The sequence below is a fragment of the Melozone crissalis genome, unplaced genomic scaffold (assembly GCF_028551555.1).
Source record: "Melozone crissalis strain CALT ecotype California unplaced genomic scaffold, PUWL_Pcris_2 ptg000016l_1, whole genome shotgun sequence".
Lineage (NCBI taxonomy): Eukaryota > Metazoa > Chordata > Aves > Passeriformes > Passerellidae > Melozone > Melozone crissalis.
The window spans coordinates 4,714,962-4,843,626 of record NW_026535794.1 but is presented as its reverse complement, the minus strand read 5'-3'; the positions used below and the strand labels follow the sequence as shown (position 1 = coordinate 4,843,626).

The following is a 128,665-nucleotide window of genomic DNA, read 5'->3' as shown; positions in this document are numbered from 1 at the left end:
GAAAAAGGACCCACATTTACAAAGGATTAACTCTTAAAAGCAACAGCCTGTTACATAGTCATACACCTCATACATGATGCATAAATTCCATTCAAACACAGGATTCTGTCTGGTCAGTGTCAGCTTCTTCCTCTGAAACCTAACAGCACCTTCGAGGAGGGAAGAAGTTCGTTTCTTCTGAGAAGAGGGCAATAAATTCTTTCTCTCTGAAAGATTCAGGTGTCCTGTGGCTGCTGTCTTACTTCGAGTCCTTGCTTTAAAAAAAGTATCCTACAGAGCATATATTCCATTTAAACAATTTTTATAACCTAAAACTATATTTAACACACTACTTAAGAGAATGAATACAGCATTACTTTCTAACACAACACATATGATATTCATTTTAATATTTGCAAAAAGCCAATCATAAAATACACATTTTTCACACAGGGGAGGAGGGCAGGGCAGGGCACTCACACCTGAGCAGAAGTGCTGGCCCTTGAGGCAGATCTGCTTGGGTTTGGGAGGTTTTCTGTCCTCAGCAAGGATCTGGGTGAGGCTGAAGATCAGAACAAGAGTGGAAGTCGAGTTCTCTCTGCTCAGAGATTTCCTGGGCAGGATTTCTCCAGACCTTCACTCCACATTCCTTGTGCACAGAGACCCAGCAGCTCCAGAGGAGGATTTGGGGAGAGGCCCCAGGGCTGCCTCCAGGGCTGCATTCCCGTGCTGAGGGTGAATCATTCTGCAGCCCCACAAGGAAGGAGCTCGCTCGGGGGCACTGCGGGCCAGGGAGGGGCTGGAACAGGCCGGACTGGTTTGGGAGCTGCGGGCAGCTCAGGGAGGGGAGGAGAGCACCGAGCATGGAGTGTGTGTGCACAGCCCTGCTGCAGCCTCTGCTCCCTGCCAGGAACTGCAGGGACACAGGGATTGGTGAAATCAGGGAACTCAGGGATTGGGGAACTGCAGGGACACAGGGATTTGGGAACACAGGGATTGGGGAACTGCAGGGACACAGGGATTGGGGAACTGCAGGGATTGGGGAACTGCAGGGACACAGGGATTGGGGAACTCAGAGATTGGGAACTGCTGGGGACACAGGGATTGGGGAGCTGCAGGGATTGGGGAACTGCAGGGACACAGGATTGGGGAACTCAGATTGGGAACTGCTGGGGACACAGGGATTGGGGAACTGCAGGTACAAAGGGATTGGGGAACAAAGGGATTGGGGAACACAGGGATTGGGGAACAAAGGGATTGGGGAACACAGGGCACATAGGGATTTGGAAACACAGGGATTGGGGAACAAAGGGATTTGGGAAGAAAGAAACACAGGGATTTGGGAACTGCTGGGGACACAGGGATTAGGGAACTGCAGGGACACAGGGATTTGGGAACACAGGGATTGGAGAAGTGCAGGGAACAGGGATTGGGGAACAAAGGGATTGGGGAGCTGCTGAGGACACAGGGATTGGGGAACTCAGGGGACACAGGGATTGCTGCTGCCCGAGGAGAAAAGGACCTGACATTTCTAAAGGATGACACTTTACGCACAGTGTAAAGTGTGATCCTTTAGACCACAGGAAATGTGTGGTCTGAACAAGTGAAAACCCAGAGGTTTCTCAGGAACATTTTTGCACTTCACCCAGAAAATGGCGATTATTACATAAAGCCCACACCCCAGCTCTCAGCTACTCCAGCCAAAATCCAAACCACTGCAAATCTCCAATGATGCAGGCTCGAAGTTATTTCCTTCCATCGCCTTTCTCCTCTCCCAAATCAGCCTTCCCAGCTGGATCCCACATCCCAAAGTCTCCAGCCCTTCTCCCTGGGCTGCTTTGCGCCTCACACTCCCTGGCAGCAGAGCAGCAGCAGCAGGTAACTCCCTCCTGGCTGCTGGCAGCTCCCACAGGATTTGCTTTTGAGGATGACTCCAGCTGCTTTTGTACCAGAAAATTCCAGCTGCAGATGTTCCTGTGGCCCCAGGGATGCAGGGGGGACAGAAACCTCACATGAAGCACAGTGACAGTGACAGGGGGTGTGCTGCTCCTCATCAGGGGAGTGTGAAATGGGAAATGTGGAGGAATCTGAAGAGGACACACAGCTCCTGCCCAGCTGTGTTTGAAGTCTGCAGAGCTGTGTGCTGCTGGAACCCATGCCTGGGCTTGGTACTCAATATCTTCACCAAAAGGATCTCACAGGTGCTGCAGGTACCTTGTTTTGGCATTTATAGGGGAGAGAGGAGTGAAAAGAGGTGGGGAGAGGTGGAAGTGAAAAGAAAGGAGAGAGAAGAGAGGAGAGAGAAGAGGAGAAAAGGAAAAGGAAAAGGAAAAGGAAAGGAAAGGAAAGGAAAGGAAAGGAAAGGAAAGGAAAGGAAAGGAAAGGAAGAGACAAGAAAAAGTTTTCAGTTGGAAAGGATCTACAGAAATCACCCACTCCAGCTGCAGCACATGCCCTTGCAGGAAGGATGGAGCTGCATGCTTGTCCTTACACATTGCTGAAATCTCGTTTTTGTGTTGAGAATTAATCCTCTTTTTTGATGTGACACAAATCAGATGTCCTGCTGAAAGCCACGCATTTATCCTGGCAACAACTTTCTCCCTCTTCTGTGGTTTGGGTTGGAAGGGACCTTAAAGATTGTCTAGTTCCAAGGCCCTGCCATGGGCAGGGACACCAGAGGAGAGGAGAGGAGAGGAGAGGAGAGGAGAGGAGAGGAGAGGAGAGGAGAGGAGAGGAGAGGAGAGGAGAGCCTCTCTCTGTGATGTTTTTCTCCCCCTGTGCTTTCCACACTCCATTCTGTGGCACTCCTTGCCCACTTTATCTCTGATTTCTGCCCTAGGGCCCACTGGCACTGACCACAGCTCAGTGGAAGCCTCTCTGCACCCAGCAGAGCAGCAGCATTTATTTCCCAGTTTTATGTAACTCCCCTTTTGAAAACCGCCATTCCTTGAATGAGATGGGGATTTTTTGGGCAACGGTTTGTTGTTTAAATTTGTAGGGTTTTTCCTTCTGAAGGAAAGCACAGGTGATCCAGCCAGACCTTGTCATTCATTGCACAGGATCATTCAGTCTTTAAATTCGGAAAATTTAATCTGTGATCCATGAGTCCAATCTTTAACCCAGCACTGCCAAGCCCACCACTAAATCCTGTCCCCAAGTGCCACATCGACACATTTTTTGGACGCTTCCAGTGATGCTGACTCCACCACTGCCCTGGGCAGCCTGTTCCAGTGCCTGACCGCCCTTGTGGTGAAGAAATTTTCCTTAAATCCAAACTAAACCTCCCCTGGCACAACTTGGGGACATTTCCTCTTGTCCTGTGCCTTGTTACACGGCAGAAGAGACCAATTCCCACTTCATTATCCCCTCCTTTTATCCCCCTGCTCTCTATTCATGCATTTGATCTGCTTGATTTTGTCACTCAAGGAGATCTCCCTGCTCCCATCTCTGATTTCAGACATTACCAGGTGTTGCAGACATCTTTTATGGAAAATCCTTTCCTTACGATTTTTCGTCCTGAGAAGCTGAGAGGGCTCAGGAACAAAATGTAAACATTGATTATCTGCTGCTGTGGAATGCAACAGGTGCATCTGTGATTTTCCCATGTTGGTTGTTTCTAATTAATGGCCAATCACAGTCAGCTGGCTCAGACAGAGAGCCCAAGCCACAAACCTTTGTTATCATTCTTTGCTATTCTATTCTTAGCTAACCTGATGAAATCCTTTCTTCTTTTCCTTTAGTACAGTTTTATGTAATATATATCATAAAATAATAAATCAGCCTTCTGAAACATGGAGTCAGATCCTCATCTCTTCCCTCAACCTGAGACCCCTGTGAACACGGTCACACCCAGGGAAAACTCTCTTCTGCTCAGCCTGCATTTTCAGCTGCAGGTTGTTCCTCCATGGATTCAGAGAGCCTTCCCTGGTTTGGCTGCGGGAGCATCACTCAGGTGTGGCTGTGCCCTCAGATCCCTGACAGAGGAGGTGATTTTGCAGGGAGCCTCCCTAAAATAGCAGCAGTGTCTGACACAGGGCCTTGCTTTCATCTCCCTCCTGCTCCACAGCTCAGGTCACACAAGGCAGTCACCAAATCCTCACAGAAAAGGCTCTCCCTGGGGAAGCTGCTGCAAGAAATAAATGGTGCTTGGAAAGCCCCTCCAAGTCCACCCAGCTCAGCTTGAGACAGGAGGGTTTAGCTCTTTCCAAGGGGGTTTGGGCATGGCTAAAGCAATTTTCCCCCCAGATTTTGTGTAAGCAGCACTTCTGGTCAGGCTGGGGGAGCTGAAGGATGAGCAAAGCTGTGTTACAAACCTCTGGTGGAGGCAGACATCAGCTGCAGCAGGTAACAGCAAGGTGAGTTGGTTTGAACAGACAGGTGTCTGCTAAGGAAGGCAGGAGCCTCCCCTGAAATGGAGAATGAAAAGCCCCTCCCTCTGAATTGTTATAATTTTGAAATTAAGGGGCTCTCAGGCAAAGATATGGGAGCAGGAATAACAGTTCTTTTATTAGGGAAGAAAATAAAAAGATAAAATAAACAATGAAGTAAACCAAAACAACATTGACAGAGTCAGAACAGAACCTGACACCCTGTGGGTCAGGGTGTTGGTTGCAGTCCCATTGGAATTGTGGCTGCAGCCCTCCTGCAGTGTCAGGGGTGGTTCTTTTGGAGCAAGGGGGTCATATAGAAAAGGGTGTATTCTTCCTCTGAAGATCCAGTGGAAGGAGAGGCAGCTGCTGCTCCTCTGGCAATGCAGGGGGCAAAGGCTGCTGTGCTGTGCCAGGCTCAGATTGGATCCAGGTAGGAATGCTTGGCTCCTCCCCTGGGCGGAGCATCTCCCCATGGGATGCTGGGATTGGCTCAGCCCTGCAGGGACACTCAGTGGCCGTGGGCAGCAGAGATCTCCTGGAGGGAGGGTTGTCTGTGGGAGAGAGAAAGAAAAAACTGCCCCATGAACAGCAGAGAACTGCCCCACCTCTGACAGATGGAAATAGAACATGCCTTGCAATCTGGGACACAAGGGAAACACTGACCTCACCTTCCTGGTGGGATGTGTCCCTGCCCATGGGACTGGATGAGATTTAAGGTCCCTTCCAGCCCAAACCATTCCCTGATTCTGTGAATGACTTTTTGGGCATTCCCGCCTTGGTCTGACCTGAGATGAGAGAGGATTCTCCCAGCGCTGTTTTTCCCAGGGAGCTCATTGTGCCCCTGCCCCGGGCACTGCTGGGGTCACACCTCGAGTGCTGTGCCCAGCTCTGGCCCCTCAGCTGGGGAAGGACCTTGGGACACTGAGCACATCCAGAGGGGACAGCGAGGCTGGAGAGGGGCTGGGAACACAAACCCTGAGAGGAGCCCCTGAGGGAGCTGGGGGTGCTCAGCCTGGAGAAAAGGAGACTCAGGGCTGCCCCCATCACTCTCTGCAGCTCCTGAAAGGTGCCTGTGCTCAGCTGGGGCTGGGCTCTGTCTGCAGCAGCACTGACACAGCCAGAGCACACAGCCTCGAGCTGCACCAAGGGAAATACAGGCTGGATAGCAGGGAAAAGTTTTTCACAGAAAGAGTGATAAAGTTCTGGAATGGCTGCCCGGGGAGGTGGTGCAGTCCCCATCCCTGGGTGTGTTTAACAAAGCCTGGATGTGGCACTGGGTGCCAGGGTTTAGTTGAGCTGTTGGGGCTGGGTTGGACTCGATGATCCTGAATTCTCTTCCAACCTGGTCATTCTGGGAATTCTGTGAAACATTAATCTGATGTTATTTTTCCCTCTCCTGCATGTTTCCCAGCTCAGGTTTGATGCTCTGAAGCTGCTGCTGGAGATCTGAGGGCAGCTCCAGCCCCTGACAGCTTGTGCTCCCCATCCTCCCTCCTGCCTGGCACAGTCATCCTCCCCTCCCACCTTGCACTGTGCAATTTTAAATAGAGCATCAGGATAAGCTCTGAGCATTTAGCAAAACAGGGCTGTGATTTCACACAATTTACAGAGCTGGACTGGGACCATTTAGAATTCAGCCTCTCTCTCCCCTTCCCTCCCTTCAATAGTGGTTTAGGCTACCTGCAAGCTAAAATTGAATGTTCAGAGGCCACATACAGCTCTCTGGTACAGCAGCAGCCTTAGTTTTCCCATCTTTGTGTTTCTTTCATTACAGCAGTGCAGCTTTTTTATAACAGCCTCAAGGCTGTTGGTTGATAAAGCAGTAAAGCTGCAGTTGCTGCTTGTTTAAAGAAAAAAAAAAGGAAATAATAATCACAGAATTGTTATGAACCTTGAAAATGCTGTTGGAAAAATGACTTTTTTTTGGTATTGTTCCAGAGCTGTCTAAGAATAGAAGAGGGGAGCAGAAAGTTTGTAGGAATTGACAATGTTGAGGTTTGTTTTGATGAAATGTTGGCATTTAAAGAGGCAGCTCAGAGCACTCTGACCCATCTCTAATTGCTGTCATTCTCAGCAGGGCCATGGCAGGTGGTATCTCTTAGAATCCCAGAATTGCTTGGGTTGGTTGCCTCTCTGGCAATTGTTAAACTCTGAAAAATACAGCCTAAAATTGTCTTGGTAGGAAAGTAAGGTTCATGCCCTAAGAATTAATGTGCCCCTCTCAAAATATGACGTCCATATTTCATGTGGACATGAAGATTTGTTGCATGCCTCAGGTTTTTAAATATTTGAGTTGTGCATTGGTGAGAAAGGATCAGTGTGAGCCACATGATGTGGTTGGTAAAAGTGTGGTTGTGAAAGGAAGGGATCAGGAACATGCAGGGTCTGTCACAGGAGGGGATTTGGGTGGGAACAGTCCTTCACCTGTGACAGGGACCCCTCTTCAGTCACAGCCTCACAGAAGGGTTTGGGTTGGAAAGGAGCCCATCCAGTGCTCCATCTCTCACAGAAGGGTTTGGGTTGGAAAGGACCTTAAAGCCCATCCATTGGCACCTCCTGCAAGGGCAGGGACACCTCCCACCATCCCAGGCTGCTCCAAACCCCATCCAAACCTGGCCTTGGGCACTGCCAGGGATCCAGGGGCAGCCACAGCTTCTTTGGGAACCTGTGCCAGGGCCTCACCACCCTCACAGGGAACAATTTATTCCTAATATCTAATCCAAATCTTCCCTCTTTCAGTCTGAAGCCATTCCCTGTGTCCTGTCCCTCCATCCCTTGTCTTCTCCAGCTCTCCTGGAGCCCCTTTAAGGCACTGGAAGGGGCTCTGAGCTCTCCCTGGAGCCTTCTCCTCTCCAGGTGAGCATTCCCAGCTCTCCCAGCCTGGCTCCATCCCTTGGAAGATCTCCATGGCCTCCTCTGGAGTTGCTCCATCAGTCTCTCCAACACATTTTTGTTGTGTTGGGAGCCCAGAGCTGCTCCCAGCCCTGCAGGAGGGGTTTCACCAGGGCAGAGCAGAGGGGGAATCACCTCCCTCCACCTGCTGGAGCCAATCCTGGTGATGCTGCCCAGGATGGGCTCCACTTGCTGCAGGATGAGCTGCTGCTTTCTTCATTAGTCCAGGTTCTTCATGATCCCATTTCTGCTTCACTGATAATCACACACAAGTTCTCAGGAGGTGCCTGCTCTAAAGCTCAAAATGATATCAGGGAAAAGAACCCACCATTATGACTAATTAGTGGCTCTGCTTCAGCATTTCTGGCTGTCTCCAGGATGGAGCTGAGACCTATTTTGGTAGTGAGATCCCTAAAAATGGGTGACAGCACACAAACCCAGTGCCTGTGTGATCCAGCCTGTCAGCAAGCACATCAAATTCATTATTTTAAAAAACATCACAACAAAGTGTCACAGCTGACAACCTGGTTATGAAAAAGTTAAAAGAAGAACTTGATTTTTTCTGTAAAGTTGAAATTTAGAAAATCTGGCTCCCTTTGCTGCCTTGTAGCTGACTCATTGCAGGCAGATAAAAAACATTTATCCCCCAGCACCCAAAGGCTTTCAGGAGAACAAGAGTGATGTGGAATTAAATGAGATGAGGCCACAACCTTTACAGAACAGAAAAGAAAATATGTTATTTGTGGAATGGTTTTACCCCTTGGACAGTGAGTGTTCCAGATTGCAATGCAAGATGTTTTCCATTACCATCTGTATGGCAGATTACCTTTGTCAAGTGGGCAGTTTGCTTTAGCTCTCTCTCTGAGTGACCACAATCACTCCTCCCTCAGGAGGGGACATCTGCTGATAACAGCTATTGAATGTCCCTGCATGGCTGATAAGAACTCCAGCATCCCATTGGGAGATGTGAGCCCAGAGGGAGGAGCCAAGCATTCCTACCCAGATATAATCCAGAGGTTTGGAGACACCAGCACGGCTTCTCCACTGGATTCCCCAGAGGAACAGCAGCTGCCTCTCCTTCCACTGGATCTTCAGAGGAAGAATAGATCCTTCTCTACAGGATCCCTGCTCAACAGAGCCCCCCCTGACACTGCAGGAGGGCTGAGCCACAATTCCAATGGGACTGCTGCCAACACCCTGACCCACAGGGTGTCAGGTTGGGTTCTGACTCTGGCAGTGTTGTTCTAGTGTACTGCATTGGTTATTTTAGGCTTTTTTTTTTCTTTGCCAATAAAGAATTGTTATTTCCTGTTCCCATATTTTTGCCTGAGAGCTCCTTAATTTAAAATTTATAGCAATTGGGAGGGGTGGGGAGGGTTTACATTCTCCATTTCGGGGGAGGCTCCTGCCTTCCTTAGCAGACTCCTGTCTTTCCAAACCAAGACAATGAGGTATAGATAATTTCCTTCCCTTTCATTCAAGTGAAGGTGAGAAGTGCCTGTGCCCCAACAGCATCCAAGGAACTGGAAGAATTTGAGGAGAAACTGGATCTTGGAGAGACCCAGATTTAACACCAAGTCATTAACTGGGGCCTGACCTTTTCCCTGGCACACTGCAAAGGTTAAGAAATGCCTGTCAAGGATTTTTTCTCCTTTTAATTTAAATTTTCCATATTGGCTGGGTTACATTCATTAAGTTACACCCCTTCATCCTGCATCCTGTGGGGAACATGGATTTGCAGATAATCTGATTTTTGCAGCCAAGAATGCCTTTGTTTTGCTAACAGAGATGCCGGATTCCTTGCAGCCCCTTCCCCTCAGCTCCAACACCCTCTGGGTCCTGTGTAGCTGGACTAAAGGTGTCTCCTGCAAAAGCCAGGAACTGGGCCCAGACAGGAATCCCAGATGGGATTTAACTTTTAGGGCAGTCTTGCCCTCCTGAATTGAGGCAAAAGAGGAGGAGCCATCTGTTGGGGAAGATGAAACAGGAAAGCCTTATAAATGTGATTGCCTGGCAAAAGATCTTGACAATATAGAAACTAGAAGCAAGACTGAAATGAAAGCAAGCTTTGAGATACCTCAGTTACTGAACAACTGGAAAACAATGGTGTGGCCAGCTGAAGGTAATCCCCTTTTGATGAAACAACACCCTCTGCTTGCAGGCAGGCCCAAGGGTCAGAGCAGACCCTGCCAGCTTGGCAGAAGGGGCCCAAAGAGGAGTTTTTAGGGTTTAAAATGTAACACGGTATGGGAATGTAATGATTCTTATAGGATGTATGTAAATGCTATAGGATTTGTATCTTGTAGTAGATTGGTTAGTGAGAATTAGAATATTCAGCACAGAAGAAGATTTTATGATATTGTAACGGGAACCTCAGTCTTACCTTTTTTACTCCCTTACCCTCTTATCCTCTTACTCTCTTACCTTCTGTCCAGGTTTAGAGCAAATTTGGGGAAGAATCCCCCAAAGGAGCTCCGGTGGGAAAAGCAGATCCAATAGGCCCCTCCCCCCAAATGGTCCGGGAGGAAAAAACTACCTCCTTGGAGAAAGATGGAAAAAACCTGTTTATTAAACAATAAAACCAAAACAATATCAAACAATGAGACCCCTTGCCACTCCAAAAGAGATGACAAACTGAGAAAACCCTGGGTTACAGCTCAGCTCACTCAGTCTCTGATCAGTCCCTCAGTGCTGGAAATGTCGCAGGCCAGGCCCGGCCCGGTGGGCCTCAGGTGCAGCTGCCGGTGCTCCCCTGGTGTTCAGTCCAGAGCGGGTTAAACAGGGCCAAAGAAAAGGAAAAAAACCACAGTCCAGGGAACTTCTTTGCCTCAGCTAGCTAACACTAACTAAAAGCAAGGGAGAGCTCTGTCCCGCTGTCTGTCCATCCACAGACAACGCAGTTCAGGAGCAGGAATGAGGAGGAGTGAGTGCAGTGTCTGTGCTTCTTCTGTCCCCCCTTCACTCTCAGGAACACTCTTAAAGGTACAAAACCTTTTATTCAACATAAACAGAATGAGATGATTGGGGATAAAAGCATCATATAGTCAACCCAGGACACCTTCTTACCCTCTCTCCTCCTCTCTTCTCTCAGGCCTGCTCTGAGCTGTGGCTGGCAGCTCCCAGCAGAGCCCTGCACCCAGGCCCTTTGCAATAAACCCCAAGTTCCACGACCTGGCTGCAGAGATCTCTCATCTCCATCCATCCCCACCATCCTACCCCCCGACACTCCTACACCATCTAAGCCAGAAGGAAACAGCCAAGGTTGGGTGGCTCCTCCTCAGCTCCTGGGGCTGCAGAGCCCCCTGCCTCACCATGGTCACCCCGTTCCTGGGCACAGCCTGCCAGGAGGGGCAGGGTGAGAAATGGGAGTCACAGAATCAAAGAACAGCCCAGGCTGAAAGAAATCCTGATCATCTGCTCCAGCCTCTCATGGAATGCAAAGGGAGCCTGGGCGAGGCTTTCCATCATTGTCCAGTCCCACCTGGAAACCCTCCAGCCCTGGGGACTCTACCACATCCCTGGGGAAATTTTTTCCATGATTCATGGAAATAATTTTTGTGATTTTCCATGACTGTAAAGATGTCTTGTGTCAAGATAAAACCCTTTTTTTGGGCAACTTGTAGCCATTCCTTGTCCTCTCCATGGCTCTGTGGGAAGAGAGGGGAGGAGAGAGCCTCCATCCTTTTTGTGGCACCTTTCAGTCCTGGGCTGCTGTGATAAGGAGCCCACTGAGCCTTCTCATCCCCAGGCAGCAGGGACCCAACTCCTCTGGTTTTTCCTCAGGTACTTCCAGGTGGGAAGGAGCCTGCCAGGAGAGCAGAAAGTCAAGGAGATGTGCTGAAAGGGCTGGCTAATGGCCTGGAAAACCCACCCTTCTCCCCAAAAAACCCCAAAAAGCAGATGCTGCATCACTAACAAGGATTCCATTTCCATTCCCTGGAAAGGCCCAACCCCTTTGGTGCAGGCTGTTCCCTGTCCCTGTGCCCCTGGCTGCCCTGTCCCCACTCACTGGATGCGGGCAGGGAGCGGAACTGGCACAGGGAAGGTGCCTTGTCACACACCTGCCAGCCTGGCACCACCTGCCAGCCTGGCACCACTTCTGTTTCTTCTTTTTTTTTTTCCCTCCCCCTCCTGGAGAGTCAACATTTGTCAACAGTTCTCCTCGTGAACTTCAGCCAAAGCTCAATTTAAAATGAAGTTGTTGAGAAAAAAAAAGGTGAGCAGTGAAGCTTTTGGAGGAAAAAATGGTTTAGCACAATAGGGGAGGTGTAAGGACATAATTTAGAGTTCAGCTGTTTGAGAAACACTGATTTCCCTCTTAAAATTTTCCTGCTCTGATCACATATTTCTGCATTTTCGTGGAAGAAAAAATAATCAGTGACTAGAATTATCATGAATACTTATCCTGTGTTCAGGTGTGGAGCCACTGGTTCCTTTGTCAAAGGAAACTCAGGAATAACTGGGCAATGAAGAAATTGCTTGTGAATTACCAAAAGGGATTTTTTTAACCTGAAGGGAGGCGTTTTCCATGGACCTGTGGGGCACAATCCTGGCACTCAGACACCCAAAGCTGTGGTGATGCTCCCTGAGATAATAAAGTCATTTAAATTTCCTCCAGGGCGCTTTAAAGGGCAGCGCTGCCCGGCTGCACCATCTCGTGGTGTGACCGAGCCCTGCACGGCCAGAGCCTTTCAAACCTTGCTTTTCCAAGACTTCCACCACTGACACATCAAAACCAAACGCTGTCACTGCCAGACCATGGCACGGCTTGGAGCGTCACAATCCCGAGCACAAAAGCTCTCCAGACCTTCCTCCCTCATGCTCCTCTTTGGGATGCAGCAATCCAATTGTTTTCCAAGCATCATCATCACCCTGAGCATTTGCCTGATCCCTCTGGTTGTTATTCCAAGACCTATCCAGCAGGTCAGGGCTGGTTACTCATCTGAACCTGCTCAGGGTGACTGAGATCTGCTACAGAGGATTCCAGTGAGACCAGGGCTCCAGTACTGAGAGGAAAATCAGAAGGAAAGTTGAGTCACAGAGTCCAGCCCTGTGATGCAGAGGCAAGGGCAGGACCTGTACGTGCCCTACTCCTACACAGCACCTGGTTCCTCTCAGCTGTGACTCTTTTCCAACCACAATGATTCTGTAGTTCTGTCATTAAATGGGTTCTTTAGGTTCTTCTGACAAAAATATTCCCCTCTTCTTTTAGATGCATTTGCTTGTGAAGGAAAAAGATGCACTAAAAACCCCACTGATAAATTTTACACAAATGTCTGGTTCTCAGTCCTGAGGGTACAGCAGGCATTAACCAGGGGATCAGGTAGAGATTAGAAAGAAAGAAACCTAACAGCATTTATAAAATAATTTTCCTATTAAAAACACACAGGAAAATGCCAGACTTTTCACCTTTCTGTGGGTTTGTCTTGCAGCAAATGCTTCACTTGCAACCACCTTCTCCAGCCTGATCCTTCCATGAAGACCTAACTTGAGACATGTCAGAACCCAGGACATTCCTCTGGCTGCCCTGGATGGCTCGAGACCCTGGCAGGGGGCTCAGAGACCTTGGCATGGAGTCACAAACACCTGTGCCTTTGATTTTAGCCCATGGAAACAATTACCAACTTTGTGTGAGGAGTTACAAGCCACAAGGGTTTGAGTAGAATGATAGTGAATTTGTCACAGGGTGAAAAAGTAAAATTTTGGGTATTTAGAAGGGGGGTTCAAGAGGCAAGATGGAGGAATCTGCCTCTGGGTGTGTCCTGTCCTCCTTCTTCTTCTTGCCCTCCATCTTCTGCTGTGGTGGTGGCACTTTTGGATTGGTTTAGAGACAGACTGTCTAACATAGGTGATAGGTATTGGAAAATTATTGTAAATAAAGTACATGTAGTTCTTAGTATAAAAAGTTAACACCACCCCAAGGGTGGTCAGTGTGCCACAAACTGACCTGCTGGACAGATCTCAGCAGGTCAGAGAAAGAATGGAATAGATAAGAGAAACAACCTTGAGAGGCAGAGCCCAGGAATCTCGACTTCTTCTTTGGTCATGGGGCTGGGAAAAAGACTTTTAATACCTCAGGAGCCATTTCAGCAACAGAAAACCCGAGAGAGACCTGAGCCAGGTGAGAAACACGTGGTGTTCCATGGGCACCTTGACCCCATCCAGCTCCAGCAGCTCCCCCAGCCTCTCCTTTCCCTCAGGGCATCAATGTTTGCTGCAGACTGGGTGACCCAAGACCTGTGCCAGGCGAGCTGCCCAAGAGCAGCACTCACAGCAGGCACTGTCACAGAGAGGTGACACCACAGCCTGGGAGAAGGGCAGCGATCCTGATCCACTCTCAGCCCCATTTATCCCTAAAAACCCAGGACAAGCAGAACCAAACTGGTGAGGAACTAAACAGCTTCAGGGATGCTGGGAATGTCATGACACAAGGGATGCTGCATGCAGGGACTGCAAGGGGTTTGTACAGAACCCCCCCAGCCACCATCAGGTTTCCTCCTGCCCCCTCACCCTCTCCCAAAACCCAGGCCTTGCTCCTTTTCTCAGCTCCATCTTACAGGCTCCAGTGGCTTTGGAAAGCAGCCAGATGGATTTATCCAAACCTCAGCAGGTTCACCAAAAGGAACAGGAGCTGAGCCTTTCTGCCAAATCTGCTGGCACGGAAAGAAGGCCTTGGTGCTCAGCAGTCAAGGCTTTCATCTTTACTAAAGCCCAGCAGCTCCCAAGAGCTGAGAAGAATGGAATGAGAACTTTCTGGCCTGATTCTCTGAAGTCTTTGCTTCCCCCTCCCAATGCTTTCCCCACAGAGAATGGCATGAGGACAGAGAAAAGGGGATTTCTGGGAACAGACCTAAACTATTTGCATTATCAGACATGAAGAGAATGAAAAAAAAAATAACACAGATAGTTTATTGTCAAACTGAATCAAAGCATGAAAAAAAAATTACAAGGTTACACTGTAAAGAAATTTGGTTTCCATCACAAAAGCTCATTAAAAAATCAAAGAAAACAACCCATTGTCAAGCCAGCAACTCCCCAACAACCCCCTCGAGCTTCTGAGTGCAACATTTATTGCAAGGCTGGGAATTCAGAGGCGGTGACATCACGTTTGTAGGGACAAAAGGATCACCCCTCATTATCTGGAGGGACAGAGAGGTTCTCCAGGGGGTGACAGAGGTTCTCCAGGGGGTGACACGTGTCTGGCTGAGCGGTGACTCCTCTGCTTCCTCTGAGCAGCAGCAGCTTGGTCCTTGCTGGGGTGAGGAGGGTGATGGGTGCCAGCTGTGCTCGTGTCCAGCTTTTCCTGCCTTTCCATCCCCACCACGGGTGTCCATGTCATGGAATCAAAGCCTGGGTGCAAAACTGAGCGATGCTGCTTTGGAGAGAGCATGGCAGGCACCATGGGGGATACAGCCACAGCCACCTCCTCCCAAACTCCTTGTGAGCCCCTTTTAGCCATGGCCAATCCTCCCCTTTTGACTTTGGGGTGCAGTGCAGGGGGACCCTGCCCTGTGGAGCCACTCTGAGCCCTGAGTGTCCCTCAGAAATGCCCTGGACACGGCCTCAACCATGGACACCCTCTCCAGCCATGGACACCCTGCTCCCAGCACAGCTCCTTCCCAAAACCATGGACACCCTGCTCCCAGCACAGCTCCTTCCAACAGAACTCCTGCAGCTTTCCAGGGCTGCCACCTGTCCAAACCAGAGCTACCCACAGATCCCTGCTTCTCCAGCAGAATCCAGAACTTTCCAGAACGTTCCTGGGCTCCTGCCAGCGTGGCTGGGCTGGTGGAAGTCTGGATAGTCTGGATGGCAAATGCTGCTTGCCAGGAAAGCTGCTGGAGGCTGCATCCCACCTGGAGCAGCCCCACCCCATCCTGCAGGGAATTGCTGAGCAGTTTGGATTTCCTCCTGAGTCAAAAAACAACCAAAAGGGTGGAAAAACCCATTGGAAAGCCTATAGGTGTACAGGTTATTGTGTATTCAGTTGTGCAGACACTTGGTTTCTGTCAGCACACAACAACAGGAGCTTTCTCACCACCATAAATGAGCTGTTTTATGAATTTTGAAACACTTGTTTTACCAAGTGAAAAATAAAAAAAAGGAGAAAGGCATCTTTATCCTCATCTTTATCCTAAGTAGCAGCTAAGGAGATTGGTAAAATTAAAAACAAAAACAAAACAAAACCAAACCTAAATAATCAAAAACCTGACCAACCAATACAAAGTAAAAGCAGGCCAGGTCCTTCCAACCAATCATAGGACTAACTAAAACAATATTTTTAATTGCAACTAATGTGCTCTCTTGAGCCAGCTGCTAATTCCAACAGGCCTGAGGTTTTGTGCTCATAAAGCATCAATAATATGTGCCTTTCCTAGAAAGGAAGGCTCTGCCTAAGTCTTACTGTGTCAGATAAAAAGTCCCAAAATAGATTTTTCCAAGCAAATAAAGTGTTTTATTCAGATATTCATGTGGATATGGCAGTGATGTTAAGAACAGCTATTCAAGCAGCTGAAGTAAGCCCTTCAAAAGAAGTCACACAGCTTTGAGACTTGAACAAATTATTGTATGATCTCATCCAAGAGATGTAAATAGCTGGAACATCTGCAAGAGTCGCCACCAATTTATTTAGCAGAGTTCATCAGCAGTTCATCAGCTCTGCTTGCACAAGCAGGTGCCAGGGCAGCCACTGAGGAGTCCTGCCATGACTGGGAGGGCAGAGGAGGAGGAGGAGGGACAGGGATGGGTGATTTCACCCTCTGCCACGGATGTGCATTAGCAGCAGTGATTCCCTGCTGAATCAGTGCCTGTTCCTGAAGGAGAAGGGCAGAAATGCTTTTTCCCAGAGAAGTATTACATGCACAAGTAGCTATATTGTTAAAATTTTTTATTTGTGACAGTAAAGAAACCATTCAATACCTGATTGACAACACTTCTCTCTCCTGCAAACACTCATATGGTATCTGTAGTGTTTCTCAAGTATTGCTGGATTGTTCATTGCATCAAAGTGTAAACAGCTCCATCATAATGAAAAAAAAAAAAGGAAAAAAAGAAAGAAAGAAAGAAACATTTCCATTGCTTACTCCTCTGTTGAGGAGCTCCCAATAGATCTTTAACAAGAAATAAGAGAGAGTCAGCTGGGATTTTACAACATCATGTGAAACAGAGAACTGACAGCTGGTTTTGCATAGTTAGCCCAGAGATTTTGAAGCAATTGCCCCACGCCAGCCTCACCTGCCCCTCCTCGCCCCACAAAGGCAAAAAACATCACAGCACCTTGGAATCAGAGGCACAAACTTGTTTTTGTTTTACAAATAGGGCTGTGCAGAACTGTGGTTTATTAGGTTAAAAACAATCTGTCCAACAGAGGGTTACGCCTTCGGAAGTCACACAGCTACAGATTCTTTTTCTTGGTTTTTTTTTTTTCTTTTTTTACATTGAAATTTCAAAAGCTGCAACATCAGCACACACCAGTGTCATTTAGATACTTTATTGTCCCCAACCAGTCTAATCAAAATCATGCTGTAAGAAAAGTGATTGCGTACACTGACAACCAAAAACGCCTCCAGGTGTTGAGTTTCTTCCGCGTACAACTTTTGCTGTTTTAATAAAGATCAAAAGGGCGAAACAAAGAGACAAAATTATTCTTCCATAGCTACCTAAATGAACACAGCAATATTGTACATCTGCCACCAGCTCCCCATGCCCAGCCTGCCACGCCTCGTGGTGTGACCAGGGATTCTGTGCACAGCCCTAAGGTTACAAATGGCAATTTCTTTGTCAACACTTCTGTTGGGTTTCAAGGGTCTAAGGCATTCTGCCTTACAGCTTCATTTAAAAATACCCATACAGGCAAAAAAACCGTTTTTTAACCCAACATAAAAAGGACAACAGAACTTCAGGCCAGGCAGCATGTCTTTAGAATGACCAACTGGGAAAAGGGTTTTTAATATTTCTATAATATCCAGAACTAGAACTGAAACCCAGGGTTTAGAACAGCCCTGGTGACCTGCATGCAGTAACTGCACTTCAAAATATGCAAGAGATTTAGGAAACAAGGGTTGGCTTTTTTATTTTTCCTATTTGAATTTTTTTTTCTTAAATCTTGTATTTAAAATACAATCAAATACCCGTATTGCAAATTTTACAAACATTCCACTTGTTCTCTGACTTTATGGACAGAACTCTATTGCTTTTCTTTAGAATCTAGAAACTCTAAATATATTATAGCGTATGTATATCCACGCAAACTCAACACTTGAAATTTCAAGTATGATGATAGTGTCAAAATAAACAACTGTGACAGTTGTTGGCCAAATCTGAATACCCAGGGGAGTCCAAACCTGATTGCAGAGCACTCTGAGTTTTATTCCCATTCAAGAATGGGTGGGTTAAAAAACAATAGAACTGATCAGAACTTAGAGAAAATACTCTTAATGCTAACAGAGATCAAAGCTGTGCTACGTTTTTTGTCTTTGTATTGTCACCAAGTGTCATTTTAATGCTGTAGCAAGTTACAGTAAGTTGGGTTTTTTTAAATTTGGGGGTTTTTAAGAGCCAAAACGATACAGTACAAGTATGGTTGTACAGAGCATCATCACAACCATTCCTGCAGAGGCTGGTGCAGAAGTTCAGTTGCCCATTCTATGTGGATTGGAAAACAATACAAGACACTTTAATAATAGAATCAACATTCATTCACAGACTTAAGGCAACTGGTTCATGAAATCGCTGCTTGCAGAGATGCAGACGGGTGACACGGTTTGTCTCACGTCCCACAGGTCACAACTGTCACACTGGCTCGTGGGTTATTTACTCTTTGTCTGATTGTTTGGTCTAATGCTAACGAGAAAAAGTCTTTGAATTTCTTCAGCCATTCCTCTCATACCTGCACGACTAACTACAACCTGAATACTTCCCTGCAAACTGCACTGGGGCCCTGGGGCCACAGGCACAGTTGAAAATACTGCTCAGAGAACAACTTTTTTTTTTTTTTTTGGCAGCTTACAGTTTCATTACTCTGGAATCAAATACAAAATTAAACCATCTTAAACTGAAAGTAAACGTTAATGGACTAACCAGAATCCACACGTCCTTTTTCTTGTTTAATTTCTTTTTTTTGTTGGATTTTAAACAAAGTAGGCTTTTTTTTTTTTTTTTTTTTTTAAGATTTTTCATTTTCAAACCTGACACTTTTGTCTTTTTGTTGTGGCACAGATTTATACAGTACTGAGGTGATGCCAGCTGGTTAAGAAACAAAAGGGTGATGCCCTAGAGACTCACGGGTGTGATGGGGCTGCCTCCAGCACCCCTGGGCCCAGCCACAGCTGGAGCACAGCTGGAGCACAGCTGCACTGCAAGGGGGGCTCAGTTTGACACTGCACCCACCACCACCCACTCACTGCCTGTGCAGACTGGCCTGCCCCTCTCAGATGGATTTGTTAAGCTGCTTCACCAATGGTTTTGAGACTGAGGATCACAAGCCCCGGGTCCATCACAAAGGAATTTGTGTTTTTCCCAAGTCCCTGGGAGTTTTCAAGGAAAAGAGAAAAGGCAAAGGGGGTCTACAATTCAGAATTTAGCACGAGGCTAATTAGAAGCACCAAATAATCCATTTAGTCTTCTCTGATGACAGCCAAACACAGCTGCACTTTTTATGTTTGCAGATTTCTGCTGTGGACAATAACTGAAAGGTGACACTGGAAAGGAGGAGGGGAAAAAAAGGTGCCTTGTTGTTCAAAGGCATAAAATATTTAAAAATCATTCATCTGAAATCCCTATGGCACTGCAGAAGATGTTAAGCAGGCTCTCAGATTCAGAGATGAGTCTAACTCAACTCCAAAGCCAGAGGACCAATTTTACTCTAGGCTAGTAACTTCTGCCCTTCAGCAAGACTTGATACAGCTCATAATCTGCACCTCACACCTTGGGGAAAAAGAAATACAAATCAAAGGTGTGGGCAGTAAACTTCCTGCATTTTCATGTATCAAAGAAAGGAGAGGGCTTCATCTTAATTGAAAAAAAAAATCCTTTACAGGTCACCTTTAACTGGTATATCAGATACCAATGGATTAATCCATGGGGGTGGGTTATGAAGCCTGCATTTTTATTTATTGCCCAAGTTTGCAGCTTACAGAACATGTCTCATAGCACAGGCACAGTGGCAAAAACAGTATAACAGCCGATGGTCAACTCCATTTGGTGAGCATACAGTAGCAGCAATGAAAAGAAAAAAGTACTCCAAACAGCTCAATGTAGATCCAGCTTCCCCAGATGGGTTGTTTTGAGAAAAGAATCTGAAGCTAATAAATAGATCTTGCTGTTCTCCCAAGAGAATGGTTTTCCAAAAAAGAAGAGGCATGGCAGTTGTGCGTGAGCAGAGACAGCAGAACTTCATCTGTCTGCATTAAAGGTGCTTTAGGTCTATCAGCCACCTCATTTCCTCAACTCCATCACTCCCTAAACACTCAAAACAACTGCAGATATGTTTTAAAACTGTGCCCAAAAGCCTCATCAGTGAAACAACCATGTTAATGACCCCAGTTCACCCCTCCCACGACCGCCTGAACCTTCTGAGCATGACAAAGTGTAACACAACTCATTGTCATCGTGGAGACAGGAACCCAGCATCTTGCTTTCAACTTTTTCCTTTGTTATATATTACAGTGCTCTATAAATTTTTTTTTTTCCTTTTTCCTTTTAAAGCATTTAGACAATACAAGACTAAAAGATGTCTGGAAATACGTCTTATACAAAAATGAATTTTTATCTTAAAATAACATTCAAAAAGGCACTTCATTCTGTAAGAAAAAATTCAGAGTCAGGTCAACTGCTCTAAGCAGGGGGGTAAAATTGTCTGCATAGTGGGAGGGGAAGAAAGGGAGAGAAATTCAACTGCTGAAATACAAGCTTCTTTTTTTTTTGGCATGTTTTAAGAAAAGCTGATCCAGTAAAAGATGTCCATTTATGAAATTAATTAAAAGAGTCCCATTTAAAATAGCTTTTTTTTTTTTTTCCTTTAAAAAAGTAGTCTGAACACATGACCTTAGGAGTCAGGCTTCTGAAGGCTTAATAGCATCACTCATGATTGTCCTTCGTGTCCAATGTAACAGGAAGATCAAGAGTAGCACTTCTGACTGGGGTGACCTCCCCAAGCTTACATTTGAAAGAGCTGAAAGAGATGGAGACAGCCTCTAGCACTGCAATCTAGGAGCAGGAGTCAGTCAGAGTTAAGGGCTACCTGTTGCAGAGTTTATGAAGCATACTGTAAACTTCTTCCTCTTTGCTTAGTCCTTCAAAGAAAGGAATAAGATCTAGCAGCTCTGTGTCTGTCATGTCATCAAACCAGGACTGCACAGGCACCTGAAACAGAGCAACCAACAAACACTGAGAGGGTTTCATGATGTAAAAGACATGTGAGTTTTGTCTGTGTAGGTGTCCTGGAAGCATCACCACCACTGGTTAATAATCATCATGGCAATTAGCCACTCATTAGCATGCAGGTGGAGCAGCAGGGGCAACCCCAAGCCCAAGGAGGACAGCTGAGCTTCACCTGCATGTCCAGGTGATCCACATGAACCCGCACTGGGCAGCTCTCCTTGCTCTGCCTCCCTGCTACCCAGAACAGGCTGCAAGGCAGACACAGCTTATGAAGCTGCACTGACACTTTATTTACAGGCAATTATTTTTTTTTTCCTCTCTAAGAATTATCAGAGTGAGTCACCAGGCACAGGCAGGCAGCAACAACCCCTTCCAGCACGGGGTTTGCAGGAAATGTTTAACTGCAAGGGCAGAACATTGTTCGGGTAAAAATGTTACATCTAGTGAGTGGGTTCAGAGAACAACACAGATAATAACCCTGATTAAATATGCAGGCAGGATTTGGGGAAGGTGTTCTGTGTATCTTCAGCACACTGAGGTCTTTCCAAGACTATCTTGGATCTTGTTACAAGCTCTGGTTTCTGCAGAGACTCCAGTATCAGTCAGCCAGCAGCACTTTTCTATACATGATTAAACCACTCTGACAAGGCCCTTAATTCCATCTCCCAAATTTCTACAGCTCATTATTTCCTTGGCACTGATTTCTGAGATACCAAATGATGATCTTGGATCAGGTTTTTAATTTTAACCATGAACATAAATTAGAGCTGCAGGTCCTGGTTATTATAAATGGCAGCTTTAAACCATGTGTGGCACCAACCAGAAAAATGTTTTCACCCCATCACTTAGGGCATCACAATATTAGGATCTGAACTTGAAAGCTGACTGCTGGAAGATAAATAGCTCTTGATACAAAAAGAAAGAAAGAAAAAAAAAAAGCTTCTGGAGAGGCAGGACTGTGCAAAGCAATGTTCTCAATAAAAGATTTCCTACATTGATTTTTAACAGTTCACAGAGAAGGCAGCCTAAAAACATCAAAGCAAACAGTGCACAGCCTGGTTGTCTAAAAGTCAGCAGATCTGAGAGCTCCAGCTTCTCCCCTGGCAGCTAAAGCAGATGTGAGCAGCTGTGCTGGCTGCAGCACGGATGGAGCACCCCAGACCTCTCCATCAGAGCTCCTGGAGCCAATGCAAACACACAGTGAAAATGCACATTGCTCCTCATTGTTCTGCCCTACAGAACTGCTGCCTGCCCTTTATCCTTATTCCTGAACCTTGATTAACTTGTTGACTAACAGTTCTAATTATGGAGCTATGACAAAAATAATTGAGAGAGAAGCATAACAACACAACAGGATCTTGGTTTGTTTTTTGTTTTTTTTTCTTTCCCTTACCCACAAATGCAGATCTCAGTAGCAACCAGTAGATCATTAATTATCTTGCCTAATAAAATATTATTCACACAACAAAAAAAGATGAGAGTACCTAAAAAGAAGTTCAGCATGTGGCATTCACAGTCTCTGAAAAAATCCCTTCACCCAGGATTTTTCTCCTGGGAAGCTGAGAAGCCTCAGAGAAAAGGAAAACAATTCTTATCTCATTTGCTTCTCCTGTGTTGTGTTCATGTGGAATGTGTTTGGAGATTGTTTACCCACAGGTGATTGTTTCATTGGATTCTGCTGTGAGTTGTTTTGTTGAGACTCTGGAGAGAGTCAGGAGTTTTCATTATTATCTTTTTAGCATTCTGTAAGTATCCTTTCTGTATTCTTTAGTATAGTTTAGTATAGCATTCTTTAATATAATATAGTATTATAAAGTAATAAATTAGCCTTGTGATAACATGGAGTCAGATTCATCATTCCTGCCTTGGTCAGGGGTGCCTGAAGATACAACACAAGCAAACCACTCTTTCTGCAGTCACTACTCCAAAGAAGAAAATCTGTGCTGCAGGGCAGCTTTGTTTCTTAGAGCTGAGTTGGTTTTTCAGGTTCCACACCACTGTGTATTTCTCAGAAGTGCTGGAGCTCAAGGCAGCAGCCAAGGCTCAGAGCACAGGAGCAGTCATGGCTGTGACACTCTGTCAACATCACTTTGCCCATGTCCTTCAGTGAACCCCAGAACCCACTGCAGCCTAAAAAAACACACAATCTGACACAGTGCTCTGAAAAGTCCATTTTCTCAATCACAAAACCTGGGTGAGGGCCAGAGAGATGAAGTTAGGCTGGAGTACTGGGAATACTTACTGCATTTTCAGGATGGAAGATGTAAGATGCAGGAGAGTTATCCACTATGATAACTTTACTCAGCTCACGGCCCAGTCGACTCAGATCCTTCACGTAATTGCCTCGGTGGAAAACACAGGATTCTCTAAAGAGCCTTGCCCTGAACACACCCCAGCGATCCAGTAAGTCAGCTACTGGGTCTGCATACTTAAAAATACAAGTCAGAAACACCAAGTTAGCAACAGGCAGAAAAGGCTGGTTCACAGAGAAGGGACACAAAATCATTTCACATAAAATGCCCTTTTTCTCCATTTTCGTCCCTGCTCCTTGTTAATTAACTCAATTGCCTGCAAACATGAAGTGATTAATAAAGAGATAAAGCAAAAGTAGGACAATTCTCTTTCTAGAAAAGCCTAACTTAATGTTTTCTGTGATTTATTAATTAAGTTTTATTCTCAGGGCCAACTTAGTGTTAACCTGAGAGTTTTCTAGAGGTTGATGGATCCAGAGATCTCACCTGCCATTACCATAAAACCAGCCAATGCTAATAGAAAATCAATATGAAGTTTTTCCCCAGCTGATTTGTTTCCATGTGCCTCTGAAGATAAACTGCAGTGAACAAATCTGAGCCTGATGTGGCTCTGCCAAATTCAGCAGGACTCTTAAGATTACCAAATTGCATAATTAGGCCAAAAAGGATCAACCAAATATCTTATTAATAAAAATACTCATGTACAATACCAGGAAAATTCTCATTTTATACATAAGATGATATTTTAAGTGAGGCATAGCTTAGAATCCAGCAATTTATATAAAGTGACCAAGAAGAATCCAAATAAACTTCAACATGAATAACCACATAGTTGAAAACTGTAGTTGTATCTTATAATTGCACAACAGGAGTTACCATTTTCCTATATCTTAAACCAAGAAAAAACCCCTGATGTTGAAATCAATCATCTTTTGATTATGAAATAGGGCACATCATTTCAGTATGAAATTGGGGCAGTATTTAGGATTTTTTCAACGTGACTGAACAGTATGTGGTAAAGAGAATGCAGGGAAAAAGGCTTTACAGAAGATCAGGGTCCTGGCCCCTGCCACCATCTCTACACTAGGGTGGAGCCAAAGCTTGCCATGCTACAGCACTACTTAGAAATAATCAAATCATTTTACAAACACACCACAAATACAATACACTGAAGGAGGTGAAGAATTCCAGATCACTCTACTACTGTAACATCTACCACAAAAACTACCTACGAGCCACTACTGCTACTGCAGGACCAGAGGGCACAAAATATTCCTGGGGATGTTCCAAGCTTTGCAAAAAAGTCTCATTTCTTTAACTCCAGGTTGAAATTGCCCCTCAAGAGAGCAAGAAGCTTGGTTCCCAATTTCCAGTGAGTTTCTGAGCCACTGGTTGATGGTGTAGACAGGGTTTAATTCGGTGCTTTATTTCATGCCCAGCTTTCATGTGCTGCTTCAGTGGCACTCTATTTGTTCTAATTTCTCACTATAACCATGGTAACTTGGGAGCCTTTCATATTGGCATCATGAGCAATGCATGGAGGCTACATTATGAGACAAGCCCATATGTGATGGTGTTACCATGGAAACACTTACCCACACACTAGCAGACAAAGTACACACTGTCAGACAAAGAAGCAGAAAAGAAGGGGAAAAATTAAGATAGTACCAACTGTGGAAATAATCATCCATAGAAAACCCAACCAAAAGTCCACTGACCAGCACCATCAGGGTTAAAGAGATGAAAGGAGGAACAAACCTTGGCTAGACTGGCTGTGAAGAGTACACATTCAAAGAGCTCTCCCATCCTCTGAAGAAACTCGTCCACATGTGGTCGTTTCAATACATAAACCTGGAATGACAACAGCATTTAGGTCAGATGCTGCTCAAGGAAAGGAAAAAAAATCCCCAAAAAACAAAACCACTCCTGCAATGCCAGCACTTGAAACAAAAGTTAACAGGGAAGCAGTTCAAATGAAATGCTGGGGAAAAAGGAAAGTATGCAAGATAAAAGTAGAGCTGCAATAATGAGAGATTGGCACACAGAGGCCGCCAAGCCCCTGCTGGTTATGGAGCTGCAAACACTGAGCATCATCAGGAGGGTGCTCCCCAAAAATCTCATTAAAGGCAAAGGGAGACAGGAGGGCTTCTCAAGAAGTGAGGATCTGGATCCTTCCACCAAACCCTTTCTGCTGCTGGGAAGCTGAGGAGCTCCACAGAAGGAATAAATCTGATTAAACCTCTCTGACAGCAGGCATTGCTCAACAGGGACCTGTTTTCCTTCCGTGGCTGATTGTCTCATTTCTGAAATTCCAGGTGCTGAGCACCACAGCTCTCTATGGAGAGTGATCAAGCCCTCCAGCTCTACAGGGAACTTTTTTCACCAAAAATCTTCACAGCACCATGCAGAAAGCCTGAAAGTGCTGGGTTTGATATCTGACAAAGTCTACAGCATCTTCTTGCCAAAAGAAGGCAAATTCCCAGGATTTCTGTCCTCTTCAGCAGTGCTCTGCTGCCTTTCAGCACTGCCTTGGCTGCCTGCTGTCAACAACCTGATTAGCAGATTATTAAAACCTCCCTGATTCTCCTTGCAGAGCCCACAAGACGATTTTGTGCTCACAGAAGATACCAGAACAAGGAAAGTGCTGCTCAGAAAGCTTGGAAGCAGCTCACAATATACTGGGAAGCTGAAGAGGGGAGTCTGCTTGAAAAATATTTATCTGTCTTGTTTGCACTTAGATTAAAAGTTTGAGAGAAAATATTGGCAGCATTTTATCTTCTTTTGTTTGGCAAATAATCCCTAATGCTGGAAATTTCAAGTGGAGAAGTCTGGCACAGAGCTGAATTCAGGAAGAATTGCAAAGACTGATGCTATTTCAGGAATTTCATTCTTTGATATGTAAAACTAGATTAATTGTATGTATTTTACTAGATTCCTATTAATAAGAGGTAAAAAAAAAAATAAAAATCAAGGTACTCAGAGAAAAAGCCTGAAGGAAAAAAATATGGAAACCGCAGCTTGAACTGAAGTGTAACAATTAAAGCCTTCAGCAAAAGAAGAATAAAAGGAACTGTGTAATTGAAATTGAAAACCTAAAATTGAAAGTAAAGTTTTTTTAAAAACACATATAAGGAGCTGTATCTTAATGACTAAAGCAGAAATGTTAATTTTCCCCTTTATGCAGCATACAGATCATACCATGAAGTCTTTATCTCTTTTAAGTTATTTCTGTGAAATTTATCTAAAGTATTTCTGACCCTATAAACATTACATTCAAACTTTGATACAGATAACAATTTATAACCCAGATTTTTTTTTAAACAACCACAGCAGCACCTAACACATCAAATAATGGTGACATTTTATGGATTAAAGACAGTTAACAGATGTACTTCACCACCACTCTCTTTCCAGATAATTACAGCAATGTTTCCTGTATATCACCAGGCATAAACCAAGTCATTTCCTCTCCTATAACAAGGCAATTAAGTTTTCATTTCATTCTTTCTACACAAAGTTGTGCTGTAGTATTTCCTCTCCAGATTCCACCTTTGAATTTTTTTTAAAGACAGAAAAACTGCTGCAGTCCCTCTGCTTTTGGGTATCCAGAGAGCTTCCAACTTCCCAGATGTGAGAGGAAAGACAGCAGGATCCAAGTTCATAATTAAGTTCTTGATTCTTTAGCCTTAATTTTATTCCTACACTTATTTTTGAGGGGAACCCCAGAGTCTTAACATCATTCTTGGAGAGTAAGTGCTGGAATTTAATATTAATTTCCCTTTTAAAGCCCAGTGCTTCCAGCCTCAGCAGAAGTCTCCTCTTTGCTCTCCATCCCTATCTCTGCCCCTGTCAGTGAAGTATTTCCACTTGGAATGTAATTACAGACTCCCTGCCAAGGACCTGAACTTTGCTGCTTGCAACACAAGCCACCTCCTCCATCAGGAGCACTCAGTAAATCAATCCCAGAGCCCTGAGCTGCACTGGCAGCCTTGGCAATAAACACTCCCTGGCTGTTTTTAGGGCTCCTAATTCTGCCCCTAATTCAGGGTTAGCTGTGGATACACAGCATTTTTAGCTGGATGGCCTCCCCTCTGCAGTTTGGGGCTCCTGATCCACCACAGAGCACTCACAGCCTCCTCTGCCTGAGTTTCTCCTGCTGCTTTGCCTTAAATCTTTCCCTGCTGGGATCTGGCCAACAGATTTGCTTCTCATGTTAAATGCCTAATTAATAATAAATGTCATCTCTTAAGATGAAGTCTCACCAAATTTCTCCCTTAATTATTTCCCTCTGTACAAAGCCCCAATTCCTTGACTTTTTTTTCTTCCTTTTTTTTTTTTTTTTTTTTTTTTTTTTCTTTTTAGCAGAACAACATATCTTAATACTCTGGATAGTTATTCTCCAGAGCTGAAGTTTTCTTTGAGAAGTGCTACTTAGAGCCTGGAAGCAACTCCAAAATGTGCTGGTATCCTGGGCTACAAAATCTCTTTGGTTTACTCCACATAGAAAGCTTTCTTCAGCTGACAGAGCAGCTCTTTTCTCCTCTTCCTTCTCATTTGGAATTTTTTCCCCTTTACTTTGTTAGTGGCTGGACTTGAATCTCAATGCTGCATGGTTATTTGTGGCTTGGCTTTTTCCTCCATTGCCTGATGGCTTCAGTTGAAATCTCTAGACTAACTGGCTCCTGGCATTTTTCTGAGATTTATATACTGTCTTCAGGGCATTAAAAAACATAAAAATCCATCTTTTTTTTTTTTGGCATGCTCACTAATTTTTTTCCTTATCACAGCAAGAATTTAGAGGAATACAATATTTTTTTTATTATTTAAAATGAACCCTACTCAACATTTTAAGCACAAATCAGGCACTAGGCATGTTTCCACAGGATTCTTACTAATGGCAGAACACAAGCAATTATCTTTAATTGTTTTCAAGCATTTCATACTTCCACATGAATTTTCTATACCTCAAAGCAGCCTCAGCCTACAGAGAACTCAGTATTTGTGAAACCCAAAGACAAACCCAGCTCATTTTCAACCAATTGAACATGACACAGGATTGCCTTTTAAAACCAGCTTTACAATGAGGAAATCTGCAAGTAATGACCAAAAATTCTGCCCATGACAACTCCAGCTCCTGTAATCTCCTGTTTCATGTCTCTTCTGAGCAGTGAGCAGAAAATCCCACGTGTCCCTCGTGGTCCTGGGTCACACAGTTGTGGCCCTGTCCCAGTGCAAGTAACCAAGAATAGGCCAGTTAGAATGGATACAGCCTATCCTGGATTACTTGAACCAGGCCACAGCCTCCTGCAAGAAAATCCATGAATTCTGTGCTTTACAGGAAGGAAAGTTATTATTTGAACAGCCTTTCCAGCCATCATCAAAAAAAAAGAAAAGAAATTTGTGTGTCATATTCAAAGTATACATGCCAAATGTTCCTTCAGCATTCAACAATTAAAAACAAGCAATTAATTGAATTAACTCCCCTCTCACCCCAAACAAACACTTAAAAATTTGTTTTACTCAATAAACAAATTGTATTTAAAAATAAAATTCAAAACAACACCAAATCAAACTCTTCCTGGCTAGCTCTCTTTACTCTTGGACACCAAAAGCAAGGCACAAAGGCACTGGAATTCAATTTGGATGACAGATGAAGGACAAGCATTGCCTAAAAACCTTCACGCTTTGGGGATTAAAGCTGTGTTTGATGCAGTTCTGGTCTGGGGGCTGTGGTCACTCTCTTGCTCAGTGGGTCCAAAGGAGAGGACGTGTCCTGCAGAGTTAAATCAAGGTGCCCAACAGGGGGAACATCTCCAGGCACCACTTCCACCCCCAATGAGCCTCCTCACAGCTCCAACACACTCCACTGGATTTCCCACTTGTCATTTGGGAGAGAAGGTCCAGCTCTGATCTCCTTGCACCCAGAGAACCAGAGTGGAATGAGAGGAGTGGCCAGAAGGGTCAGCTTGTACCAGAACCCCCCTTGTGTACCTGGGCCACCACTCCCAGCCCAAAGCAGAGTGCCCTGGTGGCCAAGCAGGCCAAAGGCTCCTGGCTGGGTCAGCAATGGAGTGGCCAGAGGAGCAGGGAGCTCATTGTGCCCCTGCCCCGGGCACTGCTGGGGTCACACCTCGAGTGCTGTGCCCAGCTCTGGCCCCTCAGCTGGGGAAGGACCTTGGGACACTGAGCACATCCAGAGGGGACAGCGAGGCTGGAGAGGGGCTGGGAACACAAACCCTGTGAGGAACCCCTGAGGGAGCTGGGGGTGCTCAGCCTGGAGAAAAGGAGACTCAGGGCTGCCCTCATCACTCTCTGCAGCTCCTGAAAGGTGCCTGTGCTCAGCTGGGGCTGGGCTCTGTCTGCAGCAGCACTGACACAGCCAGAGCACACAGCCTCAAGCTGCACCAAGGGAAGGTTAGGTTTTTGTGGAAACCCAGGGCACTGGGAATATTTCTCTGTCTGCTCTGGGGTGCCCTGACCCCCAGGGCAGCACTGACTCTGACCCTCATTCATGGGGAAAGTTTCCCAGACTTCAAGATAAACCGGAATCCACAAAAGTGTGAAATAGATTATAGAGAGCAGGGTAGGTGTGTCACTTGGTGAGAGGTTTTGGGATTTTTAGTGTGTTGTGGATGGAAGCAAGATGGAGGGCACAGGGTGTCATCCTGGGTTTCTTCTTCATGCTGCTTCTTCCTCCTTCTCCATGGGTTTGGGTGGCATTTTGTAATTGGGCAGAAAAGTCCCCATTGCAGCTCTGTGGGATCAGTTATTGGGTTAAAAGGGAAAATAATCCAGGTGTCAGTTCTTAATTGGATATTTCAGTCTGAAAAGAGCTTGGAACAAGAGATTGTTGGCCATTTTGTGCCTTCTGATGAAAAGCTGCTGAACTCCCAGCAGTGAGACTGCTTTACTGATAAGAAATAATAAACACCTGAGTGTGAACATGAAATACTGTCTCAAGTGCCTTCAATCCAGACCCAGAGAAACCCACAACTGTAACCACCACAGGTTGGATATCAGGAAAAAGTTTTTCACAGAAAGAGCAATAAAGTTCTGGAATGGCTGCCCGGGCAGGTGATGGAGTCCCCATCCCTGGGTGTGTTTAACAAAGCCTGGATGTGGCACTGGGTGCCAGGGTTGAGTTGAGCTGTTGGGGCTGGGTTGGACTTGATGATCTTGAAGGTCTCTTCCAACCTGGTCATTCTGGGAAAATGTGGGATTCTCCCCTGGAACTTCAGCTGCCCCGAGATGGGCAGCTCTGCAGGCATCCAGAGACCCACAGCAGAAAGAAAGGAAGGAAAGTTCCTTCACACTTATTTCCTTCTTAAAATAAACTGACAAATCCTTTCAAAAGATGAGGTAATTTAGGCTGCAGTAAGAAAGATGGGAAAGGGAGAAGGGATGTTAAGAAAAGCTGGTTTTTAATCTAGGGAAGCTCGTTTACCCAAGCACCCTTTAGGATGATGAATTGTCCTCCCTATAAAAAAAACCCCAAGAGTGTTTCTGACCTTTGGATTATAAATTAAATAAGGGAAAGCAAATTCCCCAAACTAAAGACATTATTTTTTTAAGACCTCTGTTGAGCTGCAAAAAAACAAAAAAAAAATCCAAACCCAACCAACATTTACCATGAAAAACCTTGCTAGATAAGTCAATCTCAAAACTCTTTCAGGAGTAGAGCAATTCCATTTGCCACAACTTATATTTTTTGGTATATGAGAGTTGAACAATCTCATGTAATTCCAAGTTTCTATATGAATGGACACCTCTGAAATTATGTTTCTCAGCAAGGAAACTTCTTTTCCACTGGGGTTCTGCCTAAGGCAGTGACCAAGGACAATAAAAATCTGTCAACCTCCTCCTGATAAAGCACCAAACTCACTGGAAAAAGAGGGATATGCACTATGGACAGTGTGGTTCCACAATATTTCCCATCTCCTGGGATATTTTGCACAGGTGGAAACATTTCTCAATGTGAGTGATTAATCCTGGAGTTTATAAACTGCTTAAGAAAATGGACACGCATTACACAGATGACAAATCCTGATAAATGACACAAATTGCTCAGATCAGTTCATTTAGGCTCTAAGTGACTACAGAATTACAGGTTTGAAGTGGGAACAGGTTGTCAGAGCTCTACAGGCTGTGTTAATGCACATCACACTCAGCCAGAATATCCATTTTTGCCCTTTATCACAGTGCAAAACAAAAAAGAAAAGACTCCTGAATGTCAGCAGTATCACAAGAGGCATTACACACCCAGGCTTTGCCATATCCTGTGTGCCACACAAATTACCTTTATTTCAAGAATCACAAATTCCTTACAATTATCTTCATTTTTACCATCCAAATGGGCCTGAGGTATTTACCTGTTTTAGAGGTTAAGAACTTGAAATTCAAAGAGTGAAGCAATTTCCTTGAAAATCATGCAGGGACTTTCCAGCAAAGCACAGAGACCAATTTCCCCTGACCACCTCTGTCAGAGGAGGAGGAGATGCACAAATCCACTCCCTTTGGACCCAGCTGTGGGTTTTTGTTTGTTTTCAGGGTTTTTTTGTTGATATTTTCTCTTTTCTCCACATGGAGTCATGCCCAAGTGCCAAACTGCATCATTTTTGGTGCAGAATCTCAGAGTCTGCAGCAGGGAATGGAAAAGCAACAGGCTTTTTAAATGTTTGACTATAAAGCCCAAGCCTTTTATTGGGATTTGTTTCCAAATGTAAATATGTCATCCTGACAAGCCAAGTGATCACAACTCTAAGCCACTCAAAAATTCACTTTCAAAAGCATTCTGTGAAGTTTCAGGAGAGAGAATTTGTCTGTTGCACAGCACCAAACACAGATAAAGCCCACATCAAATCAGGATTAAAAATCACAAATCTCCAGAACATCACTTAAATGTAGTAAGCATCAGCTCTGGTGAACATTACAGGTGGAAGTACCCCAGATATTGATTTTTTTCTACATAAAACAGGCACAGTGTAAGAACTGTCAAAACAACTATTATTTTAAAGCACGTTTCAGTCCACTGACTGATGTTCAGTAATCATTTTAAGAGTGACAAATACATGGAGAGCTTCCATCACAGGAAATCAGACAAAATTATGAACTATTTTTATGATCCACCAAGAAAAAATATACAAATAAAATATAAAACCTTTTAAAATACACAAACCTCTTTGTCCAAGTAGAGATAATCCATAAAGACTATATGTAAACAACATTTCAGATTTTAAAGTACTTAAAATTTCTGTTAAATCACAGAAGGTTTGCTAACTGTAACACCCAGCAGAAGATGTTTCAAACAATTTACAGAGCTCATGTATCAGAAAGGCTCAACTTGACATTAACCTGTTTAATTCATCTCCAGCAAGAACCTCAGTGTCTGCCTGAAGAGGGAAAGTAACAGCACTGTAATTTATTTGATTCAGCCCTTCAGAAATGATCACTGATTAAAGACACCAATCCAAGATACATGGAGGGGACTGATTTTCAAATTATGGGTGTTTTGCATTTACTCAAAACCATTTCTTACAGCCTTAAGTGAAGTTCTTAAAGAGTAAGACACAGAAATCAGTCTCCTCATGATTTTGTCCAGACCTTTCAAATATGCTAAAGTATATAATAACTCCTATCAGAGGACCTTGAATTACTTACAGGAATAAAAAGGGACAGAAACTGAACACAGATTGCCACAAAAACTGAATAAATGTCTATTCTTCCTTTATACTTTTCTAAAATATAAATAACCTTTAGCCAACATATATGAAAGCCAACCTACGTCCCATTTATGTTGGAAGGAATGAAAAATGCAATGTTCAAGCAGCTTTTTCTGGGCCCAGCAATGTTTGAAACCCCATCCTTACATCATTTCCTGTTGGAAAATGTTTTTAAAATTGACAAAGAGTTGAGTATTGAAGTCCTGAGACAAAGACTCCACCTGAGCACACAGGGATGCCTGTCTGCACTCCAGAATACACAGCTTTGCAAGAGAAATTATTGGATATAAAGCAGCAAATGGAGGAAGAGAACATTGTGGGACTCAGGACACAATGCTGAAGGAAAAACCAGCACTTACCTGATGTATGGTTCCATCAATTTCAACAGGAACGATGAAATCAGCATTGCTAATTGGCTGGAAAGAATGACAAGGAAATAATCAGCAAAATTTTAAAAATCAAATGGTGAGAGGGAAAATTTCAGGGGCATGAAAGGGAAGAGTACCAACTTCTGAGGAACAAGTTAATAATCATTGTTGACCACACATATCCACTCTGTGTGTGCTCCTACACGAGCCAGAAGCTCCCAGTTGTAATTTCAGATGCTGCACTTCCCTTTTCTCTCCTATTTTTAAGCCTCATAAAACCTAGCATGCTTCACTGCTTGAATAACCCTCACTACCACTGAGTGTGTTCATCAGGAAAACATCTCTTTGGATAAACTCTTCCATCCAGTCCTTATGGATAAATGACCATCAAGAAAATAAACTGTGTGCTGCACACATTCTACTCGAGGGTATCAACTGGTGGCTAAATTAAAAATAAAGAGTGTGGTAAAAGTAATACCTAATGATCATATTTGAATCAGCAGCTGCAGGAAGACTAAAGGATTGTAAACATGCCAATTCAATCAACCTAATCATGTAAAATTGCATTTTAATTCCAAAAGGAGGAGCAGGCACACTCTGCCCAAGTCCTTGAATCCATTTTTCCGGCCTGTTGAACACAACTTAATTCTCAAGACTGACTGTGAAAAACTGCTGGTCAAGGAAAATTGCCTTGGAAAGCAGCAAAGTGGCCTTGTAGAGAGTTCAGGAGTTCATAATCTAATCTTGGCTAGACAGCAGGGCAGTTGGGAACAGGCTGCTACCAATGTTTGCTGGTTCAAGTGGACACCACACTTAGGTACAGCTCATGCACTGTGTCCATGCTAAAAAAGCAGTCATGTAAACATGCCTGGAGCTCATTCCATCACCTGCAGCCTGGAAATGGCTGACACAGAGCTGCCAAAGACAGTTTTAATATGAGTGATGAACAGCCAGTATCTTGCATGGATCCTGCCCAGGCTGGAGAACATCTTCACTCAGCTCTGGGGGATTTGTACAGATGGTCCCACCTCTGTTCTGCACCTGCAGGCTGATCTCAGGAACCACCAAAAGATGGCCCTGGAGCATTTGTGGGACTGGAAACAGACTTTAAACTCTTTCAGGGGGGCAAAGGTGTGCCAAGAAAGCAGAGAAGCAGCTGAGGTAAAGTGACTTAAGAAGCAGATCACAAACTCGGGAGTCTAAACAGGTGCTCTGTGAAAAAATGGTGGGAAAAGAGGATCCTGCAGTATGAACCTGCCAGCAGCACTTTGATCCCACTCCCTGGATAAACCAGATTGTAATTCCCCTGTCAGACAGCCTCCCTGCCAGGAGAGCAAAGTGACCACAAAGAATTTCTGTGGAGGGAAACACCCTTTCTCAGGAGAAAAGAAATAAAGAAGGTGGTTTGATCTGACACCTGCAAGTGCTGCTCTGAGGGCACAGGAGAGGCTCCATGAAATCCTCCCATCCTGACCAGCCAGGATTGGCAGCAGACCTCATGCTGACCCCCGTGCTGATATGATCGGAATAATTCCTCAAACACACACAGATCAATCTGTATTTTCCTTATCTAACACTGAGCAATTTCCCCTTTCTGCTGTGGAAAAAGACAGAGGGGAGGTTCCCATCTGCTCCCTGCATGAAGCTCCTCAGATAAAGAAGATGCTGTGCAGCTCCAACAGCCACAGAACAGCTACACAAAAGTTCTGCTGCTTCACCTTAAAAAAAAAAAACCCCTCAAATGAATTGTCAAGAAGGCTCAGCCACCAGTTTTCCAGTGGGTGCCAGCTCCCTGCAGACTTTGAAGAGGCTTGCACACACTTGAAGGATTTATGTATGCATGATTCCCTTCAGCAAGAGAAACACTCTGCAGCAGCAGAAAAAGAATAGGTCACTGCAAGCTGCAGAGGTTTTGAAATCCACTGATAAAACTCCAGCTTTTACAGAATTTAATCTAACAGGAGCAACATCAAACCACATTCAGTGTGAGCAACTTTGGTTTTTCTCAGCCTCAGACTTCGTCACCAAACTACTCCCAATTTGCTTCCCCCACTTCTATTTCAGGTATTTTGTTGCTTCTTGTTGGCAGTGGTGATAAGGAAAGGAGCACAGCCTGGAGTTCTGTGCTCCTCAGGGAGGGAAAAGAGGAGAAAAGTCTGCAGCAATTTGCTGGGCAAAGGTTTTTGGGCACATGAAGCACGTCCATGCCTCCAGTGGGAAGCACAGAGACAGAGCCTGGAAAAAGGGAATGGAATTCCACTGAAAATCTTCAGCTCACTCAGAACTTTTGTATTTAAAAACCCCCAAACTTTCAGCATTTTAAATGTTCTAAAGGTGTTTCACTGCCAGTTTTGAATAGGACTACATTCCAGGCTTGCATGTGGTTTAATACATTTTATACAAAACCGTGTTTACATCTCCCTCGATTGAATAATTTATTATTTTTTGCTTCTATTATTGTTTTATGATGGGAATGATAACTACCCTGTCTATCTATTCCTTTTTTACTCTTGCCAAAGAACCCCAAACTTTATTCCTTTAATATGCACCTAACATGAAAGACCAGTACCTCCTTAAAGCTTCACAAATATGCAGGGGCATAAAAAGATGAGAATTACCCTCCCTCAGATGTTGCTGCTTTCATAAAGAGCACTTTAAATATTCTGCCTCTCTGGTTGTGTCAAAAAAACATGTAATCTGCATTTGAAATATGAAGCCTATTTCATAACAGAATTACAAATTCTAAAGTTATCAGGTGCTTTAAATAAAGCCTTTTGTACTAAAACTCTCAAATTTATGTATGCTTTTCCACCTTTTAAGTGGGGAGCTACCTGGTTAGAGTAGATATGTTTTAATGGAAGGAAAACCCCCAAAATACCCCCAAACTCCTACAAAATAAAAAGCTGCAAAATAACTTGACTATCCAGGCAGAGCAGGAGCACCCAGGTGCTCAAACCCCTGCTCTGCTGGAATGTATCATTGTTTTTGATGACAATTAATGGTCTTAATTCAGCTGAAGAACTTAAAACAAAACCCAAACAACACCACTGGACAATGCCAACCACTAAACAACTAAATTAATTTCCTCCAGCACTTGGTTTTCTCCTACACACCCCCAATCTCAGGGTTTCATACTGAAATAACACCATTGTCACCCAAAGACTCCAATTCTGCAGAAACACCAACATCTGCCCAACTCTACTGACCTCACACAAAAAAGGACCGGTTTTCTTTCCCTCACACAAAACATTATTCAGTGCTCATCATCAAGCAGAAAAATCTTTTGGTTTTTCTTAAATATCTACTCAACATCATTTAAATACCCATTAAATATCATTTGAATGTGGGAGGATTAAAAGGAGCCCTCTAAGAAACACTCTGCAAATCTCAGTCCTACAAGAGAGATTTGCAACTGTGTCAACCATTAAACATACATTTCTTTAAAATGGTTTAAAAAAATAACTAATAACCACTTAAACTGAATCTAATTTTGTTTTAAAACCAGAAAAAAAATCACAGCACAATATTACCCACAGCACTCAGAAAGCAAAATTGTATTTTTACCTTTCAGGTAACAATAAGCTTAACACTTCAATTTTATTATACACAATCTGACTTTTACATTCAGCTTTCCCTTCTTGTTTTTGACTCTTGTTTAAATAGGAAGGCATGGCTCCTCCCTGCCCAATCCAGCTGTGGATTTTATCTCCCTGAAAAGCTCTCTAGAGCAAGCTCATTTTGCTACAGAACACAAATATGGCACTGAGGCTTGGAGGTTCCTGTACACCAGAAATTATTTTGTACCATCAGGCACAACAAAGAGAAAAAAAAAAAAATCTTCATTTCAGTCTGAGGCACAGGAATATTTGTCCCAATATTTCCATATAAGGTTTTCTTTAAGTCAATAAAGAGAGGCTGCTGCCAAATCCTAACCACAACATGAATTACAAGTTTGCATTTTAAATACTGGCAACCAACAAGTGAAGGATTAAAAAGTGGAGCTGATGTTTCCAGTGAAAAATGGAGTGCAAGCAGCTAGAAGATTGTAAGGGTGGTTAATCTGGTTTGGGAGTGGTAAAATAACATTATCAATTCTTATAAATTCTCCAATCAATGTATAAAACCAGCAGATGCTTTATCAGTATTAGCTGTACTAATCAGGAATGCTATCAGTACCCTAAGACAATTTAGGCTCTTTGCATTTCTGAAGTCTCCTAATTTCAGCCCTACTTAAACAACAGAAAAAATACACAGTACTTTGAAGAATCAGTACCTTCAGCACATGCTGAACTCTGAAGGGTGACAGAAGTTGCTTCTTGAAGATGACTGACTCACCACCAACAGCTAAATGGCATTTGCTTTCCTGCTCTCAAAACTAAATACCTAAAACCAATTGCTGTGATCAGGAAAACAACATCCTCCAGCAAGAGAGAAGAGCCACCACTGGTGCCCAAAATCTCCTGGTTAAAGGTACATCCAACCCAGCACAAAGCTGTGCTGATTCTCCATTCTCCTACACTAACTATGTCACCATTTAAACTGCAAAAACAAAAAACTTCAAAGCATCTGTTGCTATTTTCAAAGCAACAAATTTTGCACCTGTCCAAAACTCAGGTCTTTGGTGGAATACACAAAGCCCTGCAGTCAATACCCATTCCAAGCCTTGTTGCAGCCAGTGTGATTTTCTCAATAAAATAAAATAAAATAAAATTTAAGAAGCAATCCCTGTTGTTACTCCCCTGAGAGTTAAATTAGGATGAATAATCACAGGAGAGGCAATGAGGACTCCCAGGCAGAGGATGTAAGAGGAGTTCAAGTGTTAAGAGGCTTAACAGTTCCTGCAGCATTCACTGACAGATCCAAGCTGCAAGAGATCCCTTTTGAATTTACTTACCTTAAATGAACTGTGCACTAAAGTTTCATCTAAATCAATGACCACACACTTCTTCCCATAGTCTGATGCTGTCAGTTCTGGCAGGAGGTATTTAGCTGGTGGCTATAAATAAAAAGAAAAGAGGAAGACAACAAAAAAAAGTAAAACCTCTATGGAAGGGGCACCCTTTTGTCAATATTACTTTTCTAGTAATTACTGGCAGCTGGAATACATGACTTGAAATCAAATGATTTTCTGGGCTCATCCCAAGTTTATGTATGGATATTAATGGCTCATGCAGTTGCAATACCCATACAGACTTTTCTTTTTTAAATTAGAGCCTTGTTTAGAATGACCTCCAAAGCACTGGAAATGAAAATGGTAAAACATCACCACTATCTAAAGAACAATGATCATAAAACCAGGATATTTGATACAACATCTTTTTCCAGTGGCTCTTTTCCCAGTGCCTGGTTTGGGTGCTGTTGTTACTTTATTTCCAGTCAATCCACTTGCAGCCATATCAGGCTGATGGACATTTGCACAAATCATTATTTCTGTTTGCCATGAAAAATGCTGAAACTGAGGAATCCATCCTGATGGAAGACAGCATTGCTAATTTTATCTTCCAGGACATGTCTTCACTCTTGTTTTTACCACTTAGGAGTGTGGTGATCAACTTCCATGTGAATTATGCTCCCAGTCAAGGTATTAAAACTGAAGAAAACCTGAACTGGGCTCTTGTACAGCACACCTTACTAAAAATGGAACCAATCCCATGAATTTTGACAATTTTTCTGAAAGCAATGCAGACATTCTCATATTCTTTGGATCATTTCCCACTTCAACACCCCAGTTTGCAATAGAAATATGTTACTTTCTGAAATCACAGAAATGGGAGAGAATGCTTCCATTTGGAGCTGAAACACTGCTTTCTTTCATCAAAAAAACACTTGGGGTTTTTTTGATGAAAGAAAAGGATTAGCTTTATAGGAAAGCATCAGTAGGGAGAAGCTTAAGACAGAGAGGAAATTAAATTAATTTAGACTTGGATACACAACTCTAGCTCCATTCTTTTCCTATTTCTTTATCTGTACACTGTCGCTCTGGTGAGGATTCATCATTTATCATTTATATTTATTTATGGGTTGCTCTTTGCAGAGGTGCTGGCAGAGATTTGAGGCCACCCCTGCGCAGGCAGAGGTGACACAGGTGAGGCAGGGCCACCTCCAGCAGCCAGGACAGATCATCAACACTGGCTGAATTCAAATGTCACCTCGATAGATACTGGCTAATGATGCCTAATGAACTCTTAGATGAAGCACCTAACAAATCAGATTCTGGATTTAAATTAAGTGGTTTTAGCTAAGGCAGGAGTTCTTGGGGGATTTTTAGGAGCATTCACTGAAATTGATTAAGTTCCTTACAATTAACATTGACAACAGTTCCCTCAGCCACCAAACTGGAAGCTGCCCTGCCTAAAACCACTTTTCTCAGTGCATTTCCTCTCAGCACACACCTGACAAGGACTTGCCAATTAAAACAGCTCCTGCCTAATTACTGCAAAGGTTGCACAGCCACCCAAGCAGGCTGGGATTTATACAACGCCCTGGCTAGGTTATGGACAGCCCCACAACTGCTTCAGTTCCACCTCTGCTTGCTGGCAGCTAGGACCAGACCTAAAGAATTTTGGGTTTCTCCCTCCTAATCAAAGCCTAAAAGGTATTTAGCACTCCACCTCAGTTTTCATATTAAGAAGGATCCAAACTTGCAACCTAAATAAAGTAAAAGCTTATTGAAAGAAAAATTTGACCCATTTCAAAACAGTAATCTTCAGAAGCCATGTTTCAATACTTCTTGTCTTTAAAGATGATAAAAAGGCAGGAACATCCCAAGAAACCTTAAACATACTTCTTAAAAAAAAATAATAGCTCAGTTTATTGTTGTACTCAAAACTCATATCTCCTCTGAATTTTTCACTACATTAATCTGCAAAGGCAGTTCAAAGCCAGAAATTCCTTCTGCTATGTGAATTCCTTATCAAAATGAAAATACCTGTATCTGTGGAAAATATATGGAACTGTATATTCTTCAGTGTAAAAATGCATATATGAAAAATATGAGCACTGTCTTGCCATAGGTATCTTTATTTTTTTAGCTGCAAACTGTTGCATTTGTCATTAAGAAAAGGCTGGACACACACCAAGCACTACAAAATGCAAGAACTTTCATCTCGGAGAGCCCAAATTCCCTGAAGGCACAGTGAGGTGACCTGCAGCTGTTTGTTTGTTTTTTTTTTTCACCCACCTGCACCCCTGCTTTCCCAAAAGCAGTGCCTGGGAGAGGCACAATTCCCCTGTGGTACCCACACAGATTCTGGTCACTGCTGGAGCCCCTCTCCCTCCTCAGCACTGCTTTAGGGGATCATGTGCAGTTTCTGACCTAACTTCATCTAAAACAAAGGCACAACCAGCTCTCCCACCAGCTTTGGCATCTTGAGTTCAATCTGATCTTGTTTCCTCAAGTTCACACTTTTGAAGATGAGAATAAATGAATTTTCCATTTCGCAAATTGCAATTCTGTTGCTCTCAACTGTGAAAACATTCACCTTTTGATAACAGGGAGAAGGAAATGATTCTGAAGCTGAAGCCACTACAAGTTGTGAGGCTGCTAAATAGCTTGGGAAGGACTTGGGAGCAAGGGTGGCATTTTTGAGGCTTTTAGGAACTTGAAAGGATTTGTATGCAAAGTATCAGCCCATTTGTTTTGCTGTTCAAGCTTTCTGATCTAAAGCGATTTCCACCTGTCAAGGGCAGCAAAGCTTTTAGTCAGAAACAAGCATTACTCAACACTGTGTTTTAATTTTCTCTCTAATGGAGACATACCCAAGAAGAGCTCTAAATACCAATTTCCATCACAGTTAACAGTGAATAGTTATGGAAGTTTGACAAAGTCTTTTATTTTTTAACACACATCACTTTAAAGACATCTGAGATGATTAAGAATATCTCATTGTGGCTAACAGCAACTCATATTTACTATGCAACACTCCCCCAAAGGCTGCACAAAGAAAACTCAGCAGAAAAATGCCACGTGCTATCCCGCTGGTTTGCTCAATTCCAACAAGACACAAACTGTACACAAATTAAACTAGTCACTGTTTGGGATTTATGCATTCCAGCCAGGTCTCAGGGCTGATCAGCTCAACAGACCTTGTAGTGGAACGACTGCTGCACTGCTTCAGTCCCGTGGAAATAGTAAATTCCCTAAGAAAAAAACAAAAAAAAAAAGGGGATGGTGGCGGCAAGAGAACAGGACTTTTGGTTGAAGCATCAACAGCTGGTCAACACAAATCTTACAGAAATTCACAACCATCAGCTCTCCTCCCTGCAGGCCTGTATTTCCCACAGGTATCAGAATTAATAAGCCTTTTTCATTCTCTCTCTCTGTCCTGGCAGTGTTGTTAAGCTCAAGTGCAGCACATTACACATTAATTTATTGTTTGTGTCCTCTGCTCACACTCTGGGCTGCACTTGCAGGGCTAACAGCTTCTCCCAGCAGCTCTGTGCAGAAATACTCTTAACAGAAGATAAATTATTCCTACTTAAAACACAGCTGCCAGAAGATGCCAGCTCCTCTTGTGGAGCAGGCAGCTCCCAAAATTTCTGCTAGAACAAGTTAAAATAAGGATTTAGCTAATGTAGGTGAGGATAAGTGGAAAAAAACCCCAATATCCCTGTGCTAAGATTTAACTCCTGCAGGGATTCTGAGGGATAATTCTGATACCACCTGTTAACAGTAGAATTTTAAGCTGAACAGAAGTGGACACTCCAACTCATTTAAGAGCTGAAGTTTGACAATATCTCATTTAATTTGTTGCATAAGCATGGCTTTGAATTTCCATCTACATTCAAAAGAATTCCATCTTCACTCAAAAGAATATAAAATAGTGAAGCTGCTATGGGTCTACTTTAATTTGGGGGTTGGAAGGAGATAATCTTTTAAAATTCCTTCCAATGCAAACCATGGTATGATTTTATGATTTCTCTACCGTATCCTTTCCAAACAAAGCTGAATAAAATCCATGAAAACACAGGCATCCTGAGCTATATGCATTTTTAATCAGGTCTATCAAAATGTGTCAGCTGGGGATGTTTTGGGCTTGCCTTTTTAAAAATTTTGTGTTTATTTCAGCCCTAAAAATAATTAATTTTGCAGTATAAGGAAAATAATCAATTACGCTGCTGTTTAACCTATGCCTTAACTGGAAACAGTTTCAAAATATGAGTTACAAAGTTCATATTTAAAAAAACTCCAAAGCAATGCTGTTTCTAATTTCTGAAGAACCTAACTTTAAACTGGAATATCTTTTGTTTAGCAGTCATCTTCATCAATAACCAAGCAAAAATTCACATTAAGTCAAACTTTTCAATTCAGTTCAATTAATACAGGACAAATCTGATTGAGCAGAAGATCCACTTCACTGAACTGCACACATAAATGCAAATAAAAGCAATGCAAACTGCACATCAAGCAATGGAAGCTTTCAAACAGGTGACCTCAGCACACTGCCAGGTTTAATACACAATAAAAAGCACAACAAAGCTCCAGAAATCCTCATATTTTGACTGGAGGCTTCAATGTGAAAGTGGGGAGTGGGCAGAGCTCATTTTAGAGCCACTCAGGCAATCTGTGAACACTTGAACTGATGACATTTGCAACCAGTAAATGTAAATGTCCTGTAACATGGAAATGTCCACTGAATTGTGACCAAGCTCTGTGTCTGCTCAGAAGATTTTTCTCCTGGTTTGTACAAGAGGCAGCTCACACAGCCCCATTCCTCATCCCTAGGTAGCAGAAAATCAAAAATTTCTGCTTTAATGGGTCTGAACCACAACATCAGAGCTGTCTTGGACCAACACCCCTCCTAAGACCAACACTTCAATTTTAGGTGTTTTTCCTAACACGAGCCTGCATTTTCCTTCCCTGCACTCCCTGCACGTGCAGCTCCCTGGTGCCTTTATTTAGCTGCTGGCTGGCTCCTGGGAGGCTGCAGCTCTTTGATCCTGGCAGGAAATGTCACAGAGTGCCCAAGGGCCACGGCTGCCTGACAGCACTGCCCTGTCCTGCTGCAGGGAGAGGCGTCAGGTGGCACTGGAGAAGGGGAAGGAGGGTTTAAAGTCACCTGCTTGCTCAGAACTCCACAGCATGGCTGCAGGGATGAGTTGATTTTACTGCCTGGTTAGTGCTGGGAATGTGTCTGCAAAATTACAGCTGAGCTTAAAAAAATTAATAAAAAAAAGAGGGGAAAAAAAAGATGTCCCTTCTTGAATCATTCATTTTCCTACCACTGCCCAAATCTAAGAGAGCACTGCTTTAACACTGCAAAGACAATGTTCTAACAAAGCATCTGATTTAATTTCTGTACCTGTCAGAGCTCTACTCATTAATCCTTCCCAAATTTTGTTCTGTCTGAATTCTTATTCTGTTAGTAGCTACAGTCACTCTTGGGAAAGGTTTTATTCCAGGTCAGAGCACAGCCAGAACATGTTTCATGTTCCAATAATTCCTAGTGGAGCAACTACAGCCACCTAACAGAATTTGGCAGGTATGTAAAAAAGAAAAGTAGTTTGGAAATCAGCATTTTCTGATTTACATTTGAGGTTTTTCTATTCCTAGACTTGCAGAAATACAAATCACATGCATGTCCATGCCTGCCTGCATACACAGCATGCATGAGCCACACCAGAAATCACAGGTAAGCAATAAAGAGGAATTTCCAACAGTTCCCAAACCCAGAGAAGCTGTTGGAAGAGGGAAGATGTGCCCAGTCCCAGGGATCTCCTGGCACTGCAGCACAGACAGGGGGGTTCTCACAGGAGGATTTGGAATGCTGGGCTACGTGAGAAGGAAGGGAAAGAAGATAAAGAATGGCATCTTGGGGAATATCCAGGTCTTTAAAAGCTACCAAATATCTCAAACAAGAGGGCTGGGTCATTATCTCCACACATCAGCACTGCTGTCTGCTGGGAAACTCTGCAATGATGAAGTGTTGTAAACAGCAAAGGAGCTCAGAAAAAAAGTGTTTTCAGCTTTACAAAGCCTAAGCCTTCATCCTTGTAAAAAAAAAGAGCAGCTTTTTGACCAAAAAAGGTTAAAACTAATTAAATTAAAAGCTTCAGTTTGAAGGACTTGGTTTTTTTTCTTCCTTTTATTTAGCTTTGAAAAATAATTCAGATGCCAAACAGCATTCCAAGTTTAATCCAGGGAAGATAAACAGAAATATTGAGGCTCATAAAGCAGCAGCTGATCCCAAGAGCATCATCTCAAACAAGTGCAGGGATGAGCAACAGTCAGTGTGCTCTGTTTTCTTAATGTGACTTATTTCAAATAAATTATGCAGTTTCCAACTCTTCCTTTCAACTGGAATGCAGAGGAAAATGAGAGGAAAAGGTTTTTGTAATTGTGTCTCACATAATGATGATGAATCACCTTTTGCTTCTATTAAAATAAATAATTTTCAGACTACCTCATGTGTTTTCAACATGCTAAAAATTCAGAAGAAACCCAGATAAAACCCAAACCCTTCTTTCAGTCCCTGTAGAAGACATGCAGTTCACCTCTGGGGATACAACATTACAGACAGAACATAAAATCCTTTTGTTAACATGCAACACAAATCAGACCTGTTAAGACTGCAACATAAAATGAATCAAAGCAAAAGTCATGAAAATTATTAAAAGAAAAAGGGATAAAAATACATACACTTGGTATAGGCATGACCTGCATCTGGTCACCCTGGGGAAAAAGAAAAAAATAAATCACTGTAAGGGTAATGGCTTTTAAAGGGTAGAACAAAGGTCTGGAGCAGTAAATGTAGCACTCAAACATTTTAAACCAAAAGTTCCAAGTATTCAAGAAACCAGGGTAAAAAAAAAAAAAACCAAAATAAAAACAGGATTTTGCATTTTAGTTGCTGAAATGATCTGTTAGTACACTGGCATTTATGATTTTTAGGAGACTGGACTGATAAAACCCATGCTATGATTAATAAGAGATGACAGTAAGAAAGTACCTGTATTTACTGGAACCTTTTCAGCTTTAAGATCTACGAATGGGTATATTTGTCAATTTGCACTGCAGCAAGAGGCTGAGCCAGCCTGGCAGAACCCCACTCCTTGAACCCACCTTCATTTGAGACAACTGACTTGAAAAATCAGCATTTTCACTCAGGCAAGAGCAAAATGTCTGAGAAGGACATGATGATGTTAAATTAACCCAAGGAATTCCAATGTTTCCATCCAGCAGTGCCAGTGCTGCTCCCATGGTCCCACTTTTGCACCACCCTTGGGAGAAGGCAGGAAAGTCTTGGCCAACCTGATCCTTCCTTCTCATCCTTGGACATCCAGAAACAAGGACAGCTCCAAAATGGACAAAGCCTGGCTCAAATGGGCAATTCTCACTCAAACTCTCACTCAAATATATAAGATATTCTATATAGAATAGAATTCTATTTTCTCAAACTCTCACTCCAATATCTAAGAGATTTTTGAAGCTAGAATTCTATTTTCTCAAACTCTCACTTAAATATGTAAGAGATTTCTGAAGCCAGGATTCTATTTTCTCAAACTCTCACTCCAATATCTAAGAGATTTCCGAAGCCAGAATTCTATTTTCTGATGTAATCCTTCAAAACCAACTTTATTTTCTGGTGGGCACAGCACATAAAAAAAAGGAAGCTGATCCTTCTAGCACAGATGTTGCTTGGGTTCGATTTTATTCTTTAATATTTGGGCAACACAGGCTCTGATCTCCAGCAGAGAAATATTGACAGGGCTGTTTTCAATTCTAGAACAGCCTCTTCCAGCTGAAGAAACCTCCTGCTTATTTGTTTTCAAGTCTACCAGTGTTGACACATCACTGACAAACAGAAATAATTCTTTATTATTTTTAAAGTGCTCTTTTTTAGTGTTGCTCAGCAGAATTTTTTTTACTGAAGTTTGCCCAAAATCCTGAGAAGCTGAAGGAACAACTACCATGAACTATCAAAAACTTGGCACTAGTAAAAAGTACATGATTTCTAGAAAAATACACACACAAAAAAGTTGGTGAGAATACAACTTTTCCTCAGGGTAACAGCAAAAAGAATAGAAAAAACAAGATAATTCTGTATATTAATGCCCTGTTAGTGGAACTGACTTTCATGGGAACCTAAAACCAAAGTTGCTAAAGGACTTGCATTATTGTTTGCCTAATTTTTCTCAAAGAATTTCTTAAATTAAATTTTTTTAAAAAGGAGAAGCAGTCAAATTTCTTAAGAGGAACCCTGGAAATACTTATGCAAAAATCAAAACAGTAGTAAGAGAGATGAGAACAGGAAAAACAAGCAGAAAGAAGTGCAAGAGTCTGCTGGGAAAGCAAAAGTGTTCATGACCAGGCAAATGCTTTTTAAAAACAAAGCCTGCTCTGGGAAACTTTTTACAAGGTCCTGCCTCATTTCCTAGTGCCTTGGAACAGGAAGGGAAATGGGTCAAACAGCAGAGTTTGAAAGAGATGACAGATGACTGCATTTGTTGAAGGCTTTCCACGAGCTGCTGATGTCGGTAACAGAACAAAGCGGTTCCTAGAATGCCAAAATTTCCCTATTGTGTCCCTAAGACAACCCAGGAACTGATTTGTCCCCAGCCATTGAATACAGGGGTTTTTTTAATGGGTTTTATTTTTTCCATGCTATATACAGATGGAATGATAAATCCTATCTTTTCCTTTAGCTGCATAATTTTTAGTTTGAAAGAACAATTTCCAGCACTGTGTTCCTCACTTACACTGCCTATGGTCATGTGTGGCCTCAATGAGCACCAAGTGACAGGCCACAATATTTTGCTTTTTTCCAGAGTCTGTATTGAAAGATAAGGAGCTATTTTCACTTTAGAGAAGAAGCTGACCAATGTAACAGATTCATCCTATTTGTTTCTTTAGCTTGCTCTAGACCATGACAGGCTCTTTTACAACAGTAGTACAGTTATTATTTGACACTTAAATGATGTGACAAACTCTCAGGCTGTCTCTAAATAAAGGAGACTTTTTGGGAGGTGGAGGAGATCAGAATGAGTGGGCAAAGAGAGGAACCTCACCACTCTCTGCAGCTCCTGAAAGGTGCCTGTGCTCAGCTGGGGCTGGGCTCTGTCTGCAGCAGCACTGACACAGCCAGAGCACACAGCCTCGAGCTGCACCAAGGGAAATACAGGTTGGATAGCAGGGAAAAGTTTTTCACAGAAAGAGTGATAAAGTTCTGGAATGGCTGCCCGGGGAGGTGGTGCAGTCCCCATCCCTGGGTGTGTTTAACAAAGCCTGGATGTGGCACTGGGTGCCAGGGTTCAGTTGAGCTGTTGGGGCTGGGTTGGACTCAATGATCTTGAAGGTCTCTTCCAACCTGGTCATTCTGGGAATCTCTGAATAGGAATGGAGAGGAGATCTTGTTTTCTAAACACCTTCCACACCACATCTCGATGGTGACCAACAGAACCAAAGGGGGAATTTTCCTGCTCTGATCAGCCAAGGTTAAGCAGGAGACAAAGCACAATGATTTACATCAATCTCAAACATCTTCCTCCACATGGAGAGGGATTCCCACCTCTGCTCAGCAAGCCTGTCATTAATGATGTCCCCATCACAGAGCCCACACTCCTGCTGCTCCTCGAGGTCTCCAGCATGAAGCAGATGCTACTGTGGCCTCAAGAACGTGCTCCCTCCAAGCTGTTTCCTCATTTTGCTGGGCCACATTCATGAGGGACTGAGAGAAGATCCTTTTCCCTGTACTGTGCTATAAACAGAGATCCCTGAAGCAGAGGAGAGTGTTGGAGACACGACCACAGGGCACCTACACAGCTTCCCAACATCACCAGGGAGATGATGGCATCATGCAGTGGGGAGAAGGAACCACAACTTCTGGAGTGAGGAGGAGATTCAGTGACAGGAAAAGCAGAGCGAGCAGCTGCTGCCCCCAGAAAAATCCTCCTCTTAGTTCTGTCTTCTTCCCTGGTGCATGTGGATCAAGAGCTTCCCTCTAACCCAGCATGTGCAAAAATCCCTTTCCTCATTCATGCTTCCCCTCATTAACTGGAGCCCTCTGCCTGATCTGGATCTTGCTGTCAAACAAAAGCAGGGTCGACTCCAGTGGAAGTGGGCTGGGGGTGAAATGACAAAGTGCCCACAGACTTGTCAGGGCTCCCTCACCCACCAGGACTGAAAGCAAAGGGAAAAAATAGTTTGTATCTTGCTTTTCTCACCTTTATCTATGTGGACTCCCCCTTCAAGTCTGAATAAATGAAATCTGTATCCACAAACACCTCAAAACTCAAGTAACAAACTTACCCAGAAGAAAAAACTTACAGGCAGAAAACACAAAAATTGAGTCAAGTTGCTAAGTGAAGAATGGAAACTGAGATTTGAATTTATACCAAAGAAAACAAAACACAATTCTCTCTCCAAACACTGTCAAGAAAAAAAATACAGTGGCTGGAAGGTGTTGGGGAGCTGCCCGCTATAGAAGAGGCAGGAAAATATTATAAAGGAGTTCATGAGGTTGAGTATTTTGTGCTGCCAGTGACACATCTGGCTCAGCATCTGAGCTGCAGGCAGGCTGATATACCCACAGATCTCACCTCTCACAGTGCATCTTCTGCTCTGCTGGAGAGCTGCTGCATTTGAAGGAAAACAAATATGCCACAGTTTCAGTAAATACAAGTTATTATTGAAAAAAATGTTGTATTGAAACTTCAGAGACAGAATGGACCATTCATTACCAGTATTAGAGTCACACTTGGACAAGCAGCTGCTCTGTGAGTAGAAGGTTTAAAAGAGAACTCAATACTTTAAAGAAGTTTTTGGGCTTTTTTTCTCCCATTTACACAATAGAATTCAGCACTGAAAGTAACTGTTTAATCAAAACCATGCTCAATTTGGTGTTTCTTGCAACCTCATGAAGAAGTGACAGAACACTTGACATGTCAAGCACCATCAAGTCACCTCATGAAGCACTGATTAATCTGAAGCATGATTTAATATTTTCTACTAGAGCCAAATAATAACAACAGTAAGAATTGTCTCATACATCCCAATTATTCTGAACAAAATTTCAGTGCTGTGTTTTCAACTACTTCATAAAATACCCTTCTCCCCCACTTTCCCTCCTTTTGAACAGGGCAGCATTTACAAAAATCAAGATTCCCAATAAGAAGGAAGTTGGCTTATCACATCAGCTTCAGAATGTGCCAGAAGCAACAGAGAACTCTGAATTCCAGTGAAACCAGCAGAAGCTTCCCCCATTCCTTCCCTTCCTCTGAAGCTTTATCATCAGTTTTCATGTACCAACTCCACTGAGCAGCAAAGACATGAGGGAAGCACCTCCAAGCCATTTTGCACTCATTTCTAGTGGTAACTGCTTGACATTGTTGTGCAATTTTCCTTGTCCATTTTCTAAAGAAAGGGTCACAACACATGAACTGACTGGGCCCAGCCAGAAGTGAGCAGTGATGTGATAAATAATTAATAAAACACAGAAAAGAGAGCAGATTTAACCAAGTAACCATCTGAGCAGCAGCTTAACAGAATTTAAACAATTCCTACCTGGCAGTGAAACTAATGCAAAAAAAGGAGATTTAATGAAACAGCAGAGGAATTTAAGCAGTGGGTTGTCAGGTTTCATTTGCTTTCCTGAGAGGCAATTTTGTCATTCCTGGACATTTTATTTCACCAATTTAGAATCCAAGGCCCACTGGTGCTTCCCCCACTTTTCTTATTTCTGAATCTAGACAAGATGCTCAGTGTAACTCCACCAAATTCAAGCAGCCTGCACAGCTCTGAAACAGCTCTCCTGGTAAAAATCACCAGCCCAACAGGGTAACAATATTCAAAATATTCAAAAGTCTTCAGTGCTCTTTTGATTTCCTTAGAGGATTTTCCTACTTACTTACACTGTGTTAGCACTCAAAATAAAAACAGTATAAACACATTTAGAGAATAATCTTTAATACAGCATCTAAAATAGCAATGTCACAGACTTATTTTACCTCAAGAACCACCTGAAAGTTCAGCTATGTTGATTTTTTCAAAAAAATATGAGTATCTGAGTGCCTTTCATTCAGCTGAAGAAAGCACACTTCAATTAAATTCTCTTCAATATATTCTTTGAATTTTTAAAATTTTGTATGCTTTGATCTGGTCATTTCAGGAATGCTGTGATTTTGTCCTGGCCTTGTGTACAAGTATTGCACAGCTCCAGAACTGCTCAGTGAGGCAGCACAGAGTGAGGATGAAAACCTGTGTGGACACCCAATCAAGCTCTCAAGGCATAAGATATATTTTAAAAATAATTGTTTTTCAAAATGCAATCTGGACACTACTGACTCCAGACCATTCTGACTCACGTTTTTCTACAGAAAAAACAAACTTGGTTTTATTTTTTAGTTTCTATTGAGTTCCATTTTCTCTCGGCTGTAGTTTTGCCAGTAGCCTCACTTCTTTTTGCTTTCCATTCCCCAGCATAGTGGAAAGGAAATTTTAGTAGCTTCCCATCCCTTTTTTTTTTTTTTTTTAACCTCAGATGAATGTGTGCATACATGTTACACACTCCTCAGCTTTCCCTTCAGCACATCCAGGCCAGATTTCCCTCCTTTCACTCAAAATGTACCTTGGCTAGCAGGAGAAGTCTAAAAATACATGTACAATCCCTCCTCTTGGCAGGATTTTCAGGGCATTTTACCTCTGTGAGTGCAGTTTCAGCAGGAACTGTTACAGTTCAGCCTTTACCTCCACACAGAAATCTCCATCACTTTCATCTGCTCTCCCTCTCTTTCTCCCACCAAACAGTTCCCTGCTCTTTCCCCTGAGCTTTTCACAATTCAAACATAACCAGCAGAATTCAAACCAGAATAAAATGGACTAGACAAGGAAGGAAGGAATCAGCTGCATCAGACATGAAAATTTGTGTGAAAAGCAAAAGGGTAAAAAACTCAGAGACATCTCCATTTCTGCCATTATTCTCCACCATGGATTCACCTGGATCTGCAATCTGAGAGTCCTGGAAACTGCATGGAAAACTTGGCATGATTTGCCATATTGAACTGAAATTCTTCAGATCATAACACAAATGCTCTCAGCGTTATCAGATTTATAAAGAAGCAATTTGTGTTGCACTGTTTGTATTCTATCTGTATTTGCATCTAAAATAAATTCACTTGACTAATTAAACAAAACTTAATAACTTGGAAAAATAATAGCCAAAAGCTGCTATCCCTGGACCCAGCGTGTATTGAATATAAGTGGCTGCTTAGAAAGAAAAGGTCTAAATAATATAAGTAGACTACTTAGGAAAAAAAGGTGTAAATAATTATGGTTCTTTTGATTTGTTTTTATGTCACTGAAAACCCTTTAAAATGATGTTCAGAAGGTTCCACTATGTTCCAGTGGAACACATTTTAACTCTCCTGTAATCAGGAAAGGGAACCAAAGCTGGGGACAACTCAGCAGTTGAAATTTTATGAGAAGTCTCCAATTTTTAGTGTCTTAGTCAGGTTTTAAATGTTGGTTGTTTACAGAATGTAAAGTGCCAACACCCACAACAGAAATATTAGTTTTATATCACAGATGAATAGACAGTATTAACAATCCACCATCAAACCAGCAATTTTTTTCCCTGTATCTCACGAGGGAAGTCTGTCAGGACAAACCTTTCGAAGCAGAATTAATCCTTGCTTACAAACCACCCACATGACAGCAAAATAAGACAAAATCCTGACCTTCTGAAGTCCTCCATTCTCCTCCACCAAAGGAGGCAGAGCACTGGTGCTGTTGGTGGATGGTGGCTCGACATTGTAGTCACGAAAGCAGCAGAATAAGGTGCTAAAGATACTTCGACTCCTCTGCTTCTTCAAGCTGATATTACATTGGGACACTGGGGGAAAAAAACACAACAGAAAAATAAATTCATGTGGTACAGACCTGGTTTTCCAGATTACAACAACTGAATTGAAGATGCAGGGCTTCTATACCCAGAAATCTTTATCAAGTCTTAAGATTACTGAGATTTTCCAGATGTTACACTGGGACACTGGGAAAAAAAACCCCACATAGTAGAAAAATAAATTCATGCAGTACAGGCCTGGTTTTCCAGATTACAGCAACTGAATTGAAGATGTAAGGTTTCTATACACAGAAATCTTCATCAAGTTTTAAGATTACTGAGGTTTTCCAGATATTACATTGGGACAAGGGGAAAAAAACCTCCACACAGCAGAAAAATAAATTCATGTGGTACAGACCTGGTTTTCCAGATTACAACAACTGAATGGAAGATGTAAGGTTTCTATACACAGAAATCTTTATCAAGTCTTAGGATTACTGAGATTTCCCAGATATTACACTGGGACACTGGGAAAAAAACCCCACATAGCAGGAAAATAAATTCATGTGGTACAGACCTGGTTTTCCAGATTACAACAACTGAGCTGAAGATGCAAGGTTTCTATACACAGAAATCTTCATCAAGTTTTAAGATTACTGAGGTTTTCCAGTCATTACATTGGGATAATAGGGGGAAAAAAATCACACAACAGAAAAATAAATTCATGTGGTACAGACCTGGTTTTCCAGATTACAACAACTGAATTGAAGATGCAGGGCTTCTATACCCAGAAATCTTTATCAAGTCTTAAGATTATTGAGATTTTCCAGATGTTACATTGGGACACTGGGAAAAAAACCCCACATAGCAGAAAAATAAATTCATGCAGTACAGGCCTGGTTTTCCAGATTACAACAACTGAATTGAAGATGTAAGGTTTCTATACACAGAAATTTTCATCAAGTCTGAAGATCACTGAGATTTTCCAGATATTACATTGGGACAATGGGAAAAAAACCTCCACACAGCAGAAAAATAAATTCATGTGGTACAGATCTGGTTTTCCAGATTACAGCAACTGAATTGAAGATGGATGGTTTCTATATCCAGAAATTTTTATCACATCTTAATATTACTGAGATTTTCCAGTCATTACATTGGGACAATGGGGGAAAAAATCACACAAGAGAAAAATAAATTCATGTGGTACAGACCTGGTTTTCCAGATTACAACAACTGAATTTTAAGATTCAATTGTTGCAATTGAAGATGTAAGGTTTCTATACACAGAAATCTTTATCAAGTCTTAAGATTACTGAGATTTTCCAGCAGATTGAGACTGCTCTTCTTCTTTTTTAACACATTTTTTCCTTGCCAGACTCCTGTGTGACTACAGTGACATCCTGGAACTCTGCATAATCACACTGAGACAACACAGAGAGTTTTCCCAGTAACATCCAAGGTGGATACTGTAATTACACAAAATAACTCACTGCTAAAATCCATCTCAGGACGGAGGAAGCAAAGAGATTTAAAAACCAGAGATGCACTAAATGCCTCCTGTAGTGCTTCTACACAACTACACAATCATGGGTGGAACATTTACAAGTCCTGCAAGGGTCAGGAAAATCTCTGAGATGTTTCTGAGTTTGACAGCATTGCTGGAGGACAGAAGACACAAAACAGAGGCTACAACAACAAGGGTGGTTCTCAAGAAACAGGAGCCCTGGCCTTGACTTTCAACTTGTTTACTGGTCTATCAGGATAAAAATAACCCCAAAGTGGTAAAAAATTACATACAGCTGAATGAAAGCAAGTGTAGCATCTTTAAAGTATGAAAACTGTAGTTGAAAGCAATAGTTTAGAGAAAAGAAATGCACCTAAGACATCTAGGGATTCCCCTAAGGAAAAAAAACCTCCTGAATACACTAAAATAAAAAGGAATAAAATAAAATAGTTGGAGAAAAGTTTTAGAATGTTTTAAATAATACTTGATTTGTTCACCAAATGTTTTAATGATCTATTATCATGCTTGTAGATAATGCTTATTTAGAAGTATTTCTTTCCTGCTCTGGGTAGGAAATCAACCCCCTCCCCATCCAAAAATCAGAGGGTAGGTGAAATTTTTAGTAAGTCCCATAATATCCATATTTGCCAAAATACTTTTCCACTTTAGGGCAGTGAGCACTGCCCAGGTTCAGTTGTTAATTGCTATCAAGAGCAAAGTGTACCAATATCAAAAACTAAATGGGTTTTACAGACTCTCACCAATTTAAAAAGTGCTCTGATAACAGGATGAAGTCAGAACTGTGCAGAGATTTGAGTGCTTAAGGAAGTGTTTCATTACTTTAAAAAACATCTGTAAATTGAAACCAACCCAGCACCACTTATCAATATTCCAGTTAAACAGAAAACACATGAAGAACTCTGGCCACCAGTGCTACAAGTTACAGAAAAAGGCTAATTTTCTAATTCTCAAAATGTCATATTCTGTTTGCAACAACAGTTCTAGAAATCCCCAAAGGATACCTGGGCAGTTGGGAAGGATATTTTCAAAGCACTCAGAGAAAATGGTGTTGCAGCACAAGCAAGGTAGGTGCAATATAATCCTGGCAAGGAGAACTCCTTTCCGACATTAAAAATTGAAATATGCTGAAATTAGAACAGGAGGAACAAAGCTCTGTGTCCTGCTGCCTACAGCTACTGCCACAGAAACCTTGCTAATAATTTCTGGCTTGTTTTCAGCCTCTGCTTAAAAATATGAGGGCAAATTATCTCATTTGAGTGCAGGTATCAATTACAGCAGGGTGCTTAAATTGCTAACTCACAACAGATCAATGGGAACACCAAAACCACTCCAGAACTAATACTTGTATCATCTCTACTTACTATAGAAAGAGACAATAAATTCTTTAAATCAACATTCAAAAATCTCTAGACAAAAAATGCTGATTGGTCCAAACCTTCTAAGAATACTTGGATAGAATAATGCATTTGAAAAATGGCCACTCCCTTCACATAGTGAAACATTTTACTAGGGAAAAAATCCTTCATGTTGGTTTTTAGTCTTGACAATTCTGCCATTCACAACACAGTGCTGTTTCAAATCAGTCTTTGCACTAATTTAAATGTTATTTTAACAGGATTTTCTTTAATAAGCTATTATAGAGGGTCCACAGTGACTAATAAATAGTAATTTTGGATGCAGTGAAGAACAGAAGTTTCCAGGTGGCTTTATGTGCTGTGCTATGTTAAAATACAAGTACTGCACACACAGAAAATGCTTGCACCCATATCTCATTTTTAGCTACTCTGACAGTGTTCTGCATCATGGAAAATAGTTCCTCCCTCCTCAGTTACCCTGAGCCACCTGCAATCTGTGTGCTGTTGACTGGATTTCTTCTCCTTGAAGCAGTGACAGCACAAATATAACAACTGCAAAGGTGCAAAGAAGCATTGATGTTGAATTACCAACATGAATTTAGGCATTCTGGATGGCAGCAAGAGAAAAAGAGAAGAGAAAAAACAGGTGAGGAGAAAACTTGGCATTCCTTAAAATGTTCATAGGTGAGAGCAGGTACTAACAATAATGGAAGGGTGAACTGAGTTATCCAAACTGCAGGTCTGAGCAGCATCCAGCATATGGAGTTTAAAAAAAACAAAATTAAGATTTTCTCTTCTCCCTCCTCCATCTGTCAGAAGTCACAAGCTCAGTTTCTGGAGCTGATTTCCTCCCCAGACACTGAACCATCACTACCCCAGCACTGTGAGCACCGAGGACACCTCAGTGACGTTTTCCATCTCAAACCCTGCACACGGAACACATCAACACCATGGCCCAAAAAAACCCAGGCAGAGCAACCCCACAGCATGAAAATGTGTTATCTGTGAAAGCAGAGAAGGCTGAGAGCAGCAGGTGCCTGCAGGAGGGCTGAGGAAGGATCAGGGTGAGCTGGAGCTGCTCTCCCCTCCCACCACCCCAAGTTCACTCCAAGTGCAGTTTAAGGATCTGAACATACCAAATATGTGTGTGTGCAAAAATCCTCAACAAATTCCCCTTTCATGGCTTTGCCCCATCACTTTTGGAATCTACACCAACTTTTAGAGCCCAAAGTATCACATGGGCTACAGCTCAGCCAAGAGTTCAGCTGCTTCAGAACTCTGAGCATCCTTGTTTCTTACCTCTCTGCAGGCCCTAATTGGTATTTCTGAAGCAGGAAGCACACACAATATCCAGGATGAAAGGAAGAGATTCCACCTTGAATTTACACACCCACACAATGCTTTGTTCTCTTGCTTTTCTAATAATTCTTAATACCTTACTTGAGGTTTACAACAAGTGAGCATTGGGCTAATGTGATTTTTCAGATCTGATTATAACACCAAGATTTCTTCATCAGAAGGGATTTCAGGCATCACTGCAAATATAAATCAAGAATTCTCATATCTTTCCATGCAGAAAATGTCACATGTATCTACATTTAATTCCATCTGCTATTTTAGAGGCCAGTCATTCAAAGTCATGCTGCCTTCCTACAACTTTTCACAGTTAAATTTTAAATCTATATACAGATGCACACATAAACACGCACATCTATTTACATGCACCAACAAATACATAACCTTCTCCCTCACTCATTTTGAGCACTTTATTTCCTTTTCCATGTGGTGTAAGGCCACACTGAAGAGCAGAGTGCACAGATCTAGCACTGCTTCACTCCTGGGGGTCTGCAAGAGCCTTTAGTGAAACATTTGGCCAAATTACCTGAATTTGTAAAATATTATTTGCAGCCAGGGTCAGAACAGCACAGTCTAGAAGGGAAGTAACTCTGATGCAGACTGGCTCAAATTTAGGGTCTCATTTCCTGATGCCATTTCTAAGGACAAGCCTCACTGTCCAGGACCCCTGTGGCACCCATGGTCTGAGGGCATGTCAATCCCTGAACTGTCTGGAATCCAAAGACAGTCCCAAAATTGTGCTTATGGAAGTCTTCTGGCAAGTCTTAACAACCCCACAGCACTGCTAAGGCAGGGGAGGAGCCCAAGGAAAAAGATAAAGGCAATTTTAAAAATAAATTACTGCAATCACATCAGCTTCAATGGGAGGTATGGAGCCATACTGGGGGGTTTCCAGGAGAACAGGGAGAAAAAGGCCATAACAAACCCCAAGTATTAACACACACAGTATAATAACTCAAATGTTAGACCAGAAATTAATACAAGAGGTGCTGATAGAAATAATCTCCAGCATCTTCTCCAAGTTCCTTTCACACACAGGAAAGAGGAGGCAGAAGGGCTGTGCTGCTCTCCCACCAGCAGCAGCACGAGTTACACAGGAAAAAAGATTTTCCTCTCATGCACTGTCCTCTAAAAAAGTTTAATTGAGGGCTTCCCCCATCAGATTTCGCTGTGGTGGTGTGAAATGACAAAAGCAGATTCTTGTGCAGCCACAGCACCACAAGGAGCCACCTCGGGATGAGTGGAAGGCTCTGAGCCCACCCCTCTGCAGCCAGGAGTGAGCTAATTACTGCTGAATTTGTCCTAATTAAATGAATGCAATATCCAGTTCTTCCAAATAATATCAACTGGGGAATGAGGAGACTTCTCTGCTTACAGATGGACTCAGTAAATGCAATAAAATGATCTGGGGATGGTGAGCTCTCACCATCAGTTTGTTTGTAACACAGGATGGAAAGAGGAGAGGCAGAATTAAGTGATATTAAACAAAGCCTTTCTTCAAAGGAAGCAATTTTAAAACCTAAACATGATTAGAAATGCCTAATTTCTCCAACTTCTTAAGAGGCTGTATCTGATCTTCTCAGAAATAAGAAATTTTATATCCCACATGCCTCAAGATAGAAACAGTTAAATAGAAAATCATCAACTTGCTGACACAGCTCCTCTTTTTGTGACGTGACCAGGACAGGAATTGTTTTACAACACCTGGTGCCAAATCTGCATGTGATGCTCTCATAACTTTGGTTTTAAAATGTGATTTGCAGTTTATCACTGAAAGGTTTCATCTCCTGTGTAAACTCTGCAGCAAAAACAGCAATAAAAGCAATAAAAGCACTGTCACATACCTGAAACAACCACCCACAACTGGTTCAACCTTCAAGCATGTAAAGCCCAAGCAAATTACTCTGTCTAAATTCAGCATGTGATTCCCCAGAATTACATTCATTTCAACTGAAACTGGCCATCTTTCTCCCTCCAGCAGCACAATTAATTAAAAGTAAGGTTTTGGGTTTCCACTGAAATTATTACTTTGAAGGGAGAGATCCCAGACAAGTTTAGTGGAATAAAAAATCTTTCCAAAACATTTGACTCTCCCTCTCCACCAACCTGTTTCCCAGGCATTCCATGAGTAGTTTGCTCTGGATGAAGTTGATGGGCAAAGAAAAGGGCCTGAATACATAAGGCAGGTGAGGATATGAGGGAAAAATAACCAGGTAACTTATTTTTATTTTTGAGAGAATTTTTTTAGGTCAGTGCCCTTGGATCTGAAAAAAAATGTCAACATGATTTAGGAGCTTTTAGGGAATTTTAGGAAAAAACTGAATATTACTCTTAGTAAATGATTCCATGATGCTTTGGAAAACAAGTTTATGAGTTGCACCTGTATGCTAGGATGAAACAGCTACACAAGAACTGCTTTTCCTACAACTTATCCTTCTATTAATAACTCTTAACAGTGGATATCAGAAACTACAGTTTCACTTCCATACCTCCCAAAATCTTCTAAAATACAATTTCACATAATACCTAGGACAAAAATCATCAGGATGGATGTTAATTCATCCATCAAATCAGCTAAAGCTGTACGAAGAAAAAAGAACTCTACCTAACCAAACAAAGCTTTGGAAATGTTTTTGTTGCAGCAGCTTAAAGCTAAAAAACCTCCCCTATTTCACCCTACATGAATGATTTATTACAGCCCTCAAATCTGAGTAGATTAAATATCTGCTGTTGGTTATTGGATGCTCATATTTTAAGGATCAAAGGTAGTGAAATCCTGAAGTCACTTTTAAAAGACACGACTGAGAACTCAGCACTGCTGTCTCTGGAAGGGCTGTGATGCTTCATGAAATGCAGCCAGTAAATGTTCAAAACACCAACTGCACACAGAAGCCTCTTAAATGACAAGGAGGGATAAGAAACCATGAAAAGGCTCAAAACAGCACAAGAACCTGATGGATCTCAAGGCAAATTCCAAAACCTTTTAAAGTTGTTGCTGCACTTCTGCCTTCATACTGTGGTTTGGCTGGACACATATATATGATGGTATAATCTTCATATTTGTGTCAGCTTCTCATGTAAGCCATGATTTAAACATCTTTTGCAGTATTCCACGAGTGAGGAGAGCTGCTACTAGGCAAGATCATGTAAAAATAAATTCATCTGTCAGAGCCCAACTCTGGCATTTATTCAGCCCCAAGACTGAAGGCAGACCCGCAGCTTCAGGGGTATCCACGTTCCAGAGAGAAGCTCAAAAGTTAAATACTGCTTTAAGAAGCCAATTAACCTGCTGAACCACGTTCTGAGCAAAATACCTTCAAATTCAAATGAAACAGGGCAGATTTTGGCCGCCTCCTCCCCCTGCTCCAGTGCTGACAGGGCTACACTGAGACCACTTCCAGTTCTGAGCAGCAGCACATGTAGATCTGTATCTCCAAAGGACTGAAAAGTAGGGCTCCTGTAATCCAGGAAGGAACTAATTAACAAGCAGCACTTTCATTCTTGTGCCTGTACTGCTTGCCACTGAAACAGCCACTGGGATCAGCAGGTGGATGAGGACACAAAGGAGAAGTCAGGAGATGCTCAGCTCCAGTAAATCCCTCAGCAAGAAGAACCAGGGAGCTGCTGCACCTGTGCCTTTGACATAAACACCTGAACGGTTCTTAAAAAGGAGCTGAATGTGCCCATCCAGCCTTGCCTGTGCTCTGCATGGAGCAGCCAGGAGGGATGTGCCCCATCCTTCAAGGATTAACTATGCACATTTCTTTTTACACAGGGCTGAAAAACTACTGAGCACACTAAAAAAGGTGCTACAAGGACATACAACAACTTTTAATGCACACATACACAGCTCACAGTAAAATCTTTTCCTACTATTTGCTTTTCTTTGAGAAGAGTGATAGCACTTCATAACTCCCAGAGCAGCCTGCGAACACACGTGCTCAAAATACAGATATGCTTCAAGAAAATAAGTAAATGATTAAATAAAGTAAGTAAATAAGTAGCCACGCCCCATAATCACCCTTCCATCAGCTGATAGTCTGAAAACATGTACAAAAGACCAGAACCACTTAAAAAAAGGAAAAATTTAAAGAAATAATGCACTCATCTGACACTACACTACACTAATTTCACACTACACTCAAGGCCAGGTTTGCAGCACTGGAGTTCAGTGCTAGCTGGCAAAGGTGATTTGACTCCAAGCTTTTTGCCTTGAAATCTTTCACTCCTGGAGTGAAATTCATGTAGTGTAAAAGTGATGCCTTAAACCAGTGTAAGGGCCAAGTAAAACACAGCAAATAATGAGAAAGTCGCTGCAGTGCCACTGGATTGCCATGGTTTGTAACTGGGTGGTAAACCAAGCTTAATGAAGTATGCAAGCAATGCTGGGGAGATGTATTATGATACAAAATAAACAGAACTTTCTGCAGTGGCATTATGGAGCCATTTCCCTGTCCCTGCAGCACTTCAAGGGTTTTGTCTCAGCCCAATAATTTATAAACATTACAAAGCAACAGCCACACACTGATCCATTCACAGCACCAGCACACCATGACTGCTCCCTTTAAAAATGGTAGTTTTTCTGAAAAACAAAGCATTTGGGCCTCTGTGGTGTTTCTGTGCAGTCTGAGCAAGGTTGGAGCTGCTGGATCTGGATGTTTTCCCAGCGCTGGGGTTTGGAGCGGCAGTTGAACAGGAAATACTGCGCAGTCTGTGCATGCATTACATTCCTGTCCCGCCCCGAGCAGCCAACAAACAAACCTTTCTTCTAGTAAAAGAGAGAGAGAAAAAATACACTGCACAAAGTTCACCAGCAGATGTGGCCTGTGAATCCAACCCAGCCTTTTCTGCTGATAAAAAGAATTCGATGTATTTGCAATGTTGGTGTAACGTCACGGTTTGGTGGAGCTGGATCAGCAAAGACCTGGCAGCTTTAAATCTGCAAAATCTGCACTGCTGAGGTTCCCTGAGCTGCTGCACCCACAGCAGAGCCTTTCTCTTGGGGAGGGTTTGCCAAATATTAGCAGCAGCTTACAATAAAAAGGATTGTTTTATTTCCATTTTACTCAGCGCTTAAGTTTGTTTTCCACCATCAACCACGCGCAGCAACCAGATCAGATGTTTGCATATCTCAACTCCAATCACTCCAAGGTTGGCTTGTTTGAAAAAAATATTCTGGAAAATATTTAATACTGGTTTGTTAAATACTTGGGAAGGAAGACACAGGAGAAACAAACAAATGGGAACAGGAGCAGTATTACAGCGACTTGAGGTGGTCGCTGGGGTGAGAGAAAGACGAGAATCTTGTTTCTTGATCAGAAGGCTGGATTTATTGATATATGATATATAATACATTATAACTATACTAAATAGAAATAAAGGGAGAAGTTGCAGAGGCTGCTAAGTTAAGCTAAGAATAGAAAGAACCTAAAAACAAGAGAATTCTCTGCGTTCTAGAGAGCTTGCTCTGTGATTGGCTCTTAATGGTACACACAGAACACGAACCAATCACAGGTGCATCTTATTGCATTCTACAGCAGCTGATAACAATTGTTTACATCCTTCTTCTGGGGCCCTCAGCTTCCCAGAAGATGGACAATCTCAAAGAAAGGATTTCTGTGAAAAAATGTCAGCGACAGAGCAGCACACGGGGTCAAAGTGGCCGGATCTCAGCGTTGGTCAGTCAGGGCTGAGCCCCTCTGGCAGGGGGAGAGGATCCGAGTGGGAGCGCAGGGAAGTGAATGTAAACAAGCACGTGTTTATAGAGCAGAAATATGTCCAGCATCCGCTCTGCTCCAGCCTCTGCTGACGTGGGACACGCTGGGAAAGGCAGGGGAGAACAATTTGCTCCATCCCCAGCAGCTCAAACCCAGGGGAAAAGCAGGAACAGGCGAGAAACGGGCGGCACCTGGAGCCGTCACACAGCCCAGGCAGTCACTGCTGCCCCACACATCAATGGAACTCACAGCTGGCAGCATCATAATAGTAAAAAAAGTCTTACAACCAATGCTGATTGAACAAGGAAAAGGGACAAACAAATTTTTCTTTAGGTTGTTTGGGAGAGTATTTTCTTATTGCACAAACAGACAGAAGGACGGACACACACACACACACAGCCTCTGCAGCCCCAGGCCACATTTTCCTGAAGAAATTATGCCATGAAATTAGTGTGAAGTTACTAAAGAGCTGCAAAAACCTCTTTTTTCTGTGCTCCTCACCTCGCCACACAGCTTTTACCCAATCACTGATTTTTCAAGACAAAGAGAGATCCAAACCTAAGAAACATTGCTGGATATGGGACTTATAATCAGCTCATTTCCTTATCAGATCGGTTCAGTTTAATAAACTGGGCTTTATAAGGGTTTTAGTGGGGTTTTCTTTCCCCCCAATGACCAAAATTCAGAGCCTGGGGTTGTGAAATTAAGCAGAGCTTCTTCCTGCCTCCTGCCACACTCAGGTTGATTTAAATTGAAGTGACATTTTTAGTTCTTTTATTTGACTTGAAAAGTGTAAGACAAGTGGTTCACCAAACACAAAGGTCAAAGAAATTCCTCTACTCTCTCTCCCCCCAAAAAATATCATTACACCTCCAACCAAAGCCTTATCAAAACCTTGCTCATCTGAGGAGAATAAGCTTAATTTAATTTTCCTAAATATAGCCCAAAGATGTTCCCATAGAGACAGCAACATTCTATATGGTACTTTTTGCAGCAAATACTTCAGCAAGACATCAAATCCAAAGCATTAGTCTATTTTTGCAAGCTTTCTCCTCTCTTTCCTAGGAACAGCTCTTTCTCTAACAAATTCATCTTGCTAAAGTGTGTTAAAGGGTCTCTGCAAAGAAAAGTTTTGTTTCTCCATTTTGCCTTATGAATTTTTCATTCTCTCCTGGGGATATTTTTGGGCCAGGCTACAAGTCTAATTCCTGCCAGGGAAATTCACTCATCCACAGTTTGCTCCCCAAAAGACACATCCCTAATAGCAAAATATCAAACTGGGACATCTTTTCTGCACTTCCTTTGACTTCTCTTTCTAAGCCCCATTTATTTCTCTCAATCCACTGGTATTTTGTGGATATTGAGTGCAGGTCTCATAAAACATTCACCCTGTGAGAAAATACACATCTAAAATGATGCTGCTTCTGGTGACATGTTCTACAGAACCAAAGCCATTTATATCAGGCAAGTTCTGAAAAGATTCTTAATGGAGCAGGGAACAATGTGTGACCGTGTATGAAATATTTACCTTGTGTTTTGGAAGAAAAACAGAGGTGGCTTAGCTTCAAAAAGACACTGACTTAAACAGAGATGTAGATTTATTTGGTGTCATTACTGGTTTTCCCCATTCCTCCTTGCCTCTGCTCAAATTTCTCTGTTTTATGAAACTCAGATACAGAGGAATAAAGAGGAATCCCACTCCCTTGGAAGAGGAAACTTTCTCTGAATCACTGTATTATCTGTGCTTCAGTCATTAATAGAATCTGAAAGCAACAGCTGTTTCTAACAACTAAAAATGCTCTTAAAATCAATTTACAGGCACCATACAGCAAGGATAACTTAGCAGGTTACTTGAATCCAGCCCTTCTGGGAGCAAAATAAAACCATCAGGTTTTGATTATAAACTTATTTGTTGCAGGGATTTCTCAATAAGAGGTCTGGGTTATACTGGAGTGTATCTGCTGGGACAGAATCTCACTTGGAGAAATTGTTGCCAAGGTAATTCCCTCTCCAGCTTTTGGCTTTCATTTTACCCTATCTTGGATTACTCTTCATAAATTCTTTTTTAAAGGTAATTACAATATTAATAGACATGTAATACAAATGCCTATTACAGAGAGAAAAATGTGATTTTATTTGCTGCCTCCTTCTTCAAGCTGTTGAATCCACCCTCACCAGCTAAGCTGGAAAGGATTTTGATCAATTTACGTTTTCAGTAAAACCTACACATCTTCTGTAACTATTTTAGATCTGAAGTAATTACAATATCAACCACTGTGGGTTTTCAGTTCAATTGAAGTGTCACCTGCAGAACAGCAGCTCTGCCAGGTATCTCTGACAAAAAATTGAAGCTGTAACAGAGCATCTATTGTTACACACTAAGTAAAGAAGTAAGGAAAAATCCCCCACAGAAGCACATTCCAAAGGCTCATTAATAATTTGCTAAAATATCTCACATTGCCCTGGTGCTGCATCTCTCCCTTCACTTTTCAAACTCCTTTTTTTTTTATTTTATATTAACTGTGTTTTCAACTGATTCCAAGAAATAAGCTGGAAAATATTCAACCCTAGCTCTTCTGACCTTGTACTTTGGAGTCATGAGTATTTTATCCATTCAGCATTCCCAGGCCATTAAAAGCAGCACATTCCCACCTGGAAATATGATCTTTAGAAAGCTAAAACTAGATTAAGAATGAAACAAAAGATACAGGAAACTGCAAACTTTGTATGATAAAGTGACTACAGTTTTGACAAAAAATAAAAGCAGTGAAACTTGATGAACTTCCAGCAATTCCTTTCTAGAACAAAGCCACAGTTTACTGCCCGTCGAGAAATTCAGCTAATAAGAAAAATTATTTTCTAAAAAGAGTTTTAGGAGGAGGGGATTTTTAAAAAAGCATTTTGATGTCTTAAACAAGCACTCAGATGCCTCCACCACGCTGACAATTCAGCTGCAGGTTGGAACAGCTGCAGACATGTTTAACTGCCTCTCCTCTGACCTATTTGAAATATCCTAAACTTTGTACTAAAGGAATGCACAAGATTTAATGCTCATGCTTGAACTCCTGACAATCCTGCAGCACTCAGAGCAGCCCACTTGCTATTTCACAGAGGAGGCATGAGAAAGTATGAATAACTGAGGATATTAAATAACCAGTGTCTTCAGGGCTACAAGTTTAGAAGCTTTATAAATAAACTGTTTCCTAAATTATATTAGAGGGGGGGGGGAAGCAACAAAAGCAGTACAGTGATTTTTTGCTGCTTAATGGAGCAAAAATGATGATAACTGTAACTGTGTTGATTCATTCTGCAAACTCCACTCCTGTTATCCCCAAACAAAGGCCACACATTGACCTTATCAAAAATAGAGTAAAAGGAGGTTAAAAAATTGCAACTAACTCCATTTACAAGGCAGAAACTCTTCTCCATCTTACTTCTTCAGCATGTGCCTTTGTGCTAATTTTAAGAGAGAATCCAGGCATGAGGCAAGAAGAATTATTTTAATTCTGCATCTTGTCCAAGCTGCCTCTCTTAGCCTACATTCCTGCCCAAGCTGTTTATGCAGAACACTCCAGATCAGCTGGTCTCTGCCCAATCTGGCAATAAAACCCTGCTGCTTTCCCCCAGCACTGATGCAGAGGCAAGGGTGAGCTGTGTGTTTAGTGCATAATGATGCAATGCCATCCCCAGTGCTTTGCATCCTTCTGTCTCGGCATGGAAGAGCCAGATTTTCACCATTCACATCAAACATGTCACAGCAGCACAGAATGGCTTGGGTTGGAAGGGGCTTTAAAGATCAGCTGGTGTCAAACCCTGCCATGGGACACCTTCCACTAGCCCAGGCTGCTCCAACCTGGCCTTGAACACTTCCAGGGATGGGGTGAGAGATCTCAGAGGTGAAGGAAGCCCAGTTCATCTCCTAGGGAGGCAGGAACCTTGCTTTATCACCATCACCATCAGTAGCAGAGGTCCCACACTGGCTCAGGACAGAGAAGCAGATGAGGGATTCACAAAGGTCCCACTCTGGCTCAGGACAGAGAAGCAGATGAGGGATTCACAAAGGTCCCACTCTGGCTCAGGACAGAGAAGCAGATGAGGGATTCACAAAGGTCCCGCTCTGGCTCAGGACAGAGAAGCAGATGAGGGATTCACAAAGGTCCCGCTCTGGCTCAGGACAGAGAAGCAGATGAGGGATTCACAAAGGTCCCACTCTGGCTCAGGGCAGGGAAGCAGATGAGGGATTCACAAAGGTCCCACTCTGGCTCAGGGCAGAGAAGCAGATGAGGGCTCCTCCATGAGCTCAGGCAGGAGCCCTGAGCAGATGATGGATCCAGCACATTCCTGCACTTAGCTCAGATGGGAAACCCCAGGCATGAAGACCCATAAATGCTGGATCCCATCAAGTCTATACTTACAGAAATACCCAAGCACTCAGAGAGCCAGGCTGAGTTCTTGCTGCTCCTCCTCTCCCAGCAGGTAACAAGCTCCAAGCCCAGGCAGCCCAGCCACCATCACTCCTCTTCAGCTGCTTCCAGCCCCCAGTGCTGCTCTCAGCACCCAGCCTGGGCCCCTCTGCAGCTCAGGAGGCTGCACTGACCCCCCACACACACACAGGTGTTCACACAACAACCCCCTGCCACGTGGGCTGTAACTCAGACTGAGGGAAACAGGGGTACAAAACCAACAATTTCTAACTGAAAACCCCCTGGGTGCCTCCAGCACCCCCCCAGCTGTGTGCAGCAAAGCTGCACTGAGAAAAGCAGTGCCTGAGACAGTCACACCTGCACTGCTGGGTGTGTTGTTTATCCTGAGAGCTTTAAAAATCCCTTTTGGCACCAGCAGTAAGTATTATGTTCTGTACCATACCACAGCACAAGCAATTTGAAAGGCTTTTTTCTGGCTACTGGCTGAGCTCTATCAGTTTGGGCAGAGCCCACTTGGCTCCTTCTGCCCAGCCCCAGCACATTCAATGAATTACTCAAATCTAAACAGATTCTGCATTTCAATTGCTCTCCCAAAGCTGCAGCAGGAAAGCTCTGTATGCTCTGGCATGCCTGCTGCAAAGCAAGATAAATATCTGGCACCTCTCCCGCTCCTACATAACCAGAATGAGGACAAATAGCTGCATTATTGGCTTCATTAGGGCCTGTCTTAGATCTTATTTCTCCTGATGACACAGAAAAACATGACAAGGGAGACACTGGAAAAGACTGCCCAAGAAGTAGGGAATGCCCCATCCCTGGAAGTGCCCAAGGCCCTGAAGTGCTGGATGGGGCCTGGAGTAACCTGGTCCAGGGGAAGGTGTCCCTGCATGGCATGGGAGCTGGAACTGGACGATCTTTAATGTCCCTTCCAACCCAAACCATTCTGGGATTCTGTGAAATCCATGAGCCAACAGGATTTTCCCAGATCAAAATCTAACAAACACCCAGATTTGTACTCTTGCTGTAACTCTGCAGTGCTGCAGGGACATTCTCCTTTCTGCTGAAGAACTGTGCTCCAGTGACACAGGAGCAGAAACCAAGGCCTCAGTCCCCCTCCCATGGGTCCCCACACACACAAGGAATTCCACCCTACAAAAAAAAACCAAAATAAGGTCCAGTGTGTTTGAGACACTCAGTGCCAAAAACCTCCTGCCAAGACCCAGCCAGCTGGAGGGGGATGTCTCTGGGTAGTAATGGGTCTTGACATGGAAAAAAAAATTGGTTTATTTTCTTGTTTTAACTACATCATTACAGGTCCCAAGTAGTTTCTGTTGAATTTTCTCCTCAGCCACCAAGCCCAGCTGACCACAGCAGAGCTCACAAAGCCAAGCTGATAAGCACTTGTAGGGCACAATGCATCTCATTTGTCCACACCAGAACCCACCCTAAAAATGCCAATATTGTTTTTCTTCTCTCCCCTGGGAAGCCCTGATGAACAGCTCAGCTGTTTGTACTGCAAACATTTACAGTTAAGGGAAAGATCACCATCCCCCACATCCCTGCTCCAGTCCTTCCTGTAAGTCACTGCAGTTGGCCAAGGCCAGGAACAGTCCAGCAAAACTTGCTTATCCTAAAAATGCTGCAAAATAACCCCTTCATTTAATCCTCCTGCTTCTGGGCCCAGTGCTGCTATTTCCTGACCACTCCACACCACTGATTTGCACATCCAGAATGGAAAATGTTGCTCATAAGGAAAATAAAACACAGGATTAGGGTTTTAAATGAGGTTCCTCAGCAAGGCTGACCTGGGAGCTCTGAACTCTCAGCACATTTTCCTGCACCTCTCAGGTGATGCCTCCAGGATTTCTGAGGAACACTGGGAGATCTCCATGAGGTGCTGCAAGAAAAATGCCACCACACAGAAAATTCTGATGGCAGAACATTTAGTGGAGGATTGTTTGCTCCAAGTATTTTTTGTACCAGCTGAAAGACCACAACACAATTCCCAAGGGAGAGAGCTTACACAAACAGGGCAAAGCTTCTGGATGGGCTTCCACAGCAGTTTTTTGGGTTTTTCTGAACTCTCTTCCTTCCTCATTTTGCCCAGAGGTGAAAGTGGAAAGTTTTCTCAGGCAGAGGATGCCTTGGCCACTAAGCACCTAAACAAACACATTATCCACCAAATTTGGGTTTTTTCTCTCTCATTTTAGGAAATCCAATTGTTCAAAAGCCTTATTTAATCAGCTGGTGCACACCCACAGCTGAGCCCAAGCACTGAGGAAGCTGTTTCAGCCCAGCCTTTAATGAAGGATGAGCACAATTTCCAAACACCTGTGACAAGCCTCATGTCCAAACATGCTCCAGCAGCACCTGATAGCACCATGAGGTGATTACAACACTCCTGGGATGTTTGTACCTGCTCCCTGGGCACAAGTTTTAACTTTCCCATCACCACCTTGCATCTTCTCTTCAATCCCCAAGATTATTGTATTCAGGGTTAACATTAACAAATGGCAATTTCTATAAATGTGGGACCATCCTCCTGCTGTTTTGCTTGTGGTATTCCTGTATCAGTTTGTAATTTACATCACTGAAAGTTTCACAGCAAATACTGAGAGAGTGTGGCTCCAAGTAAGTATCAAACAGCTATTTTCTCCTGCAAGCCCGGGTTTTGGACACTCCCATCAAAAGGAAAGACAATTCAAAAGTTCCAAGTAATGCCAGAAGGTATTAACTGTTCCAAATGACAGCCGGGCACGTGGAATTGAGGCTTCCTAAACTCTGGATCAAGTGACAGAAAGGTTCTTTTTGTACTTCTTAACAGGATGTATGTCCTGCAAAGCACAGGGAATAGGTCAGGCCCACCCATGAAAACCAGTTCAAGTCCAAAGAGAACCTTGATCCCCTTTTCTGCTCCACTCCAAATTCCCATTTTTTTGGACAAGCAGCTCCCAAGTCTTTGTGCAACAGTTCCTTGTTCATAATTTTTAAACCCAGTGTAAAAACCAACTACAGAACATTTTCTGCTTCAGTTTTATTCTTAGGTAAGGCACACAGCCTTTGAGTAGGACCTTGGGGCAGAATATATATTAAAAATTGAGAGGTGCTCATATAATTTAATAGTATGTTCTAGAGGAGCATTTAGCTTGTAACATCCTAACTTTACTCCCTTATCACACAGAGCAAATATTCCTGCTTTATCCAATGTCTAGAAATGACATTAACCATATCTAGGAAATCCTGCTAGATCAATCTCAGCATTTAAGCAACATTTCAAGTTAGGCCTTAAAATAAGATATAATTGTGGTGTTTGGATATTACTAATTACTGATATTTTGCTTATTCATAAACTAATTGTTGTTTAAGATTCTAGCAAGGCAATGGAAAAAATATCTCTAGAGCTGCTTAAACATGCAACTTGTTTAGGGTTTTTTTTTTTTTTCCTGGAATCATCTCAGGCAACTAAAACTAAGCATGATCTAGGAATGAGAAAGTACAAAGGAAAAAGAACATCAAAAATTATGTCACTTGGCTTAAACTTCTTGTTTATAGCTATACCACAGCAGGAAATATAATTACAAACATCAGTCTGCACCGGGTATAAAATATTCCATATTGAAAAGAAGCAATGTATTACATAATACTTTAGAGTTTCTCCAAATTCCAAAGCTCACACACATTTTTCCTGCCTTAACAATCCAAAAGCACACACAGATCTGCAGGACTACATGATGTTCGCATACACACATCTGCAAAAGCCAGCTTGAAAGTGGCACAAGTAACAAAAATATGCAGCCAAGCCCTGCATCCAAACCAGAGGCAATAACTCTTAGACATGGAGTTTAAAGCAACTTCAATAAACAATCACTCCATCATTCTAAAAAGCACATTCTAACTGGAATTACCCTGACTTATTTTAGGAATTGAATTCCAGTAATGTTGTATGAATTATTCAATCATTGTATCAGCTTATTTTCAACCAAATTCTGTTTCCCTGAGGAAATTCCAGCATTGGAAATTGCATGCACCACACCAATATTAGCAAGAGCTAGAATCCTTTACATTTTTTCTTTTTTTCTATACAGATAATGTATTCTTCAAGCTCATTTCCACCGAGGGGAAGAAAAAAAGCTTTCAGCTTGGCTCTCCTCATGAATAATACATTAAAAATTTAATATTAGAGCACAAATCTTCTTTTTAAGCCTCCAGAAACAGTACTATATTTGCCCTATTACTTTGAAAAGATTCATGTACATATTTAAATAAGGGTAAACCATAAGCTCCTGTTCTCCATAATTAAGCTGCAACAAAATATTTCCCCATTTATCAGCCCAATTCTGAAACAATTCTGTAAAAAAGCTTTGTAACTGTCATTAAAAAAGACAATTCCTTACCATATCCACAATAAGGAGTGTAAGACATTTTGTTCCATGACTCAGTGTAACAATCTGAAGTGGAACAGATTTTTTTCAGCCATTCACAAACCCCAGTTTTGTTACACGGAGGAGAATCCTGATTTCAAGAAGGCATCTCTAGTCCACGTTACTAACAGCAGACATAAATAAAACCCAAACTCACAAGAAAAAACAGCTGCAAAAATGATGTAAGGGGGGAGAGGGAGGGAAACAAGTGCCTGGTGAAAGGATGGGAACTTCCAGGAAGAGGAGAGTCCTTCTAAGAACAGCAACCGCATCGATCCCGTGCCACTTGCTGGAGCCCTGACTCCGCAGGCTGAGGGCTCTGCCACAGCCTCAGGCTCCCAGCCCTTCTCAAAAATAAACAAAAATAAACAGACTGTGGAGCACAAACCCAGATGTTTCAGGGCTCAGAAGGCAGCAGTCCCATCGTGCTGCTACAGGAGTATTTGGAGTATTTTTAAGCGTTCATGGGAGGCGGCACCGCCGGGGCTCGGCTCCCTGGAGGCTTCAAGCATCTTCTCCAGGAAGCCAGCAGCAAGTTCGTGACACTCTGAGGAACTGGACAAGGTGTCCTCTGAGAAAGAGCACACACTCTGCAATCTGCAGCACAAAGGACAAATTTAACCAGCAGAAACTTTGCTTTCACTGTTCAGGGCTGGGCCAGCAGGGCAGCCTCAGCACGGAGCAGGACTAATGGCTGGGTTCAATGTTTTAAAGGTTTGCTCCAGCCTAAATGATTCCAGGATTTCCATGCATTGCCTGGTGGAAGGATGAGTCAAATGGGAAACAAAAAATGGCAAAAGATTTATTTTTATTAAGGTGACCGGAAGAAATGTTACAAACTTGAGTGTGTGACTGCACTGGCAGATTTCAGCCAACCATCACCCTCCTCAACACACTTTCAAAATTATTTCTAATTTCTCTTTAAGGTATCCTGTTCTAATTTCTCTTTAAGGTATCCCAACAGGAGCTGGGATACTCTGCTCATTACTACAGCAAAACAGTAGGAAATACAGTTTTCTTCTTCACCTAATTGATCACAATTAAAAAAATTATCATTACTGATTGGCATTCAAAGATTTCACTCTGGGTTGGACTTCTAGGAGGCTCTTCACATTCCCCCAAAAAAGCAGATTTAAGGTGCAAGACATGGGAACCAGAGACTCTCTCATGCCTCTTCTGCAGAGAATTATCTACAAACACAGTTTGTTGATCTGTTCCCAGATGACAGATTGTGGAAGTGAGCTGTAAACCGTCACACACACATTTCTAACCCAGCTTTCAAAGGGAAGTGGATTCCGAGCAAGGCTTTGAATCTGCACTGTGAAGTTGCTTGGTTTTGCAGTCCATGAAAAAGCTCCTACAAACCTGTCTCTTCCACTGAGGACCTGTGAATTTCCTGTCACTTTTTTCCCTACAAACTTGTTTTCCTTCTTTTCAGCCATGATCTTAAACACAAAATCCATACGGAGCTCTTGCACCTCTCAGAAATGAACTCCTGTTGCGTTCTGAGCGGTTAAACCCACGAGGAGCTCCCTCAGCCAGCTCCTGGGCTCAGCTTTGCAGTGCCAGTGACTGTCCCCAGGGTCCCTGGTGTCCCCCAGCAGGAGCAGCTGGCAAGCAGTGCCCTGATGCACACAGCCCATGTTTGTCCATCAGCCTTTTCCTTTTGGCTGCTGCCTCAGCTTCGTGAGCTCCTCTCCCCTCATACAGGAAGCTGGGGCCTCAAACTTAATCCTGCACATTCAGTTCTCTGCTCTTCCAGCTACCACTACAAATGTACGCTCCAGAAAAGAAAAAAAAAAAGAAAAAAAAAAAAAAGAAAAAAAAAAGGCACAGAAAGCTCTCGCAATCCAATCTTCACTAAAATTCTCCACGGTGAGATTATTTCTCTTTTTTTCTTTTTAACTGAAGGAAAGATTAACAAATTCCTGCAGCTGAACAAACACACTGAACGTTATTCATCAAGACAGAAAGCAGATAATTCAAATCTAAAAGGTACAAACAAACTTTGCAACACCACTAGGGCCAGAAACTCTGGTAGGTCCCAAGGTCTTTATTCACAGGTTTCAGTGTTTCTGAAGGCACTTTCACTCCTGTGGGGCTGGGGCAGCAGCACTTGTGGGAGATGGGGGGCAAGATGGAGAAGATGTGGTTGAAAAAAGATTGAGCTTGGCCACAGCAGTCTGGGAACCCAGAGTATCAGATCAAGGAAGTAAAATGAGGAAGGAGCCATCGACAGCTCTAATTCATCTCCTCTTTCTCTGAAAGCTGCTGAGTTTCTCTGCCTGCTTGCTCCAAGTCCGCCCCTTTCCATCCTCAGAACTGTTTCCTTCTGAGTCTACAAGAATGAACCTTCTTCTCCTGCCTCTTGGGCATTACAATATCACCAGGCTCACCCCAGTATGTTCCAGGGGGAAAAAAACCAAGCAAGCATCATAAATTGAAACACAACGTTTTGTATTGCTATTTGTGTGTGTGTGTCCCCTCCCAGCAGCTTCCTCAATTCCTTCTTCCTGAACCTCACAGCCTAAAATAGAGCAAAAAAGCCTTCCTGTCATCCTTTCCAATTATTCTGGTGCTTCCTCAATTACTGGCTGTGGGTAAAAACTCCTACAGCACACATAAAGACATCTGCAATTTGCTTAAATGCATCCATGGCACTTTGGAAGGGCAGGATTGCCTGGACCCCTTCCTTCAGCTGGGATCAGCACAACTCCACCACAGCTTTTACAGGCTTTACACTAAATAATTTTACACCATTTAAGATGTACAGCAGCAAACTGCTGTTTACTGTTGTAGGAAGGGCCTCAGCCAAAGGAGCTGATGCCTCTTTGATGGCTGTGGGTGGCTGAGGAGCAGCAGCTACTCATGGAAACACCAGGGGATGTGCAAAGGGCTCCACAAATCAAGGAGGGTCTTAAAGCACCCTCCTTAAAATGGAGATATTCTGCAAAATGCATTTAATATGATGGGTAAGAGAAAAGGTACTTTATGAAAAGGGAGGGAAGAACAGGCTTAAAGCACCAGCTGAAGTGATTTATTCCAGTGATTTATTTGTCTGAAATGCTGATTCAAGGTGCTTCCCATGACATGAATGAACTTGGTATGCTTTAAAACCCTCACTCTTTATTTACTACTGATATAATGGTTAATAATGGAATAGCAACACGAGGTGGGAAGAAAGGAAAAGTAACTAGACCTGGATTAACTCTGTGCAGAGTTAACCACACCAACAAACCTCCCCTACATGAAAGCCAGGGTCACACTACTGTGATTTCTACTGCCAAACTCACAGGTGAAATGGTGTGGTCACAGCAGTCACAGAAACCAGGGGCAGATATGTAAATAAATAAATAAAAATCACGATACCCCTTCACAGGACAAAAAGAAGAAATTCTCAATTTGTTCAGCCTTTTATTGCAGGTCAGATTTTCTACTCTGCTTTCTCCCAGCTCCTTGGAAAGCTCTCAACTCTAAATCCAGAGGACAAAGCTTTACACAGCAGCTCAGAGAAGGAAAAGTCCTTCCAGAAGAGGGTACAGCAGAACAACTTCACCATTCCTACAAATCAGCTGTCACACTGGAATGTGTAAACAGACATATATCTCTCTTTTTTTTTCTCATTGCTACAAGTCAGATCTGACTACTACAAATACCTCAGGATTTTCTAAGGTCTACCAACACTACCAGCTGTCTTCTTGTTCTCAGTGTTTGCAGTGATTTATTCCACAAAAACCTGAAATAATCTGATTGAGTAATATGAAAAACACATGATTTATGTTTTGCTCTCTCCAGTCCCTTTCTATTTTTAGTGGAAACACCCAGTGTGGCTCAGATTTCAGTACCTGCACATTCAGAGTCTGCTCCAGGGCACCAGGTCACCAATGAGTGACCAGACCTGGATATTCCCACCTGCCACATCCCTCTGAAGGCTTTTGATACATCAGCAAACATTTCTGCACACATTTTATAGCAACTTATATGCAGACCAACATTTTCCTAGTTTATTCTTAAAAAGCTTCTTTTCAGCTCGTGGCAATCTACTCCTTTTTGCTCCCCATGTTAGCATGTTACAGAATTAAGTTCAGTCTCTGTGGCATGGTTTATTTTTGAGAAGAAAAATCTGCTGGGTATTATTGGCTTCCTTGGTTTCTTGCAACATTTCTCAAGTTTCTGTGTTCTTTTCTGAAAACTGAAATTATGAATAAGGCAGCCTAAGCACTATTTTAGTTCTTACAGGGTTTTTTTAGAAGCTTATTTACTCTTCCCAAGGTGTCAAAGGTAACAGCTCACAGTTCTGAAGTTGTACAGTTTCACACCAGCCACTAGGCACCCAGTGATTTAATTTACCATCTGCTCCCAATTAAAGTCATAGCCAAAGACTGATGCAAGCTTCCCTCCCCCAGTTTAATACAATATTTTAGTGTCAGAAGTTGGTGACTTCCCTTTCCTGCTGAGCACCAAACCAAATCCTTTGTCCTCCTTTCATTACTACAATACTTTGCCAATCCTTTGCCTTCTCCACTGCCAGGTGCATGTTCTGGCAAGCACAAGACAGAGAACATTAAAAAGTTATTAAAGAAAAATTAAAAACAACATCCAAAAATATCAGGGAAGCAAAAATATTCTTGCTCAAACCATCCCTATTGGAAACTAGGGCAGACTTTTTTGCAGGTTTCCTTCCTTCCTCCTGCACTGGAAAAACTCATCAAGTTAGTGAACTACAATATTTCCTGTGCTTCATTTGAACTGGCACAGCCTGTGCCCATCTCCACAATAAAAAACCTGTTAAACTGCTACATCATCATCATCTTAAATCCTATTTTCCTTTCAGGTTTGCATCTGAAGGAACTGAGTCATGTCTCCAGCTTCTCAGAGCTTGCTGAAGTTTGCCACCCTGCAGCTCACTGGTTTTCTCACTGATTTTCATGTTTTTGCTCTTTCTCCCTCTGAACCTCTGGTAAATGTCACCATGTCAGCCACCCTTTTTGAGCCACCTCCCACTTTTGTCCTGTGGTGCCTCCTTACCTGCGATGCCTTTAGGGATCTCTCTCAGCTGCCTTTCCTGCACCAAAGCCTGCTGGAATATGAGAAGGATGTGCTGGACATCATGCCCTGCTCTACTCCTTCCCCAAGTTTCCATTGCAAAAAAAATCACTTTACCAGCACCCTCTGTGGCTGGAATCTCTGCAGCACTCACCTGTGGGAAGGAGTGAGGGGCTTCCCTCAGGGCACAGGGACTGAACTGAAACCCCTGGAGAAACTGAGATATATGAAGGCACCAAGTGAAACAGAAATAGAGATTTAGAATATAGATTTTAGCTTTTAGTAGATACTAAGTGCCTTGAGTATCTAACAAGCTGCAGCAGAGAGGAGAGGCCATTTTGCCCTTAGGGACCATTCTACCATAGCAGTGGTACTTCTGTAAGGTTGTCCTGCCCCCCAAAAATGTAAATTTTCACCCACCACAGGGCACCCACTAAGGGCAGGTACTTGAGGGAAGGCCCTGTGAAGTTTGTAAGGTTTTCCAAGGAAAATTCTCCAGTGCAATGTGGCTGCAGTGACACCAGCAGTGCTCATGTGTTCTGCTGGGACACACGAGCTTTAATGAAAGCTGCCCACTGCTGCAGCTTTCTGGTGCTACCATTTATTTGTCAGTTTTGCTATTTTTAACATTTCATTTCAATCTTTCTTTCTTGATAACCCCATAAATGAAACTCAAATATTAATTACTGTGTCATAGAGACCCTCCATAGGGCTGCCCTGTCACAGGTGAAGGACTGTTCCCACCCAAATCCCCTCCTGTGACAGACCCTGCATGTTCCTGATCCCTTCCTTTCACAACCACACTTTTACCAACCTCATCATGTGGCTCACACTGATCCTTTCTCACCAATGCACTCAGATATTTAAAACTCAGATATTTAAAAACCTAAGTGCTGTAACAGCTTTTCATGTCCAGATGAAATATGAAAGTCATATTTTGAGAGGAGCATATTAATTCTTAGGGGATGAATCTTACTTTCCTACCAAGACAATTTTAGGTTGTGTTTTTCAGAGTTTAACAATTGCCAGAGAGGCAGAGTAGCACACAGAAGGGATCTGGAATTCAGCTCAGGTTTACATTCACCTCTTGATTTACATTTCCCCTCTGATCCAACAGGGACCAGCTCTGCCCAGCTGCTTTTAAGGAGGTTGTCAATGGGACCAAGGCTCCCCTTCACCACACCAAACCCAATTATTTTTGTTTGGTGGGTGTTTTTTTAATGCCTTTTTATTTTGCTTGTTTAAGCATTTTTTAAAATGAATTTTTAACTTAAATGCCTTTGAGAGAGGATTAAAAAAAAACAAACCAAAAAAAACACCAATCAACCTTTGTGCAATTTTGTAGTGTTTTTAAATGAACTTTTGAGGACAATGTGGTGCATTGGTAAAACACACAAGGTCTGTACAACACCTATGCATTTCCTTACAGGTAGGATTTAAACTGGCCATCAACACTTTAATCAGTATTAGACACCCTTAGAAGAACAGATAAAAATTATTTTGCGGCTGTCCCCAAGCTGATTTTTTTTTTAAAACACACTATTTGTGAACATCATTTTGTATGCTCAACTGTTTATAACATTAAAAAATGAAGACTTGAAGAGTTCAAGGAGTGCAAAAAAAAGAAGAAACAGAATGTTCCAGGCCAGTGATGACAACTCAGAGGGACATCAATGGGTTCCCATAACGTGTCAAGCAGGAACCACTGTCACCACACTCAGAGCTGACACAGGAGGTCCCCAAGCTTGAGAGGCTCTTGTAACTACAAATGTTTCTACCACCACACTCAATCCACACTATCACTTGACACAGGAATGCTCAAATCTGCTCTGTATATATATTCATGCCAAGCAGATGAAGAGAATCACATTTGTAGTGATGAATGAAACGACTGGAGGCACATTTGTCGTGTTCTGTGTCGCTGGTGACACGTTCATCTATCAGCTTTTCAACAGAAGCAACCACCTTTCCATCATGAGATGTCTTATTATAGACCCCAGCTAAAGCAACCACAATTAACAGCCTGTTTGGTGTGTTTGTCTCTGCAAGTGGGTCATGAAGTCGAAAAGAGTGGGGAGAAAAGGATGAATCCTAAGGAAAAGTAGTGGCACTTGTGAAGGTGATGGTAGGAGGTCAGACTTGAGAAACTCTCGGAATCTCTGCTGGTCACAGTGACCCCAAGATGAGTTAAAAAGTCTCTTTTCCCAGCCCAGAAGTCAAAGAAGGAGTCAGAGCTCTTCAGTTCTCAGTCTCAAGGTTGTTTATGGTACCTTATCTATAAAATTCTTCCTCCTGGTCTGCAGAGATCTGTTCAGCAGGACAGACAGAGGCACTCTGACCACCTCAGGGCAGTGTTATCTTTTATACTAAAAACTGCATTATTTACCATAACTTCCCAATACCCATCACCTATGTTAGACAGTGAGCTTCTACTCTAAACCAATCTAGAAAACCAATCTAAAAATGCCAACATCACTCAGAAGATGGAGGCTAGGAAGAAGAAGGAAAAGGACAAGGCACGCCCAAATTCCTCCATCTTGGAACCCCAATCCCCCATTCTAAAAACCTCAAAAATCTATTTTTCACTCTGTGATAAATTCACTATCATTCTACTTAAACTTTCTTGACTTGTAATTCTTCATATAAAGGTTGGTAATTGTTTTTTCCAAGGGCTCAATCAAAGGCACAGGGGTCCTGGGCTCTGTGCCAAGGTCTCTGAGCCCCCTGGGCAGGGGCTGGAGCCCTCCAGGGCAGCCAGAGGAATTCCCTGAGTTCCCACAAGAAACCTTCAGCCTGATGATCCCATTTTTAAGCAATAGGGCTCTGTGTGTGTGTAACCCCTTTTAAGAAGATGTAAGTGCACATCAATAACCCTTTTTTTTTTGTGGACAGAGGTGTAAAAATTAATATTAGTCTCACTCCAAACACACCATTTGGTTTAGGAAATGAGAAGCCACCAAGTACCAGTGGCAGACAAGGATGGACAACTCCCAGGACTGCACCACCAGGTTACTTGATGAGAAAAGAACCCCACGTGTTTCAGGAACTTCTGGAGCAGCTTCTCAGAGCACAGGATTGCCAAAAGCTTTTACTCACTGAACTTTAAGTGGAGCACTGCTAGTAGACAGCCCAGTGTCCTACATTGTTTTGGTACTAGTCAATAAAGGAGCTGAAGAGAAAAGCCAGAAGAGGAACAACCATCATCTGTTCCATGTGGAATTATGTTCTAAAGGCAAAGTCCTACGAAGCATAAAGAATGAAAGGAAGGTTGGGTGTCACAGACATGTTCTATGAAAAATCCTTTCCTTAGGATTTTTCTTCCTGAGAAGCTGGGAGGCCTCAGGAAAAAAATGTAAACATTGATTATCTGCTGCTGTGGAATGCAACAGGTGCATCTGTGATTGGTGTCATGGGGTTGTTTCTGATTAATGGCCAATCACAGCCCAGCTGTCCAGACTGTCTCAGTCAGTCACAAACCTTTGTTATCATTCCTTTTCTATTCTTAGCCAGCCTTCTGATGAAATCCTTTCTTCTATTCTTTTAGTATAGTTTTAATATAATATATATCATAAAAGAATAAATCAGATTCTGAAACATGGAGTCAGATCCTCATCTCTTCCCTCACCCTGAGACCCCTGTGAACACCATCACAATTGGGTGGTTTAAGTTTGTCTTTCTTCTGCCTAATACAACTCCAGTTAAAACTTGAGTTATAAAAGGAGCCAAACTCATGGAGGAACAGATGAGGCTGCAGCAGGTTGGCACATCAGTGAAGCACAGAATCATTTAGCTTGGAAAAGACCTCCAAAATCAATGAGTTCAACCATTAACCCAGCACTGCCAAGCCCACCACTAAACCCTGTCCCCAAGGGTCACATCTACACCTCTTTGAAATCCCTCCAGGGGTGGTGACTCCACCACTGCCCTGGGCAGCCTGTTCCAATCCCTGATAACCCTTTTGGTGAAGAAATTTTTTCCTAATATCCAATTTCAACCTTCCCTGGTGCAGCTTGAGGTCATTTCTTTTGATTCTGTCACTTGATCCCTGGGAGAACTGGCTGATCCTACCTTGCTACACCCTCCTTTCAGGTAGCCATAGAGGAGATGATGATCCACCCCTGCACCTCCTTTTCTGCAGGCTGAGCTCCCCCAGCTGCTCCAGACAAATTCCCACCTCCGTTCCCTTTTCTGGACACACTCAAATCTTTCCTGTATCAAGGGACCCAAAACTGAAGACAGAATTTGAGGTTTTCTGTACTCTCTGTTCCATTTAGGTGAAATGTTTAACTCCATGGATACAACACATGTGGATTTGCTGGGAGGTTTTTATTTCATGAGGCTCTGACAGCTCAGTTTTGCTGAAACATTTCAGTTTTGCTTGAAATGAGCCCCACAACAAATGCTGGAAATAGCAGCAGAGAATGATTTGTAGCAACATGTCAAAAATACACTGTCAAAGATGAACTTCTTACTTTCAAAAGCAAAGACTCCTTTAACTGGTAATCTCCCAAACTGCAGTTATTACAGGGAACTTGATTAATCCATACCAGAGACACAGAGCACAATCTAATATATATATATATGTAAAATATACTAAGTAATATAAAAATACTAAATATATAATATAAAATATACTAAATAGTGCTGATATAATATAAAATATACTAAATATATAATATATAATATAAAAATACTAAATATATAATATATAATATAAAATATACTAAATATATAATATAAAATATACTAAATATATAATATAAAATATACTAAATAGTGCTGATAAATCAGAGAATACTTTTCCCCAGATTGTGCAAATCCTGGCTGCATGGATTCATTTGGCACTAGAAGTTCATGTTTTGAAACATTTGGCAGAAATGGACAAATAACCTACCTCCACAAACATGAGTTTTACTGTAGATGCTTCAGTTTGGGCCTTGCTATCCCATAACAAAGAGCCCCTAATCCACTTTCTGAGATTTTTTTTTTGGTTGTTTATTGTTGTTTTTTCCATTTCTCTTGACTAAACTGCAAGACTATGCCCTGCCTTCCCTTGCCATTTCACTGCACGAGAATAAAGCCTCTGTCTTATTATGCAGCTTAATGATATGTTAATCTTAAAGCAAAACACTGAAGGGAAACACTAATACTCTCCTCAAACAAACAAACCATCAGAAAATGTGCTGCTGAGTGTAACAGAGCTGTCTGCCCAAATAACGTGAGAAACCCAAGCAGTAATTAATACAAATTGTTTTATTTGAGAGAATTAACAGAATATAAGCAACCTTGCCATCATGATGCAGTTTGGACTTGGATTCTAATGGGCTAGCTGGTGTTACAGCAATAAAACAAAGGGCACTGCAAAATGTAAAGCTGAAGCTAAAAAAAAAAGAGATGTCAGAATTTTATTGGGAGATACAAAGGGAATTTTATTTTTTTTTTCCTTTGAAGACAGGATTCACAGGGATTTGTAAAATGAGGTACAGATTTTCTACAGGGGTATCTAGCCTCTGATTTTTCTGAATCTTCTGCACTGAAAAATAATGTTCATGGTATTCTGATTAATCTAATAATAATAATTATTACTAAAATTCTTCTTGAGGCTGTGAGAACAGCAGGCTGTAGGAAGTATTAAGTTATTTTACCTCTGCAGGTCCTGTGGTAAAATAACACCACAGAGTCTTACAGGTGAAAAGCAGTACCTAGAATATTGTTGTCCTACACGTCTAGGAAAGTCAAGCAGCAGGAAAATTATCCTACCCTCAAAAACTAAAAAAAAAAAAAAAAAAAAAAAAAAGAGGAAAAATAATAATAATAATAAAAAAGAAATACAAAGAGCCCCTAGAAGTTATGCCACAAAAAAAATCCCCTACTTAGTCTCAGCAGTTATTTTCTGTAAGCTCAGAAGGAAGATGTGACTGGCAGCTTCAGCAAACAGGAACAGACAGAAGGGAAGCAGGGATGGAAATGCCCCCAAACCCAAAGCACCAAGGTCTCCCATGCTGCCCTTCCCTCAAAACCCAACCTGCTCTACGTGAAACCCCCACAGACACCACCTCACAGCATAACCTCAAATTCTATTTTAAGCCATTATACATTTAGGGAAAAAAACCCACAAACACCCTTAAAAATGGAGAAAGTTGTCAGATATAAATTTATTTAGAAGTAACCCATCATTTAAGCTTCTTCACTGAGCTGTTTATGGATCACCATCTCATTTCTGGAGGAGGCCAAAATCACCTTGTGCCATTGAATCCTCACTCCCATTTTCTGTAGAGCAGGAACATTTCTGCCTCCTCACATTCACTCTACACTGTGCAAGAGCCATTCTCATACTCACTGAAATTATAAACACACAGACTCTGTGTGCTTTACAGAAAATCTATCAAAGTGCCACACAAAATTGCTGCGGGATATTAAGAACTGCTGAATTTTAAAGCAGAGAATGTAGATTTTCAGAGGTAAAGAATGTCATCTAAATTCTGAATCCAAACTTCAGCTGAATTCAAGAACGAGGATGAATATACACTGTTCATTTTTCTGGATATGTCATTGGACAAATTAAAAAAGTTGATAGTTGAACAGTTTGTATTTTTCTGGAACAATCAGTAATTTTGGCAGAGCATCTCAAGAACCAGCACCTTAAATCTTTATCAAAAAAGGAACATCCCTTTTAAATGAAGTGACTTAACAATTCTGAGGGGTTTGACATGTAGTATGACTTAGTTGAAAGTGGGATTTTTATTTACTCTAGAAAACTTGAAAAGCTGTGCATGCACAATAGGGCAGCTACTCCCAACACACAATTATACTACACCAAAAAATGGCTTAGATGAGAGTATAAAAAAATTGTTATTATTTTTAAAGAGGAATCTATAGCCACAGTATTGACAGGAAATAAGGCAGGTGTGAGGGTAGAATGAAGCACTGGCTTTAAACTGGAAATCACCACAAATACTGTGGAAGAGAAGAATCTTTGCAAATTAATTATATTTAAGTAAACACAGAACTGCCTGATTCAGAGGGAAACACTTGATAAAGAATCATTTTATTACTCCTTTGCACAGTTTGTATTTTTCTGGAACACTCAGTAATTTGGGGAGAGCATCTCAAGAACCAGCACCTTAAATCTTTATCAAAAGAGGGCTGGAAAAGAGGAACACCTCTTTCAAAAGAAGTGACTTAACAATTCTGAGGGGTTTGACACATAGTATGACTTAGTTGAAAGTAAGAGTTTTACTTACTCTAAAAAACCTGAAAAGCTAGACTTACTCTAGAAAACCTGCATGTACAATAGGGCAGCTACTCCCAACAGATAATTAAACTATACCAAAAAGTGGCTTAGATGAGAGCATAACAAAATTGTTATTTATTTTTTAAGGAGGAATCCATAGCCACACTATCTTCAGGAAACAAATACAGCCAAGGCAGGTGTGAGGATAGGATGGAGCACTGGCTTTAAACTGGAAATCACCACAAACACTGTGGGAGAGAAGGATCTTTGCAAATGAATTATATTTAAATAAACACAGAACTGCCTGATTCAGAGGGAAACACTTGATAAAGAATCATTTTATTACTCCTTTGCACAGTTTGTGTTTTTCTGGAACATTCAGTAATTTGGGGAGAGCATCTCAAGAACCAGCACCTTAAATCTTTATCAAAAGAGGGCTGGAAAAGAGGAACACCTCTTTTAAATGAAGTGACTTAACAATTCTGAGGGGTTTGACATGTAGTATGACTTAGTTGAAAGTGGGATTTTTATTTACTCTAGAAAACCTGAAAAGCTAGACTTACTCTAGAAAACCTGCATGTACAATAGGGCAGCTACTCCCAACAGATAATTAAACTATACCAAAAAGTGGCTTAGATGAGAGCATAACAAAATTGTTATTTATTTTTTAAGGAGGAATCTATATCCACGGTATCTTCAGGAAACAAATACAGCCAAGGCAGGTGTGAGGACAGAATGGAGCACTGGCTTTAAACTGGAAATCACCACAAACACTGTGGAGGAGAAGGATCTTTGCAGATAAATTATATTTAAGTAAACACAGAACTGCCTGAGTAAGAGGGAACACTGGACAAAGAATAATTTTAATAATTAGCCTTTTGCACACCTAGGTTAACATTTTAAGCACATACAGATTCTGAGGAGGTTATGGAGAACACAGACTGAGATTTGTAGAGCTACAGACACAGGAGCAACGCAAGAGGCAACAGATCCTACTTGCAGCAGGATAAATTTCCCCTAAAGATTAATAATTACTGTGGTCAAACACTCCAATAGGGTTCCAGAGGCTGTGGATCCAAATCTGGAGCATCTCCATCCCTGCTCTGAACAAGAATCTCCAGAAGTCTCTCCCCACCTGAATGCCTGGGCAGTGCCATGACCTGGAACCTCCTCTCACAATGACCAACACAAAACCAGGCAACAATACTTTCCTCCAGTTGTTCCATGTGATTACAGGAGCACAAACTCACCCTCAGCTGCTCAAAGAATTATTTACAATGGCTGAAATAACATTAATGGGTTAAAAACCCCACTGCTTTTAAAAAAAATCCCTCTCTGACATTAGTCTGCCAGTCTTGTATGAACAATAAGCCTTTTCTTTTCAATTCCTTTCTGCAGCAGAAAATTAAAGCTTAGTATTTTTATCTTGAAAACCTATACTGCCAAGGAAGAAAACCTTAAAAGGGCTTGTGTGACACCTGAAAGGTGACTTATTTTTTTCAACTGACATTTCTATCACACTGAATTCCTTAAAAGCTTTCCTCCAGTTTTCTCTCAGTTACCTTGCCCTCCTTTTTCTCAGTTTTCTATTTACTGTAGAAATATCTTCTTTCTCCAGATCCTAACTTTTCAAGCACCCTCATTCCCTTAAATTATTTCCTGGGACATTAACAGCAGAGGTAGAGCAAGCAACCTCACAGTCTGCCAGTGGAAATAAATACACCTTGCTGATCAGTGATCACAGAAAAAGGGTGAGCAGTGTTAGGGTTTCACTGTCTGCTCAATGCCCTGTAAATATTTCCTAAATTGCAAACTTTGATCATGAATCTCACCCTGCCAAGCTCCAGCAGTGAGGTGAATTTCATCCTTAGTGCCACACACCAGCCCCACTGAAATCACACCACTGAGCTCACAGCTGAGGCTGCAGAATGATTTCATCTGGTCCTAAGGGAAAGTTGGCTGTAAATTCAACCCCTTCCCAAGCCAAAACACAAATACCTGTGTTAATGCCTCCCCTTGAACCAGAGTTAAGCTCCTGTACAGGGGCCAGGCACAAATACCTGCAGGATGAGAAAAGATTCCAAAATATCCCAGCTCTAAGTTCACAAGGGGAGAAAGGTGGGGATGAGGGAGGCAGAAGCCATGGGAACAGCTCTGCCAAGGATTCCCCACTCCTGCATCTTTCTTTCCACTGACAAGAGCACCTTGAAGACCAAAATCACTGAAAATCCAATAAAATTCATTAAAAAATATATAAAATCTAAGTTCTAAACAGCTATGAAAATTTCATTTTACTGTAAGTGCAGCAAATTTATGCTTGCTGAATACATTAAAGAGAAATACAGGACAGTATGGAATTCTTCTAGTGGGATGCAGGTTTTGGACTTTTTTTTCTCCCATTAGCAGTTCCCTGGACTATCAAAATTTATAAAAGATAAATCCAGTCAGAATCCAAAATTTATAGAAGATAAATCCACTCAGAATCCAAAATTTATAGAAGACAAATCCAGAATCCAGTTCATGTGATCTCTTCCCTCACTCCACAACAGCATCCCATTTCTCTCTCCAGCCAGTGTTAAATCATTATCTCAGATGAATCCCCCTCCCTTTTCAGACCTGAGTATTGATTTTGTACACTACAACATGATTTCCCTTAGATGCATGGGGAAAAGAGCAGAAAATTCTCTTCCTTCAAAAATAGCAGGAAATTAAAAATTTCTTACAAAGACTTTTCCTGAATAATCATGCAAAGCATCTCAATCTTGCAAAAATAATTTCATTCACAAACAGGCAACTAAGACAAGATTTCATGGCAATGCTGAAGGAAAAACACAAAAAAAAGTTGGTGGTACTCACTCAGGAAGGCAGCTGACAAAATCCATCAGAGAAAGAATGAGGAGAGGTGATATTTTATGGAATTCACTTGCAGCTTTTTGCAATGGCTGATTTGCTACCATCCTATAGAAACACTGCCATCCATCCAAAAGGCCCCTGGGATAATAATGCAGCCTTTCCATAAGCCTCTATATTGTTCTCCTGGCTGTGCAACAGACACAAGAAATTTCTCTACAGTGGCAAAACAACCCAGCCCTGCTGATGCTGGGTTCAGGTTTGCTTTATGGAGTGGAGAGACAGGACTTGGCTGTGACATGAACCTTCCACAAATCCCAATTGAAATGCTCTGCCTCCAGCCCATCCGTGACAAAAGCACACAATTCTTGCCTGCAACAGGGAGAGTTTTTAAATCTCTTCCATTTTTATTGAATTACTGTAAATCCACCCAGGTGTTGGGGGTTTGGCAGCACGGATGGGCTTCCAGCACGTTACCTAACGTTGCTCCCAACGCTGGGTTTCAAAATCTGAGAATTCATTTTAACAACCACCCCCAAGGCTGCTAAACTTAGAGAGGCAGAACATCACCACCAACCACTGAATTTCTGCTGCCAAGTTTTCCCCTCTTCTCCTTTCTCCTGTGAAGAGGAGCTGACTGGTGGCACTCTGCAGGTCTGCATCCCCAGTTCCACTGCGATGGAGCCAAACCCCAGCGCTGACACACAGGGTGACAAAGCTGGTGACAAAGCTGGCAAATCAGGACTTTGAACTCTATTTAACTTCTCTCTGTGCACAGAGGTCAGTGAAAATCTGTACAGGCTTCTTCACTGTTAATGGAGCCCCCAAAATTCATGTCATCCTACAGCACCTGTGATTCCTCCACCAACTTTTAAGACAAATCCGCTTTCTTTATTTATATGCACACAGGACAAAGCCACAATTAAATTTTTTATTATCAAGTATTATTTTATCCAAAAAAAACCCACCAAACCCAAAAACTGTTCAAACATAAGATGCCCTCACCTGAAACTTTATGAACAAAAAAAAAGGAAAATTCTCCTGTTCCTCAGCACCTGTAATATTTCCTTTTTTCAGATATGGAAATGGTTCCAGCAACAGTTTGAATACTTGATCATTCCTGAAAAAGCCCCTTCAGATTTTTAAGTGCTGCATTATTTAGGACCCCTCCAAGCAACCCAAATGACTGAACTGAAAGCACCAATGATGGCAGAAAGCTTTGTCTGGAAGATAATTTTTGCCAAATGAGGATGGGCAGAGATGAGCAGGACACTGCCTCTTTCAGCCACACATCCACAGCTGAGAGACAACAGCACATCTGCCTCAGCCCCTCCTGAAAAAGGCTGAAATGGATGGTGGAAACACAGTGGTGTTTGTGAATAAACACAGAAAAAAACCAAACCAAGCCAATAAAACCCCCCAGGCAGCAGAGAGGGGAGCAGTGACGGGCAGGGAGTGCCCTGGGACATCTCCTGGCTCCACACAGGGCAGGAACAGCGAGATGTGGGCACTCCAGCAACCAAGGTGTCCTGGGGTGACGTTATGATGCTTGTATCCCCACTCATCTGTTCTGTGCCTTTAAGACCGACTCTGAAGAGTGGAAGTTTTGTTCGGGTTTCCCTTATCAGGGACACAGAAATGAGCAGTACATAGGGCTGTTTTTCACTTCTAGCTTGCAGCTTGCTGCTTTGCTTGCTTGCTTTTCTGCTCTTGCTTCTGCTCTCGCTTTTGCTTCTGCTTATTAGCTAGTTTACCTAAACAGTCCAAATCCCTTCCCGGACTGTTTCTCCTCCCCTGTTTCTGTGACCATCTCGAACCTGCTCCGGACTGGGACCCGGGAACACCGAAGGTTTGGCTGCAGCAGCTGCCCCAGCGCCGGAGGGACTGAGAACAGAGCAACCACCCCCGAAAGAGACTTTCTGAATTTGTCACCTTTCTCAGAGCGGTGTCATTGGGTATTGTTCATTTTGTGTGCTGGGGGGTGCTGTGCCTGAAATAAACAGGTTCTTTCCACCTCTCTCCAAGGAATTTTTTCCCGAACCGGTTGGGGGGAGGGGCCGTGTGGGTTTTGCTTTCTGGAGGGGCCCTCCTTTGCAGATTCTTTAACAAATTTGCCCTAAACCAGCACACAAGGAAAGTGGCATATTTGGCCACTTGGAGCAAAAGGCAGCTCATTGCTATTATTTCCTGTGAGTGTTCCAAGGGCTGCATTTATCCTCTGGGAAGTGCTATAAATAAATGGGATGTTTTCCAGAGGGAAGGGCGTTAGTGGTCACTTCTACCCAAACATTGCCAAAGAAGTATCTTAAAGTCCAGCATCCAAGCCCTCCCTTCAGCTGACAGGTTTTGTTTCTAGAATTAAAAAGCCTAGAATTAAAATGTTAATTCTATAATTAATTCAAGTTTTAATTCTGGAATTAAAACTAAAATTTTCCAGAATTTAAAATCCTTGCAAATACTTGATGGTCCCTTTCACTAGAACACAAATCATGTTCATATTAATTTATCTTGTCCATTTATTATTTTTGCTATTATTTATCATGCAGCACAACTGATTACAGAGAAGTTAATCCAAGCAGACTTTGCAAAGAAAACAAGAGTTTAGAGGTGTTTTAGTTGCTTAGTAAGCTTGGAATTTGGTGGGGTTTTTAAACATGTTTTCAGATACTGAGCCCAAACAGTTATTTTATCACCTGGGGGAAATATTCTGTATCTATTTTGTTCCAGCACAAATCCATCAAACCTCAATCAATGTCTGACTGCTCTGAACGAATAAATAAAAAGCAAAACCAAACGTTTTCAAAGATATGTGCCCACTGGACTTGGTAGTGATTTCCACAAGTGCAACATTTTCTCAGCTATTTGAAAATACAGGATGCAGCTTCCCAGACAATCACAGCTGCTGTACACATATGGTCCTAATTAAAGCAAGAAAAGGAGTTTATTCCTGTACAACACTTCCAGCAGCAGCAGCTGCCAATCACCTGGTAACTCTGAACCTGTTTTCCACTCAGGATTCTCTTGCCTTTGAAACTTGTTATTATTATCCAAAAGAGAAACCTCTACTGACCTTATTAGCAGAAGAGAAGATAAAGCCATTTATTACTTGAAGGCTTTCATATAAGGACCACCTACAGTGGGACTTCAGAAATCATCTTCATAACAAAAATTGCAGGTTTTTTTTTTTTTTTTTAAAGATCAGCATGTATTGGGCTGACAATTACTGGAAAACAGTTTAAAAACAGCACCATGAAGTTTTGTTTTCCCATCTGACTCCACCTGGTATTTTAAGTGGCCAGTGGAAACATTTTACTTCAGCCTTTCACCATCAGCAAAAGAAAAAAAAAATCAAGTTGTTTTGGTTTTTTTTTTTGGGTTTTTTTTTTTTTTTGTTAATTACTATGTACATTGTTTGCTGAAGAAATAATGAATTTTTACCTATGAACTTCTAAAATTATTTCAGGTGAATTCCAACACCCTCTATCCACAGCACAAGGGTAAACAAAGCCTAAACTAAACAGATATTAACCTTAACAGCAACTCAGGATTACCTCAGCACATTCTGCAATGAGTCAGCCCAGAATTATTTTACTCTTATCTGTCTTTTAGTGCCCACTGAAGGCATTTCCAAAATAAAACCAGAGTTACTTCTGTGTTTTGGTATAAACAATACTGAGATAAATGCACACCCCTGCAGACCAGCATCCCCCTTTCTGCAGGGGCTGCAGAGTGGTTTGTCCAGGCTGAGTGCCAGGTCACCTTGCTAAAAATTGTCCTGCTGTGTCCTCCTGGTCACCACCACAAGGTCACCTTCCCCATTTCCAGGAGTGGTTTCATACTCACAGCTTATATCCCTGCTAATATTACTGGGAATTTTTCCTGTGCTTTATTCTGGTTTGCTTGATTTTATTCCTAGGGGGGTTTGTGTTGGTTTTTTGTTTTCTTGGATTGGGGAGGACAGGTAATTATTTTTTATGTTGTAAAGCCATAATCAATACTTTTAGATTTACAATTTAGGAAGATTATAAGTGTTATTTGAGGAGAGTTTGGTGAAACAAGTGATGAGGGAAAGAACCAGAACCATCTGGGGCAGCAGAAATTCACCACTGTGGAAACTGTATTTGAACAGAACCACAGCTGCACATGGCCAACAAAAAGTTCTGTACTTCAGGGCTTAATCCAGCATATCACACAAAATGAAATGGCAGAGTTTTATTCTATTTAGGACTTTTTCTGAAAAGACATTTTGGAAAAATTATAAATCAAAACCTCCTTGTGATGTGTTGTTTTTAGTTCCTGAATGCTGCTCTGCATGCTGTGGCAATGGCACCTGGCTGAGGGACACCTGGTCCTCAGGAATCTGCTGAGGCTGCTCCCAGCACCTGGGCCAGGTTTGCTCTGAAAGCTCATTTTTCTCCTCTGAATATTATTACAGTTTTGTATCATGAGCTAGTAACAGCATTTAGCTCTTATGTTTAGATAAACAACTGATTGATTTCAAGGTACTGAAAAGGATCCATCACTGCTACAAGTGACATTTTTAAAAACATTCTGCTCTCAGAGCTCCCCTGCCTGCCAGAAGGATGCTGAACAGGTGATTTATAATGATGGGCAACAAGTAAATACAGGCATGAGACCTGAACAGATTCCCATTTCAAAACTGTCACGTTTGATTTCTAGTTTTGTTCAGATTTTTGTCTTTTCTTCATCATGACACGTTTACCAAGGGGAAAGTGGAGGCAACTCTAGGGTAACATGTTAAGCACCAAAAAATATTAAAGATTCATAGGGAAAAAATCCCCAAACTATCCTAAGAGTAACACTGAATGCTCTTTGTAGCAATACTAGTTAGCATGTAATTAGTGTGTACAATTAGTCATTAGCAACCTTCCCAGCAGAGACAGGAAGAATTTGCTGGAGTGTTTCAGATCTCTCAGAGGGCAGGGATAAAAAAAAGGCATTTGAATTTCAGGGCCAAGTTTGCATTAAGCTGTCAGTTTTATCATGGTAATCTGGAGCCAGGAACATTCATGTATTCAATCCACTCTAAAATACAGAAGGACACTTCCTGCTTTTTCTTAGGTTTCACTTTCAATCTCCATTAAACTTCACCATACATCCTTCTCTGACATATTTAATCTCAACACAAGAGGGAATCTTCCAGAAAGACAGGAGCTGCTGCAATGTGAGGGAGAAGGGAGCCCAGAACTCTGCACTCATGATAAACCCGATTAAACAAATCCAGTTAAAATCTCATTCCTTTGTGGATAAGCACAGACCTCCACACAGATGCAAATTGTTTTCCAGTTATGCTGTAAACCCCCCTCCTTCTGGGACTTTCCAGTTTATGTCAATGTGTAATTAGCAAATGAATTGCTCTGCAGATTGCATTCAGGATTCTTTTCCTTTTCTTTTCTTAATTCCCCAACTAACATAACCTTCCCCCCTTTTCTCCACTTGCAAAACTCTCCAAATCACTTCCAACTTGTGGATTCTCAACAAAATCAGCTTCACATCATAAAAAGTAATGAGAACTGGCAGCTGGCCAGCAAATGACTTGGCAAAGGTAATCATCTTGCAGCACCCAGCACAGGAAAAGGGTCAGTGAGTTCAGGATAAATCCAAGCACAAACACTTGATGTGTTCAGTTGTAATGAAATTTTACCTTTCCTTCCTCCACTGCCCCATTTCCATCCCTGGAAATGCTCAAGGCCAGGCTGGATGGGGCTGGGAGCAGCCTGATCTAGTGGAAGGTGCTCCTGTCCATGGTGGGGTTGGAACTGGATGATGTTTAATGTGCTTTGCAATCCAAACCATTCTAGGACTGGTGACACACAGTTCATAGGCTGAAACACAATCAGTGTTTGTAACACTGGTTTTCAGTACCTTTAAAAGGTTGCATCAGTTATAACAAATGCAAATTGCTGCCAGTTAATCCTGTTTAGGAACTCCCAGATAAACAGTTTTGGAAACCATTTCTTCACAGGCTATGCAGGTCACCTGTATGAGGCATGAGGAAATATTTCCTTTAACCCAAATGTGACTTTCTGCCTTTCACTCTGAAGCCAAGCTCTGGGAAGAGCCCTGGAGTACTTATTCTATTATTCTGGCTATTTTTCATGCATTTCTCCCTTTAAATATAGCACAACATCCAGTGGAGGTGATAAAAAACCTTTATTTTCCTGAATTTCAACACATAAAACATCTCTCCTTATATGACAGCTCCTACCTCACCAACTTCCCAGGAGACAATCTGTCCCTGCAGCACTGTCCAGGGCTCCTCCTCAGCCCCAAACATCAACTTCCCACAGAACCAGAAAACTTGGAAAAGATCCCTGAGGTAGAATCCAATCTTTAACCCAGCAGTGACATCAGAATTATCCATGGGTAATTCTGCCACCAAACACCTCAGCCCAGGGAGTTCAACAGCATCAGAGCACAGAGACAGCTGCTGCAGCCCAGATCTTCTGATGAGGAGATAAAAAGGCAAGAAAGCAAAACAAGGCAAAGGAGAGAATTTTAAAAAAACCCAAAAGGTCAAAGATTAATTCCAAAAATCCCTGTGAAATACATACTTGAAGTGTTTTCCCTGAAGTGCTTCACTTTACACTGCATTCATCAAATTGTTAATGTGTATTTTTAACCAATTGCAGTTGAAAGAAGTCCCATAAGCCCATTTGTAAAAATTTTTAAGGGTTTTGTGAAGGTGTAATGAGATACTTTACAATTGTACCCTCCTCTCCAGGTGATAAATGTCAGACCTTTCTTTGTGCTTGGCTGAAGCAAGGATATAAATGGTAAAATATTTTCTAGGAATGTGCCACTATTGACCTCTCCTCTGTAGAATGCCTCTATCTGACTATCACTAGGGAAAAACTGGCAAACCTCACACTGCAAACCAAGTTTAAAATTTACACCCACCATTCTGAGCTTCACTGAGCTGGACCTGCTGCAGAAACACCAGGAGGCCACAAAAAAAACTCTGAGAGCTGGAGAACCTCTGGCATGGAGACAAACTGGCACAGACATCTTTTATGGAAAATCCTTTCCTTAGGATTTTTCCTCCTGAGAAGCTGAGAGGCCTCAGGAACAAAATGTAAACATTGATTATCTGCTGCTGTGGAATGCAACAGGTGCATCTGTGATTGGTCTCATGGGGTTGTTTCTAATTAATGGCCAATCACAGTCAGGTGGCTTGGACAGAGAGACTGAGCCACAAACCTTTGTTATCATTCTTTCCTATTCTATTCTTAGCCAGCCTTCTGATGAAATCCTTTCTTCTATTCTTTTAGTACAGTTTTAATGTAATATAGATCATAAAATAATAAATCAGCCTTCTGAAACATGGAGTCAGATCCTCATCTCTTCCCTCATCCAAGAACCCCTGTGAACACCCTCACAACAAACAGAGGGTTGGGGGTGTTCATCTGGAGAAGAGAAGGTTCTGGAACATCTCAGAGCCTCTTCCAGCCCTGAAGGGGCTCCAAGAGAGCTGGAGAGGGACTGGGGACAAGGGACAATGACAGAATAAAGGAGAATTGCTTAGAACTGCCAGAGGGCAGGGTTAGATGGGATATTAGGGAGAAATTCTTCTCAGGGAGGGTGGGGATGCCCTGGCACAGGTGCCCAGAGAAGCTGTGGCTGCCCCTGGATCCCTGGAAGTGCCCAAGGCCAGGTTGGACAGGGTTTGGGGCACCCTGGGACGGTGGAAGGTGTCCCTGCCCATGGCAGGGGGTGGCACTGTTTGAGTTTGAAGGTTCCCTCCAGCCCAAAGCCTTCTGTGATCCAGTGAGAGCTTTCCTGGAATCGGATCCCTGGTAACCACACGGACGTGCACTCATGGGGAACGAATGCAAGTGTGTAAATATTCAGGCATGAAAATACAAGACAGCTTTTGTGGACAGAAATAAAGCAGCACTGTCTGCCAATTGTTCAATGCATGCTCAGAATGACTTTGTCTAAAATTTGTATCTTTTATAAAAACTCTTTACTAACATTGCTTCAAAAAAAAAAAAACCACACCTGAATTTTTTGACACGTGTCCACTGTAACAGCACCTTTGTGGCACAATTTCTTTGTGGTGATTATGAGGATGGAAAGTGATTTATCTCCCCCAAAGTGTTCCCAAAGGCAGGAATTCACCCTCAAGAGCTGGAAGCACATCCCTCCCTCTGGCTCCCAGAGGCCAGGGGAGGAGTCCCACACACCAAGGGAACAGCCAAGCTTTGCAAATCATCAAATAAACAAGAAAGTTTCAAATTTTACTGCTGATTACAGCAGGCCAGGAAACAGCAAGGTTCTTTTTACTGCCAATTCCGCTGGGAATGCTGGAGGACAAGGCAGGAAGCAGAGAGCTGCGGGGGTGGGGAGAGCAGGGCAGCGAATAAAAATCAATATTTCCCTTGCTACCAGCAGAAAAAGCTTTGCAACAGTGGCAGCAAACAGCTGGCCAGCTACTCAGCACAGAGGACTTGGCTTTAAACAATATCATCAATATGCAAACTGTAACTGCAGGCTGAGGTTCAGGAAATATTTGCCTCCTACAAACCTGTTCTGATATTTTAGAAACGTTTGAAAAGTTATATATACATTAGATTTTGATCAGGCATCCATTATTTGGGGCTGCTCCTCTGTACAAAATAGGTCCTGCAGAGTCTTATTTTCCCCATCTGTCAGGCTTTAAATATATTAATAATCATTCAGAAGAGACTAACAGCTTCTTGAAAACATAAATAAAGGAAAAAAAATCTCATTTCAACCCTCAACATCCTTAGAATCCAAGTCTATCATGTATTTATTCAGCTTTAACTCGCCATAAATTTTCTAGATAATAGAATTCTCATTTCTAGTGCAGCCAATCACTTCTAATAATTGGGTTCTTCTTTTTACAAATCATACTTTATTATCTTGTACAAAGAAAACAATAAGTGGCACTTTGCAAGTGATCATTTTGATAACAGGCTGAATAAAGCCCACAAGCTTTAGAACAGGACTTTCTCTGCTCATTTGGTTAAAGTTGATATTTTTACTGCTTGTATCTGTGTTACACAGTAGCAGCTGGCACTGAAAGGACTGAACTGTATAAGACTCTTAGACTTTTTTTCCTTGCTTTACAGCAAACATTCCAGAAATACAAAAAAAAAGGCCAAAATTATACCACAGCAGAGCACATGGAAGATATTTTCACTCAGATTTATTTAGATGCTACTTCTGCTTTCCATATCCATCCCATCCATGTCTGTTTCATGCCTCAACCTCTCCAAGTAAAAATAAATTAAACTCCCCTCAAACTCCAGCAAAAACAGAATTTACAGATGATTAACATTTCCAGTATGAAACTCTTGGAAGTGTCTGTGATGCCATTAAAGCACAAAAGGCTTCTTTGCTCTGGGAATTCAGCAAATCATTCAAACCCAGTGAGATGTGTGAGCTGAGCACTGAAAATAGAGTTTAGATCAGAACATCCACTAAAACCAACTCATGGAGATGTTGCTGAATGTTTCTGGGAGGTTTTTCCAGCCAGGTTTCCACTGCTGAGAAGCATGGGATGGTTTGCAATCCTCACCAGCAATCCAGATGTGATCTTTATAAACATCTAAACAGGCTTGGCTGTTGCAGTTGTGTCAGCCCTTCTCCTGTTTCAGCTTGGAAGATCCCATCCCTTTCTGGAAATAATTCTGAGCTGGGATAAGGGGACACACAAAATGTGTGGGCAGAGACCCTCAGACTCCATCAGGAGTGGTCAGGGCAGGCTGGGAGCCCATCCCAAACATCAAAATGATTCCCTGTGTGTCCCCACCAGGCTCTGCCAGGGCTCCAGAGGCAGGACTGCATTCCCTGCTCCATCCCCAAACTGGAGCACTCGGGCTCCTCTCTGCTCCCTCCTGGTCCCACACACATCCACATTCCTGTGCCCTCCCAGCCAGATATATCCCCCAGGCAGGGAGGAGAAAGAGGGATGAGCCACATTTTCCCTCACTGATTCACACAGCGGGCAAAACCTAAGCAAGAACGGAGATAATTAACCTGTCTTTGCTTTCCTACTCTTTTTGTTTTAAAGAAAATGTTAGCTCATGTTGACAGAAAAACTTCAAATTGTCTAATTCTCTGTTGGCTGGGCATGAGAAATGGATAAATTCAAACCCTAAATTATCATTTCCATAGGCAGGATTGCCCAAAATTGGATTTTTAATTGGAAATGTAATACTGAGCTCCAACCATGGTGGTCATTGCTAACAACTCAAAATTCAAAAGTGCACTTCCTACAGAGGGAAGAACTAAGATTTGACAAATACATAAAAATTATGGGATAGATCTAATCTGCAACCATTTTCATGTCAGAATGATAACTTCTACAGGGCAGCCAAGCTCATAAATGAATCATTCCATGAAGGGAAAACAAGCTTCCCACAGTCCAACCTATCTATGAGGGCAACAGGAAAGTCCTTCACAACAATGCCCAAGCCAGGGAGTTTCATTTCTCTTGGCCTTTTGCCTTCTCAGCATTTCAGTTTTTATCCCTTTACAGAAACACAAATGGAGCTGCTATCCAGAGGCTCATGTGGAATGTTCAGCTTCAACTCTGAGAGCTGAAGCGTGGCATCGATCACACTGCATTTTACTGATTATGTCAGAAAATGCTATTTGCATTTCTGAATACTGAATTAACAAAATGTAGGTCAACTTTGTTGAGTTTCTTTCTTTTTTTTTTTATTTTTAAAGGCATGTTAAACTTCTGAACGCTTCAGTTAAATCACCACATTGAAATCAGTATGAATTTCAGGTGACAACAAGCACTGGGAAGGAATGATCACACTGCAGGTTATAAAGTGAATATTTGGTATTTAGGTAAATTATCATTCCCATCTGCCTGTTAACTGGGACCCTAAATCAAACCTTGGGTTACTACAGGTTACTACAGACTCCCTGGAACATAAAACCTACTGTATGGCCACTCTGGTTTCATATAACAGCTATGTCATTAGTTAATGATTTAAAATTTTACCCTCTGCAAGCAATTCACATTCCAGTGGATTGCTGGAGTGGTTTCCAAATCTTTATTTTTTTCTTTCTTCTCCTCTTTAAATGCTACTTTAGAGTTAAAACTCTGAAGTCAATATTATAAAAATCTGTTGAGACAATGTCTCAGGATCATTAACATATGTTCAAGTGTTTGAGTACTCTGAATCCTGGTGATGTCATGGCAAAAAAGTACATTCAAAATATTTTCAGCTATATTCAAAATGTTTTTTTTTTATTGAAGACACAAAGACATTTATTTTGGCTTTTAACTTGAGATCTTCAGAACTCTTTATTTAAAATTATAATGAGTATTGCTCTCATTGCTGGTTTTTTCCAACTCTATTTGAAAGAAAAGAAGGTAAAAAAGTTTGTGAAAACATCCCCAGAGACTCATTCACACTGTGATTTTAAAAAAACTAATGGTTCAGGTTCCATTGTGAACCTTTTTCATACAATTTATTGCAGAAGACAATTCACATCTGTAGGGACACTAAAACATTCTGTTACTCTAAATAACTGAAAACAGACACTCAGCTGACAGGAAAATCTTAGAGAAGTCAGGAAAGATGCAGCTGAAGACAGAAAACAAAACACCACAGCCTGAAGGAGGCACCTGAAGGACTGGACTGGTTTTTTACCACTATTGAACTTGGCACTTGGAAACAGCCAAGAATTTGCATCATTTATGAGGATCAAATTAATGCAGGCAGGTAAAAAAAAGGAAATTTATTTCTTTGGACTGAATGCCTGTTGCCCATCCATGACCACACTCTCAATGTGACACTCAGAGCAGCATTGCTCAGTTTTCTATACATTTAACCATATAGATTTTACATCAGAGGTGAGTAATATGAATTAATACAAATTTAAAAATAACCAGTTGATTTTATCTGTGCTGATTTGTAGAGATCAACGCTTTCACTTTTTCTTCATATTTTTTATTTATATTTTTCTTAGTTGCTTACATTTACCCTGGTTAAAAAAAACTCCTTTCACATACTTAGGTTTCCATTTTAGCTTCAAGTTTGTTAATGTTCCCAATTTCCAGAAGTGCCAGATGACCACAGAATAAAATATTCTGCAAAAAAAATCCTATTTCTGTTACTTAAAAAACTAACAGAGAATTGAATTCTCTGTGAATTTAGTGTCAAAAGAATTTCCAGGCACCTATGAATCACTTCCAGTTGAGAAAATCTAAGTTTCTATTTCCCGGAACTAATTTAACAACACAAACAGGGACCAAACTCCTCCAGCAGCACCAACACCACAGGCATTTGAGAACATTACAATAATAATAATAATAACAAAATATGATTGTAGCAAACCTTCCATGCTCAGCTTTCATCTTGACAGACAACTAAATCCAGTGCACCACCATGTGGCAACATATTAGGGAATGGTTCACATACCAAGACCTGGTTTTTTTCCACCTTCAAAATTTATTTGCTATTTCTTAAAAAATGAATGTTAACAAATCCTTCTTAGTGTTTAAAAGATCTCCCTTAAGTTGCCACAGCTTCACTCATCTCAAATGCTATTTTTTAATACACCTGGACTAGCAAGAAAAAGCTTGAGCATTAGTAAAACACATTATTTACCTAAAAACACAACTGCCCCAGGAGCAGAGAAGCAGCTCTGTTTCTTGCCAACCTCAGTCCCTCCCACAGGAGAAATCTGGCAAAAGCCTACACTGCACATCGAATTCCTTTTAAAACACAAATACATTTAAAATAAATAAATCAAGCTAAATGCTGGTCTCACATCTGATTAAAAGCTTAAAGAAAATCTTGGGAAAAAAATCAAAACCGTGAAGTATACACATGCATTATTTAGCAGCTGCTCAGTTACTCTGGAACTGCCTCTCTCCAGCTGAACAACAAGAAAATAAATGATTTTTCTTCCACGAGAAACAGCAACACAAGGTCTCAACAACCCTAAGAAAACCAGGATTCCCAAAGCCAGCACATGCCACTTAGTACCCTGGAATTTCCTTCTGCAGCCAAATGCTAAACTCAGAGGGGAAAAAAAAGAAAAACAGCTTTTCATTAAACTGAACAGCCTTGCCTCACACAGCACAGGGCTGCTGTATTCCACCTTATCACAAAACTCCAGAATTCAGCCTCAGCCGATTCTGGATGTCATGAAACAGAGAGTTAATTCATTATGCCTTAGCACATTTGTGAGCCATTTTGTACCAATCCCTGAACCAGCAGCACAGCTGAGTTATCTGGGCTCTCTGGGCTCTTTCTCTCCAAGCTCACCGGACCCAAAGGCTCTGAAATCTGACAGAAATTTGGGTGAGGATGGGCAGCCACGCCAGGGAGGCAGGCAGAGCCACGGGCTCCCACAAGCTCCTACCTCCAGCACCGGGAAAACCTGCAGGGGAAGAGGTTGGAGCAAGCAGCGCTCTCCTCGCAGAGCCCAGGACAGACAGAGCCGCGGTTCTCCTGCTGCTAAAGTTGCTCTGGAGCGATGTGAAAGTCTTTCCACAGAGCTCATCGTCAACCCAACCACGTTTTAAAAAAAAAATACACACCCCAAAAGCTGAAAAAAAAAATGGTAATTCACCTCCTGCTTGAAGATGACGCTGGAGTTTGCTCATCTCCAATTCCAGGTCCCCTCCTTCCCCTCTCCCCCAGCCCAGCCCTGCTGACACCGAGCCTGAAAAGCTCCTTCTCTGCTAAAAGACCATCACGATTTTCTGCCAAAGACAAACCAACAGCAAGAACACAATGCACATTATGCAAGTTACTGCAGAGTTATGCAAGTTGGATGCATATTTTCACTCGCTCTGCCGAGGACTCCGAAGCCACTTGTTTGATGTGGATGCCTACTCCTCTTCCCAGCTGTCAAATCTTCCTCTGCTTGTCTCAACTGGCTTTTTTTTTTACACTAAAATTTCAAGCAGTTGCTACAGATATTAACGAAGCCCTTCCATTGCATACAATAATCTAGGCCATTAAAACCACAACATGTGAGCAGAGTATCACACATGTCTAGCCCAAAAGAGATCTTAGGAGACGTGGTAGGCAGAGCACAGCACCTTATTTACTGTAGGTATCCCATCCTCCACATTGCCAAAACAGAGGAAAGCATCAAAAATCTCTTGAGCCAAACCAGGCCTCGTGGTGGAAGTACCATCTCACAAGCAAAAGGAATTAGAGAGTTACATAAACACTCCTATGCTGAAAAAAAGTAAGTTTTTGCTCAAACACCCCCCAAACCTGATGGTTTGGGCTTTTTTTTTAATCTACCTCCGTATTTCTGCAGTCAGCACTGGTGAAGCAAGAAACAGATTTCATGTATGGCCTTGCAGTCAGAAGTAACTGAGAACAACTTCTCCAACAACATAGGAGCCCTCACTAGTTCCATGAAGAGCCACACAAAAATGCAAGCTTTTTGTGCACTAAATCCACCAATTTCAGGGGGGGAGCTACCAATCTACCATTTCAGACAACTGCTCAGAGATCTGACTGTACCTAGCAAGGAACATGGAGATATAACTCGTTACTTCTAATTTCTGCCCTTTCTCCCCTATTTACCAGCACTGCCTGTAACAGAGCATAAAAGTGACATCCAAGTAACTTCCCAAAGCCGTGAACAAGCCCCAAAAACCTGAACCCTCCTGCTCACCCACCAGACACGGGAACACAAGCACTTACAGCCCCAAGACTGCTCCAAGCCTCTGAAAGCAAACAAGGTTAAAGGCACTCGACAACATGCAGACTTTGGAGGGAAGCAGCTCCTTCAGCCAGGCTGGATTCATCTCATTTGGGAGTAAAACCCAATCCAAGTGCGATGCCTTACGCAAGCAACAACTATTTATCCAAGGAGTCAAACAGAGCCTGCTTTAACAAGTAGCCTGTGTCTCCTTCTGAGAGGCACAAGTAACCTCCAACAAACCCGAAAGCTGCACAGATTCTCAAATGGGGAGGCAGGGAGGAATATAGGAAAGAAATCTGGTTTAAAAAAAAAAAAAAAAAAAAAAAAAAAGGAGAGGGGAAAAGAATTTTAAATCTTTCCAGCGGATATTTCAAAACCTTCCAACACACCCAGCACAGGTATCCCTTCCCTGAAGGGGGGCACTAACTGCACAGTGACCACCTTATAAAGTTACCTCCCCAAACATCAAGGAACAAGAGCGTATTTTTAAATGACTGATGAAATTCAGTATTTAAACACTTTGAACAAGTTCTCAGCTGTATCCAACAAGCAGTTTCAGACACCCTTCACACAAATACCTTCATCCCACGAAAAAAAAAACCCAAAAAACAACAACCAGCCCAAACCCAACAAACCCTCCTCTATTCCCAGCAGCCTGGAGAGGATTAGCCGGCCACTGAAGAATGCGAGTTGTTACTACGTGCATTTTTAAATAGAAGGGGAGGAAAAAAAAAATCACGGAGAAAGACAGAAAGCAGCTCACCTTTATCCTGAGTGCAGGACAGGATCTCCTCCTCTTTGGGGTTAGTCACCTGGGTGATAATGGACGGGTTGTCCATGGAAACAGAGTGAGATTCCACCTGGCTATTTCCCTCTCAGAGGCAGGCTTGTGTGCGGAGGGGGGTTATTGGGGGGGGAGCGGGTTTGTTTGTTTTAAAAAAAAAATCAAGACGCAGGTTCGTATTTGGAAAAAAAAAAAAAAAAAAAAACTATCGGAAAAAAAACCCCAAAAACAACCAAAACCTCAACAAGCAACTCCTCCAGGAGCGACACCGAGGGGAAGGGGGTGGGAAGGACGCCAAACGCGATGCCACAGCGGCCTCTTGCCGGCGCCAATTCTGCACGGCGAAGGGGGGGGGGGGGGAAAGGAGCGCAAACCTCCCCCCCCCTTTAAAAAAAAGCGAATTAATCCAATTCACCCTTGCGGGAAGCCCGCCGAGCGCTGCCCCCCGAGCCCCCGCCGCCTCCCGAGGCGGGGGAAGAGCCCCCGTCCCTCCGCTCCGCGCCTCCCCCCGCGGCCTCACGCCGCCCCCCGCATCCACCTGAGCCGCCCCTGCATTCCCCCCCCCGCCGCCCGCCCCCGCGCTTATCTCATCCCCGCGCCCCCCTTCCTCCCGCGGGCAGCGCTCGGCGGAGCGACGCCGGGCCGCCCCCTCCACCTCCACCTCCTCCTCCTCCTCCTCCTCCTCCTCCTCCCTCCTCCTCCTCCCCCCGTTCCCGGGTCGCGGGCGAGGAGGGAAGCGCGGCGCGAGGGGAGGAAGGGAGGGGAAAGGGGCCGAGCCGCTCCCCGCGCTGCGCCACAACCCGCCCGCCGCCGCCGCTGCCGCCGCCGCCGCCGCCGCGCCCCGAGCCCGTGAGCGCGCCCGGCCCGCCCCGCGCCGAGTCCGGAGCGAGGGGCGGGAGCGGCAGCGCCCGGCGGTGCGCGGTAAACAACGGGGCGGGGCCGGCCCGGGCTGGGCTGGGCTGGGCCGGGCGGAGCGGGGCGGGCAGCGCGCACAACACTGCGGGGGTGGGGCCGGGGCCGGGCTTGCAGCGGGGGTGGGGCCGGGCAGCCGTGAGGGCGCGGGGCGGGCCCGGCCCGGCCGCCATTTCCCGCCTCGGGGTGCGCGGGAAAAAATAAATCACGGCGGCGGAATTGTTTGGGAGGGAAAAGGGCTGTGGGATCGGCGCTGCTCTGTCAGCCACTGAGTGCTACGTGCGGGCTTTCCTCAAACACCTCCCGGGACGGTGATTCCACCACCTCACTGCCGCGTCCTGTCCCTAATGTTTAATCAACTTTTCTGTGAAGGAATTGTTCCTAATGTCCAACATAAACCTCCCCTGGCACAATGCGAGGCTGTTCCTTCTCATCCTGTCCCTGTTCCCTGGGAGCAGAGCCTGACTCCCGTGGCTGTCCCCTCCTGTCAGGGAGTTCAGGGAGTTATGGGGAGCCGCAAGGTCCCCTCTGATCCCCCTTTTCTCCAGGCTGAGCCCCTTCCCAGCTCCCTCAGCCCCTCCTGGTGCTCCAGACCCTTCCCCAGCTCTCTTGGCCATCTCTAGACCTAATATTAATAGATTCATGAACAGATATAAACCATCTATTAGAAGACATGTGAAGTATTTTTACAGGTGACCATAAGGTGTCTTTTTCAGAAGCAAGCGTGCAGCTCAAATCACAGAATCACTCCATTTGAAAGTCACCACAGTGGGTCACCTTGTTCCCTGTCCCAGCTCTGGCAGAGAAGACCCCAGCAGGGCCATCCCAGAGCACACAGCACAGGATTGTGTCCAGATGGCTCTGGAAGATCCCCAGGGAAGGAGACCCCACAGCCTCTATGGACGATCTGTTCAGGGTTTGGTCACTGCACAAAAAGTTCTGCCTCATGTTCAGGGGAACTCCCTGGGATCATTCCTGCCCATTCCTCTGGTGCCATTGCTGGGCCTGAGCCCTGCTCCGAGCCCTCCCTGCAGATGCTGACAGACATTGGTGAGGTCCCCTCAGTGCATCCTCTCAAGGCTGAACAGCTTTTCCTCAGCTTTTCCTCCATTAATAAGAGTCCATTAATCTTCCTTGTAGCCTCTGCTGGACCCACCCCAGGAGCTCCATGTCCCCCTTGTACTGCAGAGGTACTGATGGCAGGCTTGGCTGCTTCTCTCACAGCAAATACCTTCTGTCTTTTTTTCTAAAAGGCATGTCTGGCTCTCCAGGAATTCCCAGAGCTGCTGTTTGCTGGTGCATGAAGATATAAATTATGGTGTACCTGTCCTGTTCCCACCCTCCTTGGTACCTGCCATTACCCAGGGCCTCTGGCCCAATACTGGGGAAAGTACATGGGAAAACCCACCCCGAATAATGGCTCTTTTTTGGGGCTGCCAGTGTAAAACCAAGAGAAAACCTTTTAAAAAGCATGGTGGAGTATTTTACATAAATAAAGAATTGTTACCTCCTGTGCCTCCTAGGAAAAAAAACCCCTAATGTATATTCAAGCCTCTATTGTAACCCTGCTACACTAAAGATAGGTATAATTTTATAATTAATTAAATAAATGGAGAAAATCCTTCTGTAGCCGCCACAGACCCAGGCAACATGAATTTTAGTAAAATTGGTTACAATTATCTTCTTTTTGCACTAAAAGAGGAAGCCAGTGACAATTTGCATTAACAAAATATTTAAAAATTTATCTATAAACAGTTTTACCTGACAGTAACAAAGCCATGGCATTGACTCCCCATCCCTGGAAGTGTCTAAGGCCAGGCTGGATAGGGCTTGGAGTAATTTGGGACAGTGGAAGGTGTCCCTGCCCATGGCAGGGGGTTGGAACTTGGTGATCCTTAAGGTCCCTTCCAACCCCAGCCATTCTGGGATTCCTTTCAGCTGCCAGGCTGGCTTGCAGAAATGACCATTTTGTTTAATTCCAGCAATTTAAGCAGCTGTTTTTGTTGCAGCTCTTCCTCGCTGTGAAAGAAGACTGTGGGCCCAGCCTCGAGGAATTTCTGCTCTGCAGCAGTGCCACATCCAGTTTCTGGAGAACATGACTTAACAGCTCGGGGGCTTTGTTTCATTCCTGCAGTCAACAGATTTAAACAATTCGCTGCGAGCCTTCAATTCACGGCTGTTTTTTTTTTTTTTTTTCAATGTAGAAAAAGTCATTCCAAATCTACCTGTGCTTTCTGTCTCCAAAACTAACACTCCCTGCAGAGCAGAGATACCTGTATTGCAGGTTTCTGGGACTCGTATTTTAGGTTTTCCTGTCCTGCTCTTTATGACAAACCCTCGCGCGGGGAGTGAGCGCGATGCCACTGCTTGCATTGCATCCAGCTGTGCAAGTTCCAACCTGCTCCTTTGGCTTTGGCTCCTCCAGACAAGAGCCTTGCAGTTCCAAGCAGTCCCTCACAGGCTGGATTGGGCACAGAGGAGCAGGAGTTGGTACATGTTGGCCCTGCTGCCTGTGAAGGCTGGGAGCTGCTGCTCCTGAGCTATTATGCAGCTTTATCACAGCTCTGGTTATGTTGTAACCCTGCAAGTGCTTGATCTTTTACCCACCCAGGCACTGCAGGCATTTTTAATTATCTGAGGGTTCATTTGCATAGGAGCTTTTGCTGAAACAATAAATTCATACCTCTGTTATTATCTGGTATGAGTTTCTGTATCAATATTTATATTTGGGTGAAAACCAAAGAAGCTTCCTGCTACCATTAAGACAAAAGAACTGCTTGGTTCAGGAGTCAGCCAGCACTAAGAACACCTTCCACTTCTGTGCAGGGAAAGGGAAATTGTAATGTGTGGTGGGAGAACAAGCCTTCCAATGCCTCTTTTCTATGCAGGGATGAGGAGAGAGAAACATCTTGTCTGATGAAAAGCACATTTTGCAAGGCTTGACAAATACAAGGTTCACCTCGAGCCAATGTGGTCTGTGTGATTTTAATGCTGGTAAGATTGTTTCTGCAACTCATGTGGTTAAACTCCAGTCCAACAGCTCCCTGTGTGCTCATCTTCGTCGGGAATTTGGTATTTAGTTCAGTTTGGAGGGGGAACTGCTGTTTGTGGTGATATAAAAGGGGGAAGTAGGGTGGGAGGATGTGCCAGAGGGGCTGTGTCTCACTGTGCTTTGCCCTTTGCTGCTGCCATGAAGGTCCCTCACCCCTCCAGCCTAAGGTGGAATGCAAAAAGCAGAATACTGGCAGCACACAAGCAGCTGTAGAAAGTCCATATTCTTACAGGGCAGAGGGAAGCAGAATGGAAGCTGAGGAAATGCATCTGTTCTTGTCCCAGCTGTATCCTCAAGGAAACAGGTCCCTTCCCCTGGCTGTGGGATCAGCCTCTCCCCCCGCCACCACTCCCAGTCCTGTGCCAGTTATGAGAGAGATGTTACAGAATCGAGAGCAATCCACATTGTATCCTTTCTGGTTTTACTGTAGGAACACTCTGAAGTGTGTACAGTATCTTCTGTCCATGTTTCTTTGTGTGCTACATGAGCTAAATCCTAAATAATCCCATGGAACAAGGGAATGGTTTCATCTCCCTGTCACAGATCAGAGGTGGAGGTACAGACAAAGCAATACTCAGCAGAGAATTGCAACACCAGCTAATAGGGGATCCAGGTTTTCATCATGACTTCTGACATTTGTCCTTGCCACTAAAATGTGTCCCTCTCTCAATGCCACAGGATGTTTTATAATGGGGGGGGGGGGGGGTGTTTTTAGCAGAACTGCTCTGCATTAAAAGGAAGCATTTATTTTCATTGGTATCAGTTCTGTGAAGTCTTGACCCTGGGCCCACAATGGGAGTTTTATCCTTGACTTTAATGGGAGAACAATCAAGGTCTCGTGATATTACATCCTAAAGAAAGGAAAATACTGCAGTTGGTATCAGTAAGATAAATGTCTCATACTTAGTGTAAACGGCTATATTCTTGCAATAAATGGTTTATTAGATTGATTAAATGTCTTAACTTCACCTTAGCTATTAATCACTTTTGGCAGCTGTTTACTGCTTTGTATACTTTGAAGTAATGGACATTATTCCTTAATTATCTCATTGCAGCTCAGTCATTGTTTCCTAAATAGCGCCATTAGAATGGTAAATTGCAACAGTAAAACATTGTCAATAGGAAGTTATGAAGTTCCCATTTTATGATGCATTCATAAAGTTAACTCAATCTACTCAAGATGTGGCTGTGATTTCCTCACAGTGACCTGTTTGCTACAACAGAAGAGATTCTGATGAGGAAAGAGTTGAGCTTTAAGTGTGCTGGGACTCTGCTTATACCCAAGTAAAACACAGCATATTCCCTGTTGGAATATATGTGCACATCAGAATTTATTAAACTAGTGCTTGTTTGATCACTTTTGGTTTCACTGAGTGCTGTGCATTCTGAGGATTTTGTGCCTTTGAATACAATGCATTTATTCCTGTGGAAAAAAAAAATGAGAAAACTCCAAGCAGTGCTGTCGTTTAGATGTTACTATTGTCATTCCACAGAAGGATAAGAGAGAACCAAATCAATCAGAAGAAATGGCTGCTTTTAGTTTTATCTCCAGATCTGGCAGCAAGTCATAACATAGCAGTTGTACAACAATTTCCATTCTGAGTCCCTTTTTCAGTCAACTGTAACTGTCCTGAACTTTAACATTATGAGTTGTCTGTTTCAGGCTGAGTTGTTTGGGTGGAATCAGTATTACTGTCAATCTGAGAAAGAGTCATGAAACTGGCTTTCAAGTACTGTAACAGAAATTGTCTCTCTTCTTTCTCCCAAATAAAGATCTTTAGGGAAGAAATAACCCTGGAAATTATGAGTTCTTGTGACTTTTTTACTCTCCTGGGATTTTTACTGTGCACATGATAGAAAATGTAGTTTCTTACCTTGGGCTAAATTAGTGCTGAAGACAAGGTGAATGGGTTTTTTACTAACATTAACAATTTATGTTTAATCCCAAATTTCTGTAGACTCCTAATCCAAAAGCTTTGATTAAGGAATCCAACTAAAATGAAGCCTGGCTGTGCCAGATGTCAGACACCCCCAGGAGATAAGATGCCTGAAAAGTGTTCAACCCAGAGGGAAGCAAACATATAATTAAAATGCCTGGCTGTAATTTTGGTTCTGGGTTGAATTCAGCTGGTGACCCAGAGCTGGAAGGCTCTGAGGGCTCATCACCAGGTGACCTACAAGTGACATATCCAGTTCTACCTAACTGCAAATGCTACACCTTTGCAAGGCAGTCTGCTATTTTTATTTTTTTTTCTTTTGGCAAGCAACCAAATCATCTTCCAGCCTTGTCAGAGGCTGGTGAAAAGTCCCATTCACGTGCTCATTGCATCTTCTGGTTCATCTGGTCAAGCTTAAACCATCTCCTGCTGCCCTAAGGTGTTCCTCTACCTTTTAGAGCTGGAGGGGAGCTGCTGCCAGGATGCAGCTGACAGGAACATTTGTAACAAATCTCTTCCTTGGTAAAACCCAGGTGACTGAAGGCAGCAGGTTGAGTTCTTTACCCCAAATAATTTGTGCTAGATCAGATCAGAGATTGCTCTGAAGCTTTCAAACTCCAGAAGCAATAGCACAGGGCCGAAATCCAATGATTTAGGAGGCAACAGCAACTTCAAGCAGCGCAACTATTTGTTTATCTGCAGCCTTAGACCATATTCATGCTACAGAGAGGTGGTGATGCCTCATCCTTGGAAACTCAAGGTCAGGTTGGATGGGACTCTGAGCAACCTGATCTGGTTGAAGATGCCCCTGTCCATGGCAGGGGGGCTGGACTAGGTGACTTTTAAAGGTCTTTTCCAGCCCAAACCACTCAACGATTCTGCAACCATTTGAGGTTGGTGAGAGATGAGAGGTGGAACATGTCAACAGCAGCAGGGCTTCACTTTTGATTGTTGTGCTGATTCACTTGAGCACAAGAGTGGGGCAGGATGAAAGGTGGCTCTGCCCTTATCTGGTTACCCATTGTGAGCACTCTGTTCTCCAGTATCCTGCTGCAGCCCTCCTGCCAATACTGCTGTAGGGACTTGGTTTCCATTTCAGTTTCACTGGTTGTCAGAGAGTTTATCTGTGAAACAGATATAACAACAGCTAATCTCATGTTATGGTTCCGTGGCTGTTTATAACTCCTATTAATAGCAACTGTGGAAAGCCTGAGAGTGGATTTTATAAGGCACTGGGGTAACCAGTTACTGCACATTCCCCTGAGGCTACGTAGCATCAAGTGTAGCAGCTTGTCCTTTCCAGACTAGGTCATGAGCATCTTAACTCTGGCATTCCCTTTCTTTTGGGGATTTGACTTTGTGCATGCTCTTGGTAATTCTTTCTGAGACATGATTCAGAAACAATTGATTTTGCTCTATGATTTATGCTTACAAAGATTCCAGCTGATTTAAGGGAGGCTCCATAATTAGGCTCTACCTTGTGCACCAGCTCCAGTGAGGATTTCACAGCACTTAAAAGGGATTGACTGGACTTTCACTGGAGGGAAATAGGATGGGTCCACGATGCTTTGGTAAGTCTTAGAGGTTAATATTTTTAAATGCTTCTAAATGTTCAGCATTCTCATTCCAGCTGCTGGTACCCATTTTTAAAAGTGTGTGTTTTCTCCCCAAATGTGGGAAATGTTCCAGCAATACCTGATTCAGTGAGGCATTGACCATTGCCACATATAAAACAGAACAGCAAACACCTTCTTGCTGATAGTTCCATGGTGGGGTTTCTGAGTTAATGACAGCAAAGGTTGATACTTGCCATGTTAGTGACACAGTTGTGGTTTCCCATGAGGCACAGCAAACATGGGAAGGTATTGTCTTCTGATTCTGGGGGAACCAGCTGAGGAGCTGTGAGAAACTCCTGGCTTTGTGGAGGATGAAACGGGATAAGGAAGTCATGACAAGGGCCTGAAACCGCCCTTGGCAAGGACTTCAGGTCATCTTGGCACACGGGAGGAGTAATTTATTCCAGGAGTCACTGCTGAAATCATTAGTATGAGCTATGGAATAAAGCAATAGTATGAATAAAGGCAGTAGAATCTGGCCTAATTGAGAAACAGAAAAGGAGGAGTGAGGAACACGAAAGGTCGTGTCAGTGCAATGTCCTGTCATCTGAGTCAACTGATAGTCATGGTAAGTAGCCATCTAATTTATTTTTTAAAGGACTCCTCACAGGAAAAACCTGCTGACTGTTGGAAAAATAAAGTCAAAACGATTAAGAATTGCAATGAGAAATTCTAGTCACTGCCTAATTCTGTGCCTTTCATTTCAAATTGCATAAATGGTAACTTAGCTTTTGGCCTCATGCCTAGAGAAGCACCTGAGAACCAATCATTGCATCATCACCGAGAGTCCATTGGCCTTTTAAAATTATGGGCTGGCTGTGGAAAGTGAAGTGGCTTGTTGGTTAAGGCTGATACCAGACCCTACTAGCAGTGAGTGACTACCACAAAAAATGCTGGCATGGAAACCACAGGCACTCTTTGAAGCCTCTGGAGCTATGACGCTTCCACTCGCACCATTCCTCTAATTGAGATTTCATTCACGGGGCTGCTAGTGGAACCTGAGAGTGTCAGGAATGTGAAAGAGCATTTTTCATGATGTGGTGTGGCCTGTGTGGCTGGAAGTAGAGAAATCAGAGTGAAAGTGGGGAGGTTTGAGTGAAGGAAAGGGGACAGATTTATGAAAGGCGTCTGTGAATTCTGTACACAAGCCATGAAGGGAAAGTGTAGATGGAGAAAATGATAAGGCAGAGGAAAGGAAAATGACCTACAGAAAGAGGAGGAAATAGGAAATCCTTGAAGAAAGACTCCTAAGGAATCTTGACATTTCAATCCTGGTGTCTTTCCCTCAGAATTTCAAACGTAGCGTGATTTTCAGCACCCGGTTGCTGAAGAGCTGCAAAGAAACCTGGTGACCTTTGTTGGGAAAAGGCACTTTAGATATTGGAAAAGCAGAGATGGTTTAAAGGAGTTCTGTGGCTGTCCTTGGAAATGGTGTTTTTGTCTTCTCCAATTGTCTCTTTTGCTGCCTGTGTAATAAAAAGGAATCCAGTTCTGAATGCACCAAGGGCTCCATATAACTTTGTTTTCCTGAATATGTAAAGCAACACAGGTGCTGCTGCTTGACTGGTTTCTGGTGATTCCCAAAGCCAGAGGCACTGGCTACCCACCATTAGTTTGGAGCAATATCCTCCACTTTTTACTGTAGAATTTGTGTTCCAGTGAAAAGGCCATGAAAAATGTTCCCCGATAAATATCTACAAATAACAGAAGTGTCTAAGCCTCAGGAAGAAGCACTTATGTTGGATGACCAGGATGAAATTGAGCTTAATAAAAATATTTAATTGTGAGATCAAGATAGTTCAGTGATCCTGTCAAAACTAGTCTCATTGTGCTGGGTTCTGCACAAAAAGTAGTAGGAAGTGACCCACAGCATAAAGATCTACAGTTTTAAGTGTCAAAGGAAATATAATTTCCTGTGGAAAACTGAAGCATAGAAAGAGTAATTGGACTGCAATTACACAGGGAATTTCTGGCAGGGTTGGGACTACCCAGGCTGCTCCTTCTCCTGTCTGAGGCTCAAGATACCCTTGAACAGCTTCATAACCAACCTGGTAAAGGCAGGTAGGGCAGAAGGTAGGGTGATGTGATAAGGTGTGTAGCATAGCCACATTTCGCAGAGAAAAGCAAGGCACAATTCTTCCCAAGAATATTTTTGGGTTTCACATTCTCTGAACCTCAGAGAAAGGAAAAGCAATTCTTATCTCATTTGCTGTGCCTGTGTTGTGCCAAAGTAGAATGCAATGTGGAGACTGTTTACCCAGAGTGATGGTGCTTTGTTCCTTGGCCTGTCAGGGCCAGGTGTGTGTGTGTGAGTTGGGACTGTCACTGACAGTCACGAGATTCTGGGCAGTGTGTGCAGAGTGGAGTGCTTGGCAGGTTCAGTTTAGATGTAATGTAACATAGTGTAATATAATCTAGAATAATATAGTATAATAAAGTAATTAATTAGCTTTCTGATAAGATGGATGTCACTATAGGACGTGAAACAACACGAGCGCACACACCGCTGCTCTCAAGGTGAAAAAGGGAAGTTTATTTTCTGACTCCAACATTTATAGTTTTCCAAAAGTGACAGTGGATTGGAGGGTGAAAGTGCCACCTCTCCAATGGCACTGGACAAACCAACAGTCCATCAAATTTCTTCCGTAAAAGAATGCAAAACAATAAGTTATTTACAGAAAGCGTGTGAAGAAATTTCGTTACAAGAATGTAAACATCAGAAGGCTTAGAAAATCTTAAAACATCAGGGCAACAGATGGAGTCCTCCTCATCATTCCTCCCTGCCACAGGGGTCGTCCTGTTTGGATAGTGTACCCCTCCTGGAAGACAGGCAGTGGTGAGGGTGTTCACAGGGGTCCGAGGATGAGGGAAGAGACGAGGATCTGACTCCATGTTTCAGAAGGCTGATTTATTATTTTATTATATATATTATATTGAAACTGTACTAAAAGAATAGAAGAAAGGATTTCATCAGAAGGCTAGCTAAGAATAGAATAGCAAAGAATGATAACAAAGGTTTGTGGCTCAGCTCTCTGTCCGAGCCAGCTGGGCTGTGATTGGCCATTAATTAGAAACATTCAACATGGGCTAATCACAGATGCACCTGTTGCATCCCACAGCAGCAGATAATCAATGTTTACATTTTGTTCCTGAGGCCTTTCAGCTTCTCAGGAGGAAAAATCCTAAGGAAAGGATTTTTCAGAAAAGATGTCTGTGACAGGCAGTGTCCATAATTCCTGGTGCTGTCCCCCACGATGAGGAAGAGGAGCCCCTGTGGGTCAGTGGGATGGGGAGCTCTGAGCAGACACAAAGGGCTCACGGAGCGTGCACGGTGGCCTCACGCGGCCCCAGAGCAATAATCGTTTGTTAGGAAGGTACCAAGTGTGAAAACGTAGCCCATGCTGGGTCACTGGGTCAGAGGGAAGCCTCCACTTGTTTATTTTTGGATTTGCCATGCCAGCAGGATCCTGCTGAACTGGGATTCTCACGGAAGCCATTCCCAACCTAAAGCCTGTCCCAAGCCACCAACCTAACGAGTGCCAGGGCTGTCATGCACAGCAAGGACGTGGCTGGAGTGGAAGCAGAGAGGTGCAGCACTCTCAGATGAAGATGTGTGGGCAGGCCTGTCACAGCAACAGAGCGTTGAGTGCTCCAGAGACTGATATGCCCTGTTAATTCAATTAATTGCTTCTTCAGTGTGGTTGAGAGATCAGCCTGTGAAGTACAAATATCTCAAGCCAAACAATTTTTTCCTTGTCTGCTGTGGGTAAAGTGTTCCACACATGGCTGTCTGTCAAGTGTTCAGCTGCAGCACCTGCATTTTGATGTTCCCAGGTGATTTTCTCCAGGCTTCACAGGGCAGCTATCCTACATTTCACTTCCCCTTGGGTCAGTGAATGAAATACTTTCCTTGCATACTTGTGTTATGTTCAGTTGGGGATATATTTGGGTACAAGTCAAACTGGTATTTAGAGGCTGTACTAAAGCTGGAAAACATCATGGCAGTGTGTTGGCCCAAGCATCCCTTGCAAGGCTTTGCCCCTGGCCAGTCATCCCACAGCTCCACGCTGCAGGAACATTCTCCAACCCATTTGCATGCAGGGGAGGCTTTGAACAGCCTGAATTTTCCCCTTGGCTGAAGGCCCTGTGCAAGATCCACACACTGCTTAGGTTCTTTATGCATTAGCTTTTACCAGAATAGTTAAATAATTAAAACAGTCCGCTGGCCAATATACTGATAAATTAATTACTTGGGCTTCCATTGGCTGCTATTTATGTGACCATGTGGTTTGTTGTTTGCAAGTATTTAAACAGCTCCAGCTACAAGTGGGGCTGGGAGAGTCATGGAGGGATGGAACTTTTGGGGAGAGTTGGGTTCTGACCTGGTGGGGACCCTGAGTTTTCTCCCTGAGGAGGGATTTGGTTTTATTTGCAGAGTGCCTGGGCCTCAGACAAAACCAACAAACAGCTCTTAGGACACCTGCTTGACCTGCACTGCTTTGATTTAAGGAAATTAAACTCTGCCCCATAGAGAAAGAGCTGAAATCCTGCTGCTTTTGGGAATGTTATTTCAATGTACTTGTTCAGTGAGTTGGCCTGGTAGTTTACAATTCAGAAACCCTGGAGCACTTGTGAATTGTGAGGGAAGTACACTATTCATTATCTGCTGTCAGGCATTCATCATGCCAGCTAAGCTTCAATCCTCTCATCAGGATGCAGAACATTACTTATGACCAGTCACAGGCCATGAATAATGGCTTAACGAAATGAACAGTTCTCCAGCAATTCAGACCCAGGTTTGTTAATCAAAACTATTCAGAGCCAGATTCTGGCACCCCCTCAAACAATCTGAATATGCACCCTCTTACCCTCTTTAGTTTTAATTGTATTTATAGTTTAGCAAACCTTTTTTTTTTTTTTTTTTTTTTTTTTAATGTGGCTGACCTCACCCAACAGGCTCACAGGAAAAGCTGAAGTTTGCCTGCACCAAAGTAAGCAGTTCTTGTCTCATTTTGCACTAGCACTTGCTGTAGAATACCACTTTGGCAGTGATGATGAATCTGCATCTTTTCCAGATGGGATTTCCATGCTGGTCAGCAGCTAAGCACTGCCTAAAGCCAAGCACTGACTTAAACCTATCTTTTATTCTTTATGTGGGGAAAGTAAGTCGAGTGACATATTCTTTATGGGACCTCATGCACAGCAGTAAAATGACATGGCCATATTCACCCATGTGTAGGATTAGGCCCTGCTCTGGTTGGTGTTTCACATCAACAGCAGCTCTCTCTTGTATATTGCCAAACACACTTCAGGCTGCTGGAAAATGGAATATAGCAGTGTATTTGCAACCCAGTCCCCAAGTATTCCTCTACAAATGTTCAAAGCAGCTGGTAGCTCAAACTCTGTTCCCTGGTCGTAGGAGGCATCTTAATTTTTTTGGTGTTCTGAGCTGTGCCAAGGAAGCTGGAACTTGATTTCCAGAACCAGGGATTGATTAATCTGGAACATTTTTTACATGGGGAGATAGTGATGGGGCAAGGGGAAGTGATTTTAAACTCAAAGAGAACAGGTTTAGATTAAATATTAGGAAGAAATTCTTCCCTGTGAGGATGGTGAGGCCCTGGCACAGGTTGCCCAGAGAAGCTGTGGATTCCCCTTCACAGGAAGCATTTGAGGCCAGGTTGGACTGCTCTTGTGGAAGGTGTCCCTAACCATGGCAGGAGGTTGGAATGAGATTGTCTTTAAGATCCCTTCCCACCCAAACCATTCTATATTTCCATAACTCTATTGTTCCATTAATGGAGAACTTTCTGGGCAGTTGATGTAAGGCAAAGCCATGGAAATACTCAACTGAGTCTTGTATCTCTGATAATCTTTTAGCAGTGCAAATCACAGCCTTGGTGTCACTAAACTTATCAGGTTAAGGCCCCCAGAAGTGGTTCCCCAGTGCTGTTTTGGGGGATGGTAGTCCCAGCACATGTGGAGGTGTAATAATATATTCAGGATCCTCAATGCATTCCTACTCTTCTAATATTCTTGGGATGAAACTCCCCATGAGACCCTCAGGGATGCAGTTACCAACTTCCACTGTGGTCAGACTCCTCTATGTGTTTGAACAAAGCTCTTTATTTTATTTTACATATTCATTTTTGAAATGGTTTCCAGGGCATAATCTTCCACAACCAGTTCTTCTTCCTGAGGATCATATTTTGGGAAACAGCCCCAGCAGTTTCACCCCTGGAATGTATTTCCCCATATGATTAAATGTTGGTCCCTTTGTGTGGGTGAATCAGGGCTCAAAATGAGGAAGAAAAACCCCTCTGGATCCATGTCAGAGGATCTCTCTATCAGCAATGCCTGGTGCAGGGGAGGCAGAGCTTGCTCTGGGTTTTTTTCCCACCAGATTACATTTTGATGCACTAGCTGCAAGGAGTGGGAAGAGAAGGAGCAGGGAAAAGAAGGAAAAAAAAGAAAAAGCACTCATCCAGAGAAAAACCAGGAGTGCTTATCTCTCCCTCTCCCTCCTCTGCCTTGCATTCACTGCCATCAGCTCTTCATCATCTCTTTCTGCCCTCAGGGGTATAAATGTAGGCATCTGTGGGGGAATAACCCTATACAGGGTTTCGTCTCCTCTTGGAAGTTTTTCAGCAAATTTTCGTTTTGGCCATTTCTTTTCTCCAGGCATTGCATGTTCTTTATTTGAGAAAACAGAGGAAAAATGCAACCCAAACAACATTTCAGTTTCTCCAGCAAAAAGTTTCTATTTTGATTTATTGAAAACTTGTCCAACCAGTTATTTATATTTTATCTGTGAAAGACTCAAAAAAATTTCATCCGAAACATATTTCCATGGAAACGTCCATCTTTGATGAGATGTCGTTCCTCAGATGTTTCAGATGAAGAATTTTGTCAGTTCTGGCAGGAAAAAAATAAAAGAGTGGGGGACAGAACAAAGACCAAGCTCCCAGGAAAACATGCAATGCTTCAAGTTAATGGGCTAAAATGTCAGCTGGTAAACTGCCATAAAGCCAGAGAAGTCAACCAGTCGACCCGAGTCAATGGAGCTATGCTAATTTACACAGAGGATCTGGCCTTAGATTTTAATAGAACCAGCCAAGCAAGCTGTTTCTCCACTTGCCCATCCTCCTCCCTTTTTAATAAGCTCTCAGTCATACTCGGCCTATCCTTTAATAATTCACCCTTCTCTCCTCATGATCCCTCTTTCCTCTCTGGAGATAATGGGATGGGATTTTCTGCGCGCAGCCCTCACAGAAATATCGCCGACAGGTTAAACTCTGCACAGCTGGCTGCTGGCTTCTAACACATCCCTCGTGCCTCTTCCTGCACTCTGATATCCATCTTCCCTCTGGTCTCTGCTTAGCCAGGGCCAGCTGACTCCAGTGCAGTTTGCCATAGATTATGACCCAGTGCATGGTGCTGTAATCTATGGATCCCGGCATGTTGAGGTATTAAGCTCACAGAGCAATCAATTACTTTAATGGGACTTGTGTGCGTCTGGCCACCGCTCTGGAAAACAGATCTATGAGATAGCTCCAGGACACAATCCAGCCTCTGGACCAAGAGCCTCCTCTGCTGCAGAAGTTTTTCTAGCCTGGGGCCAAACACAATTGGCAAGATGCACATTATGGGGTTTTTTTGTTGTTCTGTGTAACTACAGCATGAATGACCGTGTGAAACTCTCTGTCCTATGTAACATGTAGCTGTGTGAAATAAATACTCCATCATCACCAGTTACAGAGTTGCAAGTCTCTTACCCCGTTCCCTTAAAATTTTTAAGACCCACCAGATTACTTTTCCTAATCTAGTTCTAGTTTCTTGTTAACCATGTTCTTCTCTCTTTGCTGCTTTAGCTAAATACAACAGAGAAGTGTTGATGCAGAAAGACTCCCTTGCAGGCCTTAAAAAGCTCAAGCATATTTGGAAGATCCTCATTGAAAAAAGAGTGACACCTGATTGTCTCCCATAGAAGTAAATAGTTCTGAGTCCCCAGAGGATGTGAGCCCTTATTTTCAGTGAAATATTTCAAATATTTCAGTTATTTATACCTGCTCTTGTTCACGTGGAGGAGTGAAGATACCATGCCGAGTCTGAGATGTGTCCTGTGTTGATTTCTCAGACACCCAGAGCATGGAGCAGACCTTTTGCACACCCCAGAGTAGCTGAGATGATGTTTGATTGTTCCAGGTACAGAGCTGTAACTGCATCTTCCAGAGGAATAAAAAGTAATGTGTGCGAATGGTTCCCTTACCGAAGCCCTGTGGACTCTGCATTGATTAAATCAGCGTTTTGGAACGACAGAAGTGTGATTGATGTCATTTGAATTTCAGCTCAGCATCTTGATTGGCATTTTTGTGTAATGACTTTTCCTTATTTGTTGAATTTAATTGATGGTTGTTGCATTTATTTCCAAAGAACGTTGCTTTAATTAAGAAAAAAATCTCTGCTCTACAGAAATTAATATTCCCCATCTATATGGCACAAAAGGGTGTGTGGTGAACATAGAGAATAATTAGTAGCTGTAGGAGGAGAACTTATGAGAAGATGATTATGAATATGTAATAGAGGAAATAGACTACAAGGAAATTAAACCAATAAATTTATGAGTGAATAATTGACCTCTGAGTAAATACGAGCGTTCTCTCCACAGCCACTTGACGTGTTGTTAACCACTCAGTATGTCAGAACATTAACCACCCTTTTAACCAACCACTTCTTTGCTGTTGGCAGCAACTCACTCTGCAGAGCTGCCTTCCTGTCTTGCAGGGTGATGTGTGCACCCTGCCATGAGCACACGCGGTGCCAGAGCTTTGGGGTGGCTGGGAGAAAGGTCATGATCTGTTACACACGTGTAAATCTACCCTTAGCCAAAGGAAATGTTTGCAGGGAATAATTCAATCTGCTGCAAAATTATGCTGTTCAACATGAGAGCAAAATTTTATCAACTGCCACCAAATGAAGTCAGGTCTTTCCATCATTAGGGCATCAACCCAAAGCTGATATTTTCAGAATTGATGGCAAAGTTTCTGAAGTTGATTTTCAACATTTTCAAGATTTCCATTTTCCCTTAGATGTGGTGACAAATTAGGAATGTGACTTCAAAGAGCGCAGGCTAGAGATGTCATCTTGTTCCCAAGAAAGTCCCAATATCCCCCAGATGAGAGGCCTGACAGATGTGAACAGATGCTTTAGCCAGAAGAATGGACCTGATGATGTTTGTATTTGAGAGAAAGTCTGGATACTCACAGAGTGAGGGCTAGGCCTTAAACCTGAGTTGTGAGATGTAGTAAGTGGTGTCACAACTCCCTGAGGAAAGACCAGCTTTTTTATAATGATAAAAGATAAGATGGTGACATTTGTTTGCTGAGAAACTTGTGTTAGAATGGTCCCTGGGGAATGAGGTATAATGGATGTATATTGAGGATAAAGACTCTTTTCATTCCAGACAGATAAGCTATTCCATCTGGTTAGGGACCAAATAAATTGTGAAATTACTGCCAGTTTTACACCAAATAAATTGATAACAAAGATGTGATATCAGTGGAGCTTTGCATTTCCTCCTCCTTCCTATTAGCTGGTCAGTGCACCAAACATTTCTTACATCCTAGAATAGAGGGCAAGTAGTTATCTAAAAAAATTAATGATCAACTACAATATGTGACTGATTGAATCAGGAGGGTAGTGTGAAAGATGAGGTTCACTTGCTGGCCTTGGCCTCTTTGTTTGGCAAAGAGAGATAAGAAGACAAAGCTCAGTTTTATCAGAAGTTAACAAATGACTAAGTAGAAGAGAATCTCAAATCAGCTCTTTATTTTCTGTGATCCAAGTAATTAATGGGCTGTGTTTGGATGTGGTAAAAGATCAAATATAATAAACTGGTTATCAGCCCATTCATCTCTGCTGGAACGTGGAGTGCTGTTGGGAGGTGCTGTCTGTGTCAGGGAAGAACCTTTGGGTTGGGAGGGAGGTGAACTCTTTCTTCTTGGAAAGTCCTCATCTCCAAAGCTGTATGTGAGCCCACACTCACAGTCCCAAGTCCCACCCTTGTCTGTCTTGTGAAAGTCAGCAAGTTTGGGGAGTTCAGTTTATGAGCCATAAGAATTAAATCTGAAGCTTATCCCAAAGGAAAGAGGTGGGGATGTGCTCCTCTTCAGCACAGCCTGCATCAGCAGTAAACACTTCTCTTTCTTTCTGGGGAAAGGAGAACAATTCTTGAGATAAAAGTAACTAATCCAGGAAAAAAAAAGAGATCCAGTATGGTTTTCCATTATATACTGATGGGAAGATTTTAAAGTATACATCTACAATAGTGAAATAGTTTTGAGCCCCCAGAATTTGCTTTCTATTGTTAAAATTACCCCTGGCACATCTTTTGGCCCACCTAGACCCGTCCCAAACAGTCTCCAGCTGGTGTTTGAAAGTTCCCATGGTTGAGGGATCTTTCCCCATAAGCAGTATGGAAGGAGTCAACCTTTTCTGACACAGCTGGACTGTGGCAGCTGGCTTCTGGACCATAAAATGTCCCCTGGCTGAATTTAGTCCACTCCAAGAAGCCAAAACAGACTTTCAGGGGAGATCCTTCCTCAGTTTCCTCTCCAGCTAAGAGCAGCTGGGATAAGATATAAGAGGGAGAGAGAAGGTGAGAGATTTCTTACACAAATCATCCACATTAAAAATTACTTTTTGGAAGACCTGACACCACTTCATTTGAAATTTAGCACTTTCTGGAGCATTCCGCTTTTTTTAGAGTGTTTGTGGAAAATACAAGGCATGATGGAGAGTTAGGTCCAGGAATTGAGGGTACATTTTGAGCCTCTGTGGTTGTGCCCTGTTTCAAAACAAACAAACAGCAGCAAAGGCTTAAAGGTCAAGTTCAATCTGGGGGCTAAGACTGAGATGCAAAAGGAGGGAGCAGCAGGGCAGACTCCCAAAAAACATGCTTGTGCACCTCTTCTAAAAGCTAAACACATATTGGTCTGGCTAGATGAACAAACTCTAGAGACCAAGAGAGGGTTGTGCAGAGCTAGAAATCTGATGCTGGATGAGTTTGATTCTGAAGCTCCTGAGAAGGGAATTCTGCCAAGGACAGTCTGGCTGTATGGTCAGGGGAAGTTATAAACTATGAGGACACAGAAATCAAAAATGCCAAGAGATTATCCACAGAAAGAGATTGGAAGAAGTTATAGGTTAGCCTTGTTGAACCAAGATTAACAATTTCAAGGTTGTTAGATACTGTCTCAAATCTTCTGCATCCTGTAGCAGTGTTAAACATAGTGGGCCCATTTCATTTTTACTGACACAAATGAGAAATAAACCTCTCCACTCACTTGAGCTTCTACTGCATGCAAGATCAAAATCAGAGCCAGAGGCATTTGGAGGCTGAAAGAAATGTTTTTGTTTTTGATGTCTATTTTTGCTGCCTCTATTTAGAGCAAACATAGCCAGGGCTGCAAGTGAATACAGTGTCTCTAAAGAGGTGAGTTATTCCCAGCCAATCTGTAGTGGCAGAATGTGGTACCTTATGGGTTTGAAATAGACCATCCTCATTAACTACATGTTGGGCCAAACTCTGTTAATTTTTACAGCCCCTCAGGGCTGAATTTAGCCCATTAGAACAAAGTGATAATATCATTGGAAGCTATTTTTGTGCCCTGTGTTGCAAGTTGGGTACTATGATACAGCATAAACTAGCTAAAGCCAAGATGTTTTAGGCTTTGGGGCATTGAGTAGTTTCTTAGTATTTATCCATGCTTTTCTCAAGGGCTCCAACCAGTACTAATTAGTGTACATAAATGATGGCTGAAATTCAGGGAGAGTTTCAGCAGCAGGTGTGTTGGGGGTACTTGTGTGTCTTCAGAGCCAGGTCCTGAAGGGCTTTAAATTGAGCTGTGTTGTTGTGGTGGGATGTGGGGAGTGACCTGTGGGACTTTATGAGTTTTGATTGTGGGAGGCCAGTGATATGGAGTGAAGTAAAACTAGGCAGGAATCCAGGCAAGATTCCTACTGAAGTCACTCTCATGGACCACCTAGGGCTGTCACCTTGGGTGTTGGCCCTTACCTGTTTTAAACTGGAACAGGAGAGATTTAAGTAAGATGTTAGGAAGAAAATCTTCACTGTGAGGATGGTGAGGGTCTGGCACAGAGGAGTTGTGAATTCCCCATCCCAGGAAGTGTTTTAGGCCAGGTTGGATGGGGCTTTGAGCAATCTGGCTTAATGGAAGCTGTCCCTGCCCATGGCAGGGATGTTGGAATTAGATGGTCTTTAAGATCCCTTCTAGCCCAAATTGTTGTGATTCTAAAACAGATGGCCACAAAGGGAAGCAGCTGACAAACCTGGTCTATGTGCTACTTCTCAAGCCCTACCCTCAATCTGTCATTCCATTGGTCACTTTTCTTGTGGCTTTTGACCATCCCAAATTTCTGCTACACATCCCATGAGCTCAGGACAGCCAGTCTGTGACCGTGTTCACAGGGGTCTGGGGAAGAGGGAAGAGATGATGATCTGACTCCATGTTTCAGAAGGCTTGACTTATTATTTTATGATATGTATTATACTAAAAGAATAGAAGAAAGGACTTCCTCAGAAGGCTAGCTAAGAATAGAATAGGAAAGAAAGATAACAAAGGCTTGTGGCTCAGGCTCTGTGTCCGAGCCAGCTGACTGTGATTGGCCATTAATTACAAACAACCACATGAGACCAATCACAGATGCACCTGTTGCATTCCACAGCAGCAGATAATTTTGTTCCTGAGGCCTCCCAGCTTCTCAGGAGGAAAAATCCTAAGGAAAGGATTTTTCAGCAAATATCATGGCTACACCAGTCGCTGCTGGGGTTCAGCAACACAAATAGAACTCATCAAACTTATCCCAAAGATCCCCAGCATTCCCAGCTCACTGTCCCTTCCTCCTGGTGGGGCAGGTGAAGGTGACATGTGATAATTTGTTGTTACCTGATGCTCTTCTCCCTGTGGCAAGGTTTGCCAGCCCGTGGTGCCGGGGGCAGGCTGTGCTGCCTTTACACCTGCTGCGTAATTGCGCTTCAAGATCGGGCATGTGAGCTGCAGCCAGGCTGGGAGCAGCTCCACTGGAGCAAAAAATCCGGTTAAAGGGAGAAGCAGAGCGGGCTGGGAGCTGCTGAGTCACTGCCCAGCCCTCCTCTAGCCTGACACCCAGGCAGAGGATCAAAGGTGAGGCGACCTTGTGCATCCAAGGTGAGGCAAAGTCCTCGAAGGGCTGGAATGTGCTTTAGCTCTGGAATGCAGACAGGCAAACACTGCCTCTGTGAGCAGGTTTAGGCAGGGGTCTAAGATTGTCTGTCTGAAGGGAAAAAACTCCACATGTGTCCAAAACCCAGGGAAGTGAGTGGGAACACTCTCATCAGCCGTGACTCAGGTGCTCAGAGAGAATATCCTTGGATCTGTTCTCCTGACCAGAGCTGTGGTTAGTCTGGGTGATGCTTAGTTTTGGAGCACTCTGTTTTGAAGCTCTTGGAAAACCTCAAAACCTCTCTTTAATTTGCTAAATAGGAAACTTTCATCTCCTCCTGTAATTCCACAGTTCTCATTATGATCTCCAAAGAAACATTAAAATGGGTTGTGTTTCAAAGATTATTGTTTCTCATCCCATCTCCAGCATACTCTGTTTATTTCAGTGGACTAAATATCAAGGTTGTAACTTCTGGGTGTGAAACCCTCATTCTGCCCTTGCTGATTTCTATATCCCCTTCTGGCCTTGGTAATTAAACCAAGCAAGCTTTTGGCTACTTTTAGAGGATTTTCTGGTAAGGCCTGTTTCACTGCCTTTTCACCTGCATCCAAAACAACAAAGAGCCCAGTGCTGCTTGCCACCTCTTCTCCATTCCTATGAAAGGAGCAGGACAGAGAACACAGAGGTGCTGGCCAAGATGAAAGAAGGACTCCTGTTTTCTGGTTAGATCCCTTGTTTAGTTTTGGGCTCACAGGTGCTGCTACATGGTAAGATTCATCTCTCCTAACTTCAGACATCTGCAACGTGGACATTTACTTCTGAATAGTCATCCTGGACTGTCTTTACAGTCCAGCAATGTACCTCATCCTGAAGTAGACATTTTTGACACTTGCCCTGTTGGGTTAGGCCCTAAAAACCCCTGGTTGTCTTCCTGAACTCTAGTGGGGTGTGCAAACCCAGGGCACAGGGAATATTTCTGTGTCTGCTCTGGGGTGCCCTGACCCCCAGGGCAGCACTGACTCTGACCCTCATTCATGGGGAAAGTTTCCCAGACTCCAAGATAAACCAGAATCCAAAGTGTGCAATAGATTATAGAGAGCAGTGTAGGTGTGTCACTCGGTGAGAAATTGAGGTTTTGGGATTTTTAGTGAGTCGTGGGTGGCAGCAAGTTGGAGGGCACAGGGTGTCATCCTGGGTTTCTTCTTCATGCTTCTTCTTCCTTCTTCTCCATGGGTTTGGGTGGCATTTTGTAATTGGGCAGAAAAGTCCCCATTGCAGCTCTGTGGGATCAGTTATTGGGTTAAAAGGGAAAATAACCCAGGTGTCAGTTCTTAATTGGATAGTTTAGTCTTAAAAGCCCTTGGAACAAGAGATTGTTGGCCATTTTGTGCCTTCTAATGAAAAGCTGCTGAACTCACAGTAGTGAGACTGTTTTACTGATAAGAAATAATAAACACCTGAGTGTGAACATGAACTACTGTCTCAAGTATCTTCAACCCAGACCCAGGGAAACCCACACCTGGAACCACCACAGTGGGGTCTATCAAATAAGCTCAGGGACAGACATCTACAGCTGAGATATTCACATTTGGTTGGAGAGCCTCAGGTTCAGAGCCCAGTTTTTACTGAGTCTCAGATTTTAAAACAAACCTCTGTTCAGTCTGTTTTCCCTTCAGTAAGTCACCTTTGGAGATGGATTTGCCCTCTTTTGAAGATATGATGTGAACTCAGTCCCTAAAATCTGCACATATGGCCCTTTGCAGAAGTCATGCTTTCACGGGTTTCTTGCACTGTCCTTCCAACCATCCTCTAGGACGTATTTTTAACAGAGGAATATAAATGGGATGGTTGTGCTTCTTTCCATTATTTCTTGGAACAGCACCACTGACCAGTACATCCATGAACAAAGGAGCCACCAGGGCAGAAAGCCCAAACCCTCCACAGTCCCTGAAGGTATCTTGTAAGAGGGACTTTTGACCAGGGCATGTAGAGTTAGGACAGTAGGGGATGAGCCTAAATGGGCTGAGGTCAAGTTTAGATGAGGCATCAGGAAGAAATTCTTCCCTGTGAGGGTGGGGAGGCCCTGGCACAGGTGCCCAGAGAAGCTGTGGCTGTCCCATCCCTGGAAGTGTCCAAGGCCAGGTTGGATGGGGCTCTGAGCAACCTGAGATTGTGGAAGTGTCCCTACATAAGGCAAGGGATTGGAATGAGATCATCTTTAAGTCCCTTCCAACTCAAATAATTTCATGATTCTGGGATGTCCTCATGAGTGAAAGCACTCGCAGAAGAGGAGGGCAGCATCTGGATCATGCCCCATAACACACTGAGGGATCCTTGGGATGAAAGAGGCTGCACAAACATAAACTATCTCCATTGATTAAAAATGACAGGGGAAGGGAAATGTGTGATTTAAAGCAGTGCCAGCTCTGGTTTAGCAGCAGATAAGCAGCACTGGGGCTGTTGGTCAGACAGTGCTGCTCACTCCTCACTGCTCATGTTCAGATGAAATGCAGGGGAAGGATATTTTTTCTATCAATGCCACAGAGATCTGAGTGTTCCTGTATGTCTTTCCTACAGAGATAAAGACATGGACACTGCTGACACGTTACATTCCCCTTATCTGGGGTGATTGTGCAATCCCACTGGTGTAAATCTCCAGCTTCCCAGCTGATGCAAACAAACTCTGCAAAGACTGGGGGCACTTTGGCATGGCCCTGCCCCCACAAGGCAAGAGGTGAGACTTGTCAGCAGGAAAATCATGGAAACCGTTCTGCAGGAGTGACAAAAGGCTGGAAGTGAATGCAGGGCTTTCCAAGGAAGCCCCATGCAGTCTCCACAGCAATTCCTCCTCTGGCTGTGGGTATTATGTAAGGTAACAAGAGCCTGACCGGCTCAGCTGGGCAGCCTCCCGAAATTCTGGGCTGCAGGCTGCTGCTACATGATCCATCTTTGGGAACAGAGGCCCATCAGGAGAGCTTCCAAATGGGGTATTTCCAGGCCCTGCTGACCTGGGTGCTTTGGAAATGATTTTCACCTAATGGAGTTTCAGGAGAATTAAATCAGTGACCAAGTGCTGCTTTGGATGCCCCATGTCAGCCAGGACATGAGGCTGTGTCAGCTGTGTGACACCTGTGTCCTCCTAGAAGCAAGCAGAAGCCAGGTGAGATACACCAAAGGGCTTGAAATGCCTGAGTTTAGGCACCTGGCTTCCTTCCTGCACATCTACAGCCTCTGTCTCCAGCACAGCCAGGCTGTTTTTGCAGCAGTGACACAAGTTCTTTCAAGGTGGGGTTCAGCCAAACTGTTTTAGACACCTACTTCAGAGAGCTGCTCCCTAAACACCGCAGGCTGTCATAACTAGACTCCTGTGGCTGTGAAGGGAGCTCAAATTCAGACATTTACATGCAATCAGCCAAACTCCATCCCAGATCTGGTCTGTCTCACGCTGACATTAACTTAATACCAAGAAAACAGCAATCCACGGGCCTGATTTTGCTTGTAATTACAGCAGTGTTGATGAGATTAGGTGCAGAACCACCACTTGGCAGTTGTCCCCCAAAGTAAGCTCTGACAGATCTTCATTATGGTAATGTTTTCATGGCTCCCTTTGTAAAAACAAGAGTTTCAGTTAAGAGTTATTTGTTTGGGTTCGAGCCAATTGTGAGCAGCTTCAGTTTTAACAGGGTGTCCCACGATGCTTTCAATTACAACGAGGTGAGTAAGAGATGTTTTGGTTTGCTGGTGATGCTGAAAGATAATTGCACACGTCTATATTGTTCCTGATCTAATAAAAAAAGTTTCACTCCATCCCAGAGAAAACACTTCAGCTCACTCTTTAAGGATTTTTCCCGTTAAGAAGAAAAACAGAGCGAAAGGAAATCTCTGAACAAAGACACATTTCATAGTGAAATCCATCTCAAGCAACTTATGGTTTTTAACTCTAAATGAATTCACTTGGCACAACCGACAGAAATTCACAGTGTTGCTGCTTTCTTTCACCAGAAAAAGCATTTATCCCTCCCAAAACACGCCCACACTGTTGCAGCTGCAGTGCTCTAAAATCCACAGGGCTTTGGACCCTTGCTGGCAGGGCTGGGGGGCCTGGGGTGATCCCTGCAGGTTTTTGACAGCAGGTTGATAAAGGGCCCTTTTGGATGCCTTCCCTCTATGATGCTTCCACAAGGTAAATGTTCCTGGTATTATTTGCAGCACAGTCATATGTCACAGCAAATGCCAGGTACAATAAGACCCAGACAGCAAAACAGTATAAATAGATGAGGGAATTCCTGGCATTAGTTCTGGAGCAGTTTGGGACTGGAACAAGTGAAAAAAAAATACAATTTTTCATCAAGGGAAGTTTCCTGTAAGTAAAAGAAAATCTCCCCCATTTCTGCCCTCCCTTCTTTCTCCAGATTGCACTTTTCCATCAGGGAGAATCCGACCGCTCCAAGTGAGTTGAACCAGAATCTCATTTTGCTGAAGTGGCCTGATTTGGGATGCAAACCACCTCTGAAAGGCTGAAATTTCCCATGGGAGTGGAAATTTTCTGAATTTTGCTCATCTCTGGTTACTGCTTGCACAGAAATGGCCTAGAGCAAACAAACAGCCCTGTCCTGGAGCAGCCAGCAGAGCAGCCTGGTAAGTAGGTTAATTTGGATGGGGTTCCCAGGTGGCAGCTCCTCGTCCTCCCTCCTGCCTGGGGAAATCTGTGCAGTGATCAGCTCTGCAGACAGGGCAGTGACAAGCCTCCCTCCAAGGCAAAAATAAACTTCCACATTTATGAGCTCAGAGATGCTTCCCCACAGGAGTCATTCCCACCCCAGGGCAGGCTGGGCTGGCCTGACACAGCTCCACTCAACAGAAAAAGGATCACCTCATTCTAGATGTGAAAATATTCCATTTTAGAACAAAGCCAAGTCCTCAAAGTATTTTTTGGTAGGGTCTACAAAGCAGCTGATAGCCCAGATGGGAATTCATAGCTGTGGCTGGTTGCTGAGAGCTTTGCCAGCTGGTGATGCATCCCCGTTGGTGAGGTATCAGCATGTCATTGGTGAGGATCAGCAAACGTGCCAAGGCTGGGAGCCTGGGGGGATGAGAGATGGACATGTGTGAGAGGCTCTGGATGGGGACAGCTGGCTCCTTCTCTCTGCCTCCTTAAAATGACTGCAAGGAGACATCAGCCTCCAGAGCTGCTGAGAGGCTGGGGCAGCTGTGGGGAGAGCTGGAGCCCAGGTACAGGTTTCTATCCAGGTGTACAGGGCATGGGATGGAGGGCCAAGCAGCTGCACTGTGCTCTTGAAGTGTTCATGGCCTGCCATGCCAACTTTCAGCCTTCCTGCAGCCTTCCCTTCTCATCTGGGGAGAGAAAAATGCCCTGCAAATTAACACTCAAAACCCCCCAGTGAACCAGGGAAGAATTATTTCCTCATTTTTACCTGTCTAGAAAATGACACCGAAATTAATTGACTCCTTCAAGGTCACTCAAAGAGTCAGTTGGAGATTTAAGAATGGGACCCAGGAGTCCTGACTGCTGGTCTTTCCTAATCACTAGATACCTAACTTCAATTGCTAGACAACCTGCTCTTAGGCTTTACAGTTTTGATTAAATATTAAAAAAAAGTGGAGCTTTAAAGGAAAAATAATTCTCTACAACTTTACCAAGTGATGTGTGACCGGGCACAGCCCCCCTGGGAATACAGACAATGTTAAGAGGAGCTGATCCCTTGATGCTCTGCATACACATGAGGTGCCAGGCTGGATGCCAACAGACACTGGCACAGGTCTGGCTCCTGCCACCACAGGCTGCTCAGGTGGCTGCCAGGGCTCTGCTTGGCCATGTCCAGCAGATGAGGTCCTGAACTGGAGCAGCAGCAAGCTGTGTGTCTGTCTGCACCTCAAGCTGTGTGCTTGCACCTCACGCTGGGCTTTGGTTGTGGTATGTGCTCCAGAGCAATCCAGCTGCTGAACATGAGCAACCAGGGCTTTGGGAGTGAAATGTGGAGTTCAGGGTGGGCAGGAGCAGAGCAGGGAGTTGGCTCCTGGCTTAAAATCATCCTGTAAAGGCAGAAAGCACCTTCCAGCAGGCTCCTCATTCCCTCCCCTGGGCTCTCACCCTGTGGCCCTGTGACGGTGTTCACAGGGGTACCTGGATGAGGGAAGAGATGAGGAACTGACTCCATGTTTCAGAAGGCTGATTTATTATTTTATGATATATATTACATTAAAACTATACTAAAAGAATAGAAGAAAGGATTTCATCAGAAGGCTGGCTAAGAATAGAATAGGAAAGAATCATAACAAAGGTTTGTGGCTCAGCTCTCTGTCCGAGCCAGCTGACTGTGATTGGCCATTAATTAGAAACATCCAACATGAGACCAATCACAGATGCACCTGTTGCATTCCACAGCAGCAGATATCAATGTTTACATTTTGTTCCTGAGGCCTCACAGATTCTCAGGAGGAAAAATCCTAAGGAAAGGATTTTCCATAAAAGATGTCTGCGACATGGCCCTGCACTCCCTCAATGCTCAGTGGCCCATTTCTGATGTCACCTCATTTCTTCTCCCACCAGTGCACAGAGAGCCCCTCCCAGCACCCCACAGCTCTGTCCTTGGGGCAGCCCAGCCCTACAGGTGCCCCATAGCAAGGACAATGAGGGCAGTGCAATCAGCCCCTTTGTTTGCTCTGACCTCCCTGGAATCACCACCTCCAACCCCTCCATCACCACCAACACACCCCATCCCAGCAGCTGGCCCACAGCCTGACTCACTGTTACCCTCTAGTGCTGG

At 43.0% G+C, this 128,665-nt stretch overlaps 1 protein-coding gene and 1 long non-coding RNA gene across 4 annotated transcripts; one reads left to right on the top strand and one right to left on the bottom strand.

Moving 5' to 3' along the window:
* Positions 1–18,385: 18,385 nt before the first annotated feature.
* CTDSPL (CTD small phosphatase like) lies at positions 18,386–101,329 on the bottom strand. 3 transcript variants are annotated; one of them, XM_054273227.1, is made up of 9 exons: positions 101,116–101,329; positions 51,633–51,787; positions 44,599–44,631; positions 41,046–41,099; positions 37,855–37,956; positions 32,952–33,008; positions 24,632–24,724; positions 22,864–23,049; positions 18,386–20,603 (listed from the first exon to the last, which is right to left on the bottom strand). In XM_054273227.1, the coding sequence occupies exons 1-9, from the start codon at positions 101,189–101,191 to the stop codon at positions 20,478–20,480; spliced, it is 882 nt and encodes a 293-aa protein (XP_054129202.1). In that variant the 5' UTR covers positions 101,192–101,329; the 3' UTR covers positions 18,386–20,477. The 3 variants fall into 3 exon arrangements, with proteins under 3 accessions (XP_054129202.1, XP_054129203.1, XP_054129204.1); XM_054273228.1 differs by lacking the exon at positions 41,046–41,099; XM_054273229.1 differs by lacking the exons at positions 41,046–41,099; positions 44,599–44,631.
* A 3,584-nt stretch (positions 101,330–104,913) lies between these two features.
* Positions 104,914–106,837, top strand: LOC128935168 (uncharacterized). The gene is made up of 3 exons (XR_008482932.1): positions 104,914–105,042; positions 105,245–105,506; positions 106,156–106,837. It is a non-coding gene; the product is annotated as an uncharacterized LOC128935168 (long non-coding RNA).
* The last annotated feature ends 21,828 nt before the right edge of the window (positions 106,838–128,665 follow it).

Excerpts from the sequence above, each read along its gene's own strand:
- CTDSPL (XM_054273227.1), bottom strand. The coding sequence starts at position 101,191 with ATGGACAACCCGTCCATTATCACCCAGGTGACTAACCCCAAAGAGGAG. Across the intron at positions 33,009-37,854 it reads TAGTGCACAGTTCATTTAAG|CCAATTAGCAATGCTGATTT; the intron begins GTAAGTAAATTC and ends CATTCTTTCCAG. Across the intron at positions 24,725-32,951 it reads TTGATGGAACCATACATCAG|GTTTATGTATTGAAACGACC; the intron begins GTAAGTGCTGGT and ends TTGTCATTCCAG.